This window comes from Ciconia boyciana, chromosome 5 (genome assembly GCF_034638445.1).
Source record: "Ciconia boyciana chromosome 5, ASM3463844v1, whole genome shotgun sequence".
Lineage (NCBI taxonomy): Eukaryota > Metazoa > Chordata > Aves > Ciconiiformes > Ciconiidae > Ciconia > Ciconia boyciana.
In genome coordinates this window covers 41,568,223-41,687,185 of record NC_132938.1, presented here as the reverse complement: position 1 = coordinate 41,687,185, position 118,963 = coordinate 41,568,223, and the positions used below count along the sequence as shown (strand labels likewise).

Sequence of the window (118,963 nt, the reverse complement as noted above, 5' to 3'; positions counted from 1 at the left end):
CCCTGTTTGTTGGTGTTCCTGCGCCCCAGCTATCTGACAATTAACCCCTTGTTACCAGTCATTTAGTCAAGAAGAACCCAATGAGAAAGAAAAGGAACAAGGAAAGGAGATGTGCTTTGTGCTGTGACTCTGGAACCACAAAGCCAAGTCTTCAGTGGTGTGATGTAAAAACTAACAATAAAAAAACCCCAGGCATTAAGATAATTGTAATTTTGCCAACCCATTCCTCTTTCTGGTGGGAAGTGTTATCCAAAGAAGCCCCATGTGCAGTTTCTTTTCCTGTCCTGGGAGCAATTCTGCAAATCTTCCCATAGATCACCTGTCTCCTGCTTTCTGTCTCCTGAACTGAGAGCTGGCAGCCCAGCATCTCTGTCTCACACACCATCCAATTTTTCAGCTGAAAATCGCCACCCCTGCCCAGCTGAGGTGGAGGCACTGGGTTGTCATGAAAGAAAAGATCAGTTCAACATCTGGGGATTGTTCAGGTACATACTTTGATTCACTCTCTCTTTCAGGACTGGTCTACTCCTGGTTACATTCCTGATGCAAGTATTCCTGCAAGTCCTTACCCATTTCCATCACATACTTCTCTCTCTTCATTTCCCATCACTTTTATTCTAGCCAGACCCTACTCTTTAATTGCTCCTTCTGGGACCTGGTTGTTTTTTATTTTTTTACCTTGTTTACTCGTGGTCCAGACAGTGAAACTAGCTGTCAGACCTAGATGGTAGCACTGAACATGTTGTATACGCCCCTTTGATGAAAGTGACTGCTCAGTGAACAGAACAGGAATGAACTGAGCCCACCAAATCTTCCTGCTCTCAGGTATGTGCTGCTCCCTTCTTGTGGAAGCTACCTCCCATTTCTTGTGAACTGGTGAACTTCCTGGATTCTGTTTTTAAATATGCTTGTTAATGGAATCATGATTATAGTCAAAACTGTAAAACAAATACAAAATACAGCTCTGTCGGACGTGCAATGAAAAAAGACAGGGAAAATACAAAGCATACTGGAGGCTTCAGAAAAGTGACTTGCTTAGTTAATAGGACTCAGGCAGCATCACCTAAGACAACACTGCTATTAGCAGTTTGAAAGTTTCTGCACCCTTTGAATGAGTTTGGAGGGAAAAGGTATACCAGCTCTCACTTCATAATAGTGTTTTGCTGTGAATATACAATCAACAACAACAACAAAATCTAGTTTAAGGATCTAGTAAGACTTAGCAAGCAGAAGGTCTCTTAGCAACAAAAGCCCATAACTAATGTGAAGCAGCTGTGGTAATTTTAGAAAATGGCTCAAACTGTTGAAAAGTCATTAGGAAGCTGATATATAGAGAATAAAAAGAACCACTTGACTTTAAAAAGATTTCCCAATATGGAGTGTTATGTTATTTTATAACCAAATCTTAGTCATCCAAAGTTTACGTGCCACAAAATGCTATTTATGACCATGTGGCTGGACTTTCTACAAGTAGCTGGAATTCCATCACATACCTGAAATTCCCCCTGAAAAAACAAATTGCCAATGGCTAAGCACATATTCTTCTGCGGTAAAGGTGTGATTGCTATATTTCAGTGAAGCTGATGCTACTTATGGTTTGATTTATTATATGCATTTGGAATGGGATCCTAAATAATTGGAATCAATTTCTTTAATCCTGTAACTTTCAGTCTCTATTGGAAATAATGAAAGCCACTTGCTTTTGGTAGGCTTTGTGTATGGCTGATCGTCAGACATTAGCTAACAGTCTCTCTAGCTTATTTGACTGTTTCTTATTTGGAAATATGCAGTAGCTTGAAGAATGGCATATTTTAAAAACAGTATCTGGAGCAAAAAATCAATGGTGTCAGGAACAACAAATTTTGTTGGTTTACTCTTCATGCTGCTACTGATTGATGCATTACTAATGATTTTTACTACTTGTATTTATTATTGCACCATGGTCTCAAAATAGCCTAAAAACTTGGGCAGACAAAAATTGGTCTCAGTTAGTAAGCATGTGAGCTGGCTTCAAATAGATTAAAAGAGGTTGAAATGCTTTTTTGAATAAAGGCCAAAGGTTGGAAAAATAAAGAATATTGATTAAACAATCTTCATTAGACAGAAACAACTATACAAGCTGAGTTGGATGGGCTTCTGGATATTTAGCAGTCCTGGATAAATGTGGACAGAGCTACATAACTGATCTGTGTGTGCAATGTGAAAAACTGCTCTGTGCAACCTGGGCACATCAGACTTAGTGTTTTTGAATCTACCCTTGCTATCAGGTCTGACTGCACCAGTGGACTGCATGAGGAGACCAGTATTCAGTCTTACTCACTTGTGTCGGACAGTTCAACTCCCATTTGATTACATTAAAAATAATTGTACTTTGATTGTACTTTGATACTTGTGACATCCTACACAAAGGATGGTTGGCAACCTCTATATGTCAAGCCTTATCTGCTTCCTAGCAGAGACAACTAAAGGGATGTTGTTTGGACAAAGCTGCCTTATAGGAGACAAGAGGCAAGATATATGCTATGGTATCAAATGATAGTTATTAGGAAAGCACATATCTAGTCAGGTTTAGAAAACTTGATTTTTGAGGGAAATAGTTGAAAAACCAGCAACACAATTTTAGGATGATCAGATGATAAAAAGCCCCTAAACAAAGCTTCCACCTCTGATAGCCACCAAATAAGGAGCCCTAAGATTAGTGTTACCTATTAAAAAATGCAAAAGTAACAAATATTCACAAATAAGTGAATTCTTGAAAGTAAACAAGTTTTCACAAATAAGTGACTTCTTGAAAGCTCAGTAAGTTGTTTTTAATATTCCCAAATAACCAACAGGGAAAGCTCTACTTTTTTAGTATCATGTTCATGTCTGCCTTTTTAGACTCTCTGATTTATGGCAACTGATGTTAACTGAGGATGGACTGTTGCAAACCAAGTGATAAAACACACCACAGAAAAGACCATACCAAGACTTCAAAATCTGGTGTTTTAGGCCACTTCTAATTGGACTGACTCATACAGTCTCTTTCATCTGTTAGATTAGATAATGTTTATTAACGTAAAACAAATTAATCAAGATTACCGGACAAATAAAACTAAATCTAGTGAAAGTTATAGGATTGTACAGAAATTGTGATATTTAGTGGCTTTGACTCAGAGTTGGAAGGAAATTGGTAACACTGGCAAAGCTTCACTTTTGGCTCTAAGTCAACTTAGAAACCAAATGAAGTCAAGTAAAGAAACAAGAGAACATTTTTTCAGGAATGTCCATAAAACTCAAGCTATCAGAATTCACATATCTGAAATAAGAGATGTCTTCAAGTCCATTTATTCCTGCAGTTAATTGGTTCTTTAAAAAATTTAATAAAATACCTATTTTATAACCTGACTATTGTAAAATATGCAGCGCACAATTATCAGGCCGAAATCATTGTTATAAAAACCAATTGATTATATAGAGGACACAACCTGTGATGAAATTTTCTGCAAATGCAAATTGCATAATTCAATTAATGAAATACAGGGAGGGTCGTCTGTGATGAGAAGACAGGAAAGAGGTATAATTTATGTTCAGCTGCTCATTTGTTTAAAAGTTAATTCCATTTTCCAAATTTACTACCAAAAGAAACTCGATAATCGTTATTAAACTCAATAGCAACTCAGTGTTGTTATTTGGTGTAGTTGATAAGATTTTATTTACAGTAAAATCAGTTGATTTATTTTTAGTGACCTGCTATATCTGGCAGTGATCGACATAGAAATAGAATTTTTTTTCATTGTTGACAAAGTACAAAAGCTATTGCTCAGTACCAAAAGTCAGTGCAGTCATCTTTCCAACCAAGCCAGGTAGACAAAAACAATCTGTACTACTACTCAGAAGCTTCCTGAAATATGTACCTTCTCTTATCACTATCTTTTCTAAGCTGTATTTCTTGCCACCTAATTTCCATTTCTCCCATCCAGCTCCTACTTTCTTTAAAATCATGCAATCTAATTTTTCTGTATGCTTCCTAAAAATCTTCGTTCATTGTACCATCCTTTGCTCTTTCTCCTTCATTAACACATGCATAGAATTTGCAGCCTAAAAAAGTAGACTATCTTGGATTTTGCTCGTGCTTTGTGCTTGTGTCAGTTTTTATTTTACACTGAGTTTAGTCATCCGTCTTTTCTCTTACCAATATAAATCATTATCATGAAGCTACAAAAACTGCTGCATGTATTAAAGCCAAGTCAGTATCCACATTTTTTGAAAAGTCAGGCTCTTTGGAACATATTCAGCAAAACACTTAGAGTCCTCAAGAAGACAATCTGCAAGTGCCTTGAATCCCACTTCTGTGATATACTATACTAAATCATAGCAACCAGTACTTAAACTGATATGCTTTCACAGACAGGAAACCATCACAGGATGAAACTGTCATACTTGGCTGCTAATTAGCTAACTTTTGGAGTAGTGTAATTTGAGAGTAATAATAGAATAAGAGGTCTCTTTCAGTACTCCTGAGTGATGTATTGACTTGAAGTTGTGCCACTGGCCTCACCACATGCTTTGGAAATGTATTCAGAACAGTCTTGTTGAGAACCAATACTGTGTTTATATCATACTAATGAATTTTTTGTTAATAGTAAGTGTACAAGACCCCCAGCCCAACAACTAGAGTCCTTATTCATCCATGGATTCAAACTTCACAGGATTTTTAGTGTCAATATCCTTACCATGTACCAGGGATCTTATTCTCTGTGATATGGTCCTTCTATATTAATCTAGTATTTCACATAACAGGGATATTCTGTCTTTAGATGTCTAATTTAAGAGGCCAGTCTCCCTTATACTCAGTGGACAGAGCTAGGCTCTTCCCAAATTCAACTGTGGGACAATAAATTAGGCTCCTGCTTTGAATGACTATCTGGAAAAAAACTATGCCCACCTGCAAATAAAAAGGAGGGTCATTAGCCATTGTTAGTTACTAGTCTGAATATCAATCTTAATCTTTACTCTGGTCTTGTAACTATATGTTATGCAAAATATTCAGAAGATTTAAATGATATTTACTTTCCATTAATGTGTCTGCATATTACATGCCTGGCTTGCCTCTATGGACAGGGGGTCTGGGGCTTTTTTCCTAATACCAGCAAGGGAACACCTGGGTGGAGGATGGACTGAACCTCCTTAACACCATCTTAAGGTTTAAACCAATTCCTCAATTTTGACCGCTCAGAGTGAGACTTTCAAGATGGCTTTTCTTTAACTAAAACTACAAAATATATCATGACAAGGAGTACTTTAATGAATTTATCCAGCTGACTTTCAACTCTGTTTTAACACGCTACTGATATGTCTTAATTTGTAGATGGAGAAAATTATGAGACCTATAAGTCAAATGGGAGAGAGGATAAGCACTCCAAACTGACAATTTGATTAATAGGAATTAGTTTAGTACTTCATTAGTTCATGTCAGCAATGATAAAAAACAACATTAATGATGATACTGAAATGCTGAACTTTTAAAGTTCTAACTCAAGTATTCTTGTACATGCTGCAAAACAACCTTGTTGACCCTCAAACACTAGCTGTAGTGTTAGACAAAGGAGGAATGTAAAAGAATGAAACTGGAAAGAATGAAGAATGTTTAGTTGGGATGGATACCTATACGTTGAGTAAGGTTTTCAGAAACCTTGACGATATCATTCTTAGTTTTTAATGAAAGAAATCATCAGTTTTGGTAAGCTGGTACCAGATACATGTGCTATAATCATATAACTGGGTCTTTGAAAAAGAGTGAACTCCCTCAATGACTGCTGTGGGAATTATCCCAAGGACTGAAAGAAAAAGTTCAGCATGTGAGAGTCGTGGTCCCAAGTCCATAGTTCCTGTGAAGAGAAAATTCCCATCACCAGATCCTGATGGCATCACATTCAGGGAGAAACATAAGGAGCAATCAATCAAATAATTACAGCTTAGATTATGAAGTGGTCTATGTGTCAAGACTAATACTCTAAAATGGATCTGTTGGCACAGAGGCAACAATTACAGAATAGCGTGTAGGAGGTAAGAAGCTTCTTTATTGCTTTCACATATTAAGATACAGAGGGTGACAGTTTGAGAATCCAAGCTGATTTATATAGAAATTCAACTCTAGACTATTAGTCTAGCAGGATGATAAGACTGTGGAAGACAATGGCAAACTCTGTACATGAGAGAAATACATGTGAGGATTACTATGGCAGGAGTTGGATTTCCATGTTGACAGTGTCAGTATTCATCTTTTCATCATGACTGTGCTGGGTCTGAATGTTGGACAGTCATTCAAATGCACACATCAGTCAAAGAGGCAGATCACAAAGGATTAAAGGAGAAGAAAAATAAATGTGTCCCATAAAAATTGCATTGGAAAGAAGCTAAGCCTGCCACATTCCTTGGGGGAAGAGAGCTCCCAATACCACACAAGTATTATAATTTTTTGATTTCCATCCTCTAGAACCCTTCCAAGAACACCTTGTCAATCTCCACACAGTCCCACCACTGACACTGAAGGTCACTGATAAGAATGACCACGTGTGAGCCTTCATTTCCTAATGAGATATAATAATAATTTGTCCTTTTTGCCCAGGACCCAGTTCCTGTAATTGGCTCTACAGGGAGTGACTCCTTGCATCTTTACAGGGTTCTGCTCAAGCCACTGGTTCTCTGTGGGGTCACAGGGATGTCACCTGTATGACTGCCCTAATAAGGACTAGTACAATACTATACAAAACCCTAGAGCCTGAGTGAATGGTGTGTATACATATAGCTTCAAATTTATCTAATACGGAAGCTGAAATCAACACATTTGCAGATTTATCTCCAAGTTCTTGTATCATTGCTCTTCAGCCTGTTAAAGTGCTGTAAATAAAGTGAATGTGAACAGCAGAAAGGCTGATGTATAAAAAATCTAATCCTGTTGGCATCAAAGATGTAACCCCCTGATTTCAGTGGGCTGATCCTTGATTCTGATCTGATTATAGGGTAATAATCTCCTGTTCTTGGAGAGGACTTCAGCTCAAAATCTGAAGATCTAAACTTCAGAGTTTATTGCCAACTTTTCTGCTTTCAGGTTTATTTTGTGATGGAGATATTTTCATTTTTTGCAAAATGTTTTTCCTTATGTGCTACTGTACTAACTATTTAAAGTAAATCCATCTTATATGTGGAGCCACTTTAGAGTGTCTTTTTGTTTTGTTTTTTTCTTTCTTTTTTTTTTTTAATCAGGGCACTATTACATTACTTGGTATAACAAAAATAAACCAAAGTTTTTTCTTCCGGGAACCAACTTCACTATGCTTAGAGATATATAAAGGGATAGCCTCAGGCTTTTATGATGTAGAAGTAAAAATTAATAGCTAAGTGGTATGTTATACTTTGTCTAAAAAAGCTCATTTAATTTTATGGCATGGGGTTTGCATCTGTTTTCTTTTTTCCAATGATATTTTACAAAGGTTTGGGCCACAGCTTTCAAAGTCACTTATATAACACAAAAAAGACTTTAAAAACACGTAAAGAGCTATTGTGGAAAAAGAATAATGAATTTCCTCATGTTCTCCAGTAAGTATCCTGCATGTTGTTGGGAGATCCTTCATCATAGAGGGTGGTCCGCTGGTAATGTACAAAAAAAGGATAGTGTACAAAAATTAAATTATTATTTGACCCCACATCATTATATGCCACATAACTAATTAAAGCACACTTTAACAATGTACTCTTAATGTGCCGTCTGTTACTTGCATGACTCACTCATCTTTCACAAAGAATAAGTGATTTGTATTAGATGAGAGTTGCTAAGGATGTTTTTGGGGCTAGCAATTGCTGTCATTGCTATGTTAAATCACAGGCCCAAGCCTGGGATAGAAAGAGACAAGCTTATCATGAGCCAGGAAAACAGCACCACAGGACTGATAGCTCTGACTTAGGGCCTTGTTTAAAAAGTTATGACTCAGTGCAAGCAGCCAAGGATCCTTAGCCTTCCTCAGTTCACTCCAAAGCAGCCATTAAGAGCCCTAATGTTCAGGTTGCGTGCCTCACTCTGATTATTTTTGGGAAGTTGATCACAGCAAGCCTTTTTTTCCTAATAAGCATTCATCTTCATTTACTGGATGAAGGGAGCTCTCAGTGAAAGCTCTATCCATGGGGCAGGGTAATGGTAATTTCTGCCAAGCTCTGTAGCTGTACGGGTGCATGGACTGTGAGCTTCTCTTTTCTTTCTTTGAGTTGTAAAGTAAAAAGCACATATCATAATAGCTCTCCCGGATACAAGTACAAGCAAATTATACATATGGATAATAATTTGTGAGGGAATGGATGTCTTTGGTCTAAATCTGCAATTAGTGCTGCTAAAACTCTATCATGCAAGTACATAGAATATATAACACAGTGTTATGCAGCAAAACCAAAGCTTTAGAAACTGCAGAAGTTTAATTTCTTTTTTTATTGGCACTCTTTTCCATACTGCCTCATTCTTACAGCCAGACTTCTTTAGCAGCATGCACTCAATTTGACGAGGCATGCAGGGAGAACATACATTATAATTAACAGATTGCAAAAGTGACCTTAGATAACTCATATATGCTTAAGAATGTTATTATTTAAAACTCTAGGAGTGCTAGTGCTCCGTGGAAATTGTGAGAATGAGTTTTATTTCCCTCATTTGCCATGAAGTTTTGATTTCCTATTCAACAGTATTGTGAGATATCTAAATTTAAAAGCTTACTAGTCTAGGACTGGATGTTGGCTGGCTGAGCATTAAGCCAGCATAATTTTGAGAGAAAGAGATAATAGATGAGATAAAATTATTTTTTCAAGGGGGTAAGAAAGTTTTTCTGAAGTTGTTCTATCCCATCAGCACTGAAGGGGTTATATTATAAGCCCTAAAGGATATTTTAGCAGACAGATGGCAAGTACAGTAGAGATACAAGGCCAACATTGTGAGTACACCATTTAGCACATATCATATAAGCTGATACCTATTTATCTACATGTGAGAATATATAGCTATTCTAAAGCAAAAGCAAATGGATTGTCAAGAGGATTATAATGTTAAACACACAAAAGTTGATGAATCCATCACTAAAATTGTAAATATTTCTCTAACTTTGTCCCTCGAGAGTATGAGTCACCAAATGGTTCATACACATTTAAATAATAGGATATGATATGTCAGAGAAGATGGTACTGTTTGAAGGACAAAAATCTGAGGCATTAGGCACACTGATATCTGCCAGCCTGATTGTGAAAATATTAAAGGATGTTAACAATACGAATGAGGACCCAATTGGTACTGAGGTCCTGCTGAATCTATAATTAAAGTTCATTCAGATTTCTAGCAAGTCATTTACTAATACAAAATGTCTCCTGTTCAATAGAAAGTAAGCTCTCTAAGTACTTTCTTACAGGGATTAAAAAAATATACTGACATGCAAAAGAATGTCAATAAAATGTAATATCCCTCTCTCTCATCACCCACCTGCAAACACACACACTCACTCTAGAAACCTGAGGAATTCAAACTGGTTAAAACACGAAAACAGTTGTTTCAACATAGGGACAGGATCTACCATTTTTAAAGGGAAACATCTTTGTTTCATTCTATAGAAATCTGCAAGTTTTGCTTACATATCCCCCCCCCCCCCCCGAAATAAAAACTTTGTGTTTTTATTTTTCTGCCTACTATTTTCTTCTTCCTCTTTCCTATTTTTTGATTTTTGCCATGGAAAATAGGCTCAAGAGAGGAAATAAAGAAAGGTTCTCACGGAAGGGGAAAGTACCACAGCTAAAAATGATTTTTCCCTTCCATGTGCTGGTTTTGGCTGGGATAGAGTTACTTTTCTTTATAGTAGCTAGTACGGGGCTATGTTTTGGATTTGTGCTGAAAACAGTGTTGATAATACAGAGATGTTTTCGTTCTTGCTGAGCAGTGCTTACACAGAGTCAAGGCCTTTTCTGCTCCTCACCCCACCCCACCAGCGAGTAGGCTGGGGGTGCACAAGAAGCTGGGAGGGGACAGAGCTGGGACAGCTGAGCCCAGCTGACCAAAGGGCTATTCCATACCATATGCCATCATGCTCAGCATATAAAGCTGGGGAAGAAGAAGGAAGAGGGGGACATTCGAAGTGATGGCGTTTGTCTTCCCAAGTAACCATTACAAGTGATGGAGCCCTGCTTTCCTGGAGATGGCTGAACACCTGCCTGCCCATGGGAAGTAGCAAATGAATTCCTTGCTTTGCTTTGCTTGTGTGTGCAGCTTTTGCTTTCCCTATTAAACTGTCTTCAACTCAACCCACGAGTTTTCTCACTTTTACCCTTCCGATTCTCTCCTCCATCCCACTGGGGGGGAGTGAGAAAGTGGCTGTGTGGTGCTTAGTTGCTGGCTGGGGTTAAACCACAACATTTCTTCTCCCTCTTTCCCATTTTTCCATTTTTGCCATGGAAAATAAGCTCAAGAGAGGAAATAAAAAAAGGTTCTCATGAAAGGGGAAAGTACCACAGCTAAAAATGACTTTTTCCTTCCATGTCTGTTGCATAGTTTATGTATGCTCTTCTTACAAAAATAGAAGGAGGAGATAGGAAACTTTCACAAGACATCTAATTATATGAAGGATATAACTTTCATATTAAAAAAAAAGAAAACAAAAAAGAAAACAAAAAAAACCCTTGTGAATTTTGAATAGCTGAAATACTTAAATTCCTAGCTCCATAGTCAATCTTGTCCTCCTTTTACCCACGGTCAATGTCTTTATATTTTGCCCTTCTTTTCCTATTTCTGGTATGGGTCTTTACTTTTTCACTTTTCTCGGGAAGCGTCCATACCAATTTTATAAGCTGGATCAGAGGCGCATTTCAGCGTAACTCTCCTGAATCTCCCCCCAGGCTGGTCTCTGGCTGGCTCTGTAAGGTGGTCTCAGACTACAATGTGAATTGTAGGTTCCTTTCTGGTAAAACAAATTCTGGAAGATGCACTAGATCCAAATGGGTAGTCAGAGAAGGAGACCAGCGCTGAGCCCACATAAAGTAATAGAAAATCCTGAAATGCGTATATTACTTGCATCAAACCCACAGTAGTAACTCTTGTACTCAGATCTGCTCCAATAGTGTTGTGCTACTTGTTAAGTTACCCAGATGTAATCTCTTAAAAGGAGATGATAGCTACTCTCTAGATAAATTTGTCCAATGAAGCAGAGAACAGGACTGATGTTTGATACAGTCTTGTAGTTTTCACAGTATTCCCTTCTGCCAACATCTTTTCCTTGGTATAAAAAATTGTGGAATGGTCTGCAAGTAAGCAATTTGAAGACATCACACACTTCCTGCTATGTGATGAGTTTCTTAATATCTGTTATTGGTTATCATATGAGTCCATGCTGGTTAACTGCAAAACCAGAGAAAAAAACTCAACCCAATGCTGGTGCTAAAAGAAGTATGGGCCTGTACTTTGTGCTGTTGTGTACCCAACTGCTGTTTGTATTTTTTCCTTTAGCCACATAGATAGATTCTGCTCTACTGCACTTCCATTGCTGTAAGTGCAGGTGATGGCAGAGGTTATGTTAATAGGAAGTAACCATAAGCAAGGAATTAGAAAATAAATTTGTAGTATTTTTTGCTTGCAGTTCTCTACATGTGTTCTGCCTCGTTCAGTGTTTTTTCCACTACATCTTTCAGAAAGTTACAAGATTGAAACTGATATGAACTTGTTGGAAAAATGCATGTGAATTTCTGGCCACAAGCCAGGATGTCATACTTCAGCAAATACTGAGGGGAGGAGAGAGAAGAAAGAAAATAGGACTAAAAGATGTTCTTATTAATTTTATAAAGAATCCTTTAGGAGGAGCCTGTGATGGATAATAGAAAAAACATACAGCAATAACACTCAGGGAACAATAACATTTATAAAAGTTATGTGTACTGTGTTACAAAAACTGATGGAAATTAAACAAATGCTTCAGGACAGTGTTTGGTATGAAACAAGAAGGCATGAAATCATGGTCACTTTTCAAGAAGTTCTTAAACTGGATATTAAGTAGGTTAGAGGAATAGGAAGACATGACTTTGGATGATCTAGAGTTAAACTCCTTAGCCCACTGATAACACTGTACAAGCATCAGACATGCTTGAATAAATGATGGTACTCTTCATTACATTGTGCATCGGTCAGTTCAGACTCATAAACGCCAAGATGACAAAGCAGATGAATCCTGGTAAAGTAACAAACAGTTACAGTGTTGAAATGCAGCCATGGTGAGGTTGTGAGCAAATTCTTACATACATTTAGCAGCATCAAGTGCCAACGACTCCTCATGAACTGTGAGCAGCTGCATTAGAGAAGGCTGAAGAAAGAAGGGAGTTTTCTGAAAGATGAAAGATGATGTAAAATGGAATGATTTGGGATGGTACAATGGGAACATTAAAAGTCAATGTACAGGGCTGGTTACACCTTAAAAGAATATGATGGTGAGATACTGCTGAAAACAGAGAGGCTAGAATGCAAAACAAAAGCATATATAAGCATAGCCACGGTCAGTTTGAAGCAAGAATTAACCACTAGTTAGACTGGGGTTTATTATAAAGTGCTTTGTCCAAGTTGGGCTTAATGGAAGAAATTGTCTTCAACGAGAATAACCAGCAATACTGTACTCCAAAGACCTGACAGAATGCCCTAAGGTTAAAAGACAATTAATTTAGTAGATAAGTTGATGTGTATTTGAAACTCTGTAAGAAGGTAATCTTGATTCTTGCTGTTTTTTACCATTTTGGGGAAGTAACAGGTGCAGGGCATTACAAATAAACAGATTCTAGCATCTGCCAGCTGTAAGCAATTGTTAGACTACGCAGAGACTTATTTTATGCAACATTGCTCAGTAAGACACTGATGGGCAGATTTCTTCCAGGCCCTTTGGTTCACAGTCATTGTGGAAAAACATTCTAGCCTAATGTGGGTGTTTTAGGCTTCAGCTTGCTAGCCTTCCCTCTTCTGTTCCTGAATTTTCTTCATGCCTGGTTTCTTTCCCTGCTTTCCTGATGAAAGTGTCATTGTTCACATCAACCACATTATGAACTGCTTGGACAATCTTCAAAATGTGGCAGAACTGGTGTCCTTTGGAGCATAGACCACAGAATAACCCTAAGCAGGTTCTAGCATGAGACATCTAAAGATCTTACTGCTGAAGTTCACAGATATATTATCAGATTGTTTAGCGAAATGAAGCCATCTTTCACCCCAGAAAAGGAGAAAAGGGTGGATATATGCAAGTTTTAGGGAACTCCCTGGGGTTTTCTGTTTTAACCTATTCTGATAGTGATGCAGGAAAGAAATAAGCTACATAGTGTGTATAACAGATGTTTAATTGCATCTGGGGAAACATTCATTATGGGTATCATTCACACCATACTTTACCTGTTCCTCTGCTGTACACCTGTGTGTTAGTAGTGCACGTGGTGGTAATGTGAGAAACTCTCACTACCAGCCTTTTAAATTTTACTATGCCCTCTTTTTTAAAATGTGCTAAATTAGATACAGAAACAAAGAAACACACCTAAATAAACAAAGGAACATAAGGAACATGAGCAATGCCACACTGCCAGAAAGAGCAGGTGGAAATGTAAGTTTAAGGCCCATTAAAGCACTGCGAAATTTTTCAGTGTGTCACAATTACAGGAACACCTGGGTCAAATAAATTAGGACTAATCCATTGGGGGTGTTCTTTACAGTCTACTCTGGCCTCAGAATGGCTTGACCCTAACCTGTAATTCTGAACCAAAAAAAGAACAAATTACAAGGAAAAGCTTACCAGTTCAGGTGGCTGTTGTCAAGGTAATCCATTGCTTCGTAATAGACTACAAAGAAGGCAGGGAAAGAATACATATAAGGAAATGTCTCCATGGGCCTTAAAGAGGAAATTCAATATGTATATGTGTTTGGCTAGTGTGTGAAGCTTGATAAAGGGCCTATCTCTGATTGCCACTTAATTTCAACCATAATGAAGGCAGCACTGATGTACAACTAAAGAAAAGTTTGGGTATGAGAGCTATTTTCTGAAAATTGTTCAAATACGAGATCAAGTTTCCTGATTTCTGAAGACTGAGAAGACATTCTGGTCAAGCAATATGTCTGTAGCTTTAAGGTCAAGTCCACAGGAACACCCCTTTCCCTTTGCTCCTTGGAAGGGAAAGGGAACCATCCTGGAAAGCAGTGAAAGTTGAGGGCTTTCTATTAATGTACCTCATATACTAGTCCCACCTGCAGGAACATTGTAATCTCCAATTTTCTTGCCAAGCACTAGCTGACATTTCTATTTCAGGTTCCTTTACCTTCATTTTATCCACCATAGCAGTGGATCAGACGTCCCTTGGACATAAAAGAGAAAGGTCAGAAACTGTTTTCCACTCCTCACAGTTCTGCTAAATATACTGTGTTTTCCTCTTTAGAAAAGCAATGTTTAATTAAGAGAACAGACAATCACCTCTGTACATTTTTCCCATGGCAAGGCTTTCTGCCAAGAAATTTTCACTGTAGCAGGGATAATTTTTCAAGGCCACAAAGTTTTATTTAATTAAAGGATTTACAATGGGTTAAAAGTAAAAAACAAATCTCACAGTGGCTATATGTCTATTAACTGTACTCTAAAATCTTACTGTACTAGGTAATAACAGCTTCAACAACTATAGAATTAACAATAGCTACCATCCTAGCACACACACACTCACACACATAAATTAATCTTACCTAAAATAATTAAAAAAACCAAAGCAAACCACTTTCAAATCCTCTGTGAATTCAGAAAGCAGAAGTATATTGACAGCTAAGCATGATATGGTGCTTTCTTTGCTGAATAGTATGCAACAGCCTTAACAAACAAATACATGAATGCCTGGAAACACATTGAACCTCATTTACAAAGTTCCAATATATCTAAGGAAATTCAAAGAACATAAATTCAACCTTTTTAATAACTATGCCAGCACTTAAAACAAAGGATCTTTTAAAACAAGAGTTCCTCCTTTTTACAAGGGTCCTCCTCCCTGTTAGATTTAGGCAGTAATATCTCTGCTTCTGAAAACAGATCACCTAAAATTTATTATCCTAATCTACATGGAAGAAGTCCTAATACCACAAATAAACTGAATTGTAGTACTTTGAGGACATTGATGAATGGCATTTGAAATGAAAGAAAGAGAAGACTGTACCAAGTGAAAAAGTATTAACATGTTCTTTACTTCAAGCAAAAAAAGAGCTGTTCTTAGCAGGATGTGATTATTATCTCTTTAGAAAGACCAGAATGTGAGTTTCACTAAAATGTGGGCAAGGTCATAGGATGACCCATCCCCTTGAACAGAAGCAGAACCCAAAGTCAAATAATCCTTATTTCAAAACACAGTCCTTTGAAGACCAGTGTTTATGAAGGGATGAGCAGTCGAAGATGAACTTAGGGATCACAAACTGAATCCATAAAGGATCTAAATGGTACATCAGGAATCTAAACCCTGCATTTATCTAATGTGAAGTCTTTCAGAAGTTCATACAATTGCAGGTAGAAATCCACCAGTTTTTACTGGAAATACAAAGAAACATCAAAATCCTGATCTAAAAAGCTGCCCATGTCATATCTCCAGTAGCTGTCTTAAATATGGTGTTGTTATGTTTATCTTGCCACTAGCAGACAACTCTATTTTGATTTCTTGAGAATATTTGTCTAGATCACAATTGACATGCTTTTGCATCAGTTTAAAATTTCATGAGGTTTTATAATTACAAAATTTTAGACAATGAATACATTTACATATGTTCAGTACCTACAACAAATGAATCTGAATTAGAATACAAACACTTATAGAATGCAGAAGACTGTATGTTAGCTTTATAAGCTTTACTTCAAGGTTAAAAGAAAATATTTTCAAGACACAGGAATTCAATGTGATCCATATGTAGAAAGTCTTGCAACATTAGAAATTGAAACAATGTTAGAATAAAGAACTACACATAAAAGGACAGTTTTACGTACAATGGGATTGTAATGCTATTGGATCCTCTGCAATTTTGGAATTTGCACAGAAATAGTCTATTGTAAATTAGACAGAATTTCCATTTTAACTTTAACGCATAAATCAATTCATGGGTACTTTTACACGTTCCTAAGAAAACAGCTAGGTTTTGTTAGGTAGAACCCAATATAAAGTCAGCTGAGAATCCTTATGAAGTGGGCACATTTAATCTGAAGGAGTTTCCTAGTAAAAACTTGACTCTGAATATTTGGCATAGTGTTCCAGGAATAAACCCACAAAGATAAATGAATTTGCATAAAATTTACTACAGATAACAGACATACTGCTCATCTTTTGCATAGTTTCCCTGCTACTGTTGTTTCTAGTAACTTTCCTTATAGGGATTGAATCTAGAAAGAAAAGTAAATTCTGACTCACATTACTCAGCAACAGGGACATTTTCTACAAGTCCCAGTGTTAGTAAACAGTAATCAAGACCCTCTCGTTCAAAACATAACTTTTGTTTTAGCTATGAATAGAGACGCTAGGCTATTTATGAGAGCTCTGCTACATGTCAGTTGTTGCCATTATTTTAAATAGAAACTTAGGCTTCTTGGAAGGCATTAAAAGTTTCAGCCACCTAGAGCTGGAATTGTAGAGCAAAACATCTCAATGTTTTGTTAACAAACAGCTTTTGGCCATAGCACATCCTTTGATCACAGTGTTTGCAGCTGGGAGGTTACTCACATTGACTATGGAATGATCAGATGGCAGGAAAAAGGTTAAGGCAAGAACAGAAAAGACACTGCAGAGTTTTAGATCCAGTGGATTTGACTTGAAAAGTATGTTGCAGAGACCAGCTCCTTAGCTGCTATTGATATCCCCTTAATGAGGCTCTATTACCTCTGAGCAAACCATGCTGATTTACATCAGCTGACAGAATAGTCCATCACTTTTATTTCTGCAAATTGTGCATATACAGTAAGTTCATGTTTTTCTTTATGTTCACTGAGTGTTTAGTTCTAGTGGGGGAAGGGAGGGAATTTTGAGAGGTTTTGGCAAGGGCCAAATTAAATGTCTTTTTCTGAGCAGAGTCTTACGTCTATTTGTGCTGGCCAGACTAGATGAGATACTGAATGAAGCAGACCTCTGTTGGATTGCTTGGCTACAACAGGTATCAAATGCGAAAACCCAAGCAAATGAAGAAGACCTATATGAAACGTCTGTGCAAGTCCCACCAATTTGAAAGTCTCAAGAAATATGGACAGCCAGTTTAATATCTGAATCCAAACAACTTGATGTTTTAACATCTTTTCAGTTATTTCAGCAAAGACGACTAGTGATGAAGTTGTAGGACACAAATTTCGGGAACTACATGCCCTCATGCAGAACTGCAACATTTCTGATGGATACAAAAGAGGATGAAAATGCAGAATATGGACTTAGTTTAAGTCCAAAGGGCCAACCTTATTATGGAGATAAAGAGCGACTGGGGAGAGTATGTGAGGTAACGTGCTGTCAAGTGGGAGGGACAGGGAGAGGAAACAGGGACTGAGTAACAATTTCTGGAATGAGTGAGAAAGAAGGGTGTTAGAGTAGGAGAAATTTGAAGCCGACATATGTTAATACAGGAAATTCATCTAGGACCTGAAAAAACCTGGTAGTAGGAACAAAGCTATGTTAATTTAAAATGGATAGCTACAATGAGGGAATTGTTATGTTTTGTCACAAACATCAAAAACCAGACCAAACCAACAGGGGAGAACTGGACAGTGGCATAGGAGTAGACATAGATTTTGGCTGCCTGGAAAAAAAGATGTTCTTGCTTAACCTACTGTTCTTGGTTTTTAAGAAAGCCTTTCTAGGACTATTCTACAGCAAGGCACAATCTTTTCTTTTGCTATAATGGTAATGATAGTGCCTGAGAGCAGGCCACAGTTTAGCGAGTATAAGTTTAAAACATTTGCAATGAAATGCAGACTTACTCATGTGTTTCCTAGTTGCCAATATATTCAGCAATGGATCAAAAAAATCAGGTGGCTAGTGGTAAATGCTGTGAAGCTTACTATGAAGTCTGTCAAGTTACAACTGTTACATTATAAATGCACCAATGGAATATGATTGTTAACACATTGTTTAATGGATAATAAAAATGTTGGTACTCCCAGAAAATATTGTGAAAATTAATGGAGACTTGCAGATATTTAAAGAGTGTCTAGGAAAAACAAAATGCTGGTAAAACCAGCTTCATGTTTTACATGCATGCACCTGTGAATTTATTTATTATTTTGGCTGTTGAGTTTAATTTTTGCAAAGGCTACAGTTTTAGTTTAAATGAGAGTTAAGTGTTCTTGCAGCTCTTGTAGCCAGATGTTTAGGTATGAAGTTATCTACAGGAATAAGTCATTGTAACTTGAAAGGGATAGAATGAGTGGGATGAAGAGAACAAAAGGACTGAGTTCAGTAATAAAGAAGACTTTATCTCCTCTCCTGCTCCTTTTCCATTCCACCATGGCCATCCCTAAGCTATGTTTCCTAAACTGTGGAGTAGTCCCTTGCAGCCAGTTGCAGGCGCTAAGGAGAAAGAGTGCAACCATGTCTCCCAAAGGAGTTACACTGTCACTGCTTCTGAAGGAAGGGCTGCAAAGACAAAAATGATTATCTGACCTCTATGTCCGTGCTAGCTGTGGCAAGAAAGAATAGACCTGAAATGCAGCCAGGAAGACTCATTCTCAATCACTAGGTAATGAGTTTGGGGTAGTTAATCACCAAAAAAGGTTGTCTGGGGAAGCTTTAGGTATCCCAACTCTGGATGGTCTTTAGGTACAAGCCAAACAAACATTTTCAGGAATAACACAGCTAGAGCTGATCACATCCTGGGGCAAGAGATAGACCAGATGATGGGTTCTTCTTAAGTACCCTTCCCAATCTATTTTTCTGTGGCTGTAACTGCTCTGACTCATCCCTTGTACAGACAATATCTGTTGTAGTACTGGCTATAAAGCAATAGTACCCAATTTTCCATCCCCAAAGAGGCTGATCATTCCTTATTCTAGCCAATGGAACAAGACCAGAAACCATTTTTTTTATTTCATCTGTGTACGTGAATCCCACTAACAGCAGTAACTTCCAGTAGAACATCATGTGTCTGCCGAGGGATAAGAATGGGTCTCTAAGTATTTTTTACATTAATGTATTTTCACACAGTCTTTTCCCCAAAACTGAGACAGTAAAAAACCCAATAGATACAAATAATAATGTTTGTTCAGAAAGGCAGGCAATAAACCTTTAACAAACAATGTCACTGTAACCCTTAAATAGTAATTGTACTGCCTAAGGCATCTGATAAAGGATTCTAGTGTTCTTGCTATATTGTGTCAGGCAGATGCATCAATCAAACTCCATAATGGACTAAATTGGGAAATAGGGTACTGGGAATAAACAGTTCTAAAAAGAGGTGAAACTTTGTGACAAGCAGCCTTAACAGACCAATCTTGATTCTAAACATAGAAGCAATTTTAGGGCTTCTCTGGAGGCAAAGGACAATTATTGCCTAAACAAATAAACTAGTGTCTCAGTACCTCAGGCATTCACTAAAGTTAGTTTGAAACACAGTTTTGAGATCTGACTAGTGGAGTTTCAGGGATGTTGTAGCTTGACCCATTAACTTTCATTGAACTGTATATGGACATCCTTTTAGATAATCCATAAACTAAACTGGAATAGAATGAGAAAACTGGAATGTGTTATGATTTTAGCACCAATTCTGCTGCCAACAAAAATAACTAGGTCTTAACTAAGATTGAATATATGTCAGGCTCTGAATTTGAATCCACATGAACACTGCACACTTAAGGTTCTTAAGTTCAATAAAAGACCTGAACCGCGGCTTCTATTTGGAGTGTTTATTTAAATCTGTATGGCAAGCTGGCAGCAAATTTGACTGTTAAAAAAAAAAAAAAGGCTTATCTGGCCATTTATACTGCATTGTACTGACTGCCTCAGTGCCTCGTAGGTGAGCATGGAGTCCAGAGCCTACCGATTCGTGCTTGCATTCATACTTGCACCATGTACTGAATGGTATCAGACTACAACAGAGGAAAAAAAGAGTTTCCCAAGAGCTTTTCCTCCGTGGACAGTGGTTATTCAGACTCTGAGAACAATTTTAAATGTCACAAAGATTTAGGTTTCTCTGAAATAGTTTAGCCTCTGTAGCTTGTGGTTGAATTTTACTCACACTCTCTCCCAAGATTAGCTGAAGAGATTTTCTATAAGGATTAACCCAGATACAAAATTCAAATAAACTGTTTATGTGAATATAATCAGCATGGTCCTCATGGCATTATAATTTTAATGAAGTCTTGAAGCTAAGGCATAATCTTATTTATGTTGCATCACCATCCTGTGACATTTGATCTAATGTGATTTTACTTCAAATGCAAAGCTACGTCAGCATGTATTGTGGAGCAACTGCAGTGTTTTTGATGCAGTATCACATTACTCCAGCGGTATGATTTGGTGTTTTTGCATCTGAGAACAACCTGGCTGATAAGCAGCTGCTCATTTCTGATGTTGTTCTTTATCAGAAGAATTTAAAATAGCTCCCTAACTCACAGTGTAACACCCTGTTTAAACATTTACATTTGCCTGAAGAGATGTTGCCCAGTCACATTGTAATACCATCTCCCATACATATGGCATTATGTTTTGTGGGCACAAACATACAACACAGATTGAAAAACAGGACCGTTATCTTCCCTGTCTACCAACCAAAGTGTGGGTAGATTGCTTCTAGTAATTGAATTTTATTAGTCTTTCGATTTTTCTGATTTCTTGTTTGCTAATCCAAGTGCAATGGTGTTTTCTTGGAGGTTTTCTTCTTCCTTCTTTGTGTTTGTTGTGGCAGCAGTACCATGAGCTCTTTATTTAGTTTTCTTAGCTACTTCCAGTGTTTCTTCTGCAATTCAGTAGAGATGCTTCTGTGTCTTACTGTCATTGTGTCATTGTAGTATTTTGTGTAATTCAAGGAATGCAAGTTTCCTTTTATTTTATTTGCTTTCTTTTTACTTTCTGGTTTGGTTGGTTTTATTTTCTTACTAGCATTGCTCTGACACTTCAGATCTACATCTCCCTACTGCTTATTCTTCCTGTACATGTGATCATACTTTCTCTGTCATTATTTTGACAGCATAAAATATATTAACATGACTAGGCTGAGGGGACATCATTTATAGGAACGAGCACCCTTTCTGTACACATTCCTGTTGGACTTCCATTGAGTGAGTACACCTGTTCTTCTTTAAAAAGAAAAAAAACGATATTAAATTGTTGTTTCTATTTTTTCAACTCTAGGAAATATCTACTCACATTAAAACTGGAAAGGATCACACTGAACTAGAATTACCAAGCAGTACAATACTCTAAGACTGGAAAAAGCAGTCATACTAGATCAAAACAAGATCCATGTAATGCTGTATTCTGCCTCCAACTGTGACCAAAACCAGAACCCTGAAAAGAGTATGAAAATGGGCAAGTCTAGGTGATATTTCCCCCAAGTACTTTCTCAGTCATTTGTGGCTCACCAAGCATCTCAGTTCAAAAGATTTAAAACTTGTAACAGAGGGCAAATCCAAGTTTTCACACAAAAATTACTCAGTATTCCATGCAATTTTTTCCATATTCTTATAAAAAATGTCTTTTAGTGCACTTCTAATATCATCACTTATATTTAATTTTGCTATAAACACAAAAAGAGAAAAGCCAGCAACACAAAGTAATTTATCTGTAGACTAAAACACCATTTACTTTAATAATCTATACATAGGATGTTTTCTAAACTCCATTACTTATAGATTAGGAAAGTTTTTGTTAGACAAAGTTTTGTTAGGTTAGAAAGTGGATTTGAACAGTTTGGAGCTATTTAAAGATTAAGTTTTCACAAGTTGTTTTGACATTTCTTTTCACAGAGTTTGAAGGTACAAAGGTGTGTAGCAACTGGAAAGGGAAAAAAGTTTACCTCATGTAACTTCCTGAGTTTTTAAAGTCTTTTTAAGGGAAGTTAGGCTGGGTCTAATTTTATTCCTAGGAGTTTGTTCATCCCTAACATTACGTAGTTGGTTGCAGTACAGAGAACTGTTAAAGATCTACATGAACAGGTAGCAGCATTGTATTCCTCTCCTACATATACTTGTCTTTCCTTCTATGTGGACAGTATCTAATATTGTACTACCATCCTGTGAAGTATCATTGCAGCAGGACAAAAAGTCTCCTATTACTTGGAAAGGGTAGAGCTGAGGAATGCATCATGAATTTAAAAGTTAGTTTTGGTGTGAATTTTGCTAAAGCATTCATACATCCAGTGTGTGCTGATTCTTCTGATCAGTCATTTAACTGATCTGGCATGAAGAAGGTTAACATTTCCACCTAATCATGACGACTTAAATCTTTCATGCAGCTATGCTGAGCAAGCAGTCTGGGAAACCCTGTGGCAAAATCGTGTGCTAGACTGATAAAGCATTTAGCATTTGTTAGTTACTGGAGAAAAACTGGATAATAGTATATAAATCAAGCACAATATTTTGTCCTGAAAATACTCAATGGGATTAAGTTACATTACTTTTTTTTTTCTTTTTAAAAAATAACACTATTAAAAGGATTTTGACAAAAATTAAACAGAAAAACAGGAACTTTATCTCAAGCATTATAATGCTTCTTTATACTTTATTTCAGAAGTATTAGGACTATGTAAAGTACATTTTTTTTTACAGTTGAATCCTGTCATTTCTCTTGCACTCTTCTGTCCTTGAAAATCTTGCAGTGGCTACTAAATGAAGTGGCAAATCACATACATACATTCAATGCATTTCTTTGAAGCTTCTTTATCTCTTGTTTTTCTTTAAATCTCTGTTGTAATTTCTGGAACACTTCCAAACAACTCCTGACAAGTCCTGAATGTCATCAGATTGATCATTCTGTTTTTTACTCATTTTTAAAACTAGTTTTCTGATGATCAGTCTCACACATTAGTGTGAATCTGCCCATTATAGCAATGAATTGTGGATTATTTGCTTATTTGAGTAGAGGACCAACATTTCACGAAGAAACTGGCTGATGATGCACTGCTTCTTGTAAGGCTTCTCCTCCATTGGTTCAGGTGGTTCCTGCTATAGTAATTCCTACAACATACAACTCAAATCATGGGTTACAACAATTTAAAGGTATATCCATTACAATCTCCACCCCTGCTCCCTTTGGGCCAGATTATAGGGTTTAACATGGGGACATGGTATAGTGGTGGTCTTGGTAGTGTTAGGTTTACGGTTGGACTTGATGATCTTAAAGGTCTTTTCCAACCTATACGATTCTGTGATTCTGTGATTCTGAACATGGCAATGAACTCCTCCCCTTGTTCTTAGCCTGGCTAGCAACAAGGGGCTCCTGCTATAGTAATTCCCATAACATGCAACTCAAATCCTGGGTTACAACAATTTAAAGATATTTCCATTACAATCTCCATCCCAGGTCCCTTTGGACCAGACGATAGGGTTTAACGTCGCAATGAACTACTCCCCTTGTCCCTGCTTCAGCTTGGACTTATCCACAGGCTGCAGGCCCTTAGGGGAGTACCTGCTCCAAGTGGAGCCTTATCTATGAGCCACAGTCTCTCCAGGGGTACACCTGCTGTGGCATAGACTTATCCACAGCTGCAGTCAGTTTGAGGTGCACCTGTTCCAGTGTGGCCTTATCCATGGGCCACAATGTCTTCAGTGATATACCTGCTCCAGCATGGCCTTACCCACAGCCACAGTCCCTTCAGGAGTAAACCTGCTCCCACATGGCCTTACCGATGACTGCAGTCCCTCCAGGGGAGTACCTGCTTTGTCGTGAGCTTGGCCATGGCCACACGCTTTGAGGTGCTCCAGCATGACCTCATGCACAGCCACTGATGCTTCAAGGTGTACCTGCTGCAGCATGGACTTATCCACAGCCACACATACTTCGAGACATACCTTCTCCAGTGTGGACTTACCCTTGGGCCACAATCTCTTCAGAGATATACCTGCTGTGGCACAGACATAACCATGGCCACAGACACTTCGAGATGTACCTGCTTTGGCGTGGACTTATCTACGGCCACAGATGCTTCGGGGTGTCCTGCTCCCCTGTGGACTCTTCCATAGGTCACAGTCCCTTCAACTCGAGTTCACACTGGAGCTCCAGCCTGTCCAGTACAGCAGCACAGAAACAGCAGCAGTGCCCTGGCCATCTGCCAGCCCAGGCACATGGCCACTGCTGTTATCAAAATGTTCCCAGGCACAGCAGAGTCAGATGATCGGCAGCACAGCAGCATGGCAAGCAGCAAAAGCAAAAAGCAGCCACTAACGAGCACTTGACTCTAATATACAGTAAGGCAAGCAAGCCCCATGGCAAGCACAGGAGCCTGCTGATTAATAGCTAAACAGCAATAACAGCTATAAATTTGATCTAGTGGACCTGGGTCCCCATAAATGATGCCAGAGAAAACCACCACAGGATTTGGGAAATTGAAGTAGGAGCACTGATGATACACGCTCACTTGCATTTGGTAATCTTCAGCCTTTTTTGATCCCCTAAACATTTTCCATCAGTTGTACAGACAGACCTGGCTAACAACTTCAATCCTGTTGTTGAACAGCTGGCTTTTCTCAATTCACTCATCTCTTACAAATTGCTCAAAGCACAGTCACTCCTCTGTCAACTTTTGTGGAGAGGCTTGGCCCTCTGTCGTGGTTTAACCCCAGCCAGCAGCTAAGCCCCACCCAGCCGCTTGCTCACTCCCTCCTGGTGGGATGGGGGAGAGAATCAGAAGAGTAAAAGTGAGAAAACTCGTGGGTTGAGATAAAGACAGTTTAATAGGGAAAGCAAAAGCCGCACACACAAGCAAAGCAAAACGAGGAATTAAGTCACTCCTTCCCATGGGCAGGCAGGTGTTCAGCCATCTCCAGGAAAGCAGGGCTCCATCACCCGTAATGGTTACTTGGGAAGACAAACGCCATCACTCCAAACGTCCCCACTTCCTTCTTCTTCCCCAGCTTTATATACTGAGCATGACGTCATATGGTATGGAATAGCCCTTTGGTCAGCTGGGGTCAGCTGTCCCAGCCGTGTCCCCTCCCAGCTTCTTCTGCCCCTGGCAGAGCACGGGAAGCTGAAAATTCCTTGACTAGTGCAGCAACAACTAAAACATCTCTGTATTATCAACACTGTTTTCAGCACAAATCCAAAACATAGCCCCATACCAGCCACTATAAAGAAAATTAACTCTATCTATCTCAGCTGAAACCAGGACACCCTCTCAGACTATGTTCATGTTAGCAAGTAGCACGATCAAAGAGGAATGGAGCTGAGGATTGAGGTATTTAATGCATACACCATTTGTGCAAGTTTACTTCAGACTAGCTCTAACCTAGGAAGTGAGGAGAGCCCTGGGAGAGTTGGGAACCTCTCCTCCGAGGAAGCACAGACACTTCCCTTCATCCATTATAATGGCTTGTGCCATGTTCAAACCCTCTGTCTTCATTGTAAGGGGAAAAAAAGCTTGAAACATTAGCTGTCCTTCAACAGGGGGAGAAGAAAGCACCCCATTCCTGTGTCCTCCCATTCATCTGAGTGTTAAGAAGCCTAAAATTTCTCCTGAAACCTGGGTCAAAAAAGGAGCAGAAAACAGTGCCTTTCTGTCCTTAAGAGACAGAAGATTGGGGATGGAGGTGTTAAGTGAAGGCAGACAGATTGGGAAATAGTGCAAGCACTTGAGAGAGCTCTGAAGGGCTGAGCACTGTGGTGAGAAAGTGGTTCCTTACCTCTGCCTGATCCCAGCTTTCACTGTATGCTCTCATTTTCTAGACACCTGACTTGAGTCTCTGAGGTCCCCTTTGCTGAAGTGGTAAGTGCTCACAACTGCTCCTGAAGCTGATGGGAGTTTGTCTTCGAAGGTGCTAACTTCAGTGAATGTTACTTTTCCTACTTTAAGAAATGGGGATAACTTCAGCTAAGTTCTTCTTGTATGCAACAGCTGTCTATACATTTTTCTTAAAATCAAATACCTGAGAACCAAAATATTTTAGTTTAAATAGCCAGCCACAATATCTTAAAGGAACTGTATTTTGATTTTTTTTCCCCCTTGCTTAACACCTCTTCATGGGCTGAAGTCTCCAGCCAGGCTATGTGTTCTTCAACACTGTAATCAGGGACCGTATAATAAAGCAACCTCTTCTTACTGCTGTTTTTTTGCTCAGAAAGCCAGTGCTACAGAGGAAGATGGGAATATTAAGATTATGAACTACAGCTGCCTGAGGTAGTACAGTAGTATTTCATTACTGAAGTATTTTAATTGTGAGCCAAAATATTTCAGGTTTTGTTTACTTTTGAAGTTGAAATTTTCCACTGTTTAATTTCCCTAAATATCTTTAATGCTATGCAGTCTCAAAATGATCCTAGATATCTCACACTGGACATCCCAAATGAATGAAGCTGTTTTTCATTAGTCTCCCCATTTTACTGGTCTTAACAATAGACATAATCATAGAACATCACCATTAAGAAGAGTTGTGAAATTAATTTAATGTTAAAGCATGTGATACTAGAGTATAAACTCCTTGAAAAACTGTTGTAAAAGTAGGAATGCGTTCCAATGAGATTGCTAGAGAATCATAATTCTGGAATTAAACAGGATTTTGGTTGGAATTTATGTAGGTATTTAATTTACTAAAACTTTGAGTTCATATTACAGACACATAAGGATTTTGTAAAGCTGCTGTAAGAGCATTGCAAATTGAATACAAGTACTAAGTCTGAAAACATTGTACGGCATCTTTATTCAGGAGCTCTCTTTTTAGTAAGCATAAAGTTTTCAACATGCTTCTTGTACCAGAATACAATTGTTCTTCATATATACCACCCTACAGTATCTGCTAACAACAGGTGTCACCTTTAGCAAGCTTATACCTGGATTTCACTGTTTCCAAGGTGGTGGTGGGGAGGAAGAAGAATTCTTACCAGCTACAGTCTTTGGCTTTTTTTAGTGCTGTCAGGTCAGAAATATTCACATACTGCTCTTCTTTAGGATACAAATCTGTCCATGCTGATGCACTCTCAGGTTTGGATTGCACGATCACATTGTGTTCCTATGAGTGTATGGGCCATGTCATACCTGCTCATATGCAAGCAACATAACCCACCCAAGATACCCCTGGTGACTCAGGAACTTTAAAGTGTGATGATGACATAACTCTCAGCTTTGCAAACGTCACTGTTTTCAACAGTGGCACATGCTTGTGTGTTACCGTGGCATATTAATGACATATACTGCTTTGTCAGAACTGCCTTAAACATGTCTGTAAGAGATCTTTACTGTATGTGTTTACAGTGCTTGCTCCTTGTCAATTGGAGGAGACACTATGGCTTAGTACGCTCATGCACAGATTTTATAGGATGTCAGAACAAAATGATTTTTTATTGAGGAAGGGTCAAACAAGTTGTGCTTTTTGTTGTGTCACACTAAACAATATAAGAAGCATGTTAAAAAAGCTCAGGGCTCTCACTAGAAGGCAGAGGCTAGGAGAAATGATTTAAAGCTACATTATCCTGTTTCTAATTCCTTTTCTTTCTTCCTGCGGAAATGTAATTGCAAGAGGCTGGGAGAAGGGATTGGAGCATTGGCTTCTATGTCAGCCTTGAAGAGAGTCATAAAGTCTCTTTTATGGGTTTCTCTCTAGCCTACTTCTACTTTTCCAAATTAGAGGAGACAATATGACAATCTTAGCTAGCTCTGATCTTACATCTTAATTTGCAAACTCAGCAGCAATATCAGTGCCCAACTTTAGTGGATATGAAGAAATATTTTTGAATTTAAACAATTTTCCATTGACCTGCAGTAAAGGCCCTTTTTACAATTGTCTGCATATTTCTTTAAAGACCTCCTCCCCCCCAGTTTAATAGGTTTTGATAATAAATATTCTGGATATCTAAAGTCTGTCTCAGTTAAGATGTCTGTTAGATCCTAGATATAGAAGTCAAATATGCAGCTGGAAGATTCAAACAATAGATTAATTGTGCTGAAATTTTTCTGAATTGAGAACAGCAAACATAGACACTAGAAATATATAATTCTGTGAAGCAGTTGAAGATTTTTTTTCATACTAATCTGCTGAGGACTGGCTCAGATTGTTTTATGTATTTTGAATAATTTTTAACTAATGTCATTATGTATAAAAACCCAACAACCTTACAGTACCCTATGTCATCTATTCCTTCACATTTCCTGGCATCACTTCATAAAATACTTGAAGCTCCAACATTCTGCTGCTGCTGCTCTTGAGGTACCTTGGTCATGACCTGAAAGGACCACCCACTCCTGTAAAAGAGAGGGTAAGTCTGTCTCTATGCTAATTTGATTTTAGACCTCCTTTGAAGAAAAAGTACGTGTATCCTTCAGTCAGCTTCAGTCTGGGCTGAGCTACTTCTGTGATGCAAGTTGTGGTCTGCAGAAGCCATTTATAGCTGTGTGCATAAGGCAGAGGGTGTTTTGTGTGTGTACGTGTGAAGGAGAAAGGAAACTTTTATCGGTACTTTTGTTTCTTTTCCACTTGAAGAAAACCCAGATATTTTGCTACTTATATTTGAAAAAATGTCCAAGAAAAATAAAAGCATTAATATTAGCCAAAATGAATCTTTAGTTAATGAGATGTGATTGATCCCTTTGAGAGGAAAAAAGTAATATCCGATGACATATAAATCTAAATGTATTGGTTAAAGATCTAAATCATTTTATTTGCCACAAAAGAAGCACTTGTAATTAGGAATGAAAAATGCAGTAAGCCAATGAAGAGAAAATAAATTTATTGAAGTGATTTTGCAAATCACAGTTAATTGAGCCACAAACAAAACAGCAAATAAAGGAAATAATGTGGTAATTGGAACCCTCATCCCTTATTGGCATACATTATGGGTTGCTATCTTTTAGCAGTATTAAATCATTGCATGTGAATGTTGCCAAAAAAACTCTTCATTTCCTTTTAGTGACTTCTTACTGCCCTCAGTTGAAGTTTAATAGAAAAGGAAGGACATGATGTAGTTTTAATGACAGGAAACCCATGGCTTCCAAATGAATAAATTCCATCACTGGCTGCCACAAAGTGTGCTAATTATTTCCTTTGATAAATTAAAAGCCGTAAAAGTCCAAAGTATATAGCATGTGGTTTACAGTTATAGTCTGCCTGTCTGCATTATTGAAAGTTCATATAAACCTCATTATTTTAATTTAATAAACATTATAATTATTTTTTACACCAGGAGGCTGTATAGAAAGCATATGTCGAAGACAAACTTGTCTGACAGAAGGGTAAATAGCCCACAAACCGAAGAAGCAAGGAACATGATGTGTCATGTTGGGATATCTCAGGTTTTTTATGATACTTTCGAGTGAGCAGATGCTTATTTTTTTAGCTTTATAAACAAGAGACTAGTGGCTACCTTTATCCTGTAAATGAGTATTTCATTCTGCAAAGTGTGCTTTGATGAACGATACAGTCCCTTGTGTTTTAGAACAGAGGCTGAGAAAACTTGGGGAAAATTTAGGGAAATGTAGAGAGGAAAATGGAGATTTTATCATAAACATTGCAATGCAAAAAAAAAAATTTCCTATTCTAGCTGAAGAAATGAAACAGATGTCCAACAGTGATGTAAATAACCAGAACTGTTTTTTTGGTTTGGTTTTTTTTTGGTTTTTTTGCATCCAAAAAAGACCATATCCAATATGGGCCTGAATATTTTTAATGACTATTGTACTAATGACATTCAGGCCTGCTCAGTACCTCATGGGATTAGACCTTAACCTTACTAGAGAAAAAAAAAAAAAGACTGAAGAATGAGAAGCAAACCCAGTTTTTATAGGTTATGGAAGTTCATCTTGGATTATTATTCTAAAATGTTTTAAAAGGCAAATACTTTACTTTCAGGTTAGCCAGACAATCCAGTAAAAGAAATCTGTTACAGTGCCAAATCTTTTGCTGTGTCCTGATCTAATGCACCTGACTCTAGCTGTAAACTGACTCAAATGTGCTTTTAAAATAAAAAAAAGAATTTATCTAGGCTGCATGACTAATTTTGCTAAGTGTATTAATTTGGTAATGAGACTAGGAGTTTCTGGAGACATGAGACAGCAACGGCGTGCCAGAATAGAGGGCATAGGATCACACAACAGACATCTGGAACCAGCAGGGAGATGAACAGAACTAGGTCTGGCAGGACCAGGAAAAGGCAAAAGACAGGCAAACCATTTTGCCCTCTTAAATTTAAAATGCATGTTATAGAAAGCAATCACAGATACTGATTAAAATTCAGGAACTGGAGCATGTAGTGTTTTTCCACGATATCTGATCAAACGTTATGCAGAAGTGGGTATGCACAGAGATCTGTGTCTTACTGTTGGGGAGCTGCAGCTCCCAAATGACTGGATCGATGTGTCTCATCAAATGGGTAATGCTACAGCTCATATCGGAGAGCTTCTTTGTGCTGCTTATTGGATTCTGTTGTCTCCCTAGCACAAATGAAATGCTATTGAGCAATACAAACATACAGCCGGTCTGACTTGCTTGTGCTGGAGAGCAGCTTTCCTGCAAATATGCAGGGAATATTGAGACCAATCGCTATGTATGCCTATGACCAATTAATTTAGTAGTTCAGTGTAAAACTAAGGATGTATTTCCCTTGTTCTTAGAAGTATATGCCTAGACTTCATGAAGCAAATTCAGACTTGCATGCGCTACAGGGCTGAAGTCAGTGGAATTGTATCCAGTTGCAATGATGCTGACTTGGTGCTATAATGACTTGATATATCAGCTAGAATTTATCAGTTTTAGAGTGACTGACACTGCACCATGTTGTGGGGAAATGTGTTATTCTCTCACAGAAAAAAAAAAGAAAAAAAAATGTACCTGACTTCATGAGAAAGTGCCTGAGTCAACTTCTGAGAGACATTATTCTGCCTTTTGGTGAACTGAAATGGAAACATATTTCACTTTTTGTTTGCTGTGCCATACCAGCACTTTTCTGTCATTTCATTGTTACATGGTTACAGGAAAAATTGTTTTGAGGGAAATAGGTAGGGTAAGAAGTTCTCTGAATCTTTTTAGCTGAAAGGGATGTTGAAAGAGAACTGGGGGAGCTGTTTTAATATTATTGCAGAAGTAATTGGTGTTGCAAGGAAATGTAGGAGGGTGAATTCTTCCACATTGCTACATACTGCAGCCTCAGGAATACTGAAATATACCATACATTCTAGTTGAAGTATACTTAATTGCAAAGAGTTAAAAAAAGTCAATTGAAAATGCCAAATCTATACTAATGCTTGCAAGAATATCACCCTGAAGAAGGGCACAATCCCTTTACTTTTAGACGTTGCTACTCCTTGTTATTAATAACCCTATGAAAAAGAGAATAAAGGGCTATAAATAACATGGTAAGATCAAATCAACTACAAAATAAAAATATAATAGTAAACTGCTACGAGATTCTAGTGTACAAATGACTGTTGGCTAACAGTTAAAGGACCCATCGCAGACTCGTTTTGTCTGTTGTATGGGATTTGGGAGAGTTGCGGTAGTACTTCTTCATTTTTGGTTATAAAGACATATTAGTGACTGCTTGGAAAATGCAAACATGCTTTGACCGTGCAAAAGAATTCTGTTCCTTTGCTCTTCCTTTTTCTCTTTTCATCCTTTTTTAATTAACAGGAGGAAGATAAGATTACTGCTTCTTTAAAGATTATTTGCTTCATTGATTTTTCCTTCTGTAGTCATAACAAATCTGCTTGTAAGCTGAAAATTACTTGCATAACAGCTAACAATGCTTATTCTCATAGTATTTTACTTGAAAGAATAATTAACTTTTTAATTAACACTCTTGTGAAACTAGCTATAGAGACCAAAATATATTGTAAGAGTTTTCTATAAAATACTAGCGGGACTTGAACACCTGATTGATATTAGCTGCATGGAGTAGAAATATTTTGTTTTAAAGAGTTTAATTATCTCTTTACAATTTCTTCTCACAGTTGTTCTTCAGATAATAATGTGTATTATGTGTCTTAAATTTTACAGGCATTGATTTTTCTCTTTGATAACACATTATTATATTTAGAGAGAGTACGTGAACAACATTTGCACCATTTGCAGAAAAACTGTTGTCTGTAAGTTGTGCGGAAATATAAGACAAATCAAGGCTTCTGCGCAGCCTTGTAGTTCAAAGGCAACTGCAACGGACATGATATTTAAGGAGCAGATAGAAGGGGAAAGACAGGGTTGCTGTGAAATTCCTTCCATCTTACCATTTGTCAGAGGTTAAAGAAGGCCCTAAGGGAGCTGGACAAGACTATGATGAGATGGATAGCCTGTCTCTGGCTTTTCAGTCAAAAGCAAATAGGAATTACCTCTCTGTGAAAAGTTATTTCAGTTGACTATGAGAAACAGAAGGAGGAGGGGCTGTGGTTTCTTTCTATACCTGCAGGAGGTCAATGTAAGTGATGATGATGAAATTCTCTCCTTGATTTTTTACAGCTCATGTAGTACAACACCACAGCATGTGTGAATGAGGATGTGACACAAGATCTCTCTGATGTTCTGGGGTAGTATAAATGCATGTTCAAATGTTTTCTTTTATGTAGGCACTAGAAGAGTTCTTGATTTAAAGGCTATAAATCAAACACTCTTCCATACTCTAAACATGTCACTGGCATTCCCAGGAGAGTAGGTTGGGGCTTCTTGGTTTCAGGTCAGTAGGAAGCAGCAATTTTTTTCTGGGCAGTGTGACTACTTCTGCTCTATCCAGAGGAGCACAGAGCAGGGAGATGGTGAGACTTTGACGTGTTTTGTGATACAGGTCCACCTTCAAAATACAGTGCATATTTACCTTGTTATTAACTCATTCTGCATATCTTGTTTTCTGGTCATCTGTAATTTTGGGGAAAGATAGGTTAATTTTTCATGGGGATCATGGTATTCCTGCTTCATAACAACAGTGGTCAACTTGAACCATGGGCATCTTCTGAGTAATCTGAGTTTGACTTATCTACATCCTGTATCATACCAGTAGTGAGGCTGTGTTAGCACAGGAGCTCTGCTGTCATCCTGACACCCAGTTTAAGTGAACCGAGACTTAGGACCTGCCTGCATGTCCAGCCAAGCCCCATCACGCAGCAGGGCAGCAGGGTTCCTGGAGAGCCCCTTTGAGCTAGTGTGTCTGCCCTCCCCGCAGTTTTCTGAGGGAGGTGGTGCATGGGACCCAGTCCTAGGAAACTTTCTGTGTGCAGCTCATAAAGATTAGCCAGCTTTACACAGTGGGGTTTTTTTCTGAGATCCTTTACCAGCTGTTATTCCCGAGAATTTGCTTAGTGTCCTACTTATGAAGAAAATCTAATCCACCATCTGACTTGGGTCTATGCAAAATGGCTGAGGCACAGGAAGAGAGGATTATTTTTAAGTTGGACTTCATGCCTTATTGCTGATTGGCAGAATAGGATGCACAGTTAGCACACTATTTTCTCATTTCCAGATGCCACGGCCAACACAGGCCAGTGTAAAGCTGCAGATGTAATTACCACTAGAAAAATGTTAGATGGCTGCATTTTTTGAAACATGGGGTTTCTTATTGTCACAAATGTTTTATCTGCTTTTATCTGGTTTCTGTCCCTATCAAGTGAGTGAGCTACAATAATATTATGCTATGATATATAATGTTTCCGTTGCCATGAGGTGAAAAGCAAGAGGGTTAAATATCAAATGGTTTGCTTGAAGCTCTAATTTGAAATCCCATCAGGGTCACTTGTTTACTAGCACTAATAGTTAACTAGTGCACAGCCTTTAAATTACTGCTTATTACAGCGGTGCTGTTCACACCGCTATGCTTAAGGACCTGTCAGCATTTCCAGTGGAAAACTCTGTTTTCAAAGGCTTATGACTTTGTCATGAATATTTGCTCTGAAACTTGCCAAATGTCATCTCAGGCTAGAAACAGGTTATTTCCTTTACTGGAGACTACTTGACCTGAGTGGGGAATAAATCAGCTTTCAAATTATTTTGAACATAAGAAGACCTGACTGAAATGTTTTCCCACCACCATAGTCTACTGTATTTAAAAAAATGTAAATGAGGAGGGTTCTGGGACTCTGGGCTAATGAAGGGGCAATACAGTGAAAAGAATGAATGTAAAAGTACATTGACTTGTTGTAGCTTCGTAGTGAGTTCTGTTGGTAACAATACTCATTGGTAAATTTCTCTAGCTTTTGCATAATATTGCCAAGGCTTTGGCTGTTAAAACTCAGATTTTCTTCAGTGCTTTGATACTCCAATTTACTCCTTTATATGGACCTTTTTATTCCTATCTATTAGATCTAACTACACTTGGACTGAGGTGACGGGTTTGATTCTTAGCTGTCCATAGACATTTTTGATATGTAGACATTTCCATAGACTTTTCAGATATGTAATACAGACAAACTTCTGTCTCATTTGCCCCATCAGTAATGCCACCCCACAGCTACCTTCCAAACCCTAGTGCCTGGTCAGACGCTAAGGAGACAAGTGCTGCTTCAAGACCTCAGCTTCAGTGCTGTAAATGGCACTCAGAATCCTCAAATTGGAGTGGTATTATTTTTGGGGAATTTCCTCTCGCCTTTCGGAAAACAGATACTTCTTTAAACTTTTCTTTGCTACTGATCAGTATTCAAGGAATATTTTTTTCTCCTGAACACAACTCAGAGCTTTTAAAGGTGAATTGCTTTATGAAGGAACAACTTTCATCTTTTCTGTTGACATGGTGGAGGACTTTTCTGTCCTTTTTTATTTTTGCTTCTGTTTCTTAATTTTCCTTGAACAATAAATGTACCTGGACTCCAATGTTTTACACTGTGTTAAATTTTGTTGATTTTTTTTCAGTTTGAGTTACTGGAATACTTCACGAATCAAATTAGTGTCTTCCTTGATGACAGGTGTTACACTGTACTAAAACTGGGCAGGTAACAGCTTCAAACTTTCAACTGTCTTTAGTTTTTTTGGGTTTTTTTGATAAAACTGATGTTTTCAAAACTCATGCATTGCCCTCAAGCACATGTACAAAGATTACTGTTTTGGAAATTTCATTGCACATTTTTGAGATATCTCTAAACCTACATGTCAGGAAATAGCTAAGTATGCAACAGTCCCATACAGTTAGCTTCAGCTCCATGGTTTGGGATGCATTTTCTGCTGGCCAGCCTTCAGGTTTCAAGGTACAATATTCCCACATAACTATTGTTCATGCTTTCTTGTTCACAGCTACATGGTGTCCTATTCAGCATGCTCATGTCTCTTGCTGTCTACTCGTAGGTGTTAGCCAGGGAAAAAGATGCATGTTCAAATAGATTATTTTTCTTGGAGAAAAAAATACAAGCATAAATTTCACTGAAGTGTGTTTTACTTATAAACGGAGAGCCAGCACCTAATGTAAGTAAATATAATTTTATCTCTGCATTTTGCAAAAGATTTAAAGAAATTACTGGAATAAATATGCATGCAACTGCACAAAATAATCACTCATAAAGTTGAGTGAAACCACAGTGTCAAACAAGGCCTAGGGGAAAGTAAATATGACAGCTTTAAAATTAGTTTTGAGATCTGATAGGAATTGGTATATAAGCTGGGGAAAGGCAAGGTCAGATTCAAAACAGGGGAGTAAGAAAAGACTGAGCTGGCAGGCCCATAGCCCTGAATATGTTGGGTTTTTTGACATTAGGGTCACTGCAGGAGCAGGAAGATAAGTGAACAGATTTCAAGAGCTATTTATTGTTTTTCATGCAGTAAGATATGCAAGAAACAGAAAGTAAGTGGGAAATGCATAATTGTTCTTCCAGGTTATCCACGCAATCTTTAAACTGAACAGGGATACCCCATGCTTGTAGTAAATGGTAGCTTTCATCCACCAAGTTAATTGTGGATCAAATGTACAGTGATTAAAGCTGAAAAGCTGGATAAAAATGAATTGCAGTGATGTTGCAATGGGAGCTTAAAAGGAGAGGGTGAAAGACCATTCTAGGGTAAAGATGCTCTGAAGTGTCAGGGCTATCGGTGAAGAACTCTATTGTTCATCAATAGTAGAAGCTAGGATTACAGGAATATTATTTTAACCCCTTGGCTTTGCCATGAACATCTGTGTAGAATTCATCCACTGGGCTTCTGAACACATCATGCACACTCATGTCTCCACTGATCTGAGTGCAATGCTAACAACGTTGATTCATTGTTGCGGTGATTATGCTCAATGCAGAAAAAAATTAACCTTGAAAAACAGTAAATTTACTTTCCTTCGAAATCTTTGTACCCCATGCAGATGTTAATTATTTCCTATACGATTTCTGCCATTTAGGTGAAGGATCCATGTGTGCCTTCCATGACCCCAACTAGGTTGTTAGCCGCAACAGAGAAACAGGACTTCAGAGGGAGTTGCTAACCTTCACTGAATAGCCTGTCAGCCAGAGAATGATACAGAGCACCTTCAAAAGGTCCCCTAAGTAATGAGCACTAAGGAGGGTTATAATGGGCCCATCATTAGCTCCAGCTAATATTTTGACCTGATGCCCACATATACTACAGGTGTCATGCAGGGCCACCATAGGATTAATCTGCAGGATGTTTTGTGGCTATATGATGACAACACATTTCTTCAGCATGTTTCCCCACTTGTAAGCCTTTATATGTATTTTGTATAATGCAGGTAAATTATGACCTCTTGCTTATATTGTTTACTTTTTCCCTCAAGCTCAGTCACCCACAGTGACCAATGAATCAAGTACATAGCCATGCAAAAGGGAAAAGTAAACAGCAAGGCACTTAAAGCTTACCCTCTAACAAGCATGTAAGAAAATGTAAATATAGCTACTAGGAAAATTCGTCCTTTCTTCTATTGTGTGTTCTTTCCTTCAACTGATTTTTTTTCCCCCCAAATCCTGGTACTACTTGCAATTTTGCAAAGATGAAGACTTATGCACTCCGGTTCTGCTTATGTTTTTATGGATCTCATCCCCTGCCATCCATGGAGGTCTTGCTTTCATGATAAGTAATTTATTTTGGTCTTTCCATTGGTGTGTCTGTTTTCCACTTTATCAAACTTATTTACTTATTCACTCAAGAAGTTGGACATTCTTGCCTTCACACTTGATGGTTAAGGTTCCTAATCATTGTACTTGTTAAGGATTCACCTTCTCAGAAGTTACAGCTTTCCTTGCTTTCATCTTGGTAGTTTCTTTGTATCACTTCCTAAAGAATGACAGTCATTTTGTAAGCTCAGTAAGAACTGAGCAAATGCTAATATTATTCATATTTCTCAACCAGATTTAGGGACAAATTAATCTGACTCCATTTGTCTGCACTCATCTCCACATGGTGTAGACAGTTATATTTTATTAACCTATGCAGTCAAACTGCTGAGTGAATTTCATGTGACTGTATTCTGGCAGTCATATTGTAGAATGCCTCAATTATAAACAGGCAATTCAAACAGTTTTTGCCCAGTAATACCAAATAGACATCAGAAGTTCATGATAAGCTCATTTAGTAATAGGATATTTAATATAATAAGGAGGCAATATTTGACTGATAAGTGCCTACTTTTAAATTCTTTGCACACACAACACACTCCAATAAGATTTTTGTATTCTTTTATCACTTACATTAAGAACATGCACACTCAAAATGCAAGGTATTATTTAAACTTATAAAGATGAAGAAACAGAGGATTCGAGCTCATGCTCCAACATCAGTTTATTAAAGCAAAAACATCTAAGATGGTAAAAACATATGTTCTTTACAGATGACACAAACTGAGCTAAAATTTCAATTTAGCTTGTAAACGGAAAGCTTATCCTCAGATTCACACAAATACAGAATGCAGGCTAGACATCTGTGTGTGCACTCATACAGAATTTTTTTCTTTAAATTAACTGTAGATGAACACAAGTTGCTTTTCTCTCTATGCAGCAACTTGTTAAGACACAAGTATGTAGTTCATGAAGAAATCTTAGTTGTTGGTTTAAAATTGGTATTACCAAAGCTTACTGTATTTCTGAATATCTTTATAATGAACATTTAGGTTAACTATGCACATTTGATGCTGAAATACTTGTTAGAAAAAGATTCTGCATAGCTCTGCCAATTTAGATAACTTATTAAAGGCCCTATTATTTTGAGGAGTTGGATAATGCTAAACTCTAAAAGGCCATTACAAATAATTTCATTCATTGAGAGACAGCACTTACCAGAGAAGAGAAAAGAAAGTATTTTGGATGACATTTAACTTGACTTCATTTGGGCACGAGACCTTGAAATTCTCATATAGGCTTACTGAGTACAAATTAATGTTTTGTTAGTGTTTTCTTTTCTCTTTTTTTTTTCTTTTCTCAACTGAGTTATTTTCAGGGACATTCAAGCACTCTCAGTGCCGTCTTTTTTTCTTAAAAAAAAAAAAAATCAAAAGAATGAAAACTTTTCTTGAGACCAAGCTATTCAGTGCTTAAAATGATAAAATCTGGTCAATCCATGTTTGTTGTTTCTTTCTCTATAGCCACTAAAAATAAATCCTTCAGGAGAACATTTCTTTAGCTCACTTTTTCATTATTTCCAGAGGCAAAAGCTGGCAAGGCAATTTATAATTCAATTTTTGCTAAATCCACAACACCTAATATATATGTCAGGCATTTCAACGGCAGGGTACTTTGGGGATAGGTGATAAATTGTACTGATTATAAGTGCAAGCTGTTCTTCCAAAACATCATATCAAAAAGAAGGCAAGTATTATTAGGAGAATGTAATGTATCTTTACAATGTCCAGAAACATAAGAGATAATCACTTCATGTGAATATATTCTCCCTTGAGTTTTACAGCTCAATATTAAGGTCTTACCATGTTTTTGATAGCACTCATCTGGAGGGAGGGACCATCATGGGTTGGTAGTCTTTCAGCAGCCACATAGCTCTTAGGCCTGCAATAATTCATTTCTCCCAAAAAAGGGCTTACTATGAAACCTGAAACATGGTCATAATAATTTTCTGACTATTCTGGGGTATGTGAAAAGTATAAATATTATTTTATAATATAATCTCCCCTGATCTTTTAAACATCCTTTCAATGTTTCCATGTATTTTCCTCTGAGATACACGTGACTTTAGCTGTTTATCAATACTGCTAAGCAAAACCAAAAAAGTTCTTCAGATTCAGCTTGGATGTCAAGCTAATGGGAAAACAGGGAAAAAGACAACTTGTCTTGGGATCTTTCCTCTTAGTTTCTGCTTTTTTAAAGTAAAACCTCAGGGGGAAGAAATCTGTTAATCTTACAAAGATGAGGTTGACATATCAACTACAAATAGTTAGAAGCAAAAAATAGGTAAATGAAACTGGATAGTTGAGATTAGGTAGAGTGATACAAACCTTTTCACATTTTTGTTGTTGGTCTTAATTTAGCTTGGCTGGTTTTGACTTGGCTGCTCAGCGGATGCTCCTTGTTTGTCTTGCCAACCATAATCTGTATCCTGCTCAGACTCTCTGAGCAACTGACTGTTTTTGTGACCATGGTATTGGTTTAGGATCCATCCTATACTATTATTCTTTTCTAGGCATATTTCTTTCTCTTTAGCATCTCAGGAAATTATTTTCTTGCTTTAAGGGCGGGAACCCTTATTAATTTTTCTAAACCAGATAAAATTCAGCTTAAAGGCAAGAAAATAAATTTACAAAATTTATGCACATCTAAGATTAAGTAAAGCTTCAGTAACAAAAGCAATAAGGCTTAAAGTAGAAAAAACCAGTTCCAACAACTCCTGTTCTATCCAGTTTCCATTTGTTTACTACTTTTATTTCTCAGTTTCTTCCAAATTGTGTCCTAAGCCTTCTCAGAAATTCTCCTTATTGTGGATAATATCTGAAATGTTTTGTAGATTCAAGTCAGTATTCCAGGTGGTAAAAAACACTCTCTGCCAAAATGTTTTTCAATCAATTTTTTCTACCAGAATTTCCATTTTGCTTTGCATCTACAATTTACTCTACTCTTTGTGGAAGAAGGAGAATTTTTCACTGTAAAATAAAAGTCCCCTCTCAGTTGCTACCAGCTGAAAAAAAAATTGTTAAACTCCTCAACAGCAGGTTTCAAAATTTTGAAAATATCAATTTTCTTTCACACTTCTAATGAAAACATAGAATACTTTTTTGTACATTTTAGTCAGTATTACCTGCCTCCATTAGCCCACTTTTAAATGGAGCCTTGCATAAAATAATACAAGAGTGAAAATGAGGACTGAAACTGAATGAAGGAAAAACTATTGCCCTCCTTCTGAAGGAGACTTTCAGATCAGCAACTTAAGGGAGCTGAGTACAGAGAAGATTTTTTTTTTCTTTCTGTCTTTTGCAGAAATCCCCCTCACCCTCAAACTCTTAGTTTTGTCCCTTTTGCATCACCTAAACTCATTTAATGAAGATGAACAAAAGTGGAAAACAAATGATCACTCATGAACCAGACCAGCTTAGTGTGCACGCTTGTCTGAAAGACTGATGAGATAATACCTGCAAAAGAATGGTCTGCTCTGACAGGAAAAGGAGAACCAATGTATCCAGAACACCCAATAGCTCATCTGGCAGTAAACGAGGGGTCAAAATGTCAATCTTCCAGTCCTGCCCCTTGCGGGGTTAGAAATCTATTAAAGTTCTAACATCTATTCAACAGTATTATAGGCATTCTTATAGCATGGATGGGAAACTAAAAATAGGTGGAAGTATGGATAGCAAAGAGGTACTTTCAAAGGAAAAATGAAACAAAGTTGGAGAAAGACTGAAAAATCCACTGCAAAAAAGGTTAGTGAGAAATAGAGAATCTCTGGCAAAAGGCAGGGAAAGAGATGCTTGAAGATATTTGAAGAAATAGCAAAGAATAAAATGAGGAAGAATCATGAAGGTGTTTGCCCTCTTATTTTAGTTTTCCCTTTGAGATTCAAAAATAATTCCTTAAAAAATGCAGAAAAATGTAGTTGAGAATTGCCTGCTCATGATTGATGATACCAGGCAGGCATGGTTTCTGTTTGGCTACATTTCTTGGGCACAGAAGGACACTGTGCTATAATACCCTGCTAGATAAAGACATGCTGAAATTCATAAGGCTGTTAGTTGAACCTAATCTCACACTGGCAAAAGCTGTTACTACAGCAGGCCAGATTGAATCAGCTATTAATAATGCAAAGATGTCATTGCTTCCCAAAAGACATTCTTAGCACAGCTTGTAGGAGAGATTAATATTATTCATGTTATTAGAAGCAGACCTAAAAAGGGACATTGTCCCTACTCATACAGTAGAAAGGTTTTTGTTTTTCCTGAAGAGCCTTTGAAAGAGCAAAGAAAGGATCCAGACTAGAGGAGTTAAACTATCCCATATTTTCTCATAATTTTTCATTACAAAAATTAAAATGTGGGTTTCTATTTGTACAAAATTCTTATTATGGATACATTCTTGGCCTTGAAGATCATGGCAGAGAATAAGGCAACTTTTTTAGAGTGAATGTTTACTTTTGGACATATTTGCTTATGCCCTGATGACACATGAATGGGCTTGTTAGAGACTCTATGACTTTAATGGGACAGGATTGAGGCGGGTGTAAATATCCTCAAGCCAGTGTAAAAAGCATAGTTCTCAACTTTCTGGAATAAGGGAAGAGTTTTGGTGCAGATGCAAATGTTATGACTTTACTTTTTTTTTTCTTATTCTTGATTTTTTTTGGGGGGGAAGGGCTTATTAATTAGTCAGTGGATTTTGGAGACATCTTATATGTTCTACTCTTCTGTGTGAATTTCTGCACAAAAATCTAGAATTTGAACCACTGGCATGGTGTTTCTAAGACTTCTCTATCTGAGAGGGTTGAGGAAGATGGGAAGGTTTTATGTTTTTATTAGTCTGAGGGACCTTGAAGCCAGGCAAAGCATAAACTTGATATTGAGATATAAACAACTATTTTCAAAATAAATACAAATGTAGCTCCTCCTGAATATAATAATTGTTAAGCAGAGTGTTAAAAATGTTACTAGCCCTTTATCTGTGGGGTTAAAAAAGACAATTTCAGCCCTCACACAGGGGCCAGCCTTCTGCCAGTTCCCTAGTTATGAGAGTCTGTTTCTGTACACTCCCTAAAATAAGAATAACCAAATAAAGACCCAGTGCTTTTGTCTCCTCTTCGTAGAAATGAAGAGAGTGTAACACTGGCTTTCAAAAGATTTTACAGAAACATGCTGTAGGTCACATGTGTTCCTTTAAGAGGTGCTGATACAGCATAGGAAGTGGTAGGTGAATAAGACAAGATGAGTAGCCCTGAGCAGCACCTGAGCAGTATGATGTAAATGTTGAGATGCCGCTGAAGTGGCTCTTTGGGCTTTAAATGCTTTTGTGATAGAAAAGAATGAACATAGAGTCTGGATCAGCCTCATGATCTCTAAATCTGGGCAGAGGTAAATCTCATCTCAAGTTTGATGAAATTTTTAATGAATGAAAGCTCTACAGGCGATGTCATAGGCCTGAAAACATAAGGTAGGATCAAAAAAGTACAATGGAAGGTTTCCTTAAATTACTTCAAAGTAAATGTGATTTGGTTTTTAATTAGTTCAAAGGCTTCTGTGAGACATATTCCTCCCGGCTTTCCTTTTACTACTGAATGTTGAGGAAAAAATAGGCATGCATTCATTTGAATATGGAACAGCAGGTAGTTCCATATAAGATGGTCCCACTGTTTCATTGTAAAAACCAGGTATTTAGGGTTGAGATTTTTGTAAAAAACACTTCAGAGACTGCTGGCATTGAGGGGGTGCAATCAGGGAAAGATAACAGGACTGCAATTAATTTATAATGCTGAGAGAATTTTAGTGAAGTTAAAATAAATAAATAGAGTTCTTGGGCAAATGGAAGTCAAACTTTCAATTACTCTAAAATAGATTCTGGCTCATTTGATCTAGCTGACACTTTGATGTGTTTAAATCTTTGCAGACACTATGTAAGAACTGAATCAAGGCCAGCTACACCCCCTCTGTTCTTGCAAATGCAGAAGCAGTGGTATCTAAAGAGTAAGAGGACCAGCTCTTTCAAGAAGGAAATTTGTAGAGATAACATGAACAGTGGCTGTCATTAAAAGTCAAATGACTACTTTTAGATGTTGTTGGTGAGGGTTATCAGAAGGCAAATACGGCACATTAGATTATGCAACCTGCTTTCAGGGGTTTGCTGTGTTTTCTTGTCTTAAGAGCATCTTGTGCTTTCTGACACAAAGATCATGTTGCAAAAGGACTGATTCAGCAAAAGAAGAAAAAAGGCAATATCCATAGTATTCGTTTTACTGTACTTCCACAGTAATTCCATAATCAGAGATATCTTTTAAAGTATAAACATTTCCCATTCTACAGTTAATACCCTAAAACTGCACACCCATAGCAGTACTTTTATAGCAAGCAACAAAACAAATTATTTACGTATCATGGTATTTACAAGATACCATTAAAAGCAAAGTTTGTGCTCTCAACAACTTTTTCTGTTGTGAACTGGACACAAAAAATGTCAGGAAACACGAGGAAACCCAAAGACAGTATAATTCCAACACTTGGTTTTAATTAAAAACTTTTTCTAGACCTTCTGCCACATGTTACTTGTATATATTATCAGGATACAGGACTGAATAGGAATTTCACTAAGGCTTGTTAACCCAATATTCAAGGCAGTCCAATGAAGAGAAGAAGATCAAACAGACAATAAATAGGGAAGGCTGTGAAGCGCAGGTGAGATTCTTTCAGTGAAATCAGAGTGATGGCACTTCATAGCATGAGATTCCAGAAAGCGATTGAAGGCTCTGTAAGGATAATTAATCCTTTATTTAGTTTCATAACATATTCTTCTGAATGTATAAACCATCAGGAACAGCTGCTTACTAGATCTAAAAAGCCATTAAACAATTACGAATTAAGTCTTCCCTGAAGAAAAAAAAGTTAGCTGTTCCCCAAATGAAGGTCCTATGTGTATCTTGCAGGCTTTGTTCCCTTTGCATTTCACCACAGCCAGTGAAGTTCTGTGTTAGTATCCTGAGCTGAATTTCCTGATTGCAAAGAAGGTAATTAAAAAAAATAATTCTGTGATTCACCTCAGGCTGGTGAATATCATGACATTCTAACTCATTCTATAAATATTCCAGTATACGATGCAGGACTGTAGCCAAATAAAGCGCTCTCTGATGGATTTGTAAGTAGATAGGAAGGTGGATCAGCTGAAAAAAGTTGTTATCTGAAAAAGGATTGACTTCCAAGGCTGCCTGTGAAATAGCTTTAGCCATGAAATATGTGCCAGAACAAGAAAGGAAAACCACCAGATGACAAAATGGGATGGATAAAGTGCATGACACAACAAAACAAAAAGCTTTCCTTAAAACTCCATTGTCATAACATATTCCTCCGCTGGGTCCGTGAACAAAACACTTCCCAGGAAGTGCAATGCAAGAGCAGGAGGTCGGCGAAAGTTATAGACGGGGAAGCAAATGCAGCTGCTGTAGATAGAAAATGAGAGGTTCAGAATGGGGTATACAGTGCTGGGCTGTGAGTAGGAGCGGCTCTGAACAATGTGCTGAGCACAGGATGGAAAAGTGCATAGGAACGAGCATATTCTGGGGCTGAGCTGAGCTGCATATAATTGAAGCGTTCTTACAGACAAGCTACTTTAAGAAAAAAATGATGTCACTCTTTTTACATTGCAAAAATGTAGTCTAGCATACCCTCGTGATGGGAGTGCAGATACAGCGATAGGGCCAGGAGAGCTATGCTTGAGGTTAACTGAATGCCTAACATGTGTGTCCAAGTGGGAGGAAGCTGCGGTGAGACAAGAAATGAGAGAAATAATTCATTTAGTGTCTGGCATGATGACTGTGAATTTCTTTAAAGATGATTTCTGTGTATTGTGTAGGTTTGTGGGCTTTCGTGTCTTTCTTTATTGCTGCTACAAAGAAGTACATCTCTTTGCTAGGACTAAATTATGATCACTTCAGTTTTGTGAGTATTAATCAAGAGAAGGCATTTGCAAGCCTTTCCCAGCCACATATCCTTTGAGGGTTTTGAAAGCTATAGAATGCAGTTTGTTATCTGTCATTGCGAGGCCGTGCCAAGTTCCATGATGCAGTGAAAGCAAAGTCATACGCTGCAGCTGACACTTTCCCACTGACCTCAGCTTGTTGCACTGCATAAACAGAAGCTATTACAAGTCAATATGGTTCTTGGAGCAGGGTTACGCTGAAAGGAGCACAAGAAAGTTTTCCACGTTTCTGCAAGGTTCAAAGCAAACGATGTGCTTTTTCTGTCACATCAGCAGATGAGGCTGTCATATCCTCAGTTCACCTCATAAATAACAGCCACAGAGCATGGTTGTATAAGGCTGCAGTTCAAAAGGATTGAAAACTGACAGCAGACACTGCCTTTCTTCGACATGCTCACCTTTAGCCATGCTTAATGGTGGGTATGTTTCGATTTAATACATGCCTGTTTGCTTGGTGGCTCAGCACCCAGCCTTGTAGACAAAGGCTTGGAAGGGGAAGCCACTGGGGCACCGTGACAGCTTCTGAGAGAAGACGCAGACCTGGGAGCAGGTCGATGGGCTTGAGGACCTGCCGCAAACCTTGCCTGGGTTGGTGGCTCCAGTCAGGCAAGGGGATTGAAAGGAATTGGCTGTGGGCTCCAGGGAGCCACCAGTGATCTGGAGGTGGTGGTGGGCAGGGGGGTTGTTTTGTTTCTTCCCCTTCGATCCCTGGAGGTAAATGTGGAGGACCGGAGAAATAAAGCAGGGATTTATTGGGAGGGAGCAGATTTACTAGGAGCTGGTGGGCAGGCGAGCACTAAGCTTCTGCTCCTTCTCTGAGCTGATCTGATCGCAGGGTGTGCAGCTCCTCTCCCTGCCTGTCTTTCTCTCAGGGTCTACAAAAGAGGCGGTGGGGCCGTGGCACCCTGTACTGGAGCATTTCATTTCCTCCCTTCCCCCCGTGATCTGCCAACGTAAACAACTGCCTACATTTACCTAAACCGAAAACCAGATCTGCCTCTAATCATGTTGGGTGACTGTTGACATGTGTAGAGTTTGATATTTTGATAATATTATATGTCCGTGATAATACTTCATTACAGTTATGTCCTTGGCTATAATTCTTTCAACACAGTCACTTTTGTACAGCCCTTTGAGTTACAGGAAAGCATTGTAAGGCCAAGTTTGCTCTGATGTTCACATTACAATTCCGAAGATTTAGAATTAATCAGCATTCGATATACCTCCAAGAAAGAGTGAGCAATGCATTTATTTCTCTCGTGTTTTCTTCTAGAGGAAATTGTGTGTGTGTTTGGGGGAAAGGGGAGAAGACTTTAAAATATTTTTTTCCCTGTACAGCTTAGCTTGTAATTTGAAACCATTACTGATGTGTTGTCATATAATATTATACTCCTCCGTTTTACAGACTTTCAGTTATTTCCCTGATCACTTACCTAGGCAGAGTGGAGAACATTAAACTATGACTTGCAAATTACTATGCTGATCAACAGTCCGTATTATGAATCTGTGGGGGTTTTTTTCTCTCTATATAGAAAAATGTATGTTAGATTGTGTTTTTAGTTTAATTTCTACAAAGTAAGCTGTCCTGTGATTTGAACAGCAGGAACTTGTTCTTATATTTTGAATGATCAAAACTGGTAGCCTACCATATCTTTCACAAAAGGTAAATTCTCTGCCTATGTCCTGTCTACTGTTTGCAAATTCACAAATGTTATAGAGGAGATAATATAATATTTTATCATCTGCCAAAATGAAGGTTTAGTCCTGGTTTGAAAATGCATTTTGTGACCTGTAAAATCTTTAAGAATATTTCCAATACTTTATTGAAATAAAATTTTCCTTTGGATCAATCAAAACAATTCATTTAGATATACATGAAATGTATTGTGTTGATGTTGACCAGTTTTTAATAATCATATAAAGTAAATTTAAAGTGGCTTTAGAAATAGAACATTCTGACACTTGAAAATATTTCCACTATTTTTGAGACCAAGATAGGAATGTGTTTGCAAAGTTGACCAGTGTTTTCTAGAAATTAGTTCCGAAGATCACGGGGACTAACTGTTAACTGTGCCTTTGGTTTGAATCCTAAAAATAGCAAATTACACTAATGAAAAAATACTTATATTCTGCGAAGAAGGTAGGGAATGAGTGCTTCTTCAGAAGATCCTATGCCCAGACTAAAAATCAGTTTCTGTAGTTGAATCTAATTCCTAGAAAATTGTCAGGAAGAAGTGCCTGACATATTTCCAGTGTCCAGCATTTTCAAAAGATGAACATTTTGAGTCTGCCAAAGCATACATCTGATGCATCTCCCTTCCCGTAATCCTGAGCCCATAAGGTTCTGGGCAATACGAATGTGCCTCTTTTCCTGCTGATCCTAATGGGAGATGGAGGTGGACAAATCTACGCAGCAGCAACTGGGAGTATGGTGACTTAATCCTTAATGAGAATTGTAAGAATGTTTTTCTTATGCAATCTTATCATTAGACTGTCATCAGTAGTCGAGACACCGCTACAATCCTTTTAGAGGTAGTCAGGATTATAGCCTTTCTTGGTTCATTTAGATTCAGTTTACTACTGATGTTTGGCCTCAAGGCAGAGTTATTGCAGTGTCTCCAGATGGTAGAGTGTCTGCAAACCTGCAGAGCATGCAAGTTCAATATCTCCTTGTGTGCAGAGTTCAGCTTAAATCTTCATTGTGCGAACAGCATGCACATATATTATAGTGCTCATGCTTCTGTTTTCCAGCAGAATGGTGGGAGCTCTTCCCTGATCACATGTAAATGTCTCTCCCATGGAGGTTTGCGTCTGAATTCCCACTATGGTTGATATGGAGGTATTTATCTCAGATCTAAAGTAGGTCTGAGGATGCATGCCCAAACATTATCCACTTCTCCACAATATCTCTACAAGGAGATCCCTGTAAATACCTAAATTCAGATGAGGTGAATGCCTCCTCTCTCTACAACACTACTACAATTTGCACTGTCAAAAACTACCCACAGGTTTGAGATAAAGCTGCAGACCTCTGATTTCTCATATTAGCCTGATCTCTCTCTTCTTTTTATTTTAATTTCTTGTCGTTTTATGTGGAGTGGGAGAGGGTTGTAAAGACGGGCACTGACTCTGCAGGTGTAGGAGCTCGGATACATGTTGGAAGTGGAAGACACAAGGACTGAGTGCGCAACCTGAGAACAGCTTCTGTTCTTCCTCTTGCTGGCCCAGTTAGTGTTTAACCAAAGGAGAAAAGAATTGACATAAGAATCAGGCAAGAACTAGATCCAACTGCTGTCTGTCTTTCCCATGAATACCCAAACCACTGAGCTTTTTGTGAAAGCCTCCCTCCCATTCTGATTTTATCCAGGTCATCCACCTTGGGCCTGAATTTTTTTCCCAGCAGATGTCAAAACAAAACCAACCTTTTGCTTGCAAGAAGTTTTGTTTTGATGATTCAGCACAGTCTGAAAAAAAAATAAAATGTTCCCAATCAACTTAGATAAACAAAGAATAAAGCAGTGTTGGGAGAATATAATTGACAGAATAGTAACCTGGTTGATTACAATGTCAGCTGCTGGTGTTTCATTTACTAAATTAAATATTCATGATTTCTTTTTCACTTAGGTGTTCAAACTACAGATGGATCTTTTCTTTCTCAATGAACCTTTCATCCTTTTACTGACATTTATTCTTCTTTTTATTCAATTAACCCAGAAAGAAAGCTTCTGGCAAGGCAAGTCAGCTGTTGTCTGCGGAAAAGAGACATACAAATCTTGTCACATAGCTTTTATTTTTATGGTCAGGAACCCTCAGGCCTAGTATTAAGGCAACTTAGGCTTGTGTGGAACTTTACTGTCTCCTGCACACTCTGAAATAAGATTACATGATAGAGAAGATCAATTTACTGAGGACATTTAAGCTCAGAATATTAAGCTTTTTGTGCAGTCACATGTCCTCTCTAGCTGTGTGGCAGAAAAGCTAGCCACAAGATCCTTGACAAATTAGATATTACCACATCTAACTGTGTATATTTAAGCTTATCAAACTGAATCGTTGCATTGTAACTGTGCTCTTACGCAGACAAGGACTCCATTTAATAAATGCAGTGCCATTTAATAGTAATTAATCACCCAACTAAAATGTCACATTAAGGTCAAAGAGACCAGAAGACAAAAAGAAGAGAACATTAAATTCAGCTGACAAACATAGGAAAGGAGAATATAGAGCCAAAGAAAGTTCTGGGACATTGGCACTGGTAAAACATTTAATCCAAACTTCTTAACTTTCCATTCAGTTCAGAAGAAATTGCATTCACTTGGTTCAAAGCAAGGTCATTTTTGTAACTTTTAAATGAAATTTCCTCTTTGTGTATGCAGTGACAGCCCATTGCAAGCTTGGAATTGTTGGTGCATTTTACAGATGTTGTGTTCTCAACATTTGCTGTTTCCTTCCTCCCTGCTTCTCTCTTCTTTTTTCTTTGCTATTATGAAATTCTTCATTTGGGTGGAATTTTCCTCAACATATCCTGAAATAGAAACACTTTGGAAATGTAGCTTTTCTGAGGTGGAATGAAATAAGTGTGTACAAAGAAGGAGAGAATAAAACACCATATCCAGTCATGTACTTTACTAATTTGAGAAGTACTTCAGGAATAAACTCTTCCTAATATTTGAAAATTGTGGCAAAGCTCAAAAGCATGCTGCAGAAGTTTTTGATACAACTGCTGTTGATCCTAGAGCTAATGACCAGAACCTAAGCATCTTAGAAATTCTCAGGTTTATGGATTATATAATACAGAACTTGACTTCATGTTACAACTGTGTAATGCTTCAGCATTGAATAGCAAAAAAAAAAGAAATTATGGAGTTGAATAAGAATATTATTTGTGAACAATATTCTTATAAACAGAAAATCTATATAGGGGGCTCTGTTTCAGAGGAAGTGCATTTACCACCTGCAGAAGTAAAAATTTATGGAGTTGCTGGTACTAAAGGTATGGAAGGTTGCAGAAAAGGTAAATATCCATTGTTAATTCCTCTTCTTCAAGATGGTGTTTATCAACTTCAATATAAGCGTATGAATAGGTTTAGATATGTTTGCATTCTCTCTCACAGAATGTCCCTTTTCTTCTCCTTTCTTTCATAAAATGTAGAGGTAAGCAAGTGCTGTCCACTTTTAAAAGATATATTTTGAAATGCCATGGACTAAATAGACTACTTTCTGTGCATGAAGAAATGAGCTAGTAAAATACAGTCAAGCATGAAAATGTATTATTGTCAGCATATGTTACAGAGTTCAGACAAACTGCTTCTAAATAGACTTGTTCTTTAAAGCATCTATCATTTCTCCTTCCTGTTCCAGAGTTCTCAGTTTCATGTCCAAGAATTTTTGTATTAGTATTGTAAAAAAGAGTAATTCTTCAAAAATTACTCTACATTTGGCAAGATCTATCTTTATAACTTCTGCGTCAGTCCAAAGAATTTTGGCCTTTCCAAAGGTTAAATATTATCTTTCAAAATTGTGTAACTCTGGCTTTGTCAGGAAATGTGTCCATTTTCTAAAATAACTTTTTCTTTCATTACCTTTTATGTGAAAAAGTTATAATGGGCCAAGTAATTATAAATTATTTGTTCGTATATGAAAGCCCAAACTCATGATATTGAATTATTTGGCATTCATTTCTGACACTTAGCTGCATGATAAACTTTGACTTAGTACTGGTTGTGGCTGTGACACATCCAGGGAGATATTTTCATGTGTGAAATTGAACCGCAGTTTATGGTGCTGGTTACCATGCATAGACGTACATTTCAGTTTTTAATGAAGGTTTTGAGGATGCAAAATTTGAGAGTTCTGATGTTAACATCTGAATGACCTTTACAGGCTTTGTAGATGAAAAAATACCATTCTCTTTGAGTTATCTATGTTTGTGCTGATTTCCGGAAGAGCACATTTCTCCTTCACACAGTTCACTGTATTTCCACTCAGCTTCCATGGCAATGCTATAGACAAGAGTCTATCTCTTACTCAGCCCTGACAGTCCTCCAAGAAAAACTCTCCTTTGCATGTTTGGCAGTATAGATTAAAAGATTGTGTTTATTTCATAATCCAGTGGTTTCCAAACTGTGCTCTGCATTCCAACCTAGTGGGCCATCTTTAGTGGTGCTTGGCTGGCCCGTGGTCTGCAGCAGGTCCTGTGCTCTGGAGGGGCTCCATTAGGGACTACATCCTTTGACCGCAGAGCAGCACCACAGCCTTTTCCAAACTGTGTGACCCATAGCACCTGGAACACAACAGGGTCCTACATTAAACCTCGCACATGTATGAATGAGCTGCATGGGAAAAAAACAGCAGGGACCCCTTCTCATGAAACATGTGAATAAGTGAGAAGAATTAAAGTCATCTGGACAACCTAAATGCTAGAGATTCATAACATTGGGAGGTCACTTCTGAAATGTAATTCCACTTTTTGTGCTTTGATTATTAAAAGCAACCAGAAAACCCCATCTCAAAGTCAGTTCTGTCATGTGGAATGGTGAAAGGCACCAACAGATATCATAGGCAGTTGTTTGTTCTCAAAACCTACTTTACACTTTGTTTGAACAAACAAATATTTGGCTACATAGCAATTGGTAGCTGTAGTAGTAGGCAATTTGCCTTTTTTAGGCTATTTTCAGCAGCTAGAGGACAGCTAGTCATTTTTGTAAGCACATTTCACAGCTTATAGCAGAGGCAGTTTGGAAACTTTGAACTAAAGTAGAACTTTCACCAACATTTACAACTTTTTTGCTTCTCAGCATCCCTGTAATGACTCTTGCCCTCTACCTCTGCTTGCTTCTTGCATTCATCCTCTCATACATCCTGGCTCTGGCCCTTTCATACACCCTTTTCTCTGACTTTGCCTTTGATTTCTGCCTTTGGTTTCCTTCCCACCCTATTTTCTGCCCTCTCCCACCTTTCCAGCTCTTATAAACTTGCTGCATCTCCAAATATGCCTTCTACTTCTCCTGGGTCTGCAGGCCAGTCCTTTTCCTCCATTGCCTATCTGCCTGGAGTGCACTCGGAGTGGAAGGGCTTTGCTCTCACCTCTGTCCTTTCCAGAGACTGCTCTCTTGCTATCTGTTCCCTCAAGAAAGACTTTGTTCAGCTCCTTGTAGCTCTAAATTGAAACATGCTTTTGTGACAGACTTCTCAGGGAGTAACTAATTCTTGTACGTACACTCTGAGCATGCACAATACAAGCTTTTGTGGAGGCTTTTGGTTAAATATGGGTGCAAATACTTGTTGCTGTTGCCTGGCTAACCTTGCCAAAGTACACAGTTAAACAAACAAGTACCCAAAAAGAGAGAGCTGGAAGGGGATACCTGCCATAGGAAAAAATTTAACTTGATGGTGAAGTTTAGCAATCCTATAAGCAAAGGTTGTGATGGGAAGCTTTTGCCCCTGCCGCATTGGTTCTAGCAATTCCATCTGTGGCATATGTTTGTCTGCTGGAAAGAGAGAGACAAGCTCTGCGCATGTGTGATTTATTACGAATGGCTTCCTAAAACATGCAAGTCTGAACATGTGGCAGGGAATAGATGCTTCTTTCTTTATATCCCATATATTTGAAGCACTTTTAGAAAATGTTTCTTTGTGAAGACAACTTATTAAGCAAAAATCCCATTATAAAATGTATCTTCTTCTTTTGCCAGAAGGTTTGGCTCTGATGTATGTAACACTGTTGTCTGTACGTGTTACATTTTCTTGTACAACAGTATGGGTACGACATGGTATCTTCACTTTCTGCCTATGATTTACCTGTGCTCTGCCTGTCTTGTCCATGGAGTTGTTGCCAGAAGCTAGGGCTTTCTAAATCCAAAGAAATACAGGGTAGTTTGCTTTCTAAATAAAATATTGTAGCTTGACTTCTACTTTCCTATAACCAAATGTGACTGTGATAGGAAAAAATGAACACTTTTTAAATGAATTCAAGTTTAGTTTAAAAAAAAAAAGAAGTCTTGAGCTAGTATCTGTCAGACCTGCCTGCATTTGACACTCTTTTTGACAGTGACATAAACCCACTGTTACAGTTGCCTCACTTTACGTTCCCGAGAAGTTATTTGCCACAGTAGATCTCAGTGCAGAAATAAACCACTGATCCAAATGCTAATTTCATCTTCACTAAGTGTTTGCACGAGGGTGATTATGTCAGCGCCTTCCCATAACTAGCAAAAACTGAGGCGCTCCCCTATGCGAACTCCCACCCTCCCCATGAGCAAGGCCCAATTTAATTGGGTTTTCCAAGCTAAGATTAATGCAAAAATCTAACCATGACCTCATTAATTGGGACAAATACTTTTAAAATTCCTATGCATTTAGCAACCCATTTGTAACACAGGGAAAGAAGTCCACTGGCTTGCAACGGGGGATGAATGTGTCCTCAATATAGTCCTCTCCTGAGCCTCAGGTGACACCGGAGCCTTTGAAAGACGTGCCCCCACTGCATTTGTGATGGGGCTCACAGGCGGTCTGAGCAAATGCTGTACATATACATGTATGCGTGTACCTATATAAAGCCCAGTCACAGTATGAGGGAAGCAGGCAGGTGCACTTGCACTGCCAAGAAAGTCCCTTTCTTCCTGAGGCGGTCGCCCACCTCCTGAGCCCTGCTGTAAGGAGCTCCCTTGCTGTGGGCTCCTCACCCCGCAAGGGGATGGCGTTCCCCAGCCTGTGCCTGTGCTGGGACACACTGGGTGTCTTTTATTTGTTTTCTTTCCCAGCGATACTACCCCTCTGAGGGCAGGCGCTTTAGTGAGATGGATCGCACTCAGGTAACCGGCAGTTCAAGGAAGTCCTTCCCCGGGTTGTTTACACCAAGGCGTTTTAGAGCAGCCATTTAGCTTCCACCCCATCCCACCCCGCTGACCAGCTGTAAGTGTAAAGGCCGCCAGTGGGCCCGCGGGTCGCTGATAAACTAAACCCCCATTTGGCAGGCAAGGAAGCCGGGATGATAAGGATGTTGATTTATGTTTTATCTGTCACTACATTTTCAGTAAAGCTGGGCAGCCAGCCTTAACGGAGCGAGGGCTGTTATCACCTCTCCTTAGCCCTTTAAGTGCAGCAGGCTCTTTGGTGTCTCTCGCTGAACGCGGCTTCGTTAATTGCGAGGGTAAACAGGACACACAGCGCCGGCCCTCACCGCGCTTTGCTCAGCGGCACTTAGCACAAAACGGGCAGATTTGGGGAAGGAGTCCGGGTCCGGGGGGGCAACACACATGAAAGAGAGTTCATAGAAGTACTCGGCATTTCCTAGGCTTGTTTCTATCATTTAAAATGTATTGCATACCTTGAAGCGAATGTAATGGCTGGCTTAATTGGAGATAACTTCACCGAAGTGGCCATAGTTAGCATTTATGTCAGCAGTGAATGTGCCCTTTAACGCTGTGCACCTCAGGTATGACTATTCAATGTAGGAAAAATCTGACAACATTAATTACCGGGGAAATAAATGTTGTGAATTATATGTACGATTATGTACCATTTTCCCCTCATTTTGGAGGTGAGCGTTATTTTTCTGAAAGCATTGTAAGATTTTACACATTATATTTAATGGCAAACACATTTTTGGTCTTGAGAAGCACCACGTGCCTTTTGGGGCCAGTAGAAGTGCCCACAGAGAAGAGGGTGAAAAGAGCTGGGAGAGAAACATGAGCATTAAAATACTGAAGTACTCCAGCAAAATCAGAACACGGAAAATCTGAACCCCCTCCCCCCGAACCAAAAAACCCCTAAGCAATTCGTGTTACATCCTATGCAAAATGTTAAAAATACAGCTCTTTCTTTTCCCTCATCCCCTTCTGATTTCTTTTTCCTTTATTCCTCTCCCTCTCCCCGAATATTTCATCTTACCTTTCAAGTCTGTCATTGTATTTCTTTCTAAACAAAGCTAGAAAGAGAAAAAGAAGCTAGTTCCTGCTTGAGGTCAGTGGGAACTTTGCCATTGATTTTAAATAGGTCCAGAAGCAGACCCAACAGAGCATTTTATAGCTTCCTTTATTTATATTAGGTTTTATTTTGAGCAATGTGTCTTTTGTATGACTGCATTATTTCCACAGTGAACACTGTAATAATGACCTCGTATACATTATTATATACACACGTACTGAACAAAGCATTATTGATAGTTATAGTCTTTTAAACAAGAGTAAAAGACAATTATAAAAGTACAGCGCAAGGATGCTTATGTGGTGCTGGTTCAATATAGGATTAGTGTTTTCTGTAAGTCTCTGCTTGGTGTTACTCCATACTGATTTTCAAGTATAAACAGGTGATTAAGAGAAATACAGTAATTAATGCTTTAGTCAAGGAAGCCCAGGCTGCAGTTTCTTTGGTATTGTTAATGATGCCCATAGACAATCTATTCTTTCTGATGAGAAAATGGGGAAAAAAGTAACCATTGTCCAGACTGGAATACAGTAGGAACCATACTGAAATGTTTGAGCTTAGTGTAGTTGGGCTGGTAGGCTAAGGATAACAATGCGAACTTTGGCAGAAATTTGGCTGATATCTAGGGATATCAGCCATGGAGTGTGCTGGCCATTTGTTACACGATTCAGAGGCACAAATGATGGTAGGGACTATTTCTGTTTCTTGATGATAGTTATGAATCCTGAGTTCTTCTGAAAACTGTGTCCGAGGAATCCCCAAAGAGCCATCTCATGCATAGAGATAATTTATCACAGTTACGAGTGCAATGCATTACAATCATGAGTAGAATAACCAACAGCACAAATAAATGAAAGAGATGAAGGCAAGTTTGCTGCAAAAGTGGCTGCAGCCATGAATCAGACCAACCAGCCTCTCTCTAGCTTGTCAAAAAAAAAAGGTAGACCCCCAAGTGGATAAAAGCTTCAGGTCACAAATATCTGGCAATAAGGATGGATCAAAGGCATGTTTTTCTCTCCCAGTCCTACTGAGGGATACTCTGGATCAGCTGTACTCAGGACACACTGGTCTGAGAGCTGCACCTCCTTCACCCCAGCCAAAACAGCCAGCTGAACTTATCTGTGTGTGGGTACATTGCAGGAACAAGACAAAGTCACTGTTGTGCCCATTCCCTTCAGCTAGCTGAAGTTAAAAATCAATTTTCCTTCCAGTTAGTATGGTTACATTACTTGTAGGGCAGCTTTAATACTGCTGGGTTTGTCTTCCACAATAAATTACAGCAGCTGCCTGGAGAACATATAACCCATTTACTTCTGGTTGTCACGGAAAGAAATCTACTGATAGGCAAAACAGAAGCATTTATGGAAACCCATTGGTGAGTAGAGGCCACGGAGCCTGGGGCTTATAGCAGCTGTAGTCCTTCCCCCTGAACGAGGGCACGCAGACACTGTCCGGCACCCAGGGTGAATACCAACATGTCACAACACACACAGTGGGATTGGTGACACTGCTTTGCACCCAAATATGTTTCCAAGGATGAAAACAAAATGTAGTCATTAGTTACCACAAAAATATACTGCTGGCAATGAAATGTCACTCTAGCAACCTCAAGGGAAGGAACAGCTGCTTGCTGGGAGACTAGCCCTGGCTGCAGCATAACAGCCTAGAATGTTTGTTAGACTGGAGCTGAGTAAGAAATTTTAAAAATATAATCTAATTTTTTTAAATGATAAATTTCCCACAAGCCATCATGGCTGCTCTCAATTATATTTGTTTTCCCAGGTATTTGCTGAAAGCTTTCTCCAAACATATCTTCAGTGTTCATAAATAAATTTGCCTGAATGCATAGTTTGCTAGTGTTTTTATTATTTATTTGTGGCAGAACAAATGCATCTCTTAGAATCTGGATCTTATAATAAATATATAGGCTGGAAATGCCATATATTCTTGCACAGGCTTTAGTTTCTGTTTTTCCAAGCTTTCCTACCAGAAACTGAATGCTCATGGAAAATGGATTGAGAAAGGGTGTCAATCACACTGAAATAAATCTAGTGTTTTATTCAAGTCATTCTCCAGCATCATTTTTGGACCACTTTCCCAATTTCTATTAAAACTAAAAAAAAGTGAGAAATAAGTCCTCCCATTCATTTATGAGTTAAGCCATTTTAAAAGTTGCTGTATTCCATTACACAGTCCCACACCCACTTGTTTGCCAAAACACAGATTGCTACTAGCTGGATCCAGAGCAGCCACCTTGCCCCAGAACAGCTGCTGGTGCTCTATATTTGCAGCTTCCTCTTGCTCTCTGATACTCCATAAAACTGTTTATATTCACTGTAAAAGTATTTTCACTCTGTTTGCTTAGTGACCATGCACGACAAATATTCTCTTTACCACTAACAATCATGGAATGAAAATGTTTACAAAACTTTATTTAGTTTCAGGACCTAATAAACCACAGAAATATTCTGAAGTGAATGCGCACATGCGTGTGCACACTTGCCTATGAACAAAGTATTTGCCTAATTTTTCTGTGCAGCAGAAAGGTGGTGATGTACTTTTACTAGGACTGCTCCGAGATTGCATGCATTTGGTGTCTGCTGCCTGGTTTTATAACTCTTTGAAGCTTATTTATGGCCTGTGGAAGAACTGACATGTGAACTAGGCTAACTATTTTTGAAGCTTTTTTTGGAGCCTTGGCCATATCTATTCAAGATCATGTGTTTATGCCGCATCAAAGTGAACTTGTTGTTTCTCCTACCTCAGATCAGGTATTTGAGCTTGTTTGTCCTGCATTGCTTTGATTCTACCCATCATAAACAGTTTACACATTTCTCCCTGCATTGTTGTAACCTCAGATGTGTTCTGAAAGAGGAATTGGCCCACAGCTTTTATTATGGTGACACATTTGAAAACATTTGCTTCAATATTCGGAGGGCGAATGTTTGCCTTTAAAGGAACTCTGCTCCATAAGAGGGAATCATACAGCACATTTTAGTTCATTGAGTTAATTTCTACTACTCTGAGAGTCTGAGACAGACTTCTTGTTTGCTGTTCTGCTTGCAGCTGACTGGTCTTTCTCAGACGATACACAGGATGGCTGAGCAACACTTGGTAGCTTTCATCCGTTCCTTTGCTACTTTCATTTGGTATCTCACACACAGTATGTATTTCCAATGCCAAATCCTCTTTATCACACTCACAAAACCAGGCTGTGATGTGTTGCCAGCGGGAACAATGTGCAAAGGGGTAAACTCTTGGAAAGGAAAGCTTTGCTGCTGCACAAAAAGTATTCAGATCCATCAGCAGCAGGATTTGCTCTCTAGCTGTTCTACTTTTGAGGCAGGGTGGGATTTAGGCAGAAGAACAGGGATACCCCAGGTATGAACTGGGGTACCATCAGGATGGGGGTACCAAGAACAGGGATACCATCAGGATGTCTCTGAACTTCAGGGACAGAGAAGCTGATTTTTTACCTATTGTTTTGGGTATTTTTTAAGCATGTAGTTTGGCTTAGAATGTTTATTCCTTCTCTTGTGACCCTGAAAACCATGACTACGGTCAACACAGTAGCTGGATTTCCTTTATGTCTAGACCTTGTTCCCACAGTTTGTGCATGTAACAGAGATTCTTTGGTTTGGTGTTTTTTATTCATATGTAAGTGAAGAGTAATAGGTATATGGATTCCTTATTTTCATACTTTCTGATAATCTTACAAATGAAATACATTGGGATTTTTTATTATTATGATTTTTGTCTGTTTATTAATTTATTTACCACTGCTAGCCAAGGACATAACTCAGGAGCCTTCAGTTGAATTTATGGGTGCAGTTCCTTTTCCTGCTCTTATTAAGTGCAGGAACCAACACTACAAGAGGACAGACTGTGAAATTTTTATTTCACTAATACACCTCTGTTGCCTCCGGCATTACAAGAGTCTTGCACTCCCAAAATAAGAGCCCTTCACCTTGCACAGCAAATAGCTGCCAGTCCACAGAGGAACCAAAGATGGTGTGTGCCAGCACTGACAGACCTGCCGATGGCACCGCCAGACATTCTGCTCTCTTAACTGGATCTCAAAACACAGAGCTTAATAAACTGTCTGGACTGACAGATGACTTTGGGCTAAGAGAGTTTATAACATGCCAGTTTTCATTTTTTTTCTGGGATCTCTGTAGCAGAACTGTCCTGAAAATTGAGAGTTTTGTGGCATGGAGACTTTTAAGGTTTCAGAACAAAATCTTTCAAAATGTCAATGAAAATAATCTCTACATCTCTTTGGCCATAAATAACTTCGTTTAAAAAAAGACTTGATTTTGGTATCACTTGACAGTGGAGAAGCTGTTTTTCTTTGAAGAAATAAAGGTGTTACGCCTGCTCCTGTTCCTCCTTTTACGGTGCACAAATAGATAATGTGTGATACTTCTACCTGGTATTCTTCCCCAATATTCACATTAGAGCAGGTACCACTCTAATTCAATTAAGACACCACAGATTGGCTTCTGTGCACTGAGGAATAGGGCTTGTGTTTCTCTAAGTTTCTCTTTGTCTTTGGGAAAGTAGCCAGAGCTACCTCATGCACCCTAAATTTAGAGGGGCCTCTGCTTGTCCAAAGCAGTTCAGAATATCTGATACTATAAAATGTGTGGGGGAGATGGTTTTATCTCTTAAGCATCCCCATCCATAGCTGCAGGAATAACTAACTTTTCCTTTAAACCTGTAGACTGCATATGTTTTAGATTAGTTTCATTTGTGTTTTTGTAAGTTTTATGAGTTTTTTAAAATAATTTTCCCATTTTCTGAGTAAATTATATGAAACATCTGCCCTAAATTTAATCTATCAAGCTCATAAAGGGAAAAGGCAGACGTTTTATGAGTGATATTATAAAATTTAGATAATTATCTTGTTTGTTTTAGCAGTTTCTATTTTGGTCTCTGTTCAGTATTCTTCCATTAAAAGACAATTTTTATATGGTGTACTGGTCGAGGGGAATGGCCAGTGATCACACAAAACATACATATAATAATGCTCATGTTGATCAGTAATAATCTATGTATTTTTTAACTGAACTATATTTACTGTACAAACATAAACCTAATTTCAAGCCAATTATATGCTTCTCACATTAAAAAGGAAACAAAAGCCTCTGCATAGACAGCATGTAATTCCACTAACCTTCATTAGCAATGCTACTTATGCAAGTAGGATATATAAAAGTATGCCTAGAGCAATGAATATAAGGCGTATTCATGGTAGCCTTTTCCACTGACATCTGCATCAGCGCACTGAAGTTCTGCCATCTTGTACCTATTGTATGACAAATCTCTTTAATGGAAGGTAGAAAAATATCCTGGGGAGACATCATCATGTGCACACCTGTTCTTACGTTCTTTACTAGACGTCTGCCACTGTCTGCTCTCAAAGACAATATACTGTGCTAGTTTAAACCTCTGGTATGCCCTGATGTGGTTATCTTTGCTCCTTATGTGGTTATTCTTGCCCTTTTTTTGTCAAAATAAGCTCCTTCCATTAACTTTGCAGGATAGAACCAAGTATTGGAGTTAAGATCCAAAACTGATGGCAAAAGTATTTTATTTAGGAGAAGATGCTGATGGTTTAGCTTCAAACAAAAAGTCACTGGGGTTCTGTTGCCTGCAGGCTTTTGTGAGAATATGCACCAAACAAACCTTATTAGAGTTGTAAGTGATCTTTCTGCTCTTACAGCAGGATCACAATCTTTCAAATCTCATATGGATTCATAATAATGTTTTGACTGCATTGGTCAGACCCTACCCCTTCTGGGCAGGTTTTGGATGACACTTGTTCTATCCCTTCTTGGGCCTTCTTTGAGCTTTTCTAAGTGATATATCAATTGCTATGTCTCTGCTAGTTCAAATCTTTTTTCTGATTTCCACAGTTTTTTCCTTAAACAACAACAACAACAACAAAATTGGCTCAGACTCCTGCTCTGTTGTGCCATGTGCTCAGCTTGTGCCCTAGGACTCTGTGCTGGTCAGGAGGCCCAACATGCATCTAGTTAAAGTAGCTTCTGCACTGACTTAATGGGAAAGACTGGTCATTTCTGGCTTCAAAAATTTTCACGTGGTCTGTAAAAAAAAGGTCAAAAAGTAAATGAAAAACAAATGCCTGGTAGAAATATAGCATTTTTTTTTTTGTCAGCAATGTGAAATCAGTGCATCTTTCTGAGGGCTATTTATGTTGCAGAGGAGCTGAGAGAGGAAGGTAAGAGAAGCATGCTTGTTATTTTTCAGTGCAGAGAGTCTGCATTCTTTTTTCCCCCAGTATATATCAATGGATAGAGAATTCATTCATTTGAAACTTGCTAAGTGGTGCCAGAAGGCAACAGAAAATAATAGCAGTGCTAAAGGCTTAGCTGTATGAATGATATGCAGTTTGTGTCTAGAATCAATTATAGTTAGTTGGAACTTCAGGGTCTAAAAGATAGATTTTTTTTACTTTTGTGTTAATCCAAAGACTATGCCAGCATGGCTCTAGGGTCATGAACTAGTTAAAATTCTGCCAGTTCTCCCTTATGGGTAGAATACTCGATAGCAGGCATTTCTAGTTCATATACTAGTTGTTAGGAATAACTGAATAATTCTCAGCAAATATCTGAATATTTTTTCTTGCTTTCTGTTTGAGAATTCTTTATTTCCACACATTCATCCATGATACAGATTTATTTAAATATTTTTTCACATTATTCTCACTACTTAATGCTTTAAATTCAGGGTTTTGTCAGTTAGCTTCTCTTTGCTATCTTTGCCATTATTCCTGCTCCCCCGTTGGATAAACACAATAATTTTTAACCACCTTCCTGATTAGTAAGTTTAAATGAAAGAAACACTACAGACCAAACACAGAGGTCTGTGACCCCGTCTGGATTTCAGGTTCTCGCTACAAGCCGATACCACAGCTTCATGATGAATTTAAACCTCACAAACCTATAATGTCAGTGAGAGACAGTCCTGCTCTCCCTGCTTCTCCGGTCGCTCCCATCCGCCGTCCTGGCACCCGCGCCTTGTCCGGTGGCACAAGCACTCACAAAGCTGTGCCACCCCGCCCCAGCTTGTCCTGCAGCCATACCCATCACCTGCTCTGCAGGGACCCGAGGAGGAGCAGCTGGAGAGTGGCGTGGGGATTTTACTTTTCAACAGCAGTGGCAGCCTGTTATCTTAAGCTGATCATGAGACTGAGGGCTGAGTAACAGTAATAGGAAGATGTAGCTGCCTGCCTTAGGACGTGGCTACTTACAATTTTTCTCCATTACAGTAATTTCTGGCAGTTGACTTTGATATTTATCTTCTCTAGGTATGGGTTGATGACCAGTCATTTAGACTTTGATTTTTTTGCAAAGCTGCACTGCCGTGTTGCCACTGCCTACTTCTATGCAGCATCAGGATCCCTGAGAAATCAGTGGTCTTTCCAGTACTTCACGCTGAAAAAGTCATGCTTGCCTGTAATCCCATGCTGGGAGTAAGAGCGCTAACTATGCATATGAGAAATAGGAAGGGGCATTTTTACCTCAGAAGCGAGAGAAGGAAAGGGAGTTTAAATGCTGGGAGGCTCTGGGGCTTCTGTTTTGTCACAGTGTGAGTGGAGCCAGAGGGCAAATGCTTCCCTCCTGCTCAGCCTCGTTATTCTGCTCTCTGTATATCCCACCAGCCCGCTGACATCCCGAGCTGGGACGGGAAAAACACGCTTTTGGGACCTAGCAGGAGAGCTGACTGAGTCTCCTTATTTTCCAAATGTATAAATCTGGTATAAGCCAAATCAGAGTGCAAAATTAAAATATTTTCTCCTTTATATGTTTTCTATAATACCATTTCTTTGAGGATTTGAAATGCCAGAAAGGATTGCCAAGCTTTCATCTGGTTAGTTTACATGCTGATTGATGAGTTTGATAATATGTGTAGTTTAATGATATTTACGCTGTTTGTCCAGCTAGGTATATTAAAAGAATGTTGAGAAAATAGTAGACGTGCTAAAATCCTACAGTAACAGCTCATACATTAGTGGTGTTTCATTGTGAACAAAGTCATTTTTCAGCCGAGTCATAAAGTAGCCTAAAAACAAGTGTGGCACTGTTTGCTTCAAATGAGACTGTTGCCATGTGACCACCATTCATCTGACATCATTACTGACATAGCTTTCGTTAGTATGATATCTGATTAAGGCTCCCAGCCGTGGTGGAGCCAGACTAAGTAGTCTGAGTGAGGTGGCTGAGGAAAGTTAATGTGTCAATGTTACTATTGGGTGAGAGTGTCTGCTCAAAGTTTCCTTTGGAGAAGGAGGATAGAAATGGTTGATGATCTTTCTAATGGGAATCTTCTGAAAATATTTGAAGATCTGGTAGTAATTAAAGATGTGCTGAACTCCAATGAGAGATGTAATCATTTCAGCAAAACATAAAGATACCATTTCTGTGTGAGGAAACATGAATATGGCTAAGAATTAAAAAAAAGAAAAAAGAAAATACATGAGGAAGAGAAATGTAATTGATCACACATTTGCAGAAACCAAGTAATTAAATATCTGTGTTGCGTGTGAATAAATGCCTGGCTTGTATATGTAAATAAACAATCAGCCTTGTTTAGGTCTAAATTTCTATTTTATAAAAAAATTTATAAGGCTTGATGAATTCTTGTTACCTTAGGAACAAATAATTTTCAACACGTACTGTAAGATACACTTGCAGTGTCCATCTGAGATGGGATGAGCCCCACTATTTCTGCTTTGGCTTTTAAGATCCACAATGATTAGTACTGTATCCAATAATTTAGAAAACATACTGATTAGCCTGCTAAAGTAAAAGAACCAAACATAATTTACTTTATGTCTATGCAATGGGATGATGAAATAATTTATTTTGGTAATTCCATTTCTAAAGTCTGATATTAACCTGTGCTCCAATTTTAGTTTTGGACAACGGACTTCTGCTATTGTTGTTCACTTTTTGCTTTCTAAACTAGAACATGGTAGGTTATTTTCCTTGCATAGATGTCATAATGCTTGGTATAACTATTATGCTTTGAACTGTTATGGGACTAAGACCCCATGTTAAGAGACTAAGATCCACAATTAAGACCCCCAGAGATCTAGAAGCATTAACTTCTCATACTTGACGCTAAATGACTGCTCAAGTGAATTGGGAGCCCACTTCAGACAGTCAAGGGTGACAGAGAAGCATAAGCCCCAGTAACTTTTGGTGGGAAGTGTGATTCCCAGTGTCTTGATCCCTTTGGAAAAAGGATCGAGGTAATTTAAGATACAATTTTTACTATCAAACAGTGGAGTTAAGGATTTGTCATGGGAAAGATGTGACACTCACCAAAGAGTAGGTTATATATAGTTTTAACAAGCATTTTTAGGTCAAGGAAATCTGTAATTGTGTTGCTAAATGATGGTCTGACCTGCAGTGTCTGAGCACTAACTTAGTCTAGATGACCAGAAGTTAGCAGTTCAGGAGGTGTACTGCATTTGCATGGCACTTTTTCTTAAAAGCACAGCTGTTGGCACCATCAAGTGATACAGGCCATTACAAATTGAAAAGGGAAAATCCCAAAGGATATGGCTTCAAGCAAAATTGTTCAGATGAGTCCTTTTTTTTCCTGTACAACTATACCTGAAGAAGAATAGAGTATATTTCAAAGAAATACTGAAATATTCATGGTATGGATTACTCATCCACATTCAAAATGTTTAATGGGTTAGACCCAAATTAAGATGGCTTAAATTCTGTATAATTTGGCCTGTGGCCAGCCAATGGGAAATACTAAGGTTTTATGTGGGATTAAGTTGGTGCAATTTGGACATTAGTCCTCCAGTAGAACCAGTGAAATGAATGGATAGACTTAAACATTGAGCTGCAGTTTATTTTTGCAAGAAAGAATAGTAGAGTCTGTCCTATCTTCATATACCTTGTAAAAATTTAATAAAATATATTCATTTCGGCTCAAAGGAATAACAATAAAATTGCTTTGAAATAGTTAGAAAAATGCTGAGCATTAATCCACTATAGCCTTTTAAATGACTGTTCATATACATTTAATCTTCTTTTTCTTTAATTAGAAAAGGTTGTAAAGTGATAGATTCATTTGACGTTAGACTCAGCGACACATTACTTAGATGAAATCACACTTAAGAGTGCTGTGGACTGGACCTGAGTAGTTTAGCTGATAAGGCACTGGTTTGTCATCTACAAGACAACAGTTCAAGACTTCTCTGATTTCTTAAGTCAAATTAATTTAGTTATGTCAGCTATGCTGCCATAAGATAATAATCCAAGCTGCATGGATGCCAGACATGCTTTTACCTTCTTTGGCTAGATTGAAACTGTGTCAGAAACACTGAGGGTAGCTAGAATTCATTTCAGGTGTGATGAGGAAACTGGAACATTTGAATCACATGAATTATAAAATAAGTGTCAAGATATATTGTCTCCCCTGATTCAACTGGTCTAGGATTTTTTGCCTGTAAGACCCACTAAGACCGAGAGTGAAACACTTCAAGCCCACTTGAACTCTGGTTGGATCTAGGATCTCTCAAGTTTACTTAAAAAAACCTAACAACCTACCAAACAAAAAACCCCACCTCACTGCCTTCTCTGTGTAGGGCTTTGGCATGCATTACTATCATGACTCAGCAGAGGAACTAGTCACTTTGTGTGTTTCTAGGATCAGCCAGCATCTTGCTAACCATTCCTCTGAAGACATACTGTCTCCACAACAAAACTATCTCTCCTAGGGTGCCTATTTCCTCTATGAATTTCCACTGTGACAGTAAATCTTTTCAGGAGAGATATGAGGATAACAGAGCCTAAATGCTTACAGAGAAAACACAAACATTCCTGTGCAAAAGTGACTCACTCACTGAGAGATAAAAGGGCTGGAATTTTCCTAAGGAAACGTCTTATTAACTTACTTTTTCTGTCTATATCTCTGTCAGAAAAAGCTGTCATTCCGTCTACTTCCTCAATAACTTCCATTTCAGTCAAAATGTTGCAGAGAGAGAAAGGTCTCAGAGAGGTAAAATACCTCCCAGTTTTGTCAAAGTATGTGGCTGGGTAGGGAAACAAAGTCTTTTATTGGTCCCAATGATAAAAGCGATTTTCAGCATGAGGTGTCAGAATATCCACTTATGAAAGAATTGTTACGAAGCTTCAAACTACAACATGTTTACTGACTGTACTGCTAGCATTGTGCATAGATTGCCATCCCGAAGTAAGTATGCTGTGTACTGACAGTGTCTAGGAGAACATGTTGACAGAAATCAGCATAAAAGGAAAATGAAATAATTCTGATTCTGGAATGAACTCCCCAAATTTTTGTAGCATTGCATGAGATCTGGAAACACTGGTACCATTCAATAATATTAAACCTGGAAATAATGAAGCTAAGATAACTTCCCTCCCTATTTTAATGCCAAGGGAAGCTATTTAAGTCTGTTGCAAAAGGTTAAGATATCAGGGATGGAAAGAGAGGTGCAAATAAAACTTTGGAAATAGTGTTGACTGTAGGGATTCTGTCAGTTCAGTCTACTTCAAGCACAGCAACTGATAGCTCAGCTTGAAAGGTAACTGATCTCCTGAAAATGTGCCATTGTCATGTTATTTCCAAGACACCTTGATCACTGTGGAGGCATGTAATTGAAATTCTTATTCACTGTTAAAAACCGTGCTTAATATTAGTCTTCTCAAGCAACTTCCACATTGATATCTCAATTATACAATTTACTTAGCTGGTAGCATTGCTTCAGTTTTTGCAATAGCCTCAGTGATGATCAAATTTCTCAGGAATGATTGTCCACAATCCATCAGAGCTTGTAAAACTTTTACATTTATCATAGAGCAGATAATCTGGTAAGCAGCCAAGCCTTCATTTTCCACCAAAGAATACTAAAAAGAATCCAGTTCCTGGAATCTGATGCAAATATGTTTTCCGTGAACTGCTCTGTATCCATGCACAGTTCAGAAGACGACATCAGAGAAGTTATTTAATGAGTAAAATATTGTTGTTTCTCCCTCTCCCTCCACTAGAATTCCACATATCAAGTTTTCCAAGACACATATGCTCTTTTTAATGACTTGAAATACTTTCCTAATGATTAAATTCTGCTTAGCTCTGCTTAGTAGGCTCTTCCAGACCTTTTAGAAGCCAATATAATGTTTGCAACTGATGATAGGCTATAAACATCCGTTTTAGATCACTAAAAGCAATGCTTGGAAAACTAGGTTGTCCATACCACCTTTGTTTAACAGCTTGTGTGATAATCATTCCTAAAATTATATATTATGACTCAATAAAGCTATTTGGTGGTGCAGTAGTGCTGTCCAGCTGCTCATGCTGTCCAGCTATTTGAAATTGCAATGACTAATTTATTCAGTTGCATTTCTGCAATACTTCTGAGTCATGTAGAGTATTTTTTGCCTTGAAATTCAGTAGGTTGCTCAAGATTTAAAAGGCACTTGTTCAAGATTTGTGAAGTGGAAATCAATTGCTCTATATAATGTGAAAGTAGTGCTTTCATGTTGGCAGTGATTTCTGTTTCATATACTTTTTCATGGTTCAATAACTTCCGGCTTCAAAATATGGGGTCATTTTTTAGTGTGCAGCAGAAGGCTACTGTCTGGCACTTTACATCTCAAACGTTTCAGGTGGTAACTGTTATGTATATGTTCAGGTGATCGGATAAAGGCCAGCTTGGCCAAAGACAAGTAATGCCATGACAGGGTGCCATCTCCAGTGCAACTTCTGTGGTGAGGCAATTTTTCTCAAGCACTCATTTTCTCAAGCACACAATTGTTCATTAACATGAGAAGTTATCAGCTCTGCCACATGTGGAAAGTGACTTGTGCTGCTGCCCCAGTCAGCATCTTTTGTGCTCTGTGGTGGTTTAGCTACAGTAGGTACTGAGAAGTTGGGCACTGCTGCAAAATAGGCGTCTACACTGTATATACAGGCTGGCAGAGGTACTCTCTTTCTAAGTCATCTTCCCACAGCTGCTGAGAAGGAACAAAAATTTGTCTGTTGCAAGGGAGTTTCTTTTCTACTCACCCACCAGCTTATTTAATAAGTTGAAGCATTTACTATAAAATCACCTTATTAATCATACAGTTTTCAATTTTTTCCAAGCATTGTGAAGAAGAGGCAGTTATGACATAGAAGAGTGAAGGAGATCTCAGCATGGAGATCATTGGACTGTGCATCACCTTCCATCTCTCCCAAAACTATTTGCCTCCTGTGCATATTTGTTCCTGCAGAGATTAGGGCTTCAGGACTTCACCAGACAGGGATGGCATAGGAATTGTACATTGATTCTGTAGCCTGAGCAACCAAACTTGCCCAGGCTCCTGTCCGTTCATCAGAGTTCACATCTCTATGCCCAGTGCATGCCCTTCACCAGCTCTTCCTTTCAGTAATTCCTTTATGTATGCCAAGAATCCTGCAGATCGATCACACCCCAGTTTCCACCTTTGGCAGAAAAAAAGGGCATTCTGTTATCTTAGGCATCTCCCTCTTTTTTTCTTGCATGGCCAAGTTTCTAGTTCTTCTGCTATCTTGACTCTGGATCTCCTCTTTTAAACTTGTGAAATTCTTCCTGGTTTTCATTAAGTTTTCCTGCTCCATTCTCTGGGTTCTTGCCTTTTGCTCATGTTTCCAAGTTCACTTTTTCATTACTTCCTCTTCACCCCACATCTGCCGTTGCTCTGGTTCCTGCTGTTTCTGTCTTCCTGCCTTGGAGATTTTGCTTTTTCCCACAGGCTGCTCTGGAAAGCTCTTTTTTTAGTAGACTCTTAGCCATTATCTGCTCACACATAAGATTAATTTGCTGCCTTTGAGGTATGCAGGCAGTAGAAAGGAGCAGTAGTAGAATTAAACAGTCTGGAGAGCCTGACTGTTCCCTAAGCAAGGCTTTTCTTGTGTTTTAAATTGTGTGAAAATCAAAGCATTTGTGTCCAGCATGGGTTCCTGGAACATTTTGACACTTATCAGCTGAAGCACTCCCAAGCTGTCATCTTATAAAAAGAGCAACTGGGCCTGGTGTTGGATTTTGCTTTACCATGCCATTCAGAAGCTAATGGCATGATATAAAAAAAAAAAAAAAATCTTTAAGTGCTGTGGAAGTTTTATGAAAGTTATATAATCCTCTTATATGACTTTTTTTTTTTCAGATTTGTATTGAGTACCATTCAAGTATGCACTTTATCAAACTCCAAAATGGAATGGTTCATAGCCAGTTACTTGTATTTCAAAGTTATTTGTTTAAATTTGGTACTTTGTACCTCCAAAGGAAAGAACCATGCATATTAAGGTTTGTAAAAACCCCAGCAAAACACAAAGTAAAAACCTGGGCTTAGTGTTTTGTTTGCAATATCATTACTGCAGGTCTTTGGAATATCTTGGAATTGTGGTGTAGTTCTACATTTCAGAGGAGACCATGAATAAAGACCTGTGCACAGATCAGTTCATGCCCTACTATTATGCTACTGTATAAATCCAGCTGACACCTTGAATCTCAAAGAAAGATAGAGTAGATCTCAAAAATATTCAGAGAGGGGGGACAGGATTGACTCAAAGCAAGGAAAGACTTTCTTAGAAAGAAAGAAAAAGACATTTTGGGCAAGAAACAGAATGGGGGAGGCAGAACATGAAAGAGGCCAAAAAAATTGTGACTAGCATGGAGAAGTTAAGAAGACATCAGTTGTTTTCTATTTCTTTCAATATTGGAACTAAAGGACATCAAAGCAAACACAAGGAGAAGAGGTTCTTTGTGCAGTTGGATAGTTCAGCTGTGGAACTCTTTGCCAAAGGATGTTGCAAATGCTAAAAAAGTACATGGTTTGTGGAGAGGTTTGACGTGTTTGTGGAGGAACTAACTATTCGGTGTGACTAAACATACAGAAATCACTTCTGGTTCAGGAAATCCCTTACCTAAAAAATAAGCAGATTCTGAAGTTACCTTCGTTTTCATAATTTTTGTAGGCATGCCACTTTTGGAGACCAGGTAGTATACTACATGGACCATAGATAGTAGTATGTCATCTTGTAGTCTTGTACTTCAGACAAGACTCTTGTAGTAGAGTCTTTTACTTCATCACTTCACAGAATTGTCTGACAGGTGATTTTTGGTTGTTCTAACAACCATGCATCTACTCACGAATTTTAAAAAATGTATTGTATTGCAAACATTGTAATGTGGAGGCTGAAGGCAAGAAAAAAGGGGTACAAGAATGTTACCGTTTGTATGGATTTATTATTATGCAGGAATTGATACTTCAAAAGAACTTGGTTCCAGCTGACTGTCCTTTCTTGGGTGCCACATTTTAAAAGCTTGGTTGAAATTCTGTACATTATAGACTCTCTTGAATGACAGATATATAACATCCATTGTCGAACCATGCATTTGAGAACTTTTTGAATAGAGGCAAACCTGTGATCATGCCCCAGAAATGCAGAATGTTGATTGTAAGTAAAAGCCCAAGTTGAGGAATCTACAGATACAGCTGCTGGAAGGGTATTTCCTGTTCTAGTTCTCAAGACAGATTTGGCAAGACTCATTAGTGGGCCTCTGGTAAGGAAAATAGACTTTTCCTGCGGGTCTTTAATCTCTGCAAGCTCCTTAAGAACTTGATCACTCAGCAAAATTTGCCCTAGAACCTAGTGTGTACTTATTATCTATTTTACTGCTCTGTTCAATTTTGTTTTAATGAGTACTGTTAGATAATGTGAAGTCTAGTAGTAATGTTGTATTTCTTTTTAAGCAAGTTTAGTTTTCATTTGATCTTTTATATTTTTCCTGCTCTTGGCTTTAAAGCATATAGCCAAAATCTTTTTTCTGTGTGCTCTTTCTTGACAGTTTTGTTAACAATATAAAGAAAATTCAAAAGAAAGCTACTGCAAAAAATTAACAGAACATAATACAGAAAGGTGTACTGGATCAAGGGAGATAGCTTTACTAACAAATTCAATACTCACATAGGTAACAAAACCAACTGTACTTACTTTTCCTCTACTAAAAGATCTGTATGTATAGGCTTTTAACTGATTAGCCATTCTTCTTACTTTAGTTTTTAGTAGCATGCTAACATAGAACAGAAAACCAAATGAGTTCAAGAGCTGTAGGAATAAGAATTAGCAGCTTTATTGCTTGTAATACTTTTCCTTACAGGGGAAAAAAAAAAAGACTGAATAAGTCCTTTCCTCTCTTGCAATCTATTTTGAATTTGGGCCAATGTAGTTGTGGAATTTGGGTGCCAGCTCAAAGTTCTAGTTAACTATAGACCCCATGACTAATCTGCCATGTGTAATTTGGCACAATCCTGAGCTAGGTCTGTATGTAGATTAGGAGAGCAAAGCTGGCAGAAATTTAGGTCAAGAGATGGCAAAAAGCATGTGTAATTGTCTCCAGTGCTCACAATTAATTCTCAGAACGACACTGAGGAGAAAGTTGCAATGACATGGCCAGGCAGGCCCTCATGGGGTGAACAAAGTCTCAAAATGCCTGTAAGTTTTGGGAGGCGAAGGTCATAGGAGCAATATCGGGCCACTCCAAGTCTATGTCATAAACTGTCAATAAAGAGCTCTTGTGCGGAGCAGACCTCATGTTTTCTCTGCCTATGTTTGTTTTTCACCAGCACCCCATCAATTCACAGTGCAGGGTTAATAAAAATCCACACAAGTCTCAAGGTGTTTCCTTTAAACTTCTTTGGAGGTTGTGTAGATGGACAATAATATGCAGCTGACTGAATGCTCAGAGCCCTAGTGGTCCATGCTCTTTATTGCAGTACATTTTAACCTATATTGCCTATATCTGGCATGATTAAACTGTAGGGCTGTGTTTTTTAATGAAGTTTATCTGAACAAAAATTTTGCATGTAACATAAATCCCAGGAATCTGTCACAAGGGGAAGACCTGAATCATCTTGGCCACACTGCCAGCATATCTAATCCATTTTATCACTGCTTGACAAAGACTAACCCCCAAGTCTGGTTAAAGAGAAGATGAAGCTCTTCTGTCCGATCTTCCTGGCCTTCGATTAATTTTTATTCAACTTTTTAAAAGGATATCTATGACCTTTACTCTCATTTTGTCTTCTTAAAAATCTTCTGGCTGTTTTCAGATTCCATGACATTTTACAACATTGCATTTGCATTGAAAATTCATATTAATAGCAAGGTTGAAAGAAGCAAAGACTAATACCTTGGAATAGCAGCAGCTATTCATCAAGTTTAATTGCCATCAGGTCTACTTAAAAGATAGCCAATTTACCTATGCTGCATTACACAGTAAAGGAGTATTATATGGAAAATACCAGAAAGAGACAATTATTTTGGCAGGTGCACACTGATTTGTGGTTTAACTAATTTCTAAGCTAATGAGCTAAGTTCCCATGTTTTGTTTTGGTTTGTTCTTTTTCATAACATTCTGAAAAAAGATCAAGGTTTTCCATAGCTTTTATGACATTATAAAGGTGAAAATCCCAAGCAAAAGAAAAAAAAAATAATAAAAAAAATTATTTTACAAGTCAGTTACTTTTACCAAGGATTTTCCGACCATCAGAAAATTTTGTACATAAATGACAGAAAGCCAGACCGATGCTGTTCAAACATGGTGGTTTTGTACATCTCACTACGTTAAGATACAGATAGAGCAACTTAAAATTATTTGATCAATTGTCTGTCAGCTCCACAAGGCTCCATGTTTTGTCTCCAACACTAGTCATTCAGAAGGCCAAATGATTTTTTAAAGAAAAGATAACTAAAGCAGAGTATCAGGAAGTGAGATAAGGAAAACCCTTTTATGTTTGAAAATATAACCTTATCTTAAAGTTTACTTTTTATTTAGAAATAAAGGCCGGCTCTGAAAAGAACAAACAATATTTTATTATGTAAAAGAAGCAAATACACTTGGTGCATTTTTTTTCAGTAGAAGAACACAAGCATGTTTTTTTCTACAATTGTCAGCCTGTCACCTATCATAACAACTGTGGGTTTATATATATATATTTTTTTTTCCATGAATGGCCTTACTTTTGTGTCAAAATGTAGTTAATGAAAGAGAACTAGACCTGAAGTTCTAGGAAAGACTTTGCTATGGACAAGCCATTTCATCACTGGATTCAGAAATTATGCTGTGGAAAAGGAAGTTTTAGTAAATCAGAACTAATAAGATCATAACTGAGAAAATTATCTAGACCTTTTTATGAGTAATACTACCCATTTCTCACAACTGATCACACATTTATTCTACAGGAAAGTATAGCCCTTTTGTAGTCTTCTCAAGAACACTATTAGACCCTGACCTTAAAAAATTGATAGTACCGCACCAACCCAAGCATTACAGTTCAGTACTGATGCTTCTGGGAATAACAGAAAAAAATGTGAGATAACATTAACAGTATGGGTAGTGAAATAGCTGAATCATACGCAGGTTATTGAACGCACTCCCAAACTTCACATCCTGATTAATCAGGAATTACTACAGCTGCACACAGTGTTGGCAACGAAACATAAAACCATTTGATACTCACCCGGTTTGGAATTTATTATAAATTTGAAATGCACACCTGGCCAACTGAAAGGTTTTCGACATGTTTTACAAACTGTTGAACATAAGCTTACTGTAACTGAACTATTTTAAAGCAATTTTGTTAATTCAGTAAGCAAATCTTATCAAATAATTTTCTGGACAACAAATATTTCTTCAGAATATTGACTGGTTGCAGAGTTGTTCTTAGATGTTTCTGTGTATTAGTTGCTGAAACATCCTCTTCACCTCCTTACACTCTTTCTTGCACAGAGCTTTTGCAAGAAAGAAAGTAAAGAGTCCTTGCAGAGAGATCAGAAGTGCGACATTCAGGAGAGGAAAAGATATTTCTGTTAATTTTTTGCATGAGGCATTAATTGTAATCTCCTTTGAAATTCTTGTGGAGATCTATCTAGGCTGCTTAACAAGAAGTCTAACATTAGGATAAACAGTACATCAATCAGTGTAAGCCAATTAACATACAAACAGAACATATAAAAGCACCTTGCTAGCTGCAGACTGACCAATAACTGCATCTCTTTGAGGTATTAGTGTCAGCAGTGAGCTCATCATGACCTCAGGACCACACAGTACATTAGATGCTTTTGGACATATATTCTCATCTGAAAGCAGAGTGGTTCTTGGGATTTAACTGTCTTTTTCACAGCCCTTCAGTCTTTTCTGTTTTGGCCTTATACATATTTCACATTTCTTTCAGCATTAATGTACTGAATGTTGAAATATATAATGCTGTATATCTGTCAGCTGGGAAGTGTCTAAAGAGTTCTTGGTCATCTATATACAGACAAAGTGGTAAATAGAGGTTAATGAAAGGTTGAGATGTTTGAGAAATTGTGCAGCAAAATAGAGGTTGTCCTACAATGTCTGTTTAGGACCTACTGAAAAGATATGAACATAGCCAAAAGTACACAGAACTGTACAATTCCTATTTGCATATTTATGTTGTTTCCAGATTGTCTTCTTCTAATGACTTTTCATGTCCAGTAGAAATAATTGTATTTTTACTCATTCTGATCAAGCCAGTTATGGTTCTCTATTACAGTTCCAGCTGAATTGCTTCCATTCTACAAAAATATTCTGCAAATATTTGCTAGCATATCACAATAAGTAATTCTGGCAATTAGAATCTTTTTGTGCAAAATTCTCATATAATTTTGAGAAATATATCTTCTTGCAGACCAAATTGTCTTCATTTACAGAAAAAAATCACAGAAACAATGCTGGACTTATTTTAAAAGTTCTTGAATGATTAAACATGAAGCAATAGTGTCAGATGTTACCAAAACAGGATCATAAATAACTAATAATTGGAGAGAATTCTTTTGAGTCATCCCATTGACTTGAAAAGAATTTTCTATTAACCTTGACAGCAAATTCCATCACCTCTTTTTGTTTCCTCTGAGGGGATATTTTTAGATGAATAAATAAGACATACCTATTTAATGAATTATCCATTACAAATTATTCCCTCAATTCCAGTCATCAGATTAAACTTTTTATTATTACTTGGGAAAAATCACTTACAATCTGTCAAGCTCTCTAAAATGTTTACCACATAAAACAGGCAGGATTATATTTTTTTGTTGTGGGAAAGCAAAAGGAAACATTTCTGTAGCAAACAACATCCCACCTTCCAAATTGCTGAAGTAAAAGTTATGGTCTAGCAAAAACTTAGCTGCTTCTCTGTTTAGGTTAATATTTTACAGCAGAAAAGTGAGGCATTTTATTGAGCTCCCCCAAATTACAAATTTAGCACTCTCTCACAAGAGAATGAAAAAGTGATTTTGAACCATTGGTATTAGTAGCAATGTCCTATTTCTCCTATTGAAATACATGGACAAGTTAAAGCCTTATTTCTATACAGAGTTTCTGCTTTTTGCATTAGACTTATTTTGTAAGACGCATAGCTCAGAGCTTCCTTTTTAATTCAAAATAATGAAAAATTTTCCACCTAGTTCAAATTGAATGCAATATGGTCCACAAGGTTTTAAACTAGGGACTAGGCAAATGGTTTGGCTAAAATAAAACTGACCTGAAGCTTTATGCAGAACAGAAACAAAACTTTGTAGCTTGCAAAAATCTGATTTAAAATAATCTGCAAATTTAATATGGTGTTGTTGGGAGGAAAAATATATAATTTTTGTCATACTTACAACAAAGCTTGCAAAAGAGTCTATTCTATAAGGCCTACAACCTTATTTTGGGGGTGCTTGAGTTGGTTCAGATACGCATCCAGACTTTTAGATGTTTATTTAATTGAACCTCTAAACCTTTTGAGGTTTGCCCATCTCCAATTTAAAAATCCTCTCTGGAGGAAAGTTATCCAGCTGTAAGCTCTACAAAAGCACACCTGGCAAAACAACATCTGCCTGACAATGACTTAGTGAGCCTCAGTAAAGGCTGACATATGAGCACATACAATTGGACCTTATAGCAACAAAGCGTTTTACATATTAGTGTACACTGGGGAGTCTTGACTCCTGAGAGAAAAATATGATGGCTTTTGCACTTTAAATTACAGTGAAGCTGTATCCACAGATGGAGCAGGTACAACATGTGCTCTTATACAGCTGGCAGGTAAAGGAGGTAATTTCTATAACTGCCTCCTTCTGATTTCCAGCGTTTGCTTCGATGCAGTTGTTACAATTTGAGACCAGCATTTTTGGTGGGTGTTAGTTCCAGCTGCTGATACGGCACTGACTGGAAGCCTGTAAGCTCCGGTACAGATGCAGAGGCTTCTGTGGACACTTCCAGATGATGAAATACCATTCCCTCTCCTCTCTTACAGCATCTCTTTCATAAGGTACGGGACACAGTTTGTTCTGGTTTGGTCAGTTAGTGGAGACAGACACCGGGTAAGTTAACAGGGTTGCTTTGAGATTAGTCAGCTGGAGAGCTCGCAGAGCCATTACTGTGTGCCAAATGGCCACACTTTGAAGACAGGGAAAGTAAATCTTACATGGTCAGGTTCTTGAAAACTAACAAAGGAGCTTTAATTCTGAAGGACAAAGGACTGATACATAGCCTGTTTTCTTATGCTGACCTTTGTTTTAAGATTATAACAAAAATTCCAGGAAATACTCATACTTGGCCAAATTCTGAGAGCAGGACATGGTCCAGCTGAGCACCTGCATCCAAGTGAGGATGGGATAGAAGGAATTCACCTCCACCAGGCTGAGAAGCAGTGTTGCACTGCCTGCTTCAGAGCTGCAGGAGCCCTCTGATTAAGGCAAGCTTTCTTCTTTTTTTCCAAGCAGTGTATTCATCTGGATACCCAGCCTCACTCTTAGTCCTTCTAACCTGCTCAACCTGCATGAGAACTTTATGCTTGCGGGATGAAGGGAGAGAATTGTGTATCGCAGAGCTTTGCTTAGTCTTAGAGGACCAGTACTGCTTTTAGAAGGGCAGGCCTGAACTTTTTTTAAGGTGGCTTCAGAGGACTACCAGGGAGAAAAGCTGTCTGTGACAGTTACTGAAATCTTCTGCCTACTTCTAATAGGCCTAATCTAAGCCTAGAGTGTCCTCATCCATTTTTAACTTAACCTTTTCCTCCCTCTTATTTTGGTATCTGTAGCTCATGGAAATGTTCCTTCATTTCCAGACGACAAGGGGTGGTTTTGCCATAGTGTAGGATTAACAAGTAATTAAAAGTTTTGCAACTAAAGCAAAGTTGTATAGCCTAGTCATAAGGAAAAACGAGTCAGAAATGTAAGTTTGCAGAGTTTGCAACAGGAGGGACAGCAGGTCCTGCTGGGAAGACATAATCAAAATCATTCCCCTGTTTCCAAGCTGGTCTTTTTTATGTTGCCTTTAACCTCTTTTACTGGGGGCATGAAACTGTTAGTGTCCGAAGCCTGCACTGCACAGTATGTAAAATCTGAGCTGCCTCCTCCAAACCATTTCCTATGAAACCTTGTGCTGTGGCACCTTGCTACCTCTCAGCTCACTTCTGTACTCCAAACTTTTCCAAAAGCATAGGGCAGTTGGTGGGACATATGATGAGGTGTGACTCAAGTTAGGCAGTTGGACAATACTGTCGGCAGAGAGGAGGGTCATCAAGGGGTACAGCTGTCTTCTTAGCAAAGGTACTGCTCCTAACACTGTGCATTACACTCTTTCCCCTCTTTTCTATATTCACTACACTTTTTTAGATGTTGAAAATTCTGAAATCAGATTTCGTTTCCTGGAAATTGGTATAACTATTGAATAGATGCAGGCTAGACTCTGCATCTGCATCTGGGATCAAATAGCCTTTTGGGATCTGACCTTAAAGACCAAGGCCAAATCTTTTAATGAGAATTTAGGCAGTGTCTTATAGCAACACAACTGACTTGTTGGGAGGTTTGTATAACACCTACCAAACTGAATTTCCATCAGGTTATGGTGTTTACACACTTCAGCAGTGTACTTTTTATTCCATTTACTGTATTTCATTTAACTCTTTCTCTGCTGACCAATGTTCTGTTTCCATTCTTTTTCTTTCTTTTTGACTGGGTAAATTTTTTTTATTTCAGTAGTAGAACAAAAGTTTTGTAAATCATTAGATTTTTATAAATATTGGAAATAACTGAATAGCTTCAGATTAATATCCCAGTGTCAAAGACTGAGAGTAAATTTGACACAAGCATAGGGGAAGGACCTAGCCAAAAGTAAAGCTTCTCCGTTTCAGCAGAAAGCTCCAAATCTGACTGAATAGCCAGATGAAATATTGGTCCATTCTTTCAAGAACAATGAAGATTTAAATGACTGTCAACACAACTTCCGAGGAAGATTAATAATTGTTAAATCATCAGATTAAGGCAGATAATGAAAAGGATACCAGTGTGTGGTATGGCTAATGAACTGAATATGGCTAAAGTATGGCTAATGAACTGAGATTGATCACGTAATTCACAGGCTTTATCCTGACTTTGTTCAATCCAAAGAAAGGAAAAGTAGAGGATGGGTATTCCAGGTATGGACTAGAAACTCTGAGTTTCTATACTCTGGCAGTGCAGGACAGGACAGCTTAAGCAGGCCAAAAAAACATCCAGAATTTGGATAGAATGGTTACTGAACATACTGTGAAAAGTTACTGGAGACCTCACTAATAGGCAGCTGCCCAGCAGGAAATACCTCATCACTTTGGGCACATGAGCTAATTATAGGAAGAACAGCATGGTTACAAATGTAGGTGGAAAGAGCTATCAGTTCACCTTCCATGCCTATACTTGTACCAGGATCCTCAACTGAACAAGACTTAAAGATGTGTCTTCTAACACTGATAGCACCAATACTGCTGAGACTACAAATGTTTGCTCTCACCAGTTACTGAAGACCAGGCAGCTATTAGCACATAGGCTGCAATACTGCTGGCTTTGGTGGCCTCAATACTTCTTTGTCAAAAGGGATCAAAAGAATTTGAAAAGAACTGAGAAGCTTCTGGGTTTTTTCCAAGCTTGGAAGAAGCCAGATGACTATGCTATGATTACTCTATTCAAAAGACTGGAGAATGAGAAATCTGAATTGATTGGACAGTACTATGTCAATTAAACATATAGGAATGTATGCATTGTGCTCAACTATGCATTTGAATATTGAACATCAGTACGACATTTTAAAGAATGGGTACTAGTACATCTAGCCTCCAGAATGTTTTAATTAAAGTTATTTCAAATAGTACTTACTAAGTTTATATTTTGAAATGTTTCCTGTGTGTTGACTGCAAGATGTTTTTCAGAGTTTTCTTTATGGTAATGTTGAGGTCTAATCCTGTATTTTACTTTTTGAAATACTGTGAAACAACAGAACCCCAGGCTCTGTTTCAGCAAGGAGTTAAGGTGAGGTGGAGAAAAAAAGGGCTGTAATAGCTGTGCATAATATTGCCTCATCACCCCTCCACCGTTTCAGTCATACCAGATATTTCTGGATGCTGTCGTAGCATCTGTGGAACCATACTCCAGCTGTTCTCAGACTTTCCCATTTCTGGAAGCCTGCCCCTCCCTCAGCTCCAACCGCAAATGTCCACACAATAGAAATCCAGTCCTCCAAGAGATCATTCCCAGACTAACCAGAGATTACACCAGAATGTCTCTGTTATTTTTTCACTCCCATCTAAGGGCTTTTAGAATTACAAAGTCAGGCATGACTTCATTAGTTCAAAGTAAGACACCAACACTTTTGTGAACTAGCCTTGGCAGAATTGCGTGTTAAGGTCTTTCCCAAAGTTACTAAGGTCTTCAGCACAGGTATGGCAGAGCTGCAAATCAAAAAGATGTCAAAACATGCAATAAACCACATTTTAATTAGTCGCAAAAACCCCAAAAGAATTAAATGAACATGTTTCCTGGTCTGTCTAAAATTTCGGCAACTTGCTTGATGACAATCAGCAGTCCTGTCACTTTCAGATGTCACTAGCCATCACTTGCTGCTGCATTACTTCAGATTTGAAGTTCCATCTGCCCTTCCCTTGCTTTATCTTTTTTGGTTTAAAAAAACTTCCTACTGTGGTATCTAAATACTTGGGAAAGCACTCTCAAAACCGTACAAAACTTATGCAGGATACCCCAGATTTTCTTTAAAAAGAAAGAAAAAGCAAAAGGAATAAACCTTCAAAGTCCTGTTGAGAATTTGTATATCTGCATATATCTGATTCCTGATGTCTGTAATTTCAGTTCTACCATATAGAACTCCATTGGATTCTTACTTCCAATAACTGTTAGTTATCTTATATCCTACTTCATTTTTACAACATTGTATACTAAGCTTACCTTTACGTGGCTCATGAGAACACATACTATATAGTCTAAATGTGTACATGTACTATGCTTGTGTGTGCACCCACAAATTAAAAAAAAAAAAATTAAACTGCTAAGCCCAAACTGTGTTCACATAAATAAGTTACTCTAGACTAGTCTAGTATTTTTTTTGCTGAAGAAATCTGGTTTTGCTGGAGGATTTTTTGCAGGTTTGCTACAAGAACACAGGATTTAAGTAATGGATGCAAAATAGTAAGAAAGAAATGCCGGATCCTGGAAACATTACTGTGCACTGGTTACACACTAGATTTTAGGCTTGTCTACCTAAGCAACAGGGAGCAGTTTAGCCTGTACATCTAGTTTCTGGACCATACCTTTCAAGATAACTTCTAAACTTTTTTGTGTTCTAAACTTTTCTTATGGTGCAAGTTGTTTTGATTCTTGTTCATGTAAGTTGCTTTTCTGATCCTGTTCAAGATGACTGCCCTCCATATAAAAAGAAAGTCTTTCAAAATCAGTTAGGGTGATTATCAAATGCTACTGGGATGAAATATAGGGATAGCCACAAGAGTTTAAAGCAAATTATTATCATTGTTATCATCATTACATAAGGATAAAAACTATGTAGTCCTCATTATACAAGGCACAGGGAATCAATCAGTTTCTCCATTATCATGATACTAAAAAGCATACTAAATGTAGCATATTAGGATGTGTCATTCTCATCCCGAAAGCAAAAAGACAAGAGTAGAACCCAAAGGTGATACTGATAAGGGGAATTGTTTTCCTATGCAATTAACAGTGTTATTCCTTTTTGCAAGATGACATTGTAGCCAGGAGTTCATGAAGATTTTTTTTTCCTTAACAGATTTTTTGGCTATGTAGAACATCCTGTGTAGTCAGGGCTAAAATAACAACAGCTTAGGGTGAGTTGCAACTATCTGGCTGCAGATCTTTAGCTTACCTCTGAATAATAGCATAGATAAAAAAAACCCTTTTCTTCTAGATGTCTTATTCTATAGCAGTCTTTCTACACCAAATTTATTTCCTCTTTTTCCAGGACGTCAGTACTGACCTTTAAGAGGAAAGTATTACAAAACTAGCTGGTCTAGAGGAGAGAGATCCAGCGTGGCAAGCTGCTTACAATATAATCAATAGCTTTGTGTAGAAAGAGGGAAGACTGTATAAGGAATAGGATAGGATAATGGATAAGGAATAATGTTATAATGTTATATAATCTAGGATAAGGATGTTATAAGGGTAAGGATAAGGATGTGTAATTAATGTTATATAATCTAGAATAAGGAATAACATTACTGGAAGGATGACTAAAATTATCACGATATTCAGAGATTTCATTTTGCTATTCTTTTAGCCAAAATTAATCTTTGTCCAAAGAGCTTGACAAATGATGGTGGGGCAAGTAACAGACAAGCAGATATGATATGATATGATATGAGAGTGATTATGGTTGCTTGCAGAAAAAATGTCTGTGCTTTGATTTAAGTTTTATTTGCTGTGGCAGTGTTTTTCTTCATTTCCATGACAATAGCAAAGAACATAGTGTCTGAAAAACTTGCTTTAAAACCTTTGCATTATTTTTTCTTAGCTTGTAATAAATAGGCAACGTCAGAGAGTAGTGGTTATTTTCCTTGTGGATAATCCAGGGTTAGAAAAAGTGTGAGAATACTGACCTATTGTTCATTCATTTCAAGGAAATGAACTTTTCTTTATAGTTCCTGATTTATTTTCATGTCTCAACTGTTTACATGCAACTGCTAAAATGAAATGAGTACAAGGTGGGTGGGAGGAAATCCATTTGAGTGTCTCAATAATATCTATTTAGAGAAGGATGAACACAACTCTAGTCTGACTCGGTGTGGGGGAGGCTGTATGTTCATGACTGAGTCATGCAAAAGGGTGAGCTCAATCAAATAGCACTAATAGGGAAACAACTCTTAATAGGGCTGGGAAATCAGTGCCTAATTTATATAAAAATAAAAGGAAGTGGAATATATGACTAGTAGAGGGTGATGGTGAGCTGTGTTAAGAGATGTCCCCTCACATACCCTCCTCATCCTTCTTTCTCACCTTTATCCCAGGATTTGGTAGCACGTAGCCCAGCCCGTGTGTTATAGTAAAAACTGCAGGCTTTGGAGTATGAGAACTTCTTGATTTGTCTCCCAGGTTGGCCCTTATAAAAGACAGCTCCTGTGGGGTCATAAAATCCTTGGGATGTGGGGCTTTAAAATGATTGCCAAAATTACTGTTGGGTCAGTCAAAATAAAGAATCTACTCTAAGCCTGTTCTTGGGGATTGAGGAAAACTGCCACCCTGCCATACCTGTTAATAGTATTAAGTGGACTCTCTTGAAAGAAGATGACATAGAACACAGAATCGTGTATTGCTTTCGTCAGCAAGCAGCCTTTGATGCATATTTTTCCTAAATCCAGCCCTTAGGTAAGAGAAAATGGTAGAATGTATTTAATTTTGGACGCATTCCATATTTACTTGCAATAACTGCCCTGGGAGACTCATTAATGCTTTAAAGCTTCCTATTAAAGGGAAACCTCACAGTATTTTGTTTTTAATAAAATAAACTGAAAGGTGAAAATATTTTCTGTTTGTTTTTTAATGATGAATGCCTGTCTCAAAAAATTACTCTTAATTTGTTGGATTATTTTAGTAATATGTCCTTTCAGAGGCATGTAAATGAATAATGAAAAAAGTGTAATAAAAGCAAACAATAATTATTCATATTGACCTGAGGCATTTAATGAACTATAAGAGAGTCTAAAGAAACAGATTTCCTATAGCACTACTTTCTTAAGTATACTAAGGTAATTAGCTTTAAGAGGAGATAATTTCAGTTCACTGAGATTGCTCTTTTAAGTCTTTCTGGGAAATTTGGATTTTCCATTGATAGTAGTTTTAACATGTCACACTGGAGCCAGAGTGAATTAAAGTGAAGAGCTACACAGTCTAAACAAACAGTCCTTCCCATTATCAGAAGCCTGACAACATAACAGCATAAACTATAGTCACATGCCCACAAGTAAAGCAGGAACAATTGAAAAAATAACAAAACCTCACTGCAATCCATAAACAGTATCTGGTGGCTTTTATTGAGCTAACATTTTAAGTTGTCTTATTTTCCAATTTAACATGTTCCTTTCCTACCGGTCTTAAGAAAATAAACAAGAAATATTCCTCGTGTTCCATAATCTTCTATTCTGTCTTCTGATTAAATGGTGACATAGCATTCTCCAGCAATTCCCCATGAAAATAACTGACTAAATCCTCAAAAACATCAATGAGTGACAGAAAACTTCAGTTCTTATTCCATTTTGAAGGATAGTTAGGATATATGCAATATATTTGTTTGTGGGTAGGGATCTTTTAGTACTTATTTTACATGTTGAAAATTTCTACTTTAATCTATGATTTACATGTCCATATTACTTTTTGTACAGACTTGTGTTTTCCTTGTCCCTACTAATTTTTACCCAAAGACACATCATCTACTCTCTATTTTTTTCTCTTACTATTTTGGATATGCCCTATCTTAATTGACATATTAATTCTCTTTTCTTGTTCTGAGAGCAGATATTCCAACAATTTTGCTAAACCTCATCTGTGCTTCCTCTGCACATCTCCTCTACAGCCATCATTTTATTTCCTCTCATGCTACTTTCTAACTAAATGAGAACTTAAAGGGTCCAATAACTACGTGATCTGAGGATCTCCCACTCTTTGGCATGGTTATTCTCATAATAGGATGTCCTCGTTATGTGTAATTGTAGATGGAGAATTCAAGCACAAAGAGATTAAAGGCTCTGACTCACTTTCAGCAAACAAACACCTAATGCTGTTTTGGGCATTGCCACCTCCATCGCTCCCTGCAGGAGTGTGCTGCTACCCTTCTGTGAGGTGCTCGTGCTCCTCTAGGAAACTTACATTTGACCTCTTTTCGTTCACAGTCTTCAATGGCAACTTCAGATCATATCTGGAAGGTGGACCGGAAAGCTTAGGTGCAGGCACGTGTGGCAGCACACCCCAGCTCATACCCCTGCTCCTTCTCTGGCTGCATGGGGGTTGCAGACTTGGTCACAGTGATTTGGCCATCACACCATGATGAGCAAGGGGATAAGGCCATCTCAGCAGAAGGTGATGAACAGCCAGAGGATGACATGTCTTTCATGGCATCCAAACAAATCCTACAGCTACTGAACTGTAGCCTCTGTCCCTGATATCCCTGCGAGTAGATGCCATGCTTTATTCCTCCCACTCTGCCTTGGTTAGCCCTCCAGCAGTGCCTTCACCTCAACATCAGCTGCAACAGGAATGGGAAAAAGCCCTTTCACCTTTTGTTTTTCAAGTGTATATTACTGCAGACCTTTTCTTGTTTAAGTTGTGCTCTTTCCTTGCGCCTCTGACCAAGTGTAAGTTAAATGGTAAAGTTGATGGCAATGCCTTTCATGCATCATCCTGTTCTTTGTGCCTACAGACAAGAGGCACTTGGTAAAGACAGTGCCTTGAGGAGTTCCCTAACTGGATGGTAAGCAGAAGGAGAAGTTTTTCCCTACCTGAGTAGTGTTTAAAGATAACTCTGTAGCCCACAGAGTGAGCATATGCTTCTCAATGTGAAGTCTTCCAGCCTGACACTGCAGATAAGAAAGGATATTAGATCTCTTTGCATATCACCTTGTCCTCTCCCAGCTTCAGTGTTAAGATATATTGTTTTCATAGATGTTGTTTCTTGATCACATATGCATGGTGAACTACAGCTCTGGAAAGTGTCTTAAGAATTTAGACCAAAGGCTGCAAAAACATCACTAGGAGCTATGTAGAGAAAGAGAAATCACAGTATATGAGTTTCTAGTTCAGGATGTGGATACTGTTCTAAAAACTGGCTGGCCTTGTACAGAGCCTAAAAACATGGATTCCTAGGGTTTTACAAAGTACGAGCACTAGAGAGGCAGAATTCAGTCTTCCATTAATATATTTTTAATCTTTTTTTTTCATTTATAAATGTTAAAGATATGTTTCAGTGTTTTTCTGATTTTGATTCCTTCTTTTATTTTTCACATTGCATCAGTCAACTACCTACGCCTGCAAGAAATCATTATTTATGTCTTCTAATGAAAAATAGCATTTAGAAAGAATAAATCAGGGATGAAGACTCTGTTATAATGCCTAATAAACAGTAAGCTCTTCAGTAGTTTCATGTTGTTTTCCCTCTCTATAAAAAGCATTGTAAGCATTAAGCTAGAAGTTAGTTGTATATTGTTACGGTTCCATACCAATCATGGCAGCCATTTTTAAAAGAGGCAATTAAAATATTAAAAGCCTAAGTGAATTAGGCGCCTACATCCCATTTTAGAATGACCTGAGTATTAGGAGCAAACATTTTACCCAGACTCCTAAAATCAAGACCAGATGCCTTTCTAAATACTATGCTGTAATTCAACCATATTTTTATTGGATACAGTACAGGAGTTACAGGGTGAAATTCCATGGTTTCGGTTATGTAAGAAGTCAGACTACATGACAATGCGATCCCTTATGTCACTAAAATCACTGAATAACTGAAGATGTCATTCCATCTTATTTGCTCAAATTTCACTTCCTTGGTTCTTGTGGTGTCATAATCCCACTCGATCTCCAGCCACTGAAGTAGGTTCTAGGGAAAACTTTGTAGGCAAGATCTGGATTTTTATTGTAATAAACAGGAAAAAAACCAAAACCTTGGAAAAGCCTTCCTGTGGCATTTCCACCATGCTTTGTATGTTGATTTCACTCCAGGAGCAAGTTGAAGAGAATGCATATCTCTCGTTTTGCATTCACTTTAATGTTGTTATCACCAGGCAATAAACTGAGTAATTTATGCTGGGTTCATACCTTAAGCATCAGCTTTGATAAAGCTGATAGCTTTGCTGATAGCAAAATCAAAATACAGCTAAAAAGAAATAGAATCTATTTCTGAAATAACACTTCCCCTGAATTCACAAATTATAATGCCTACTGAAAAACAGGCTTTCCTCATAACCTCAAGTACATTTCTGATGGGTTTCACAAATTGTCTCTCGAGCTTTGAAAATCTCTTCTCCTTTTCATTGGTCAGCATTCTAAAAGAATGTTATTTAAAAGAGTCCAAGTGGAGTTAAAAGTCTTGAAGAACTCTAATGTCATTAAAACCTCTGCGCGTTCACATCACATTCGACTATAAAACAAGTTTTAAATGGTTTTTCTTTTTTGTTAGGCAAGATCATTTGCATGGAAGAAAATTGGAGATTGGTCCTGTCTAATGTAACGCTCAAGAACCAGAAAAACCCCAACACCCTACCAAAAAACAGCCCATAGCAATCAGGTCAGTGGGAAATGGAACAAAACAATAGGTATACTTTGACCCCACGATTGTTTTCCTTCGGGTCTGTGAAGTCATTAGAAAACTCTAGTACCCTCTGCTGGCCAAGCAATAAATCTGTAGCCCCGGAGCAGTGCTGACATTCCCACGGATGCTGACATGCAAGCGAGTGAGCAGCTTGGAAGCAAGAGCCACGTTGACTTGCATCCTGTTAAAAGAGCAAAAAAACCCCCACAAAACAGCATATAAGAAAGTGCTAGTCAGGAAAAAGTTTCAGGTTACTAGGAGAGTGCTATAAAAAAGAACATCGCCAGCTAATATATTTAACGCTATAGCTTTTGCAGGATTTTTTAAATATTAAGCCTCTACCTAAGGATGCTAGCTTTTCAGAGCATACTGTAAAAGTGTTATAAAATGGCTGCAAGCATGCTCATGCCATTCCTTTTACCATTCAGATTAGGACTCACTGCTGCTAGACAGAGGGAGTGTGGCATGTCTAGTACACTGCTTTAACATTAAAAAAATGCATATACGTATTTCTTTGAAGTGGAGCACTACCTTCTATTGCAGAGGTACATGAGCTCACTTTTAAGCAGAAATCAGCGAAGTTAAAACTTTGTTTTATCCATTTAAAATAAAGTGTATTTGGTGCCTTATAGTTCACGAGGTTAAAGAGGTAAATGGTTTCATGTATACCATAGGCCTCTGCAAAAAGAGGACAATAATGATGAGCCAGCCACTTTTGCAGAGGTGGAAAGTAACTAGTTAGAATAGTTAATCTTTTGAGACACATCCCTGGCATTAAGTGGATTCTTCTAATTCAGCTGAAGGCGCAACAGCTGGATTCTGTCATCCCTGACTGGGGCGGTCTTGTTAGTGTAGGATGACCTCTGGAGCACTAACACAGATAATACTGGCACCTCTCTCTGCTCTAATCAACTACCAGTCTGAGCAATTCTACAGGAGATGGGGGCATTAAGGCCATATTATTCTAAACAAAATTCAGTGATGGTAGCAGAGTATTGTGACAGCAAAAGACAGATTCTACCTTTCCCACCAAAGGTTTTTAATGCTAAATTTGGGGAATGGTCTGTAAAAACAACACAGCTCCATATTTTCTCCCTTTTCTTAAAGTCATATTTTGCAAAACTAGACTGTTTGTGTCAAGTATGTCTAAGCTAAAACTCTCACAGTTTTACTGCCATATATAAAACTGTTCATTGCAACCACACATAGTTAATGTGCTCTCTCTTCGTCTCTTTCCACATAGATTAGAGCTGGCAGGAAAACAAAAATTTCTGGGCATTTAGCTGGAATGTGAACGGCTCAGGTTCAAGTTACTGTTCTGTCCTGTCCTGTTCTGGAGCAGGGCATTGAACAAGGATCTCCTAGATCTGAACTGACTACTCTTGTGGTTGGACCAGGTGCTGTTTGGGTGATGGAGCTCTTGTATTTTGACCATTTTCAAAGAAGCTTCATCAAAAACTGACCGCTTCTCATAATGTACATCAACTTTCACTGAAAATATTTCCTGTTGTAAAGTTTTTGGTCATGGCTAATATAGCTAGATATAGATGGAAAAAAAAAGAGCAACAAAGCTTTCAGTAGTTATGAAACAGCAAAATAAAGGTAGCTAACTTAATCAAAAGGGATTCGTATACCACACAGGCATTTGGTATGTCTCTGCTTCACGTTACACTGCAGAGCACAGGCGTGCCATTGACAAGAATGCACTGGTGCACAACATACAAAGTATAATATGTTAATCTCCTAAGTAGCAGCAATTGTGTTTATCCTTATAATTTGTATATGATTTATTAGAAAATAACCAATATCCACACTGTCAACTAATTTTGGCTTGCAAAAGTAAAATGTGCATAGTTCGAGTTTTTTGGTACGCTTGGCCTTTTGTAGCAGTTACAAATGCTCTCAAGATCATTGGGGTACTGGAGAGTTGCTACAGTGCCTTGTGCCTGGATGACATAGAGACATTGGCTTTGGTTGTGTTTTGAGAGTGGCTTCAGTTGTGTTTGAGACTGTTTACCTCTGAAATTCAGATCCTACTGTTGAAATCACAAAAATAAATGTCTGTATCTGAGGTAAGACTGTTTACATTTACTGTATCATCAGTGGAAAGAAATGGGGTGTCATTTATCCCCCCAAATAAATATTTAGAGTGCAAATGTCTAAAGTTAGTTGAGAAATCCCACCTTTGATTCATCTATCAAATAAGAAAAGCACAATGATCATCTGTGAAAAATTTGGGGCGCTTACTTGCCCACAGTCCTTCATGTCGAAGATGGGGATAAAACCCAATTTTCCAGGGTAGCTTCACTTAACAGGAGTGAGCATTGTGTTCCACTTTCTGTTGACGATTTTAATAAGACAATACCAGCTTTATTTGCTATACAGCTGTGATTCTCTGTTGGGAGGCAAATACATTGCTCAGAGTGTGAGGCAGGAGCACAGTGTCCATGCAATGGAGGACTATGCCATAACGAACACAGCTGTGGAGGTCAGATGCAGTGTTTCTTTGATGTAGGGGGAATGTTGTAGGAGAAATGGGAATGTTGTGCAATTTCTTAAGCTTTTAAAAGAGCATGGAAATTGAAAGCCTGATCCTTAAGAAATTCATCAACACTACTGGACTCCTTTAGTAATGTAACATAGTCCTTTACCCCTCAAACTAGTGACAGCAGATGAAGGGTAGGTGTCATCTTGTTTGTGAATCACTAAAGCAGGATTTTCAAAGCTTTAGTTTTCATAGATTTTGGTAAAAAGAAAAAGGATTTGGAGGTTCATGAGCTCGTCTGGTTTTCCAGTGAAACTTTCTTCTCTTTTAGGTGGGAGAGGAGTGAAGAGAGGGAGAAAGCATGATTCTGACACAAATTTCAGCAGGTAAAAGGATTAAAATGTTAACAAAAACTGTGAGGTTTTTATTTCAATTAAAAAAAAAAGGAAGAAAAACTCATCATCATGGAAATGACCACTAACTTGTTGCTTTGGACACTTACCTGCTTGATATAGGCTGGGATGTAATCTTGATCTCCCGTATCCCATATGAGTTTCCTTGCTGCAAAGAAATTCTTGTTCTTCCTGTAAGTTCTTTCCAGAAAAATATTTAAAGTGCAAATGCAAATAAGATAAACTTCAAAATCATCACAACTTTCATGGCCTTCCCACTCCGCTGATTAGAATGATCAGGTTTCAATTCCAGATCCCCTAGGGCATGGGGGTTGATGATTATGGATCTTTTGCCACTGTGGTCCCTGGTGGTGCCCATCTCTTTATACCCGTGATTGCCTCTACTGTTTCTATTTCTTCTCCCATGAACTCCTTCAAATAAGTGGTTTCTTCTTTCCACTGTTCCCTCAGGCACTTGCAAGCATTTTCCTGATTGAACGCTGTCAGCAGGGGGAGCGTCAACAGCACAGGAGGCTCTTCCGCAGGGGCTACTGGGTCTTAATGGGAGGAACAGGGACAGACCTGCTGAAGCTGAAAGACAGAAATTTGGCCATTATATGTATCAAAGACAGTTCCATGCTGGAAAATGTTGACTCATATGTAAAAGATAGAGAACTCTTTATATTTAAATGGAAAGGGAAAGTCACCAACCTACATACATATTAGAGTTGCCATAAAAAAAAGACAGCATAGGAAATGTAGGGTTGTGCTTGAGGTCTTTCCCCAATTTATTTTTTAATTATTTATTTTAGATATTAAATTTTTGTTGCATTCCTTGTTCAATGAGTCTATAGAGAGTTAGTTCTTTGCTGGTGAATTTCAAGGCTAATAAACTAAGTTGAGATTGACCAAATAAAAAATAAACCAATTTTGAATATGCTGGCATGGAAAGAAAATAACTTGGGTAGTCTGTGCTGTCTGGACATTCTGTATCCCTGGCTGATTCTTTCCTTTAGTGACTAATTGTTTTCTAGTAAATGTTGATTACCCCTCCATGTACGTTTGTGAAAATTTCAGCTAAGCTAGTCTGTTGCAATTAGTGCAAACACCAATATATTATCAACATATGCTTAAAGGAAAAACATGCACCCTGGATTGTATCTTAAGAATCCAGCATTATTGTATATAACACAAGATATGAATAATTCTATAAAATTATCTTACAATATTTTAACATACAAAATAAAGGATGCTAACAACTTAGATATATATGCAAAAAAGCAAGTAAAATTCACTGTAAGGTTGTTACAAGGAGATATATGTTTGAACCCCTCATATGCAATAAGGCTGGGGCAAAAACATAAGTTAATTAGTAAATTTAATTTGACTATTCAAGAGAACTAAACACTAGAGACAAATAAACTTTTAAGAAACTCCAACAAAAAGTGGAATTTAGGAACCCCAAGTTTTTTGAAGTGATGCTACTTGGGTACATAAGCTTGTGCTACAACTTGCCCGTCTGTTAGCTGAAGTGAGCAATCTGTCATTGAATTCTTGCCCGTAACTATTTATGAGTCACAGACAAAACATCCCTGTGACTGAATTCTCTGGAGAGTCTGATGAGGAAGAAACCTTCTGAATGCATTTAACTCACACCAATTATATTGCATTCAGCTATAGTAAATTTTTACAGAGGAAAATATGGTGCTGGCATATATGGTGATGATGGTGATGCACATTTTTATTATTGCCTAGTGGTTAGAGTACTCTTCTACATTTAATTCCTCCTTCAGCTTGTACGACTTTCAGTTTGCCACCCCAGAAGAGTGCCTGTTCCAGCTAAGGAAACACAATGGTGCACTCTTCTCAGACCAGCAGTGAGTGTTCAGGACCAAGACCAGGGACAGATCGGAAGAGGACCATGTCCAAGCTGGGGAGATGGAGGCCTGACATCTTGCCCTGGCTTCTAAAACTGCTTTTCTATTTCGTTTTTATGTGAAACGTGTCACCACTAAGTCTATTTGCAGGTATGGAGCCCAGCCCAGTATTTTCTAAATGCTTTTACTGAATCCTCCTTTGCCACTGTTTCAGCAAAATGCTAAGGCACATACCTAGCATTAAGTACCACCAGCAAAATTGTTACCAGTGGAACATTCATTTATGTAAAACCGGGATTGTATTGTCCTACTTCCTGTAATTAAAACCTATATATTTGTGCTATCCCACATTTGTGATATGAGTCTTGATGTTTAAGGAGTCAGTCGTAGAGGATCCCAATATCTCATTAAAATGTCCTTGCTGTTATGTGTCTGATATCATGACAGAAGTGACACTTAATTCTACATTTTATATGAATTTCATTTTTACAACTTTTGTTTGCCAAATAAGGATTGACATGTACAAGAGAATTAGCTCAGAAATTATTTTCTTCCCAGGTTGCATTATTCTTGAAATCTCTCAAGGCTTCCTCAGCAAAGTGGGAAAAACTGAATCTTGCCATGCAAAGGAGGAGGATGTTGTGGGGCTTGCCATTCCTGGCATAGCAAATGTGCAAGGAAGGGTGAAGGATGGCATTAGGACTTACAGCTGGTGCCAGCCCTGCTGCCTCTCCAGAAGAGATGGGAAGGTCCTCCTTCCTCCCCATAATTGTTTCTGGTGCCCTGCAGCTAGAACCAGACAAGGCTCCCAGAGCTTTGCCATAGGCAACGCAGGTTGTGGGACTGTGATTGTTTTGGTACCAGAAGCTGTTGTCTGATGTAGGTAGATGTCTTCTTTGCCTATGTTTACATCCCACCCTAAGTGCTTCTTGTATCACACCATCAGAACATTTTTTAATACACTTATCCATTTCATTGTATAAATATAGAAGTACTTTTCTTTCCTACAGAAGAGCAGAAGCACAGCAGGTCAGAGTGGTATAAGATCACACAGGAAGTCTCTGGTAAAGCAAGACCTTGAATTCATCTCTTCTAAGTCCTAAAGCAGACCCTTAGCGAGCTGATCCTCTTTCTTCTCTGTATGTCCTTGTAGTTGTGCTAGAAAATATTGTAAAATTGTGATTATCTTTTTCTCCTGGGCTGTTCTTCTACAACATATGTATATCTTCGGTTCTGCAAGTTGAGTAGGTACTTTTTTAAACCAGTAAGCCAATTGGTATATATAGTATTCCTATGTTTAAAAATGCCTTTGAAGACTTGTCCAAAGCTCACTGCAGCCAATGACATCTTTGTTTAATTTCAATGGAATATGTACCAGGATCTGGATGAAAAGAGAAACTGTGGTCCCGCTTCTGCATTGAGAATTAAAGCAGGTATGCTCAAAGGTGTAGGACATAGTTTGCTTGTAGAAGTAATGAAAGCATCTGGGATCATGAAGACTTCACAAAAATGGCTCAGTTTCACACTTTCTGAAGCATGCACTACACTACTCTCTGAACAAAACTTTAAGATACAGGTATCTTCTCTGAGATTTTTTCAGCAAATTTCATTTTCTTTTAAATTCAACAAGACTGGAGAGAAAATGCATCTCACCATTTAAAATAGATCTAGAATAATATTGTAATCTACAAGAACATTGTAAAGCAAGTGAAAATAAGTGTCTGTGTTTTGCTTTGCATAGCAACGTTTTCTTTGGGCCAATGGCTATTATTAATTTTAAAAAGATAGTTTTCAAGTTTGACGAAGCTACAGCAAACTGAAAATCCTGTTAAACCCATACAGTCAAAAATGTTCTGAAGTCCCCTGGACAGCTTTGCTGTTAATTGTAGCAACACTGTGCCCTGTTATTTAAACAGAATGATTGAATGGAAAGTCTTCCTGGGTCAATTTTTAGACTTTTGTAAAATAGAAATGGAAAAAAAAAACCCTGTGCTTTAAAGCAATAGTAGCATGAAAAAACATAATGTGCCAATGTGTTATTGTTAACAGAGTTTATTATTTTCTGAAAAAAACTTACAGAGATGGTTATTTTTTTAAAGTTATTTTTTTTCCCACATCTGGGAAAATATGTTGTTTCTGACAAAAAATTATTAAATAAAAAGAAAAATGTGATAGTCTCCATTTCAACTTCATCACAATCTTTGGGGGTTTTAGTTTCAAAATATCTTTATTTCAAACTTTTATTTACTGTAAATTATAATACAAGAAATCAACTTTGACACAAACTGTTTTGCTTTGACCTTAAACAATTTTTCTAGGGAAGGGAGAAAAATGTGCACCACTCTGGAGAGTGAATACACGATAGGCAACATGGAAGTACGCTCACTAAATCCACAAACCTTTCAGCTGCCGGCAGTAGTTCATTCCTGATAAATACAAGATGACTCCATTGCACCATGAGCACAACACTGCTGTGAGACTGCAGAACCAGCTTTGAACTGCAGAACACTTGAATGTGAGTGAGACATTTGCTGATGAGATGTGATCAGACAGAACTATTATTTTTCTTGCGAGCCTTCAGTACCATCTGAAGTCAGTACTGTTTTTACAGATTTACCTCTGGTTGAACTGCACTCTACTTTCACTGTAAATTTGCATATGAAGACAACAGAAGTTGTTACAAAGAGAAAGAAAATTGATTTCTGGTAAACTATAGACTCTCAAACACTTTGTGCTGTCTTCAGAAAAAAAGCCCAAATTTCAGCATCTTTCTTGATTATTAAGCCTTTTGAACATCTTTCAGCTTTCTCAATTACTCATCCATCTCAGCAATCAGCCTATCGTTACTGAGGAAATACCCTTCGAGAAGAGTATTAGGAAGTCCATTTCAGTGATCATTTTATGAGGAATAATGACCACTTTGTTTCATTAGTGGCTTTCTGGTTCTAATCAGACATTTATTTTTCACATTCACCAAACAAGGATGTACAGCATATGTTAAGGGAACTGTGTGTGTACCATATGGCTAAGAAGAATAAATGCTGTATAAAATGTTGAGAGTGAAAGAGTAGGAGTAAGGTAATATAATAGATAATGAATTCAGCTACATTATATGATTTTACTGTTATGAGGCTGCAAAGATGAAGGAGTACTATGGAGCACACATGGATTTTGAACCCCAGTGACTGAGTTTTACTTTTAGTATTCTAAGCTGCAATTTCTTTTCCCTCACCCTGATCAGATGACTCTGTAGTCATGAAACGACAAAGGCGGAAGGCTTAATTCTTGTATATAGTTGTACTGTCTAACTCCAGCTTCAGCAGAGGTAAAGCACATTAAGTCCAGATATGTGAAACTGGAATCACCACTGAGACAGGCCTATGATGTGTTGGCATTGGGGTAGGTTTTCTGTATTGCAAAACAGCACTCATAATTTCTAAGTACCAAAAACACATACTCTGACTTACATTAAAAAATGTAGGCTCCAAAATCAACTTAAAGATTTCTTTTAGAACTTGTCTGGACTTCAGAAAGTGAATTTTCCCATTGCTCTAATTGTCTGCTAGTAAGGTTTGAAGTCAGGAAGCATCTTGAGCTCAAATAACTTGAACGAAGGGCTGAAATAAAAACGTTTTGATTTCCTAACCAAGAACCACAATTTTTAAGAGGTGTTCTGGAAAAAAACTTGCTTGTTGGATGATAGCATGAAATATAGATGGGACATTTCAAGCCATAATTTAGCACAAATTGTTACCTGATATTAGACCTACCTTGCTTTATTTGGAGTTTGGCTGATTCTATGGTCAAAATCCCACATAGTACTGAAGTCTTCAGCCTTGCTATTAATAGTGAAATCTGCATTTGGCTGGGCAATTGTTTGAATTACTATGAATACAAATCTGAATAAATTATCAGAATGTAAACTGGTGCAGAGCTATCTACTTTAATCCACACACAGCCTCACCTTAATAATGCCACGTTTCACAGGAGAGGTAATTTTGAAAGTTAAATACACTAAATGCTCACACTTTTACCTTTAGGTTGTGTATTATACACTCATGGTTGTACATCATATCCTGTCTATAATCTTGCTTACATAGATTACAACTTATGATTGTTACAGCCACAGGTTATTTATTACCAATACCTAAAAACTGTGCTCATTAGGATCCTAACCTGTGTCTCTCCCTTGAGAAGCATATTATCATGGTTGACAATATCAATAATTTTAATTAAAGCAGGTACCACACTCCTGCCCTGATTTTACGATTTAAAGGAAGTTACTGAGAACCTTCCAGTTTTTAACATATAATTTAGGATCAGCTAAATGTACACAAGACCTTACTTATTGGAGAATCAGAGTAAGAGGTGTATAAATCCATATTAGTTTTTCTTTCCAACTTTTGTTTCAAGTATACCTGGTAGATTTATTGCTTGACTATGCTTCAGTAGTCTGACTCCCTGTGGTGATTTCCAAAAGTCTGCAGGCAGGAATACACCCTTACTGCTGCAAAAGATTATGACATCATGGATGTTAAAAAGAGAATGAATGATGTGGTTAGCCATGCATTCAATATATTACTAGAGAGGGGGTTATATGGAAACATGGCCTTTCTGTCAGGTAGAATGAATGAGATATATAATTTGTTTTGTCCTTCTCTTAAAAGAACAAGGGAAAGGAGATAATCTGTCTTAATAAGGGCATGCTTAGAGTATCAACCAACTAGAAAGTAATATATTTTTAAACATCCATATGTGATCCACTTATTAAATTAGGATGTTGAGCTAAATTTAAAGTATCAATATATAAATCAGTCAGTCAGTTAAATTAGCCAGTTTTATACTGATAAATGGGAGTTAATAAAGCAATTACTTCTTTCAGAACCATAAGGCTCTGGTTTCCAAATCAGTTGTATGAGTTATGGATTACTGACATAATTTACAAGTTTTCATTTACGTGACTTATATCCTTGATTTCTGAGGAATTAGTCCTTTATTGTATTAAAGGCACAACAAAACAGCATTTGCGTAACATTAAGGTTGGGGCAAAGCAACAAAACTCTCTGACTTCTCAATTTATGGTGACACAGTGTTCCTTACTCTAGCTGCTGTTGTTCATAACGTACAGAGAGTTAAGGACAGAATTGTTGCCTTAATATTGAAGGTCATGACTTTTCAATGTGTGTGTCATGACCTATGTTCTATCCCTGTAGAGTTTTGCCTTTTTTTTCTTTCATTTTTGTGAGCACACACCAGTAGCAGGCAGTTCTGCACCTATGTTGGCCATTTGCTATGAAAGAGGTGGTATTAAAACTTGTCAGTGTATTGCCACATAACCTTCACATTTTCTATTTTTATGAGGCTCAACTTTGCATAGGTTGACGTCATTGAGGGGTTGGAAATGATTACAATGTGAGCAAGGTCAAGCTTATATAGGGTGTGCCGTAAATAAATTTTCATTTTCATTTTTCACACGCTTTTCTCCTTTTAATGCTTACAGCCTGGTATTTATCTTATTATTCTACTCAGACAGAAATAACCTGTCTCTTGGGCCACACAAGTCTTGAAGAGCTGCACAAACTAGCTGAAGTGAGGTAGAATTTTACTAAAGCCCAATTAGTTATTTACAAAGCAGTACTAAAATTCAAGAAAGAGGTAGAGGCTTGCAGATTAAACTTTTTACTATCGTTTACTGTGTTACTGGTTAGGAGCACAGTAACATCAATGGTAACAGCCATTATGAAAGAGAGTAATAAGTACATTTCAGGAAGACTTTATGATGTGTACTGATGGTGTCTGTGTTGTTCAGTTCATTCAGTGTTTCAAAAAACAAAAACAAAACCAAAAAACCCCAAATCAATAAAATAATATTCTGATTGAAAATGTCACATTTCTCATGAAAAACATATTTGGTTGGGAAGCAACAAGTAGCAAGCTGAGAGGTCAAACCTAGCCACATAGTGCCTGAGACATTTCACATTAAAATAAGGAATTAATAAGAATGTAGACAAAAAAGCCAGGCAGAAATAGAGGAACCAACAGCCTGTTGAAGCAGAATTCTCAGGGAAAAAAAAACCTAACAAGATTTATGTGGCCAAGAGTAGGATTACCCTGAGATCTGGCCCAAATGTCAGACTCCATTTTACAGACTAGCAGAATTAACAAGGGTCTGGTGAAAGAGTAACTTTAGTCTCCTTATTTACTTTGTTATGTTTACCTTGCAGGCAATCCAGAAACTGGATTTAGTACTAAGCATGGGTTGAACCATTTGAAAGATTGGCTTCCATCTCCCCAGCATATCCCCGTTCAAATATCAACAGCTAATAGATAGGCAAGGCTCCTAGAATCTGTCTTTCCTAATGGCATGACCGATTCTGTTGTGAAATGTGGAGCCAGTGAACTTAGCCACTCACTATAAAGAAATTATTTTCATTAATAAAAGGAACTCTCCTACAACAATAATTTCCTTTTTTTCCCACTGAAATGCATTAAAATACTCTGAAATACTTACCTCAAAATTATTATACACCAGTATATGCATAGTGCATTACATATTTTAAAGCTCTCAGAGTCCAAGCTTCAAATATTAATGAGCCAAACAATAACTCATGACAGAGGTAGTCAGGTGGTGATCTCCCTGGTATGTGTTTGAGACCAAGTATGGTTTTCAGATGTCAAACTGTATAAAAATGCTTCTAAGGAAATATCATAATGGGTTTTCTGTAATTTTACCAAAGTTTACCCTCAAGCCTTATGTAATTGGATAATATCTGTTATGTCAAACAGCTTCGACCAGAGCAATTTGGCCTGCACTACTGGCATTAGTATTATCATAAGACAATCAATAAGTCTGCCAGTTATGTTGGTGTTATGTATCATCTGAACCACATGCTTGGCTAACAGAGAAGTAAATGGATTTAAATGAAACATAATCTAACCAAACACTGTTGAATAGGATATATTCCTAATAAAATATTAAAGTCTCTTAATAAACTTAATTAAAAAGGCCAATGTTTGATAGACCTAACAGAAACTGGTTAAACTGACTAAACTATTCCAGTGTTGACACAGGAGCAGCCAAACTGCTTCCATTTACACACCTTTCTTTTTGGCCCCAGTGAAAATGAAATTTATTAATCATTTAAAAGAAATGGAATTTTGGCAGAACTTCATTTTTTCCTTCAGTCACCTATAATTTTATGGGATTTTAGATAATATAACTTCCCTTAATATACCTTCCAGGATACTAAAAAAAAGCTATTTGTTTACAATACACAGAGCGATGCCAGATCTGGCTGGTCTGGAGGCAAGCTTTCCCAAACTTTTGATCTACAGGCTCTGTTTTCCGGAATGTTGAGATCCATGTTAAAAAAGGAATCTGGTGTACAAAGTCTGTTCATCCCATCAGCACAATTATAAAACAGAACCAGAAAAAGCATAAAGGCTGATAAGGGATGATTAAAGGTATGGAATAACTTCTGTACAAATAGTGACCCAAAGGACAATAGTCTGTATAGAGGAGGTATTACAAAATCAAGAAGTATGTGGAAGAGGTGAATTTAAGATGTTTATTTACTTTTTCTTCACACAAGAACTCAGCCCATGAAAACAGTGACAACAAAGGCCTTTTTTTCTCCTCACATAATTAAATGGTGGTCACAGAGTACCATGGTACGGAGTTATTAGCTGCAGAATGCTACAGAAGGCAAAAATACACAAGTATTTGGATTCAAAGAATACCAGACCAATTCTTGGAAGACAGATCCATCAGTGACTTTTAAACACATAGGAAACTGCTCAGTGATTGCTAAATGTTGAGAGATTGTATCAGATTGTTCTGTATCTGTTTTTTATATCTCTACATGACCACTGTTGGGGGTGGAATACTGGGCTATACAGACCTTTGTGCTGACTTTGAATGGTTGTTATACTGTCTGGGTCCATGACTCTTTTGACATGCTTAATTGTCAAGGACTTAAGAAAGGAAAAATTCTCATCGGTTATGACTGGTTTTTACCCCATCCCCCTAAACTGCCCTCCAGAATAGGTCTCCCTCTTACTCTGCTGGGGCTTCCTTCCTTTTCCACATTTCCTTCTTGTTACATATACCCCTTTTAGCATTCTTATTAGGAGGACATTGCAGAAGGAAAGAACCTAATTCCTGTGTGTTGAATATTGATATTCTGTATGGCCATGCCTGTGCTCTACAAACAATAATTTTTCCTTTAGCATGACTGTTGAGCATCAGGCTTAAACTAGATGATTGAGTCTTACTCTCTTCAAACCCTGAAACTTTTGTTTAAAGAACACAGTCTGAGCTCTCTTTTTTCAAGAATGGAGTATCCTACTGAATAAAAAACCAGCAAACGACAGAGATACATGTAATGCCCTGTTTAACCATTTACCACTGTATTATCTGAAGCCACCAGCATAATATTTCACACATTTATATGAGTAAAAGAAGCACTAATAGAGAATTACTGTAAAAATGCATAGACTCGCATAGTATTTCCTTCCATGCTAGGAATGTGGTATTTATACAATTACAATAGATCATTGGATGAAAATACAACTTGTGAGAATACTGAAAACATGGTTGTTTTTAGGAGCTGTAAATTGTTATTGCTTGGACTTGATCCTGAAGACAAGCTACATCAATACAAAACTATATGAGGCTGGTGGCGTGCCTAAACAGGAAAAGAAAACTTAGAAGAGGAAAAATACACCCACTCTATAATTATGATCCTGACTTCTAACATAAAGGCTGAGTTGATTCTGGATCTCCAGGTCATGTCAGACAGAGGCCTCAGAGACTTTTTGTTATATATATATATATATTATTTTTATATATATATATATTTGTTATATATGTATATATTTGTTATATATATATATATATATGTATTCTATATAGAGAGAATTCAGCTGCTATGTTCATCTCCTCGACCAGATAAGAACTATATTTTCATACCTGATTGTTCTGAGTTAGATTAATTGTTTATATTTACCTCGTTTGTCCTATTTAGCATACAGGACAATAGTTCTAAATGACCATGACAGTTAAAATAAGCAAAAACCAAAATACTCTTGGCTTTGAAAAAAAAGAAAGTTGGATCAAATTCAGGCTGTGTGTACTTAACATTCTCCAAAATGTTGCAGATGGGTTGAATGGAAGGCTCATTTTGATAAATGGTTCCAACTCTGAATCCACAATGCAATACTTGTAAATTCTTTTGAAATTATTAGACCAGTAGTTTAGCATCTATCATCTGAGATAGAGTAGCATGATAATGGATACAAATAACTCATCACACATCCCTGCTATTACTCTTCCTCTGGTATGGCTGATAACGCTCATACTCAGTTGCTCATCCTGGTGAATTTGATGGAATAGTTTTTGGTTAAAAGAAGGAAAAACTGATTTTCAAAGAAGCCTTAATCGAAGGGAATTAATACTTAATTCCCTTGTACACGTTAAAGGACCTAATTGGGGGGGGGGGGGTGTTGTTGCTTTTTTTAGTTTGTATTTATGTCTCTGAGGTTGTAATCTTAGATCTTGTGCACAAAACTGGAAAAACTTCAGAAAACTTCCTAGGCTGCAAAGATGTAATGGAAAATAACCTTACACACTCATTCTTTGTTTGGATTACCATGGGACAGTTTGTAATGGCAAAACAAATGTAAACCATTTTGGATGGTTTCATTCACTTCCCTCTCCCTGGAGGAGCTTGGGTGCCTCTCTTTTTGGCTCTGCCACGTCGTTGCCCTCCGTGGAGCTCATTGGCTGGTGCAGGTGGATGCCCTTCCCTCTGGAGGCAGCGCTTTTGAGCACATGGCTGTACGGGCCATGCAGTTGCCGGGAAGGTGCAGGAGCACAGAGGGATTTTCCTTCTGCGTGCCGATAGTGGACCCTCAGGTCCCATTCTCATCACCTTTGCTGAATCTCCACTCTCCAGGGAAGATTTATTTTCTCTTGACATGGAAGAGTTAAACAAGGGGGAAAAAGACTTTTACACAGCCCTGTAAAAGTCATGTTTTGCTGGCAAACAGCAGCAAACTTGCTAGGCTTTCTTCATTAGAGCCTTGCCATTTAAGCCATCAGCGTCATTTTGTGAGGACATCAAACATGTGTACACCAGATGCCTGCAACGCAGAGCAGCACTAAGGACCTGACTCAACTTAACAATAATCTGTGGACAGCGGGTGTGAACCTGAGCTGGGCCAACACCTCATCAGACTGCATGGCTAATTGATTTCAAAATTAGAGTTGGTATTTCTGAACAATAATCTTAAAAGGCAGCAATAAAATACATCAGAATCCTTTGAGCTAGCCAAGCTTTCATCCAAATGGCTTATTACAAAGAGTTGGCACACCTGAACTTTGGCATAGACAAATAAATCCCAAAACAGTAAATGGAAACCACATTTGGCACTGGAGGTTTGTCAAGAGAAGTTTGTAGTCATCAGGAAACAAGATTTTGGCTTTTTTTCCTTAGTGGCAGGAAATCATTCACTGGATGTATTTTACTCCAACCGCTGTGATTTATGCAATGAAAATATAGGTAGTGTTGAGGAGAATGCCCTTCTTTTTTTTCTTTTTTTTTAACATTTCACAATCTTCAGGATCCCAGAAGCGCTAAAAGCACAGCAAGGGTTACAGTTATCCCAACAGTGATAACTTAATTGCATCTGTCGGCCTCCCTCTTTGAACTTTGAACTGCTGGTTTGTGGCATCATGGTCCAAAAGGATTTAGATCTGACTTTTGTGTGGCTACAATAAATTATACCCAAGTATCTGAGCAATGCCTGGAATCTTATCTTGAAGGCAGGATGAGACATCTCACTTAAGGGATGGTATAAATTTGGAATACAAATCTTTCCAGGAACTAGCATTTCAGACCAGGTAGAAAAGATTGTTTTTTCCTTTGCAATAGGTTGAATTATAAGAAACTCAAGAATATCTAATACACTCATTAATTTCCTGAAATATTTCCTGAAAAAATGGCTCTTCAGAACTGCTTAAAGATAAGACTAAACAAATCTGTGAAGTCAGAGGCTGATCTGTGAAGTACCTGAAATCCATTTGGACTGCTTGGCTCTTTCAATTGTTTGTAAATAGTTTTATACATTTGAATTTGATGAATAAAGATTTAATAGTCTAGAGGCAATTGCAGCTTTCATCATTAATTGGTCTAAGTGAAATGCTACCCACTGCTTGATTACTACCTTTGTGTTTAAAATTAGTAGTTAAGTTTTACCATTCTGACAGTCGCAGCTTGAGTTTCTGATAACTGAGATAGCTCTGTTCATGGTTTTGAATAATTCTGATCTATACCATTTATATTCATATTAGTATGGTGTCAAACTTACCTCAAAATGTGAGTCTTGATGGTATGTATTACATCTTCACAAACAGTTGTCAGACAAGTACAACTAGAGAATTATACATTACTTTGCCAATGGATATAAGCAGCCTTTTAGCTACGCATCTGACAGATGTAGTAAGCTCAGCTTTAGGCACTTCAAAATATTGGTTTTTTCTTTCAGTTTATGTCTAATTGCAATTTTCAGGCATGGCCTGATTCTCATCTCACTTACAATGTGAGTTTCCAGATGTATCCCTGGATTTTCACTAGGTTATTCATACGAACAAAATTGGTCTGTGATATGCCAACTTTCCGATTATACAGGGCGCAATTCAGTTATACATGTTTAAAACCAGCCTAATTCTATTAGCTGCCAATCTGTAGTGCTGTGAGAGGATAATCAGACCTTGAAGATTCATCTTGCCCTTTTGAAAAATTTTGCTACCCACACTGTTACATCTCTCGCTCTTGCCAATATATTGTCGTGTCTCCAATGGGCTAGGCATGTGAGAGCACCTTTTAGTCAGCTACTATATTTTAGTCATGATTAATTTTAGAAATGTTTTTCAATTGCACAGGTTTGGGGTATGTGGGGCAACCCACATTTTGACCCATTAATTAACTGCAAAGGTTGCGCTTCTCAGTATTTAGGTCTAGTAAAAGGTGCTGAAATAACGGAGTTTTTTTATAAAATACCTTATCTTATGTTATGGGCAGCTTTTGGTACAATAACACAGGTTTCTCACATCCATACACATATTGACTTAACATCCAATTACTTATCCGTTAATGCTCATCTACTTGTTTGTCTTTAAAATAATGTATAAATTAACCTAAATGTGCAACATGCAAATAAAGACTAATGGGACAGATTCAGACCTCTCTTACACCTGCTCAAACCAATTGACTTCAGCAAGGGTTGCATAGGTGCAAATGAGGGCAGATTTGCCTCTAAAGTTTTGCACTGCTCATAATGACACTTCCCTTTGCTTGTGTAGTATAAAATCAAGGACTTGTTTTTGCAAAATTCAATAAGAGATTGACATTTGTAACTTAATTCCAGCACACAACTCTTCATGTTTTCCTTCTACTTCTACATGTATTCATATGCAAAGCAAAAGAATACATCAAAGTGACACAAACAGCATAACAAAAATCTGTCTACAAAGTCCTGCGCCAGCTGGTATTCTTACATGTTTTAGATTAGAGTCCAGAGAGTACTAAGGCTGGACCACCACAGGAGAAAAAGCTAAGGGACACTGTGAATGTTCCCATGCACAGTATTAGACAAACACCTGGGTCAAATTAATCTAGGCTTATCCACTGTGAAAATTCACAGGGTTTAATGGCTTTTCTTACCTGTGAAGGGGTGGTCTAGTTATAGGACTTCTGTACAGAGTCTGATGCAGAGGGGCAGATTTCAGATTTTTGTGTGTTAATGTTAAAGGTCAAAATCTATAGTAAGAGGCAAACAGGTGGGAGTTAACTTACAGCAAACCAAAAAATACAGCAAAGCTATGAATTCCTCAGTTTTCATTCATTTTTGAGTTTTGAAAAGCAACTCAGGTGTTACTGAATCAGTTTTCAAAAGAAAACTATTCTTATGGCTATGAGGAAAAATAATAAAGTGGATTCCTGCTTTATTCGTCAGGATTATTTTATTCTAGAGAAAGATAACGATACATGTGTGTGTTGTCTGTACTTCTGTGTAGGTAGTTTAAAAGCTTTTCCCCTATTCATATCTTAGACTTCTCTATGCAAAGACACTTCATTATAGGAAGGTTCTCTATTTTCTCAAAGTTTGGTCACTCTGTATCTTCCTTTGATGCTAAAATATTGAACAGTATTGTGCTGTACTTAAAGCTTCTTCAACCAGGACACAGCAGAACCAATAGAGAGGTGATATGGACCCACCCATTTAAAAAATAAAAGCTTGGCTGTATCACGTAGTTTTAAGAATATGTTCCAAATACATCAATACTCCCATTAGCTGTCATGCATAAAGAGAGGTAATCAGCAGGTTTCCTAGCTTTAATGCTGCAGTTAAAATAGCTTTGGATTAGGGTTTGTTTGTTTGCTTTATCCATGCATTAGTCTTTGATAACAATGCTACAAACAAGACTGCTCTTGTCTTCTATATGGAGATGGATGAACTGGCTGCCTCCAAAACAAGGCCAGGAATTCGACAAGATAACATGAGGAAAATCAGAAAGTAAGTGGAATTTTTGCAGGGCTTTTTCTACACTGTTAGTATCTCCTAAGGTTATTGGACTGCTAGCTGGAGCAGCTCCCTGGCTTGGTGCTTACATTGCTGAAAGACCAGTGGGTACCTCAGTGTTCTCAGCTGGCTCCCCCAACAACATGAAGTGTTTTAATGTGGTCCACCATAGCCAACAGTAAGCTGTGCTGTGGTGTAGTGTTACTGCTTTATCTGTAGTGACAAAGCAACCGTCTTGTTGCTGTAGGAAGACTGTTGCCTTATTGTTACAGGTAAAGCAAATATCTTGCCAGTAAGGTTTAATGCCTATTAAATATTGTACTTAATCTAACATTTGCATACATATTTGTCTGTCAGTATATCAGACATAACATTTGTCTTTTGTTTCCAGTTTTAAATGAGCTGATCATCAACCTATCAATACAAAAAGTAGAAATGAGGCAGAGGGACAGAGAAAATAAAGCAGTTCCAACAAAACAGTAAGCTGAATAAACGGTTAAGTTGGAGGGTAGGCAGAAAAGGCTAAATAAATGTGTTATGCTTTGGAAGAATAACTATTTGAGGATTGTAAATGATTACAGTTTAATATAACTCAAAAACCAACTTGAACACTTAAATCTGTAATTGCATATAGAAACACATAATGTGGTACATAATGATTAATGAATGTATAATTGTCCAGAAATTGACTCCTAAAGAGAGCACTGTAGGACCCCGCCACCATTGCTGTAGTATAGGAAATTTGGGAGGAAGGACAATTATATGATTCTCAGGCAGGGAAGAAGAGGACTCTCAGAAAGTCCTACGACCTGACAAGCACTGCAGACCAATATGAACTAGTTGCGCCATGGCAGTCAGTTGAGGTGATGTGATGGCCCTCTGGGAAGAGAATGGAAGACCTCTGGAAATGCATAGCTACAAACATCAGCATGTTGGTCTTTCGGTTGATTTCTAGGACTTGGCCCTTACAAAGTTACAAATAAAAATCCCAAAGGAAAAGGAGGAAGCAAACATGACAATGGTTGTGGAGAAAATAATTTGTGATACTCAAAATAACATTAGAGGGATATGATATATGGGTATACCACATGAATAAAACATTACATTGGGCTGGAGTTCTTTTTTTTTTTTTTTTCCCAGATGTTGCTTTGCTAAATCATATGGGCAGTTTCAGAATACATAATACACAAGGCACAGCCTGTTAAAGGCAATGATGACATAATATTAATTCTTCTGGTCCTTCTCCAGTGTGTCTGTTTGGCTCTACTAGCCTTGACTTCATGCTGATGGGAGTCTAACAGACATCGAGGAAAGTGAAAACTGCATTACTCCCCATTGTCGACTACATGTAAGTGTCACAGTGTGGCCTGACCTTTCAAAACAGCGTCAGCAACCTGCTGGTCTAAAGAAAAGCGTACACCTTACAGAAAGACAGGGTATTAACAAGAGTGCTAATGACTTTCACTTGGATCAAAAGGGCCAAATTGTCATTTAGACACTTAAAAATTAATTGTTTATGTTCTACCAAATATTCCCAGCTATGGTAAGATGTCTGATACAGCTCCACTGACTTCAAGGAAGCTGTGCTAATTTATGCCAGCTGAAGATGCTGATGGAAGTGACGAAACAGGACAAAGAAAGATAGTATTGTTTGAAAGTGGAGTAATGTAAAAAGAGACAATAATAAGGACACCAAGTTATCTGAAGTGCGGTATCAGGACAGTAACGTCAAGATTAAACAACATGCTGATTAATATGCCTAATTCTAAGCATATTTTCAGAATTGATTTAAATTTTCTACTTACCACTTTATCTCTCTTGCTGTGGAAATCAATCTATGCCATTTTTCTCCTTTTATAGCCTCATTTTTCCGTCTTTGTCCAGCATTATCAAACCATGCCACAAATTCAATTATGCTGTTGTGATGCCAAAACCTGTGGTCCTGGCAAAATGTATCATGCAGCATATCTAGGTAAGTGAATTAAAAAAGCATCTGAGCAGGTATCTGGTGTGTGTCACAGTTCATTCTTCTATAACAAACTATGTTCTCCTTCTCATTCATTTGTCAATCATAGTAACTAAAGATTATTATTTGCTGTATGTACGTGACACCAGCAATTTGCAAAGTCTGTTGGCAAGAAAATCAGGTTAGAATGACAGAGTGAGAAATTAAGCAGAAGTCTGATGTAATTAGCTACAACAATCAGTGCTCTAATTTCTGATTTATTGTTTCCTGTTTTCCTGCTGCTTTCAGTCCATGCATACTGTATGTGCTTCACATAGGTCAAACAATTGCCTTATCAGTCCTGGCAAACCAAGAGGTCAGAGTTAACAATATTTATTTAAACATGCAGGATGCTTCCCACTGCAATTAGGAAATAACTATTACTAATAGGTCTTGGGTGCTATTTCCTCATTTATACAACTTTGTAAAGAAATAAAGGCGATAGGGAATTCAGATTTCAAACTTCTTCAGAAAAATTTCTTGCAGACAGATTTACTTGACTAGTAGCATTTTGTTTTGTTAAACTGGCCACATTGAATTCCACCAAATGACTATCTGACAGCAAGATATTAATGTGAAATATTTACATTTACGTATATCAGTTTAATAACAATGGACATGTGGCATATTTTACATTATGTAATGCCAGATCTTAAAAAAAAAAAGACTATCCAAGTCTTGGTCCCTCTGAAATCAATGAGACTTTTGCTCCTGACTGTGACGGGATTACGACTTGGCCCTATAAATTTGTTCTGGCTGCCTTTTTCACATTGTACAGAGTTCAAGGTCTTTGGATGAGCACTCCCTTTCAGTAATCCAGGACTGTACATAATTTACTCTTACACAGTTCTTGCAATTCCAGTAGGAATTCACATGACTGCTTGTTTTGATTTGAAATCCACACAGTAACTTGTGCATCTCACAAGAAATATATTTATTATATGTATTCAACTCTTCAGGTAACAGACACACTTTCACAAAAAGTGAAGCTAGGAGAGACCCCCAGAGGTCATCTAGTCTGGCCTCCAAACTGTTCCTAAAAATAAACTAGAACTAAAACATTCCTGACAGAAGCTGGCCTAGCCTATTCTTTTAAAACTCCAGAAATGGAGATCTCACAACCCTGTCATGTAATCTACTCCACTGTCTACTCCAGTACCCTTAGAGAGAGATAATAGGGGGAAAATTCCAACCTAAATACCCTTGCTGCAAATTAACCCCATTGCTTATTTTCCTTCCTATAGTAGACATAGAGAGTAATTTAATATCTTTTTTCTTTGCAGTAATCTTTTACATAGCTATGTCACGTTTCTTCTTAGTCTTTTCTTCCCTAAAATAATCCATTGTAGCTGTTGTTCCTTGGAATTCACATTTTCTTGACCTCTGATAATTTTTTTTGTTCTATGCTGAACCTTGTCCAATCTTGATAGAGCAATTGCAAAACTGGGTGCTGTACATAGAGCTCTTGTGTTTATACTTCCCATTGTGATATATGCTTTATTGAAATGTTAAGACACTTTTGACTCATGTGATACACTATAACATCCAGATCCTTTTCTGTTGGACTGCTATCTAGGCAAGTCATTTCTCATACAGTATTTGTGAAGCTGATTGTTCCTACTTAAATGTTTTGTCTTGATTGAATTGCTTTATATTTATTATAGCTTCTTTCTCCCATTTGTCTTGCTTATTTTTAATTCTAACCTTGTCCTCCAAAATGCTTGCACTCCTCCCAGCTTGGTATCATATAAGAATTTAATAAATTTACTGCCTGTTGTACCACCCAAAGCATTAATGAAATGACTGCACGGTACCAGACTCAAGACAGATTTCAGTAGAACCCTAGCTGGTACAGTCTTTCAGCATACTGTTTTCCAGTCTCTTCTGCACCCTCATTATGGTAGGGTCAGGTAGAAAAGTTACTTTCCTGTTTGCCTTTTTTTTTTTTCAATGAGGTTAATATGTATGCAAAAGAGTATTGACTGTTCTAATGAAGTGAAGATACAGTACATAATTTTTGTCTGTTACTTATCACTGGTTAATCTTTTAAGTGCTTAGAAATAGATGCTTTGTTTATTTTTCAATGGTCTGAAGTCAGTCTAGCTCTTCCGTGGTTCTTTGGCTCTCCCTTTCCCCACTTTTGGGAATAAGCACCACGTTTGTCTCTTTCTGGTGCTCCAGAGCCTTGACCTCTCAGATTCTCTAATTTCTAATGATTCTAGGATTACTTCACCACTTAAATATCCATGTGAAGTCCTATATAACTCACTGCAGCCTGAGGTTTTACCCTGTTGTTGTCAATGCTAATCACAGAACTCGTAATCTCAGCTAACTACTTTTAGTGAACCATGAATCAGAACAGTATTAAACATTTTATCCATCTTGACATTATCTAGCGCTGCTAACAGTACTATTTGGTTTTCATCCCTGTTGACTACCAGGCTAATTCATTGCTTACAAAATTTAGCTGCTAGGAGAAGAGCCACCTGCTCAGAACCCCTGGGCAACACTCATTTGTGAGTGCAAGTTCTGGAGTCAGCTGTCCAAGCCCCCAGGCAGTGCTGAAAAGGAGGAGTCACGACTGCAGCATACAATAGCAGCAGATATAGGATGCAGGTAATATCAAGGAGCTAATATTCTATGGGCTTAATTTATATCATGTAACATCAGCTGCCTATAGAGTTGTGTGACATTGCTCTACCAAAAGGTGCACCAGAATGGAGGGAAAAGCAGTGATGGAAGGGGAAGAACGTAAATGTGAAAACTAGCAGCAATATGAATTGCTAATATTATTTTCAGGAAATAGGAAAGGAAGAATACTTCAGCTAAAGAATATGTCACACAAAATATTTTTGCAAAAAAAAATTTGGACTAGGACAACTTAGAAAGTTGAAGTATACTTCTCCTTGAAGTATACTGCACAGGCTGGGTTACAAAGTTGGAAATGAAAGTCACCCAATAGTTTTTCTCAAAGTTTTGTGGAATGGATGAACACATAGGCTGAGAACTTATTTATAAGCTAACATCACCCAGTCTGAATTTTTCTTTGGCTGGTTAACATTCCCTTAGGGTTTGGTCTTGTTCCCATTGCTATCAATGGGAAACCTCCCTTTAAGATAAAGGGGTGTGGAATCAGGTCTTTAAAAATTTTATTGAAACATGACATGGTTATAAATGCTAGTAAAACTTCCAGGAGTGATCTTTCAATGGCCCTAAAAATTCAGGGCTGATCTATACCAACATGGGCTTTCTCAAAAAGGGCAGTGCACGGAAATGTCTCAAAATCCTTCCCTGTTCCCCATCCTCCTGAAAGTTGAGAGAAGTGTGGAGTCCTTCTCAGGAAACTCGTGCGTTCAGGATGCATAGCTATCCATGGAGCATATGTGTTTGGTTAGGTTCCAGCACACGTTCAGGAGCTTTCTATAGATACCTTGAACGCTGGGCTTGGGTGCCAATCCCCGTCCCTGGGCTGAGATGCGAGCATTGGCAGTGGCCTGACCTCAGACTGGAACATGACCTGAGCGTGCACCAGGAAACCCAAACCAGCAAAGAGGGAGCTGTCATGCCTTCCAGTCTGTATGGTGAAGGAGGCAGGACTCCAGAGCACGACAGACTCGCAGTTTAGACACAGGCATATAACAACAAGCTAAAGCAGTGCTTCAGCTTCTCTTTTTGTCTATTCTGATGTGCACTGTCTGCTAGCATTTCTGGTCACTTCTGAAATTTCTACTTGTTTCTGATTTACCGTTACTACTTAGACTGCTTATGATTTTGGAAACTTTACTTATTAGTATTACTTATTTCTCTTGCATATCAAAGCACTTCATAAATGGGAAGAGCCTAATTCATTGTTATTCACACATCAAAGTCTGGGTAAAAAGTTTGGGCACAACTAGAACTTAGTTGTCAAATGTGTGCGTGCAAAGGTACCGTAGGAAAACATCACTGTGCTGCTTTGCTGGTTATCATTCAAGGATATAGGAAAACATCTTAAAGCTTCCTGGGATCACAGAATAAACCACTGTAAGAGCCAATATACAGCTGAAGAATTTTTATTTCCTGTGACTGACAGTTCTTTACAAATTAACATTGTAGCCAGATGTTCAGCTAACATCAATGATTATAGCTTCCCAGAAGCCAATTTACACCACCTTACAGTAGATGAAGATAGCTGTAGGATATCACAAAGATAAAAGACACACTGATATAAAATGTCCTTTCACCATATCAGGCTGATCAAAATGTAAGGAAATGTTTTCTGCAAAAAGAATAATTTCTTGGCCAATAAGCACTGTTTTCAATAAAATCACTGCCAAAACCCCTCTTTTTGAATTTATATTAGTTCTATAGTATTTTTTAACGACTTTGTTTTGGTTTCTTCATAATGCAATGGTCTGTGGCATTGGGGTTCTTGTGCTCTACCACCTTTGTTCCGCAAAACTGAAAACCCTGGCACATTGGGTAAGAGTTCATTAAATAGAGAAATGTAGGAATGCACATTATCAAATTATAACTTCTATGAGACATTCCTGTGACATTTGTCACTTTTAAAAGAATGTCAGAGGTTATGTAGAGCAAAAACTGTAAACCTCTCTAATCGCTTCTGCTTAAGACTCCTGTGGGTCTGATAAAGTCAGGATTTCTTGTACAGACACGCGTAGAGCAGAGCACTGGGGAACAGAGAAGGAGGAGCTCTGAGTGAACAGCAGATCTGTTGCTTTCCACATCCAGCCCAACGAGGAAGTTCTTCCGTCCATCCTGAAGAACCTCAAAGTTACAAAAGCATATATATAACATTATGAAATGAAACTCCAGTGGGAAGAATATCTCAAATCATAAGCAGCATTAACTGCATTGGGAGTGTCATTGTCATCAGATACTATAATTTCAAAGGACAAAGATCCACAAATACTCATGTCAATTGTGTCCTAACATTCAACTGACCAAATATGTAGCATTTTTACTGCCATGGACCAAAAGTGCCAAGAATTAATATTTTGGCTTCCAGTTAAAAAAAGGAGCACTTATGACTTGCTGACTCCACTGTATTTATGCTCTTGGTTAACGTTGAAGCTAAGCACATGCTTCAATGCTCTGAAGGATTAGTAATATCTTTTAAAAGAAATAAGTAATTATTTTAGCAAAATTAACAATTTCTACATTTCCATTCATAGCCAGTTATTTGCAGCAAATGTAAATCTAATGTGACATTTTGAGTATAGCGCTTAAATGAAAAGTTTGTGGCTGATAATCATTGCCCAGATTACTAATACTAGATATTAGTTTAATTGTCTACAATTTCAGGAAAGTGTCAACCCAACAGTATTATGGTCTGCAACCATCCTAATATTTATGTCCACCAAATTTTTAGTGGACTAGTTTTGGGGGATTTTTTTCCCCCCAAAGTGAGTTAGTCTTACTTATTTGCTTCAAAATATTAATGCTAATTTTCTTTGCCAGTTAATTTGGGGGTAGAAAATGTAACTTGGGCTCAGTCCCCCTTGTTTGATAATTTAATACCGATATTACTTACATTATTAGTTTTACTGGTAAATCAAGGAGCAAGTTGCCGGAATCCAGCTGTGACCCCAGGGCAGGAACTTTCTGCCGGCTGTCACCTTCTGACAGTTCAGGCTGTTAATTACCTCCAACAGTTGGAGCACAAGCACCTCTCTGTCTGCCAGCTGGCAGCCTCCGCCTCACACTGGCAGCCTGAGAAGATTTAAAACCTGTAACAAAAGGCTGCTGTGTAAACAGTTTATTGTATAATACACAATGGCAGCAGTAGACCCACATCAGGAATCAAAGGTAGTCTCTGCGCTCATGAGTAGTTAAGACTGGAAATGATGCAAGCCCCCGCTTGCCTCTTTCTGTCAGTCAGCGGACAAAACCTGAAGTCCAAAGTGAAAGAGTACAAGCTAAGGCTTCTCAGACTCTGAATACTGGGATCTAAGGGTCTGAATTGTTGCAGTACCATTGAACTATACCGATTACTTTAACATGTGAAAATAACACAGCAAGACTTTAATTGCCTGGTGACATGCCAGTCACCAGCCAGGAGGAACTGCAAAAATCATCTTTGAGGTTTTCTTCTCAGAAAACAAATGCGGACTTCATGAGCATGTTCTCAGGTCCCCATGAGTCCTTAAAGTGACACAAATGTCCCCTGGAGCTTTAGCTGATATATATCAAGGAAAGAGCTCATGATTACACTTCTGAGGGAACAGTGTCGCCGTGCTGTATATAAAATTTGTGAGCTGCTTGAAAGGTGTGAGAAGTAGGTTCATTATTCCAAATTCATGAAAGGATTTTGATACAGCCATAACTGCTCAGACCGTGCAGCTAAACCAGTGCTGGAGCCTGGCAATGGGAAACACCGAAGAAGTGGCTTGCATTTTTGCTTCTGGAAGAAGTTATTTCATGTCATTACTTGCCAATCATTTAAGTTTAGAAAACTGAACCACCTAAGCAAGGGTCAAAGAAAGTACCCAAACCCTTCTGTTAGCTTCAGCTGAGTGGTTAGAGCACTTGCCGAGAGGCAGAGCTGGATTGCCGTCCATCCCAAGCCTGAGAAGGTTCAAGCCCCCATCTCTCTTCTGCCTGGAGAGCAGCCTGATAACTTCCAGGCAAGCTTGGGCCACCAGAGACCTAGAATTGCAAAAGTGATGAAATCAAATAGAGCAAGAACGAGCATAACTATGGACCAGGATGAGACAGTCTTCCCTGGCAGGGAGGTGTTCTGGATCGCATCCCTATTCTCTGTAATCCTCAAGTATTTTATGTGCTGGCTGCTTGGTGCGACAAGCACAGCGTCTCTGTAACAGAAATTTGTGGAGTTTTACAGTCCTGAGGTAACAACAAAATCACAAGTTATCTCACAATTTCCAATTGTGTGTATATAAATTTGAATTGAATACATATAGGTAAGGAATATTCCCTACTATTAGGTTTGCATATCCAATTTAAGAGTGTTCGGACATCTGCTATCTCTCTATCATACTTGGGTAAAGGATATTAATACTGGTGGTAAGCCAGATCTTCCTGGGGCCTTTAAATGGTATCGTTAGAACAGCTGAAATAATTATTTAACTGTAAGAAGTAAGTGGAGCAGTAAACTTTGCATTTCAGGATAGGAAATAAGTGAAAAAGAGGTTTGTAACAAAATTATTTCTGTGGAAATGTTTTTGAGTGATCATTATAGAACATCCTTTCTCTCTCTGTCTCTGTTGTACTAGGGTTTTACTCAGAGTCAAAATAATCCATTCACACCTTGGTATAAATATTATTTCTTACATGGAAATGAAATTTCATGTCACTGGTACATTTTCCATAGATATCACAATATTGTTTATTAAATTTGTTCTAAGAAATACTGCAGTTTATGTCCTTTGAAATGACTCCTAGAGAAAAGGAACAACTCTTGGCTTAGAGAAAAAAGTTACTATTGAACTAGCGAGTCCTAGGGATTTCTACAGTAGAAGTGAGCGTGAGTTCCCTTATGTAGATACAGTTCCCAGTATTTTCAAGTATTTCACCTAGCTCATCTTTTAGATAGACTTCAGTACAGAGTTTGCTTTTAAACATATTTCAGATCAGGTGTGGAAACAGCTCTATCTCCTCCATCCCTTGCAGACAAGGGGGTGTTGGGACCAGAATAAAGCTGTTCAGGAAAAAGGGAGGCTGAACTATCAGCTTTGCAGAAATTAACAATAGCAGCCCAAGTACCACCTGCCTGGTCCACTGACTTCTAAATGAGTCTAAGCCTCCTGGGCCAGAGATGTCCACCATATTTTTAAAAAGGAAACATCTGGGAATGGCTTTTATATCACTACTGAGCACGCAATTTCACTCCTATACTTGCAATTTGTGTATTCCTGAGAGCTGTTTCAAAGCTACAAGCTTAATGAGGCTTAATCTCACCATAACTGTTTAGACCAAATGGCTCCTGAGGTAGGATGTACCAAATTGTGGTTTTGGCTACAATGGAGCTTCCCTGTATTTACACCAGTACAAACAGGAGCAAAGTTTGGTCCAGAGACTTCAATGCATAACACTGGAAGGATTCCTAAAATGTATTTGTATTCTGAAGTTTGAAATTTAATGTACAAGAAAGACAAAGTAACTTTAAATCACTGTTTCATATGATTTATACGTATGAAGCATTGCTTATAAATTCTTTGTACATTACTATTGGAGGGTGCTTTGCAAATGATGCCCAGAAATGCAACCAATTGCCAGTATAAAGAAAGCCTGCCTTCACCACTAGCTGAGCTAAAGCAAGGTCCATTTCTTTGCATTCTCCTCTCTAAAGTTGTAGCAAACCTTTTGACAGTTCCCATTCCTGCCGACAGCTCCCGTCTCTTGCGGTTAACTTCTTCACTGCTGGCCCAGCAGTCACATCTGCCCCATGTTGCCATATCACACGGATGCTCCCTTGAAGCTGGGGAAATGTCAGCAAGACATACCTGGTATCTATCACCAGCAGTCAAGCTATCAGATAACTGACCGGAGCAAAGCCATTTTGAAGTAATTTTACAAAATTTTCTATAGTTTTCACAGATCAGAAGCACCTTGATAGTATTGCCTTTTTTTTTATTTGAATAAACTTATATTTTATTTGGCAGTTAAAATAGCAAATATAGAAATATGTCAGCGTGGTTGTTTTTATCATATTTTAACACATTATTTAACATTTTCTAGAGAGGATCTTTTTTAGCAAATCTATTGTCTTCTAGCCATTTTACTTGTAATAATCATGAAAATACAATTTCTTTGGCTTGAAGATTTTTGTATTCCACTCTCCTTTCCAAAATATATTTAGTTTGATTTCTGCTAGAACATTTCTACTAGAAAATCTTTATGGTAACTTAGGCGGTTTCATTATTTCATAGGAAAAATTAATAGTATTTTATTAATTACATTTTTCTTTTTTTTTCTTTTTCCTAAAATAAACAAATATCATGGCCTATTTCATAGATGCAGTGCTGGGTTTTTAAGATGTTCTGATATTTGAGCTCTTTCAAATTGCTTAAAATTTCAAGTTTCACATTTTCATTCACAGATTTTTTTTATTTTTTTTTTATGATGGCAATCTCCTGTCTCCATCCCCTCTTTTTGTCCTGTGTTCCTATCAGCTGTATCTCTGCACAGACATTACGTATTTGCTATATTCCTGTTTCACACTGATCACTTCCTGTGGCTAATTTCATGCGTGTGAGTGGTCCCACCTAACTCAATTGCTTCGCTGAAGTTCATCACGGCGTTGCTAATGATGAGCGCAGGGAGCGTGCGTGTTCCTCGGCACTCACTGTCCAAAGCGCGTCATAACCTGTTGAGTGACAGCCCTGCAACATGAGTGAGCACAGTGGCCTGATGGTCCTGTCTGATCAAGACATAAAATTCTGCGCTTGAGCTTGGAGGAGATGTGGCCTGTGGGGGAGGGATCCCTTAATTTCCCTTCTTTTTTGTGATTTCCAGCACCATAGAGCAGAGGGAAGTGAGGGAGAGAGAGGCTCAGGAGGAAGAGGCATCGCTCAGGCTTTCTTTGATCTGCTCCAGGTGAAGCTTTTCTGACCCAGGCAGAGCAGATCAAAGAAAGAAGCCAGAATACAGAGCACTCGAGTATTTCATGACTGTAGAAAATACTGCCACAAAAGTGCCCCTTTTTTATTTTGAAAATGTGCTCACCTTACATATAACCTGTCATGGCACTTATTACTAAAACCAGATGATCACAAACTATTGATTATTTTACATACCTCCGTCAGGAAGGCATTAGCTATATAGCGTCTCAGATAAAAAAACCTGTGGCTGGTACATGAGGAGCTCAATAAAACCAGCAGAAACAAATGATAATAAATTGCACATCTATTTTATTTCTAAAAATATCTTTGCTTAAAGAGATTCTAATTTCAAATCTTCAGTAATCCACTGATTAGTAGAAGACTTCCTTTGGTCATTAGTTAATCCTGTCTTAGTAATTTAGTTGGAGGTGGCAAACAAGCTGATGTATTACCATCTTCTTCAATTTGCAGTACTGAGTAGTCTTTAAAAAGTAGTCTTTAAAAATATCGGTATTAAATTATCAAACAAGGGGGACTGAGCCCAAGTGATACTTTCTACCCCCAAATTAACTAGCAAAGAAAATTAGCATTAATATTTTGAAGCAAATAAGTAAGATTAACTCACTTTTGGGGGAAAAAAATCCCCCAAAACTAGTCCACTAAAAATTTGGTGGACATAAAAAGTAGATTCAGTTATCCAGTATAACTGAATAAGGCCTAAATGCTGGTCGCAGTATATATGCTATACTAAGCTATGTGCTGCATGCTTTATAGCCATAACTAGATAACTTTCTGCCCCTAAAGGGCCTCTAGCAAGGGCTTATCCTTGTAATTAACTTCCCGCACTGTGAGCAGTCCCACTCATCTCCATCCACTCTTCATGGACCTTGTCAGGATTTCTCACAGCGCTTGCACATCACGTGTGGGACAGGCCTTTGGCACCAGCCACAGGAACAACCCCTTTCTGAAAAGTCACAATAGCCTTGCTTATGTCGTTTGCCGGTTATTTTGTCATGCCTGGAGCTAATGGGCAACACCAGCAGCAGGACTGAGTGCTGGTTCCCCTCCGAGTCAGAGAGAAGGGTGCCATCTACTGAGGCACTCACATCCTGTCCTGCAACACACAGGCTTTTCTCCAAAACCTCTCAGCTGTGTGCCAAGCTGGAAAGTTCGTAAGACCAAAGTAAATCCACAGATTTGACGACACTCATTAAAAGGAGCATTTCAGGAAGAGCTGTGTTTGTTCAAATTACTATGTTATTCCATTTGCTGTGTGCTAAGTAAGAGTGAGCAGCTTTATGATGAACAGGGTTCTGATGCAAAAGATCATTTTGGCACATAAGCTTTAAAATAACAAAATTCACTATAAAAACCTGCCATTTACACTTCTACAGAATGAGATTAATTGAATAGTTATCAAGTAGTCACTTCGGTTGTTAAGCCTGAATTTACTCTGTGTATTTTTATGGAATCTGGAGTTTCTATTAAGCCTTTGTTAAAATCCACTTCATACTGATGGTTATACAGTGAATTATCATTTTATGCCATGCATGGAACCTCAAACCTATTATCCTGAAAACAGATTACAGAACTATTTCTGCTAATATTTTTATCTGATACTACAAAATCCATCAGTGTGACATTTTGTATAACAAGAGTCACAAATAAACAGCATATTTTCCTCTTGCAAGAACATTTTTGAAAGTTGTCTTCGAGTACTTTGGTCGGTATGTTTGTTTCAAAAGCCAGATCTGTATTTTGCAGAACAGACTTGTTTCATTATCTGGTGGTATCTGTCTTCTTTAATGAGAAAAGGGCACTAAAGACACTGGAGAGACAGAGCAAATACCTTTATATGTGACTGTGAGTAAATCACAGGCTGTGTGTAAGCCCAACACATGCTTTCTGTTCATAATCCACAGGGGAGTGTACTAATCATGTGTTTTTACTGCAGCTCTATGTATCCAAACATTTGACCAGGTAAAATTATTGGATATGTCAGGGAAAAAGATATATTTGCTGTTCTTACTTTCACCTCATCTTAGAACATAAAACCCTGTAAATAAAAGCTAATCTTGGCAAATCATGCAGAAAAAGTCAAAATCAAGTTGTCAAAGTAATAAACAGTCCAATACAGCCGACAGGTTTCTTTGTTACAAAATAATATACACGTCAGCTGTAAAAAAGATAGGCTGAGACCTAAATGTACTGTTTTTGAAACAACAAGCATGAAAAGTTCTTGTTCTCAGGATCCTATACAACTGAGCT

The 118,963-nt window shown here is 38.0% G+C and overlaps 1 long non-coding RNA gene across 13 annotated transcripts; it reads left to right on the top strand.

Annotated features, from left to right (window-relative positions):
* The first annotated feature begins 45,351 nt into the window (after positions 1-45,351).
* Positions 45,352-91,886, top strand: LOC140651886 (uncharacterized). 13 transcript variants are annotated; one of them, XR_012042569.1, is made up of 6 exons: positions 45,352-45,576; positions 46,033-46,395; positions 50,097-50,174; positions 86,658-86,765; positions 89,606-89,660; positions 91,460-91,886. It is a non-coding gene; the product is annotated as an uncharacterized lncRNA (long non-coding RNA). The 13 variants fall into 13 exon arrangements; XR_012042568.1 differs by lacking the exon at positions 50,097-50,174; XR_012042570.1 differs by lacking the exons at positions 46,033-46,395; positions 50,097-50,174.
* The last annotated feature ends 27,077 nt before the right edge of the window (positions 91,887-118,963 follow it).